At 35.4% G+C, this 144179-nt stretch overlaps 1 protein-coding gene and 1 non-coding gene across 11 annotated transcripts; one reads left to right on the plus strand and one right to left on the minus strand.

Moving 5' to 3' along the window:
* Positions 1–5559: 5559 nt before the first annotated feature.
* Positions 5560–98943, minus strand: SCN2A (sodium voltage-gated channel alpha subunit 2). 10 transcript variants are annotated; one of them, XM_060152736.1, is made up of 27 exons: positions 98662–98928; positions 97649–97767; positions 86805–86894; positions 85945–86073; positions 85278–85369; positions 84122–84394; positions 81107–81170; positions 79406–79547; positions 79058–79264; positions 76977–77264; positions 71663–72034; positions 67854–67862; positions 65800–65932; positions 61279–61517; positions 55236–55409; positions 52969–53325; positions 46905–47384; positions 37105–37225; positions 27625–27779; positions 25854–26027; positions 22038–22160; positions 20758–21039; positions 19406–19459; positions 16282–16419; positions 15812–15916; positions 10762–11032; positions 5560–9025 (listed from the first exon to the last, which is right to left on the minus strand). In XM_060152736.1, exons 1-27 carry the CDS (start codon positions 98926–98928, stop codon positions 7830–7832), a joined length of 6054 nt encoding a protein of 2017 aa, XP_060008719.1. In that variant the 3' UTR covers positions 5560–7829. The 10 variants fall into 10 exon arrangements, with proteins under 10 accessions (XP_060008719.1, XP_060008727.1, XP_060008725.1 ...); XM_060152744.1 differs by lacking the exon at positions 67854–67862 and having other exon boundaries at positions 71687–72034; positions 98662–98943; XM_060152742.1 differs by lacking the exon at positions 67854–67862 and having other exon boundaries at positions 16282–16415; positions 19402–19459; positions 71834–72034.
* Positions 28659–28764, plus strand: LOC132522542 (U6 spliceosomal RNA). The gene has a single exon (XR_009541281.1). It is a non-coding gene; the product is annotated as a U6 spliceosomal RNA (small nuclear RNA).
* Positions 98944–144179: the final 45236 nt, after the last annotated feature.

A 144179-nucleotide genomic window follows, 5' to 3' on the forward strand; every position in this document is an offset into this window, starting at 1 on the left:
TAGAAAAGATGTCAAAAGCCAAAAGTTGGTTCTTTGAAAGATTGAATAAGAAGAAGAAAAAAGTCACAAAATACCAATATCAAGAATCAAAAAGGGCCATTAATACAGATTCTACAGATTTGTAGAAGATAACAAAGTTATAAACAACTTTATGTGAATAGATTTGAAATTTCATTTGAAATGGACAAATTCCTTGAAAAATTTGTTACAGAAACTGAAACAAGAAACAGCAAATCTGAATGGTTCTCTATTAAAGAAAAACACTAAAAACTTGTACACAAAACCAACTCAGCCCCAGAAGCCTTCACTAGTAAATTATCCAAACAGTTAAGGGAAAATTAATACCAATCTTAATCTCTACCAGAGAACAAAAAGGTGAAAACCTTTTTCATCTTGTTTTAAGAGGTTAGCATAACTTTAAAATCAAAATCTAGCCAGCACATTAAAAGAAAGAAAAATTACAAGCCAAACTCTTTCACAAAAATAGATGTAAGAATATGAAACAAAATATGAAAAAAAAGAAACACGGCAATATATGAAATTGATAATGAAAGTGACCAAACTGAATTCAATTCCAGGAAAATAATTAGATCTAACATTCTAAAATCAATGAATGTTATTTACTGCAATATAAAAATGAAGGAGAAAAACACTATGAATACCTAAATATAATACAATAAAAATTTAATAAAATTCAGTATTATAAGTGGTTTTAAAACTTCTTAGAAAATTAGGAACTGAAGGGATCCTCTTTAAGATGATAAAGGATAGCTATTTTAAAAACCTACACCAAACAGCATACTTAATAGTGAATTATTAAAACCTTCCCCATACTCAGATCAAAAGTAAACAAGCTAACCATTATCATCATACCTCTTAAATGTTATAATGGATGTCTAGTCAGTCCAGTAAGGAAAGAAAATGAAAATGATGGTAGAGGAATTGAAAAGAGCAGAAATCAATGGAACAGAAAACTGAAAAACTGTAGAGAAAATCAGTAAACCAAAAGTTAGTATTTTTGAATACATTAATAAAATTGAGGAAATCCCTAGATAAGCTAATCAAGAAAAAGAGATAAATTACAAATTTTCAATATCAGAAATGAAAAAAGGGATATGACTAGAGAGGCCACAGACATTACAAGAATAAAAAGGGAGTGATTTGAATAATTTATGCAGTAAATGCAATAACTTAGATAAGGAAATTCTTAGAAAAATGCAACTTATCAAAAGGAAAAAAAAAAAAGGAAAAAATCTCAGTAGCCCCATATCTGCTAAAGAAATTAATATCTTTAAGTTAAAATTTTGCACAAGGAAGATTCAAGTTACAGATGGCTTTACTAGTGAATTCTATCAATATTTAAGTGAGAAATAATTCCACTTTTACAGAAATTCTTTCAGGAATGAATGAACACTTCCTAACTTGTTTTATGAAGACAGCATTATCCTGATACAAAAAATCTGGCAAATTATCCAGAAAAAGCACTAAAAATAAGAGAGAGACATTAAGAGACATGGGAGAAAGATTTAGAAATTTCAACATGTAATCCTCAAAAGTTCCAGATGGAGAGAATAGAAAAGTATGGGATGAGAAAATATTTCTAATGCTAAAAGCTAAGAGTTTTCTTGAAATTGTCTTAATTAAAGATACTAATAAATATCTTCAAATTACATTAGCATAAATTCTAAGTCAGATTAATAAAAGTAATTTTATAATGATGCAAAAAAATTAAAAACATCAAAAATAATTATAATATAAGCTAATGTATTAAAAATGTGGCTGACTAGTCATTTTCAGGAAAAGAAAAACAGTGAGTTTGCTATCTACAAACTTTGCTAACAGAATTCCTCATCTATTTCAAGAAGGAAATAGAACACAAAATGAAGAAGTAAGCAAAAGAAGCAAATTTAAAGAAAGAAATGAATTAACATCTAAATAAGTCCAAATAAGCACTGCCGGGCTTCCCTGGTGGCGCAGTGGTTGAGAATCTGCCTGCTAATGCAGGGGACACGGGTTCGAGCCATGGTCTGGGAGGATCCCACATGCCGCAGAGCAACTAGGCCCGTGAGCCACAACTACTGAGCCTGCGCGTCTGGAGCATGTGCTCCGCAACAAGAGAGACCGCGGTAGTGAGAGGCCCGCGCACCGCGATGAAGAGTGGCCCCCGCTTGCCACAACTAGAGAAAGCCCTCGCGCAGAAACGAAGACCCCACACAGCAAAAATGAATAAATTAATTAATAAACTCCTACCCCCAACATCTAAAAAAAAAAAAAAAAGCACTGCCTACATAAATCCACAATAATAATACTGTTTAATTCATTGGGTGCCAGACAAGGTAGAATTAAAATAGTAGACAAAAATAACACAAGAAGTGAGCAATGATATGAAATCAGTCTTGGAACTTCATTGCTCCAGATAAGGGTGCAACTATTGATTATATTTCACTAATTAAGTATACATGTTAAAATTTAAAAGTAATCACTTATAAAAAGAAAGAAGGAAGAAGGAAGGAAGGAAGATAATGTGTATCTTCACAATAGTAGAGATGGGGGGAAAATGATGATAACAAAATTAATGCAAAAGAGGACAAAGCAAAGAAGGAAGAAACAAAGAAAAAAGCTTGAAAAATAGAAAGCACAAAATAGTGATAAAAATAAAATAAAATACATCTGTACCTAAAATAAATGTAAGTAGATTAAGATAGGCTATTAATAGAAAATATCAAATTGGGTTTTATAAAATAAAAGCTAGGTATATTCTTTTAAAAATATGTACTAAAAAGATAAAAACACAGACACCTTTAAAAAAAAAGAGATGGGAAAATGAGATCTCTGTAAAATATTAGCAAAAAACTGGCAAGGTACCCTTATTACTATCAGCTTAAATAGGTACAGATGTATCTGATTTCACTGCTCATTCTACTGCTTGGAGCAATCAATCACTCCTCATTGCCAACAGAATAAATTCCAGACTCTTTAGCATAACTTTCAAGCTTCTTCACCTTTGGCTACAACCCTCCTTTGGACAGTTAAGTTCATGTTTGATCTCTCAGCTCCTATCATAAAGCTGATATGTAGTAGACACTCAAATATTTATTTAGTTCAGATGAAATAAAAAAACTCACGAGGGACTTCCCTGGTGGCGCAGTGGTTAAGAATCCGCCTGCCAATGCAGGGGACACGGGCTTGAGCCCTGGTCCGGGAAGATCCAACATGCCGCGGAGCACTAATCCCATGCGCCACAACTACTGAAGCCTGTGTGCCTAGGTCCCATGCTCCACAACAAGAGAAGCCACCACAATGAGAAGCCCGTGCACTGCAACGAAGACTAGCCCCCACTCACCGCAACTAGAGAAAGCCCACGTGCAGCAATGAAGACCCAACGCAGCCAAAAATAAATAAATAAATAAAACTCACGATTCATGCAATCATAACATTTACTTGCATAATGTCCTCTTCAACTTTTTCGTAGGTGTTTTTTCTTTTAAAAAAAGAGAGGAGAATCACATTTATATTGTGGATCTGACATATTGACAACTAAGCAAAATTTCTTTCACCCACACCTCTTCCTTCCCTCTTCCCCCACTATTGCTGTACATATTAACAACAAAAGACTTTTTTTTCCAGAGGATAATTCATGAAGCACCCCCTCCTATTTCTTATACTCCCTTCCTTTCCTCGACTTTCCCATTTTTCTTCCCTCTTCTTCCTTCTCCTCTCCCTTTTCATCCTCTCCCTTCTTTTTTTCATTCCTCCCTTCTCTTTGTACATTGATCTGTATTATACCAGAGCTTAGGAAAACAAGTGATGATGAGGGCTGCCCAAGATAAGAATGGAAGCCTTTCCTGTTTAGATGTGACTTGACAATGACAAATCGAATGAACGTTTTATATAAGCTGCCTCCCATTGTCCAGATTTAATGGTTCTTACCCAACAGGATATCTGGAGGACTATTTCTATGAATCCATACTGTTTCCTAAACCACCCCCATATGCACTAGGGATAGTTGGGGTGCCATTTTGTATGTGTGTGTATGTATAATTTGAAGATCTCTAAACTATTCTGATAGAATTCCCTTTCCACCAACTACAGTCCTAGAAAAGAACCCCTGATACAAATGGGTCAATGTCACACTTCAAGATAAACACCTCTTGGGACTTCCTTGGTGGCGCAGTGGGTAAGACTCCACACTCCCAATGCAGGGGGCCTGGGTTTGATCCCTGGTCAGGGAACTAGATCCCACATGCGTGCCACAACTAAGAGTTTGCATGCCACAACTAAGGAACCCGTGAGCTACCACTAAGGAGCCCTGGAGCTGCAACTAAGGAGCCCGCCTGCTACAACTAAGACCCGGCACAACCAAATAAATAAATATTTAACAAAAAAAAAAGCTTAAAAAAAAAGATAAACACCTCTGTGCTCCCTGTATAGCACAGGGAACAATATTCAATATCCTGTGATAAACCATGATGAAAAAGAATATGAAAAAGAATATATATGTATAACTGAGTCACTTTGCTGTATGGCAAAAATTAAACACAAGATTGTAAATCAACTATACTTCAACAAAATTAAAAAAAAAGATAAACACCTCTCTCACTGCAAGATAAACACCCCCAAAGCCATCATATTGGGAACTTGTATATGATGACTTATACAATGAAGTGCTGAAGGGAACAGGTGCATTTTCTGCAGAACATTTTTTCATATTGAGCAAGGATACCCTAACTCATTGGTCCTCGACCCTAAGTATAAATCAAAATCAATGGGGAGCCTTAAAAAAATTAGATGCTTAAGTTTCATCCCCAGAGATATGAATTCAATTGGTCTGCTTTTGGTTCAAACATTGGCATTTATTAAAGCTTCTCAGGTATTTCTAATAGGTAATCAGAACTCAAAAACATTTCAAACTTCTCATAATTAAATGGAAAAACCAAATCTGTGTCATTTGGGGAATTTTGTTTATATATTATAAAGAGTGAGATCTAAGCTCACTTGGAATTTTTGCTTCCAAAATTATAGAAATGAATATGAAGATATTATATGAACTTTTTCTAGTGCAGCAGATTATTAGGGGCCTAAGTATACAGATCTGTTGTCTACAGACTATAATAAGCAAGAGATTTGGTGAACAGAAAAGAAAAAATGAGAATATCCTTAATGAAAAATACTGAGAGCCCAAGGAAGTGATGGAAAAGTATATAGAAAGTACATCAAGAATACACAGGGAAGGAACCAAAATGGAAAAGAGAATAACAAAACAAAAAAGCAGTAGGTAGACGGGAAGGAGAAAGGATGCACAACTTAAAATGCTAGTCAATCTTTTATTAATTTTTGTAATTTTCCACTACTGTATCCAATACCATATCTAGGTTTTGGGCCAATATTAAAACTAGATATCCAGTACACTCTTCTTAATTAATTTCCATTAAACGAAAAAATTTAAAGATGAATTATTATATTCAATGTGTATTTTTACATTTTTTCTGACAGATCATTTTACATGATAGAAATTTACCTTTAAATGGCATTTCAAAGATAGAAACAACGACAGAACAATTAAATACAAAAACAAAAGCAAAAACTTTATTCTTTTGGCTTGATTGTAATGTGGTTTACCCTTCTTTATGGTAATAGCATTTTCCTGCATGCATTTCACCAACATACTACAAGTCAATAGCCTTAGTGTAAAGAATCTACATTTAATGTTGCTTGTGAAAGAAACACAAAGTGTTTTGCTGTAACTGGTAATATAATTTCACTTATATAATTTTTGTTGAAAAGAAAAGCTTGGACCTCATATCATATCTGATAAAGTTCTAATGCCACATGGGTCAGTAAGAATAAGATCTACCTGTGTGAACAAACACTGGAAAAGACTGACGATTTACTGAATAAAAAGACTAGGTGGAAACATCTGATTCAAGCGATGCCAAGAATATCAACTGATCGTTCCTTAAGCCTCTTTTGATAATAAGGCATCACTATTTGAAAGCAAATAAATGCTGGACTCAGTCTGAGATTTGTTTCACATTGAAATGTGTGCAAAGTTTACTGTACTAATAAAAAAAAGCAGGAACCTACACTGCATGTTAGTCTTTGTTTCTTATTTTGTGAAGTGCTTTAATTTAAAAGTGCTAGGAACAGAAACTAACAGTAGTGACTGTGACATCAACCTGAAGATACTTTTAATATCTCATTTTATGTACAAAAGCTGAAAAATAAAATAAAATGAACTTTGTACAGTATTTATATTTTCTTAGAAAACTCTAACCATATATTTTCAACAGAATTAAGCAGCTTGCAACATGTTTGTACATCGGACTTTTTACCGTAGAGTATTCAATTAAGATTGGAAGGATAAAAACCAAGAAGCTCTTTATTGTTTGCTGCAACCTATTGCTTAATGACACGAAGAATGAGGTCTTGATAGAGCAATTTGCTTCACTTTACCACTGACATATATGGCTTCCCATATTAGACTTCTGAACAGTGGAAGGAATAAGATGCAGCAGCAGAGGCAAGATAAACATGCAGCAGTGACAGCTTCAAACTATAATGGAACCAATTACATCATATTACCTGTTGAAAGCTTGCAAACTATACTTACTGTGGTACATATTTGATGCAATAAATACTGTGCTTAAGTCATCATTTTTGTTTGCTCAAACATGCACCACTGGGTAAAATTACTATTTACAAAGCAGACTTTTATTTTTTAAATTGACATGTACTATGTCAACCTTACCAAGAGCAGAAGATGGCTAAACAATACTGCAGGAAAAAGCAGAATCAACTTTATAAAGTGATGGGAGGGGATGCTTTTTGGTCAATTCAGGTTTTAGAAAGGACTGATAGGATATTTTTTATTTTATGCCAAAGGACACTTATCAAAAATGTTGAAGTCATGCTGCCAGGACTCTGAATGACTATGTAATGGTGTGTGTGTGTGTGTGTGTGTGTGTGTGTGTGTGTGTGCGCGTGTGTGTGTGTGTGTGTGGTGTGTGTATACATATATATGTATATACACGCACATATACATATATACATATATACAGGTACATGTAATGGATTATGAAAAAATAAAACAACTTTTTAATGCTTGTGAATTCTATGAAACATTTACAGGCACAGTAAAATTTTTCTGGATGAGACACCTTAAAAACATGAATAGCTATTTAAGCACCTCAAAAATCTGAAAACATCCTGACACAAGAAGTAAACTCTTTCCTTTTGTGATGTGATTTCTTTTCATGTGAGAATGAGAAGTGCAGCATGCCTTCATTTAAAATATATCCAGTTATACAGTAGAGAAACATAGAATTTCTTACCTTTACTCCCTCTCCCCAAACATAAACCCATTTACAAAAATAGTCACATATAATAGTAAACAACCTGTGAATTAAAAAGAAAGTGATAAATTCACAGCATACATTTCATAAAAATATGGCAGGTGTGGCAGTTAGAACATAAACAGTGGTGACAATTACTGTTATCAAGTGTCACGTGTTGAATTTACATACAAATTTAACTTCCCTCCCCCCTTTAAATTGGTTCCTAGAGTCTGAGTAGCCATTACTCTCTGCTCTTCAGCAGTGTCAGCTGGTTGTGAACACAGAAACCTCCTGTCGATGTTGTTTCTCTGGTTTGTTGAGTCTCAGTTTGCTGACCAGAGGCCCCTGTCTTGTTATAGGCACTGACCTTAAGTATACAGTTGTAAAAACAGTCAGTTTGGCATTGACCTCCTGTGGGAGTCCTGTTGACACAAACACATCACCATCACAGGCTGTAAACAATTGATCACAAAATGGAATATTTTTTGTTTCTTTTTACTTTTTACTTTCCCTGATATCTTTCCCTTTGTCTTCCTTTTCTGATTTGTCTTTTTCAAATTTTTCTTTTTCTGGTTTGGTCACACTGTCATAGGAAGGTGGAGACGTGGTAGAAGGTGTCACATCGGTTTTCTCTGGAGTTGAATTCTCATTTAGTTTATCAGTGAGGATATCTTCTTTGATGGGTGTTCCATCACCTTCTTTACCTTTGTCCTTCTTATATATACATGAAACTTTTTTAACTTTTTGCTTCAAGAGGTAGCGTCTATAAGCCCTCTGGATAACAATAGCAGACACCTCCTCTTGTTTGCGTTTCAAAGTGGTTGTAATGGGCTCATAGGAGACTTTGGAGGGGTTGGATGCCATGAATCTCTCTTCCATCTGTATTCGAAGGGCATCCATCTCTCCACTCTCACCCAAAACACGCTTTGTGAAGGCAAATAAAATGTCGAGGCAGTGGATCCTGTCCCCACTGACCATGGGCAGATCCATGGCAATGAGCTGGACTTTGTTTGGTTTTGCTATGAGAAGAGGAGGATCCAGGGCAGCCGCAAAATCAGAGAGCTTGGAGAACTCTATGAACTGGGTGGCATCAGGATCAAACTTCTCCCAAACCTCATAGAACATCTCAAAGTCATCCTCACTCAGGGGCTCTGCACTTTCTTCAGTAGCAACACTGAAGTTCTCCAGGATGACAGCGATGTACATGTTCACCACGACCAGAAATGATATGATGATGTAACTGACAAAAAAGAAGATCCCCACAGATGGGTTCCCACAATCTCCCTTAACTGAGCTGCCAGGGTGATCTTTTTCAGGGTCACAGTCTGGAGGTCCACTATTAAGAATAGGTGCTAGCAATCCATCCCAGCCAGCAGAGGTGGTAATCTGGAACAGGCAGATCATGCTGTTGCCAAAGGTCTCGAAGTTGAACATGTCATCAATTCCAACCTCCCTCTTAACATAGGCGAAGTTGGACATCCCAAAGATGGCGTAGATGAACATGACCAGGAAGAGCAGGAGGCCGATGTTAAACAACGCAGGAAGGGACATCATCAAAGCAAAGAGCAGCGTGCGGATCCCCTTGGCCCCTTTGATCAGACGCAGGATTCGGCCAATCCTGGCAAGACGGATCACTCGGAACAGGGTAGGGGACACAAAATATTTCTCTATCAGCTCAGCCAGAAACATACCTATGGAAAGCCAAGATAAAACAAAAATAAGGTTATACTTAATGGCAGCAAATGAAAATTTACATTTCTAAGATAAGCACTAACTAGTTTTACAAAATGTGGACATGAGAATTAGGTATACACATACACACACAGACACATTTCCATACACACAATCTGTAATATTTGTTTAGCAAAATGAAACTGGTATGTTTAGTGTTATAACATTAACACCTTTATACTAACTGAAGGTACTAATGGTCATTTTTTCTGGTTCAAGAAAAGCATCCATAAAGGACACAATGTATATGGCAGCCAAGCACAGAAATTTATGTTTCCTTTTTTTTTTTTTTTTTTGCGGTACGCGGGCCTCTCACTGTGGTGGCCTCTCCCGTTGCGGAGCACAGGCTCCGGACGTGCAGGCTCAGCGGCCATGGCTCACGGGCCCAGCCGCTCCGCGGCACGTGGGATCCTCCCGGACCGGGGCACGAACCCGTGTCCCCTGCATCGGCAGGCGGACTCTCAACCACTGCGCCACCAGGGAAGCCCAAGAAATTTATGTTTCTTAAATACTAGTTCTAGTGTTTGCGTAAGATTTAATGGATAAAGCATATGATTTTTGGATCAGGAATATGAGAGTTCTTATTCTTCTGAGATGGTTTTGATCCATCTTATTTGGGAGGCGGCAGCACAACGTACTGGAGACAATCCAGGCTTTCAAGACAGACATACTTGGGACTGAATCCTGGCAATGATTTTATGCATTGCTAAATGATGATAATAGCTACTTTTGTTGTCGTTGTTAGGCTTAACATTTACTAAGTCTTTTCTTTGTGCTAGGCACAGTGCTAAGTGCATTTACTTTCATAATCTCATTTAATCTTTATAACACCACTTCACAAAAATGTTCCTTGGAAAACTAAGGATTGGAAAGGTGAGTTACTTGCCATAGGTCACAGAGCTGGTAAGTAGTGAAAATAGGGAAGCACTCGGTCAGGTCTGTATGACCCAGGAGTCTCATCCCTTAATCACTGTATTATCCTGCATACCACAGTCGTCAGGATCAAATGGAATGCTACCTTGTCTTTCTATTTAACCAGCAGAAGTGTATAAATAGTGGAATACTATTTGTCTCTCTATGTATATGTTTTCTTTCCTCAAACAAGCAGAACCTTACTTCTAGCACCTGATTTAATGTCCTACACAAAAACAATATGTATTGATGAAATGAATTTGCTTTGAATTTTTGAACAAAATATGTACTTGTGAAAAAGAATATTACACACCATAGAAAACTATCTGAACCCAAAGATAACATGAAGCTTGTATGAGTGTGAATATATATAAACACACAACATGATATTCCAATTATCAAGGACAATTATTTATGGACTATTTGACTACTTGTAAGGATTTATATGTGTACGTGTGTGTGAATTGTTTATTCAAAACAATACTTGTCTATACTACAGGAGTATGACTGAGTACAGGAGTATTATGCTAAAGTTGCAGTTATTTTCTTCTGAAATGAGACAAGATGATAAATGAAACCTGCAGAATATAAATTCCTTTTTTTATACATCATATCATACACAGCATGCAATTAGAGAAATGACAAGCTGAAAATGGACTAATAATTAGACTTTTATTTGAAATTTCGGGGTGAATGAGTAAGATTAGCGAAAAAAACTTTAAAGCTTTAAAACACAAATTTTCACTACTAAATTCCTTAACTGAGTAAAAGCAGCTCTTCTTACCTACAATGGAGAGAATGACCACCACAAAATCAAAAATATTCCATCCAATGGTGAAATAGTAATAACGAAGAGAGATTAGTTTCAGCACACATTCTCCAGTGAACAGAACAATAAACACCAGATTAATCCAGTACAGAATGTTTGTCATTTCTTGACTCTGGTCATCAGTTTCTACCATCATGGTGACCATGTTGAGGCAGATGAGGATCATGATGCTGATATCAAAGACTTGTTTGGTTACAAAATCAAAGACCATCCCTTGAAATTTGTTCTGAAACAAAGAGTATGTAAAGTTCACTTAGAAACTGGAAAAAAAAATCAAGTTCAACTTATCTGATTTTAATATAGCAATATGAAAATGTAGCTTTTATTAAAAAACACTATGTTTGTTTTACACTTGGAAGAAAATGTGTATATTGGAATATCCAGCTCTTTCCAAATGTATTTGTTTTATTTATACTGTTCATGATACCAGATTTTATAAACTGATTTTATGTTAAGAACCACCTGTTAAGTTCTCAGTGCCCAGAACATCACCATGTGTACAATGGACAGTTAGTAAATATTTGCCACTATAATGAGTCTTTGTTATTGCCTGTGTTCGGGGTGAGCATCAAAATTAACTTTGAAGAACTAATGAATAAGTACTTCTCTTGCTTTTCCTGTCATTTCCCCCCCCCCCAGTTTCTCCCTTTAAATACCCCCCCAACCCCCGGCAAAGCCAAAGCGTCTTAAATTCTACCTTAATTCTACCTCAAGGTTCAGTTGAGAAGATGTTTCTAGAATTATAGTTCAAGAAAAAGGACATTAGTGGAATAGTTGGTGAAATCCAGTTAAATTCTACATTTTATTTTATGGTATTACAGCAAGATTAATTTCTTAGTTTTGCTAACCAATCTATGGTTATGTAAGAGGTTAAAATAAAGGAAAGTAGGGTGAGGATTTTGTGAGGTAACTCTTCTATAAGAATAAATTATCTTTAAAAAATTACAGTTCACAATTCAAATGTTCAAACTCTGCCCTATTCAATTTGGGCCTTATTCCAAGCACTAACTGGCCTTACGTCTTGTTTATGAAATTAAGTCCTCATCTTGTAAACCAATTAAGCCTACTGGACCCTATTTTCTTCCTTTTTGCCCCTATCTGCTTGGTATTGAGGCACTTTAGAGCTTGGGCCTTGGCTTACCTCTGCTAGGTTGTCCTCTACCTTCTCAACTAGAACTACAGACGTTCTGCTACCTCTACACTCATAGTCTGCTTTCCCAGATCGACACATTTATTGGTCTGGATTCTCTATGTTAGTGTTTTGTCCTCTCCCTAGTAGAAGCATCCATTACTCCCTATTGAAATTCTGGGACATCAAACACCACCTGTTTGTTATATTTTGCTATTTTCTCTGAATACATATTTAGCCTGCTGGGTTGGACTTACATTGTTTCAGCTGGGTCTGTCCTTCTAGGGCCTTCTTCAACCTAATAAATGCATGTAATTCCAGTTCTAAACACTTCGTTCTTAGCTCTTGTGTACTGAAGTTTACTTTTCCAAGGCTAGTTATGGTCCCCTTATTTCTACCCTTCTGATACTTCCTACCACTCTTGTACCATATCATTTTATCTTGTTTATCTGTCTCCTCTGTCCTAACACCTCTGTCAAGGGATATTATCAGACAGCCCTTCTCAGTCTGGTGAATCCTAACTCAGTTTTAAGTTTTAAGCACTCTGTGATCTCAGAAAACTTTGTGCTTACATTTGTCATAAAAGTGATGACATTTTATGACATCAATTGCTCTTATTTAATTAAAACCTTTTTCTCTTCCACAGATATAGCACCTACAGTGTAGTAGATTCAAAATTGCATAAAATCAGAAACTTGGTGTTTATTTTCATATCAGCATGATCAATGAAAAGCTCCTTAGATTCCCTGTCCATTTAGTTTTCCAGTGGATTACCTCAACATACAACTCCAATTCCCAGTTATAGATCACTGTCTCCAATTGAAATCCCAGAATATGCTGAAGGAAGCTATATAACCTTGGAGGCCTTGTTCACCAAAGATTTATGTTCTCTCACTTTACCTTGGCCCTTGACAATGATTAGCAATCCTTTGTCCCTCACTTGGTCCCAGGATAATTTCAAACTTCTCAGAAATTTCCCATTCTCTTGCCCTCTATTCTTCTTTTTTGAGAACACCAAAGTCAACTGGTGTAAAGAAACTCTTCTACTTCCTTTTTCATTTCCTATTATCTTGTCTCTCGCACCTATCTTTTTTATATATTACTCCAAATTCATTGGAGGACTCAGTCCCTTTTGCTCTCTAACCTAGACTACACTGTTCTTGAGCCACATCCTGCGCAACTTTATTCTATATTTATTCCCTTTCTCTTCAATCTCTTCTTCTTCAGAACTCCTGCTTTGCTCTGCACCTAATCTCTCAATCTTTAGAAACTTTATTTTACTACCTCTTCTAAACATTCATTCTCTTTCAGACTCCCTTTTTGATTGTAAAATTCTGTAAACCAGCATCCCCAATTTTTTCTCCATTCATGTCCCTACTTCATATTCTGCATGACACCATTATTCATCCAGTTGTGTGAGGCAGAAACTCATAAGTCATCTTTGTTGCTTCCTTCTTCACCTTTCATATTCAATTAATAAACCTTTTAATTTCATTCCTGTGATAGCTTACAAATCCATCCATTTTATTCTTCTCCACACCACTCTATCTATCATCTCTGAAATAGTTCCAAAACGAGTCTACAATGCACATACTGCCTCTGTCAGTGCTGGTTGAGTGATATTCACAAAACCCAAACGGACCAGGTCCCCTTCAATGACTTCCCATTGCTCTAAGGACAAAGACTACTCTTGAACATGGCCTATGAAGCCCAGAAAAGCGTGGACCATCCTAACCTCTTCATTCTCCCCATGTCCCAAATGACCCCCCCCCCTCTGCACTCCAGTTCACTGGCTTTCCTACCTCAGGGCCTTCATATATACATTCCTCTTCTCTTCCCACATTGCCTACTGATGCTTCCTCATTCTTCTCCATGCCTCAGCTCATGCTTCAGTGAAGCCTTCCCTAACTTCCCTGATTCATCAGTCCCCTCTTTCTTATCAGCTCTCATAGCCAAATGGATCTTTCCTTCTTGGATATTTCTATATTTGTTGGGGTGACTATTTGATTACCAAATAGACTCTTTATTGCTCGATATTTAAATCCAAATGTTTAGCATAGTACATTGTTAATGAATGACTGAAAGGATGGATTTTACCAAATCATTTCTTAATTTGCCAAATTATTGCCAATAATAGTCTAGTTAAGTGCACTGATCGTTTCCTGTGCATCCCTGTCCCTGTCCAGGTAAACCTATGTCATTTGATGTAATTAAACAGCCATTTAAAAATTTCTTTCTCAATCATTTATCTACATATATATGTTGCCTATTGATAAATCTCACTCCTTCACTGATTTACCTCTTCCTATAATGGTGAAGTGCCCAAGGCTTCATGCTCAGAACTTTTTGGGTCTTTTTTTTTTTAATATATATTCTAATTATCTTTCAAAAATGAATCTAAGCTTCAGAGCTCAACTGAATTATGTCTGACAATGACAACTCTAAAATCTTTGTCTCATATTCATAAGACCTAATTTTTCCAAATGCCTTTATAAGACTTTATGTTAGTGCAATCAGTAATTTCACAAAACATTAACTGTTTTACATTTTTCATTATCTACATAATGAAATGTAGATAATAATAATCCTCCCTCTTTTCCTATATTTTATAGCTGCCTCATCCCACTGAGTCTTCTTGTTGGCTCATTTATTTCCTATGTTCCAGTCCTACTGGCATGACCCCATATTGTGGACTCATCTTCTTGTATATAAGCGTTCATCTTCTTGTCCAAGGCCCAGCACTATTTTGTCTCTAACATCTTCTCACACCAGTCTCTAAAATTCTTTTTCTTCACATTACTATGCTGTTCACTTAACTATATTATATTTTCATTTGGCTTAATTAAGATCGATTTCTTCAGACTCATAGTGGTAACCTTGACTCATTTAACCCAGAAAACCTTGTGTTTACTACTCACTATTTCAAATATATCACTATTCTCCACTGCAATATTTATTTCCATGGCTTTGGAGTATATGTTTTTTTATATAGGGCATTACTCTGCTTTACTCCCCATCCATTCAAGTTGTATTATTTCTCAAAGAGTAGGCTCAAATTGTCCATTCCTAATGTTTTGTCCAATATAAGTATCCACTTTCTTTGAGCTTTTGGCTAACTTACAAACAAAACATGGGCATGGCCAGTTTTAGCTTGGCCAGTTTTACATCATCACTAATAGAGTCATAGAGTCATGATTCTTTGGGAACACTGGATTGCCTTGTACCATGTGTACCTTGGGGGAGGACTTCTGAAACATAGAAAAACTCAGGAACTCTCCTGACAACAATTCCTTGAAGCAACCAAACAGAACCAGTAGCCATTGGCAAATATACAATTGGAATAGCCATGAAAAGTCTTAAAGAATGATGTCATCTGATTTAGGGGCAAGATGCTAGGAGGAAATAGATTTTTCTTAAAAACCAGGAAAAAACAAGACCTGTGACTTTTTCCATTAATGATTCCATTCAATCTGCAAAGTTGGACAGAATATGGGGCATATCCAAGAGGTACCAATTATCCCAACTGGTCCCCACTGCACTCTGAGAACATTCAATATTCCCACACTATGTATATATGAGTATGTTTTCTTCTCTGCATTATTAGAAGCTCCTCAGTGACATCAATCCTATGGAATAATATTGGCATATAAGTCTGAACATTATTATTAATATGTATTTTTTATCTGTATATAAAATATATTACATAATTTCTACATAGTATGTATATATAAATTACAAATACTTAGGCTAGCTAGTCACATTGCTAAGGCAAAAACTTTGTTTTGCAAATGCACAAAAATTAGTATCTAGCAATTTGGGCTGTAAAAGTGATAGATAGCATAGCTTTTATTGATGATGAAAGTATGTTATTCTTACAGCAGGTCGAGGTATGGGCTTTTGTGGTTTCTTTGAACCCAGTTTTTTCATTGCATTGTAGTATTTCTTCTGTTCTTCTGTCATAAAAATGTCTTGACCTCCAAAGTAAAGAAATGAAAGAAAAACTTGTAAAAATCATGTTCTTTGCTAGCTACAAAATTCATCTTAGTAATTGTATGAAAAATGGCTCCACATTCTATTCTAATGCTACTAATTAATATATGTATTTTAGAGATGCATATATTCAATGCATAAATTATGCCATATTAGTCAGATTTCTATACTGGAAATATCAGTACATGCTATCTGAATTATCAATCACTTAAAAACTCATAGATGATTAAGTCTCTCAAAACAATTTCTGAATTTTATATTCTTTCTTTTTGTTGACTGCATTTGGAGCCAAAAGGAAACGGTGTGATATGTTTAGTTCACATTTTAGAGCAAAGATGAAGTTTTAGTATACTTATCTTCTTTTTCTGTTGGTTGAAGTTATCTATGATGACACCAATGAAAAGATTCAGAGTAAAGAATGAACCAAAAATAATAAAGATGACAAAATAAAGATACATGTACAGATTGTCTTCATACTTGGGTTGTAATTCTACCTACAAAATATGAAAAATGATAACTATTAGACCTACTCCATGTTTCATAAAAAAGACATCAGTGAATTTTTGATTCTCAAAGCATGTCTCTATCACTGGAAATTAAAAAAAATTAAACAGATTTTATGAAACATCAAATCTAACACCTATTGAAGAGTCTCTAATAAGGTTCACTGACTTGAGAAAATGAAACAACTCATAGAAAAGTCTGAATAATTAAAATTAATTTCACCCAATAAATGCCTAGATTATGAATGCACTTGCAATGCAGTTTCAAGACCCCAATGGGGCATGCAAAGTGAGGATTTCCTCTTCCTACAGAAGAGGTGTTGTAGTCACACTGTTCTATGTTAAAAACTTTCAAATTTTACCCTCTCTGACTCAGCTTCTTCATCTGTAAAATGGAAAAATATAGAACCTACTCCTCATATGGTAGTTGGGAAGGTTAAATGTTACTATTGTATATGAGAGGTGTTAAAACAGCACCTGGTCAATAACAAAAGGTTAAGAGTAAAGGTTTGATTTCTAGTACATATTTCTGTTGATAGACTAGAATTATTACTGTACGTGTGGACATAGGTACATCAGTAGGATCTTTCCATTCTGAAAATGAGTCTATTGATTCATCCTATTCTGCAGGCCTTAGGCATTGTTTTTGTAACAATGATGCCCTCTCTCATCCAGCACAGTTCTGATGAAAAAAGTATGATGGCTGGTTTAAGCTTTGGCTGTAATCTGTAGTTCAGGTCTCACAGGACATTGTTCTAACCAACTCAGTTAACTAGTCACAGGTGACAATGAATGCAGGTAATGACCCATTGTGTCATGAAATCAATTTAGAGGGTAATGGCCAACATGGAATTTTTTTTTCTAATGAAATAGGGTAAAATAGAAAATATTGGAAATATTGTAAAACTGCCTATTCTTTGATAAGACTTCTATTTTATTTATGCATGTGTGTAGTGGAAAGTGATATAAAATATTTTAAAATGTCTTAAAATTAAATACTATGTAAACACAAAAGTGCACAGTACATAAGTGTTAGATGTAATAAACTCTTTTAAAGTGAACTTTACAACCCAAGATGTCAGAAACCCTTGGTATATCCTTCCCAAACAGAAATTCTACCATCCCTGCTAGAGATAATCATTATCCTGACTTTTACAGTAATTATTTCCTTGCTTTTTCTCTAGAGTTAGAACCTAAGTATGCATTCTTGAACAATAAGGTTAGTTGTGTCTACATTTTGTCGAGTAGACACATTTGTTATAACAGTTACATTTTAAGATTCATCTGCATTATGTATACTGGATTCATATATCATTTTCAATACTGTTTAATATTCAATATTTGCCTATTTCTACTACTTTTGAGTTGTTTCCAGTTTTTCACTAATGAAAAAAAGTTATGCTCATTCTTATACATAGATTCTCCTATATATGTACATAAGTTTCTATAGAATATATTGCTAAAAATGGAATTGTGGGGTTAAAGAATATCTTGAACTTTAATGAATAATGTTGGTAATACTCAACTTTTTTAAAGGAATATTTATCCATTTCCCCCCAATCAGCATACTAGAGTTCTTGCTGCTGTTTATTCTTAGCAGCACTTGGTACTGTCAAACTTTTTAATATTGCCAATCAGGAAGGTTTGTAGGTAATATCTAATTTTGGTTTAAATTTGCATTTCTCTATTAACTAATGAGAGTAAGAGTGAATAACCTGTCATAATTATAGTGGCCAATTGGACTCCATCTTTTGTGAAGTGCTTGAATGCTGAGGGGTTACATAGCAGATAGTGTATGCTAGGTTATTAAGGAAGAAACTGAAAGCAAGTTGTGTGTCATGTACGTTATTGATAAGAAAGGTGGAGAGAATTTTAAATGAATTAATCAAATAGGTAGGAAACCACTGCAAAAAATGAGGTAATGTAAGAAAGCCAGCACAGTGAGTGGTAATACATAATAAATTGTAACTATTATTCAAAAAAACCCATAACTGGGATTCCTGACAGTAATAGATACAATGCAGGGTGTTAAGCGCTTTCATTCTTTTTTTTTTTTTTAAATAAGGTGAAAAAAAAATCAGGAATTCTTTCTAAGTTACCACCTGGTTTTTGGTGTCAGGGATATAATATTTTGAGCTTAATTACTATACTCTGGCAATATATCAGAAGCCAATCTCTTTTTCAAAATGTGATTTCCTCCCTTATTGTTAGTGAGAAATTAATGGAGATTATACAAAAAATTTCAAAAGTGCTGATGTGTATAAGGTAGATTATGAAAGCCCCTTTTCCTACCACAAAAATCTCACTTCCCAGAGAGAAACACCATTAGGATTTTTTTTTTTTTTTTTTTTTTTTGCGGTACGCAGGCCTCTCACATTGCGAAGCACAGACTCCGGATGCGCAGGCTCAGCAGCCATGGCTCACGGGCCCAGCCGCTCCGCGGCATGTGGGATCTTCCCAGACTGGGGCACAAACCCATGTCCCCTGCATCAGCAGGCGGACTCTCAACCACTGCGCCACCAGGGAAGCCCAGGATTTTTTTTATATGTTTATATTGCTTTCTGTTTGCTTTTTTCACCACTAGTCAGATCCTTCCTATCAGAGGAAAGATCAAAAGCTGGAAGAAATCTGTGACAGATGAAGAAAGTGCCTGTGCAGGCTTTTAATTCATGGCCAGAACTATCAGAACCAAAAATAAGATGTCTCATTTTACAAATAGAGTCAACAAATTTTTAAGTGCCAGGCACCATGCTAGATACTAGGAAAGATATGTTAAAAGATTCACAGTGAGTAGAGAAATACATTTAAATCAAATTTTGGAAAGTGTAATATAAGGTTGAATATTTTATTTTTCTAATATAGATGTAATCTATAAATTTACCTATGATTTCACTTTATTGACAATATCACTAAATAACAACACTTCAGAAATATTCACTGGATCAAATTAAACAATTTTCTCTCTAAACAGACTTACATTTCGTGAATCAACAGCTGCATACATGATATCCATCCATCCCTTAAATGTGGCCTGTAAAAAAAGTCACATCATTTAATATTTTCCCTCACAAATTATAATTCTAGAAAAGAGATTAAATATCAGATTGACCACGATTCATTCAAAACGGGTATATAAAATAGTTTTGAATTAATATTTAAATTCTTTGGGCAAAGTTTTATAACATATGCATTGAAAACTCTTCCTTTGCATTCTTCTATAACATCTTTTTATGCAACTTTAACATCTATAATGAAATCATGATGGATTACAACTATATGCTATCATAAAAGCAATTGTCAATAACTTTTGACTCTGCTGTATCTAAAGAATATAACATGAAATAATTTCACGTATATAGTACTACCTTCAGACAAATGAAAACATATGCTGTGTTGTTTGATCTTAATGCTTTCTTTTCTGCTCATCCCTTTCTAAGTGGTATTATCACTAACCATCAATCATGATGGTTTGTTCTTGAAACTCTCCTCAGTATTGCTAAATATACTATTTTGAGGCAGTTATTCTATAAAAAGCAGCATTATAATCTGAAGCAAACATTATATTTAATTGCAATTTACTTTTTAAAATATTTTGGTTTTGTGTGTTTGTGTGGGAATAGTAATCCTGAAGACAAGTCTTGTACATTTTTTTTCAGTTCCTTAGTGCTACAGGACCCTGCAATATTTACCTAGTGTTGGGTACTGTGTAGGTGGATCATCTCAGGGAGCATGTGGACATGACTTAGAGTGGTCAGTTGAGAAGTTGAATGGATTTTTATGAAATTATAGCAGACATAGTAGACTTGATAGGAAGGTTTTCATTTGCAAGAGAGCAATCTCCCTATCTGAAAGCATTCAAGCAGCAGGAAGGAAGAGGGGAATCAAGGTAGAGTTCGTGTGAGGGTACATTTGGTTACGGTGTTGGTGAAGGTTGGGCGGGTGGAGACTTGGCGAGGGTTTAGAGACTGTCTGGTACCTGAGAAGGAGGACAGAAATCTACCACGCCTCTCCCCACCACCTTTCCAACCCCACCCTCAGGCCACTGCCTCTACTTTGCTCAGATTAGGGATGGGGGAAAACAGTAGGAACCTACACAGAAATCTCAGTAACAAAGACCTGTGCTGGGAACCTAAGGCTTAGTCTGAGAGACTATAAACTTTGTAGAGCTGTCCAGTTTTCAACATGGCGCAGAAAAGACAGTTCGGCCATGACTGAGGAAGAATCTAGGCAGATGGGCTTGAGGAAGTATGTATTTGCAAACACTGAGAAAGAAGAATTTTGGACTCCTTTTCATAATACATCACAGTGAATAATAAGGTGGTTACTTACTACTTGAAGTAGAGAAAGATACCCGAGTCCCACATTATCAAAATTGACTTTCACGTTCTTCCACCGGGCAGTTTGGTTGCTCTCTATGAGGGCCTTACACTCACTGTAGTTGTTGACCACGCTGACATCAAACATTTCTCCAGTGGTGTAGTTAATACAGTGATAAAACTTGCCAGCAAAGAGATTCACTCCCATGATACTGAATATTAACCAAAAGATCAGACAAACCAGAAGTACATTCATTATGGATGGAATGGCTCCTAAAAGAGCATTGACAACAACCTGGCACAGAAATGAGATGGAAAAAGAAGTGAAGAGAGTCAGATCTATGGAAGGACTAGGAATTTAGGTCATTATATATGCAAACTTGATATAGAAAATATGAAAATCATTCTAGTACTGAAAGTTTGATTCTCTTTTTAAAAAATTAAAACAGCTACTTCAAAAACAGTAGATTTTAAATTGGTAAAGTGAAAAGAATTTAAGAGCTAGCCATTCCTTTCTATGCAATCATGTGCATACAAACATAGGAGCACACACACCTACACACATCATCTGTTTCTGGTTGTTTTTGCAACATTCAGAGAAAGTCCTAAGTAACTATTTTAAAATATCACAAAAAAAAAGCATCTAAAAGTTCTTTTTTGAATAACTAAATGTAGGGAGACAGGGCATCACCATTTCCTCAGTGCTGAGGGTATGTGGTCTCAGGTTTTGTGCCCCAGGGGATGACAAATGGCAGCACAAATTCCTCTGAGTTCTTTTGTACCACCTTTCTAAATGAGTGTTAGATTTCCACAGCTGACCTACTTTTTAGCCATCTCAGCCTTCGTTTGAAAGCTAAAAGGCCAGATTTGAACTTTAAAAGGCTCAAAATACATCATATGGAACAGGGAAGAAAAATGATGAGGAACGATGTGGTGGTTTCAAATTACAGTGAGTGGGATTTTGTGCACGTTTATAAATGGAAGGAATATAACTAATCTTGACTCACATCAGAAGCCTATACAACATGCTAGAAATTTCCCACAAAGTGAACAAATCTAATTAGAAGCAATCTAATTGTTTCTAATTAGAAGCAACCATTCAGGCATTATGTTCTGTGAGTGCCTCCAACAATGTCAAGTTTATGGATGTCTGACAAATATTACTGATTGATTGGCTATGTGAGTCTGAATGTAGAAGACACAAATTCAGCATGGATTTGTCATGTCTAAGGTTCAAAGCAGCAGTTTGTTCTCAATTCTAATTCCAACAAATTCTAAAGCATTTGGTCTTACCCTCATTCCTTCAAACCGGGATAAGGCTCTCAATGGCCTCAGAGCTCTTAGTGTTCTGAGGGATTTGATGGCACCAAGTTCTGAGTAACCCAAAGCATTTGCAGTTAAGCTAACCAATGAGACCTATACAGAAAAAGCAACACAGTTTTCTCATTTACAAATAAAAATGCTTATACAATTCAACCTTGCTCTATGTAATAAACCAGTAGTTCTCAAACTTTAGTATCAGAATCACCTGGACAGCTTGCTGTAAACACAAATCGCTGGCCAAGGTTTGAGGTAGGGCCTGAGAATTTGCATTTCTTCGAGTTCCCAGGTGAGGCTAATGATACTGGCCTGTGAGCCACACTTTGAAAACCACTGCTATAAACTTATGAAAAAGAAGCTATATGTGTTTTTTTTTCAAGATTCCTGACAAGAAAATTTTTAAAAATTAAATGTAAAGCAAGAAAAAGAATGACACCGAAATGAAATTTTCATCTATAGATCTGTAAAACTTTATCATTCCTCATATTACTGAGGAGACCTGAAAGAGAAATTAAAACTTAGTACAAGTATGCAAGTAAACTATGCAAACCACTATTGACTCTGAATATAAACACATTCAGAAAGATCTAGGTTTCTAAACAGTGGCTTAGTCTTCCTGTAAATGTCAGTGTGAGGGCATAAGATCATTAATTAGGGAAAATTAAAATAATTCATTAAAAAAATGTTGAGATTTTAGTATAACTAATTAGAAATTGTCAGAAAAATGTTTTCTTTAGTCATTTACACAGATGACAAATGCAGTTGATAGAAGTTCTAAAATCTCAACTAAAAAGGAAAAGAACAACTGCCATAGGTGGCACAGAAATGTCTGATTTCCTTTGAAAATACATAGAAAACTCATTAAAGCCATATAAACTAAAAAAAGATATTTTCTCCTAAAGTGCACCTGAATTTCAAAAGTAGAAAACAGATGTGTAATATAGGTTTTAAGAATATGGTGTTAGCGTATATTTAAAAAATACATTTTTTAAGAAAAATAAGTGAAGCACAGAGAAAATTTTTACAACAAAACTTGACTTATTCGAACTAATTTTGCACATGTCCTCTGAGATAAAAAAACCTTTAAATTTAGAAAAAATTAATCTATAAAAATTTCTGAGGTGGTTTTTATATTTTTCCTAAAATCTAAACTTTTAGGCTTTGTAAGTCTCCTCTTCACAGATAACTGAAAAATAGTTACTGAATTATCATTTGTTGTGAAGATCTTCTACACATAAAACAAGAGGACCTATAGTACTTTATCTTCTCTAAAGACAAAATGAAAAAGAGCTGGCATAAATTAAAGGAGGAAAGATAAAAGTGAGACATAAGAAAAAAAATTCTGAACCGGGGCAGTATTTATTGGCTAAAGAAGTAGTAAAATATTCAAATTTACATGTCTTGTGTAGCTGAATATGAAAAGGAGATACCTGTTTCTCTTTTTTTTTTTTTTTTTTGCGGTACGTGTGGCTCTCACTGTTGCGGCCTCTCCCGTTGTGGAGCACAGGCTCTGGACGCGCAGGCTCAGCGGCCATGGCTCACGGGCCTAGCCGCTCCGCGGCATGTGGGATCCTACCGGACCGGGGCACGAACCCGTGTCCCCTGCATCGGCAGGCAGACTCTCAACCACTGTGCCACCTGGGAAGCCCCTCGTCTCTTTTTGATCTTTATTGGTCTTTGGCCTGTAAATAGTAATCTCCTTCTATTCCATCACTGACACCTCCACCAAATTTCTCTCCCAGAAAGAGTGAGCTTTTCTTGTCACTTTCCATAGACAATTCTTTAGCGGCTTCATTACTAAATCGTAAATCTAAATCTCTTTGTATGGCATCTCAGGTCCTTCAACCTCTTCTCCAACTTACCTTTCTTACCTTATCATCCAATTACGGAACGCTTTCCCTCACTTGTTTTGTGAACAAGCCCTGCTTGGCATGCATCAGTGTCTTTAAGGCTTTGGTGTCCTTCCCCTCATCTGTACCTGCTGACATGTCATCCCTCAAAAGCCAGCTCACTCTGCCCTGGCCTCATGAAGCCTTTGCTCCTTCCTCAGTGAAGCAGATGGCACTTTTAATATAGATGTCATCTTCTCGCTGTATACTATCTGTCCTCACTAGTTGTCTGTAAGCTCCCATAGGCCCAGAAAAATGGCATTCATATTTGTCTCTTCCATAACAAAATAGATGCTCAATAAATATATTTGACATAAAGCAAAGTATGGATTAGTTTAATACATTATCATAATAGTTTTCTTAAATCTAAGAAGGTAAATATCAGGGTATGCTAGGTAATATGAGTAGCAGCTTATAGACTTCAACTAGATTTCTCTTAAGAATTTCTTCATATTTAGGTAGTGTTGACTTAATGCCTTTATTATCACATAGATATATTAAATGCCAGATATTTTTATTAAAAATCATAACCACATACAGAAAATAAAAGTATCATCCATAATCTCATTATACAAATAAAATAACTGGTACTGTCTTGGTATATTTTTCCTTTGTTTGTAATGTCCACACAGATGTGGTTTTAAGTATTAGTTATTGTCTTATTTCATTGCCAGTAAACTTTTGATATAATTCTTCATGTAGCTCTATATGTTATTTAAGAATAGATTTGCTTTAGGCAGATTCAAGGGAAAAAAGATATTTTTGTCTCTTAAATTCAAAGAATTCTCTTTGTCTCTTACAAATTTTTTCCTCTGTTTGGTGATCAGAAAACTCCTACTAAATTAAAAGTTGATATATTTTTCACCTGAAGTTGTAAAAAATAATTTTCTCCATGAAATGGCCCATTTTTTTCTTTGCTAGCATCATATGTAAATTTTATATTTCAAAATACATCTTTAATTGCCAAGGAATTATTATAATCAACAGAATATTATCTTTAAAGTACACTACTTAACACATTGTGCTTTCCTGAAAATTCCAGAGCCCTCCTCCTCCCTTAGCTCTGAGCATGACCGGTCCCCTCCCCGCAGGTGTCCTGTCCCCTATTCTCACTGGCTCGCCTAGTCTTTTCTAGACAAAAGGCCTTTAAGTTCCTTTCTAGTCTTTCAAAATGGACTATTAATTTAAAAGGGGTTTAAGAAGTAAATCTCCAAAACTAAATGAAAGTGATTTAAATTTTTTTTTTTTTAGTTAAGATATCATATGCATTAAAAAAGGTGAGATCTTCCTCAGAATTTTCCCTCAAAAATCAGGGAATAACCTTATATTCATATTTTTAAAGCTTCATATTCTGATACTGCATCTTTATTTTCAACACCATCGTGGTTTCACAAAACTTTTAAATAATTGGTCCAATAGCCAATCTGTTTCTGCCATCATACAAATCAAAAAGTGTTTCTTGCTGTTTGGACTTTCAAATTTTTTGGAATTAGTAATCCACCTGTGGGGCAAACACTTTGCAACAGGCTCTGGTGATGATGAATATAGTAACATCAAAGATGCCCTTGAAGAATTTAAATACAGTTATTGTATGAAATGTGAGAGTGATAAAAGCAAAACTTCTATGGTAATATATTATTTTGTACAACTTGGAATCTTAAATATTAATTTAAACTAAATCAATACATACAATATTTGACTGTTTCATCTCTGAAAGTATATACATTTAAACCAGCAAAAAAATTGTTTTGGGGCATTTTCTTATTGGGAAGATGGGAACCATCATTTATATTTGGGGCCATGCAGTACTTACTGAGTGCCTTTTATGTGCCAGGCACCATTGCTAGCACATATCATTCACATGCCAACAGAATGAATCAAGAATGTGCAGAATACTCACATCGACAATCAGGAAATCTAGCCAGCACCAGGCATTGGTAAAATACACTTGAAAGCCGTATGCAACCCACTTGAGAAGCATTTCCAGGATGAATATATAAGTGAAAACTTTGTCAGCATATTCTAACATGGTCTTAATGGTTTTTCGCTGTTCAATATATATATCTTCAAAGGCCTGTAAGTGAAAAAGCTTCACTGAATTTCATTTTCATAAACTGTCTCTAATTGGTATTTTATTAGAGAAAAACATGCTGCAAGCCTGTTCTCAGGTGCTTAAGGGTGGAACACTTTGTGTTTCCCAGAGCTGCACTTTGCTTTATAGTTATCTATATGCAAATGACTGTTGACTGAGCATTTATCAACCAATTAATTCAAATAATTTTTAAATTTTGGTATCAGGGTACCCCAAAAGAGCTTAAAATTTTTGAGACACTGCCAGCTGCTTCTCTCTACAGCAGGAGGCAGAAAATCATCTGCAAGCAGATCTGCTTTGTTCAGTGCAGAGTTGTGGACTGTAGCCTTTCAGTAATGCAAATGTAAGGCAAGGAGCCCCCTTAGCCTGGGAAAGGGGAATGGATTATGATCTCTAGCTTTCTCCTCTATCTCTCTTGCTCAATCTGGGCATGTGTGTGGTGTATACCTAGAACCTCCCTTTGCCATTATTTTGCAGAGCTCTTTGGAAAGGGAGGGGGACTTCATTTGCAGGAGTCCCTAGGCCTTCTGGAATGAAAAGAGCATTTATCTAATTCAGTCCTCTTACAAGAAAATCTATCAGGGTAACCTGGTGGTCTGCATCAAGGAGAAAGGAGAATTTTTTTTTTTTTTGGAGAAAAGGGGGATCTGGGCTTGTAAGTGGGGCTCAATACAAGGGCCTAAATGCTTTTCAACTCTATCTATAGCTGAAGCTAGAAGCCCCTCAGAAGCCAGCCTTTGTGCATGTTGGTACATTTTGGTGATCTCTGACTGGGTGTAATTGATAACAGTGAGCTGCTACAGCAAGGGCACTAGTCACCGACAAGATGTCACAGTTCCCTCTCTACTTGGCATTAAAACACAGAGCTGACCTTCTTTGCTCCAAGTACATGACAGGCTGCAGAATCCTTAATCAAATCAGAGGTGGGCTTTGAGGCCTCCAGATATAATGCCATGATCCTCCTACTAAAATCAACTCACCAAACACTAGCAACTAATAGAAAAATAAACAAATAAAAGAAAGGTAACCACATTTACATTACCAAATGGAAAACGGGACACACTGTTTTCATTATATTAATCAATATTTTGACCAAATTGACCATTCTGTGGAATGAAATCAGATATAAAATAAGTTTGTAATGCTTTCACTTTGCTACTCATTGGTAATTAAGTTAGTTTACTATTTGCCATTCAATGTGATTGGCACTAGTGAATCAGCATGAACAAGACAGGTGGGTTTTATGTAGCAATGGAGCTTATGTTAAACAGTTTGATATTTAGCTGATAATCCCATATCATGTCTACATACTCATTCTTAACAGGAACTGGTTCTGATGACTAAAAGAAAGATCCTTCCTTAAATATTCACAAAAAATCATACTGATCTAAATTTGATTCAATTTGAGGCCTATTCCAGAACAATGAAAATTGCTATTTAAGTACTGTGCTAAAAATGTCATACAATGTCTCTCATATTCACAAACATCTTGCTGTAAAAACATGTAAGAGGAGGTTCATTAAGGGGAAAGGTGAAGGATTTCAGGTAAAAGTAAAAGAGCAAATCATATTTCACCTACCAGTGCCCCACTGCTGAGTAGAATCATGAAGACAATGAAGGTTTCAAACCAGTTATGCTCCACTATCTTATAGCAAGTTTTTCTCAAGTTCCACCAGAGTTTCCCTTTGCCTTCTTCTATGCTTATCTGACAACACTTAAACTTCCGCACACAGTCTAAAATATGTCAAAGTAAATGAAGAAAAAAGTTACTCTTTGATTATGTATATTTGTGTTGGTGTGAGATTCATCTACATTATTACCTGATATATTATAAATAACTAGTTTTTAATATGGCTTTCACTTGTAGAAATAGAAATCATCTATACTTTTTTTACTCATTCATTCAACAACATTTTTTAGTGTTTATGGGACTATTATAATGAATTATATTGCATTATTAAAAACATATAGAACAACAGAAAGAAGTAAAATCACCAAAAGTTGATATTTCCATCCTATCCTTATCCTATGAGTATGATTCCACTCATATACAGACTTTATATATATTTGATTTCTAATTAGTTAACTTAATGGTATAATATAAACATTTCTCTTTTTGTTACAAGTAAATAGAATTTTGAAAGGTTTCACATCCTTCTCTAAATAAGATTACCAGACATAAACAAAATTTATATAAAGATTCCACTATTATTGAATATTTTTTTGTATTTTATTTATTTTTTTATACAGTAGGTTCTTATTAGTTATCCATTTTGTACATATTAGTGTACATATGTCAATCCCAGTCTCCCAAGTCATCACACCACCTATTATTGAATATTTATGTTTCTTTAACTCTAGCTATTATCAGCAATAATGTAATAGACACCTTTGCAGTCTACTATGTCAAAGGCTTGTCAACAAATATTTATTGAATAACTGTTTATTCAAGGAATTATATTGGACAAATTATAAAACTAGAATGTGTGAAACACAGCCTTGTTCTAAAAAGAATGTGTATTTTGAGTAGGGGAGATTTGCCCACAGATATTACAGTTATAGAAAGCAAAATAGGTATTGTGAGAGTTTACTAGCAGATTAATTTCTAATACTGCGCTCACTTTGGCAACACATATAAAACACTGGAATGATACAGAGAAGATTAGCATGGCCCCTGCACAAGGATGACAGGCAAATTCATGAAGTGTTCCATATTTTTTACAAGGGAATCCCCATAAGGTTAACAGCTGATCTTTCAGCAGAAACTCTGCAAGCCAGAAGGGAGTGGCAGGACATATTGAAAGTGATGAAAAAGAAAAACATACAACCAAGATTACTCTACCCAGCAAGGATATCATTCAGATTCAAGGGAGAAATTAAAACCGTTAGAGACAAGCAAAATCTAAGAGAATTCAGCACCATGACACCAGCTTTACAACAAATGCTAAAGGAACTTCTCTAGGCAAGAAACACAAGAGAAGGAAAAGACCTACAATAATAAACCCCAAAATTAAGAAAATGGTAATAGGAACATACATATTGATAATTACCTTAAATGTAAATGGATTAAATGCTCCCACCAAAAGACACAGACTGGCTGAATGGATACAAAAACAAGACCCATATATATGCTGTCTACAAGAGACCCACCTCAGACCTAGGGACACATACAGACTGAAAGTGAGGGGATGGAAAAAGATATTCCATGCAAATGGAAATCAAAAGAAAGCTGGAGTAGTAATTCTCATATTAGACAAAATGCACTTTAAAACAAAGATTATTACAAGAGACAAAGAAGGACACTACATAATGATCAAGGGATCAATCCAAGAAGAAGATATAACAATTGTAAATATTTATGCACCCAACATAGGAGCACCTCAATACATAAGGCAAATACTAACAGCCATAAAAGGGGAAATCGACAGTAACACATTCATAGTAGGGGACTTTAACACCCCACTTTCACCTATGGACAGATCATCCAAAATGAAAATAAATAAGGAAACACAAGCTTTAAATGATACATTAAACAAGATGGACTTAATTGATATTTATAGGACATTCCATCAAAAATCAACAGAATACACTTTCTTCTCAAGTGCTCATGGAACATTCTCCAGGATAGATCATATCTTGGGTCACAAATCAAGCCTTGGTAAATTTAAGAAAACTGAAATCTTATCAAGTATCTTTTCCGACCACAACGCTATGAGACTAGATATCAGTCACTGGAAAAAATCTGTAAAAAATACAAACACATGGAGGCTAAACAATATGCTACTAAATAACCAAGAGATCACTGAAGAAATCAAAGGGGAAGTAAAAAAATACCTAGAAACAAATCACAATGAAAACACGATGACCCAAAATCTATGGGATGCAGCAAAAGAAGTTCTAAGAGGAATTTTATAGCAATACGATCCTACCTCAAGAAACAAGAAAAATCTCAAATAAACAACCTAAACTTACACCTAAAGCAATTAGACAAAGAAGAACAAAAAACCCCAAAGTTAGCACAAGGAAAGAAATCATAAAGATCAGATCAGAAATAAATGAAAAAGAAATGAAGGAAACGATAGCAAAGATCAATAAAACTCAAGGATGGTTCCTTGAGAAGATAAACAAAATCAACAAACCATTAGCCAGAATCATCAAGAATAAAAGGGAGAAGACTCAATAGAATTAGAAATGAAAAAGAAGAAGTAACAACTGACACTGCAGAAATACAAAGGATCATGAGAGATTACTACAAGCAATTATATGCCAATAAAATGGACAACCTGGAAGAACTGGACAAATTCTTAGAAAAGCACAACATTCTGAGACTGAACTAGGAAGAAGCAGAAAATATAAACAGACAAATCACAAGCACTGAAACTGAAACTGTGATTAAAAATCTTCCAACAAACAAAAGCCCAGGACCAGATGGCTTCAGAGGCGAATTCTATCAAACATTAAGAGAAGAGCTAACACGTACCCTTCTCAAACTCTTCCAAAATATAGCAGAGGGAGGAACACTCCCAAACACATTCTACAAGGCCAGCATCACCCTGATACCGAAACCAGATAAAGATGTCACAAAGAAAGAAAACTACAGGCCAATACCGCTGGTGAATATAGATGCAAAAATCCTCAATAAAATACTAGCAAACAGACTCCAACAGCACATTAGAAGGATCATACAACATGATCAAGTGGGGTTTATCCCAGGAATGCAAGGATTCTTCAATATACACTAATCAATCAATGTGATAAACCATATTAACGAATTGAACGAGAAAAACCACATGATCATCTCAATAGATGCAGAAAAAGCTTTTGACAAAATTCAACACCCATTTATGATAAAAACCCTCCAGAAAGTAGGCATAGAGGGAACTTACCTCAACATAATAAAGGCCATATATGACAAACCCACAGCCAACATCGTTCTCAATGGTGAAAAGCTGAAACCATTTCCACTAAGATCAGGAACAAGACAAGGTTGCCCACTCTCACCACTGTTATTCAATATAGTTTTGGAAGTTTTCAAACAGCAATCAGAGAGGAAAAAGAAATAAAAGGAATCCAAAACGTTAAAGAAGAAGTAAAACTGTCCCTGTTTGCAGATGACATGATCCCATACATAGAGAATCCTAAACATGCTACCAGAAAACTACTAGAGTGAATCAATGAATTTGGTAAAGTAACAGGATACAAAATTAATGCACAGAAATCTCTTGCATTCCTATACACTAATGATGAAAAATCTGAAAGAGAAATTATGGAAACACTTGCATTTACCATTGCAACAAAAAGAATAAAATACCTAGGAATAAACCTACCTAAGGAGACAAAAGACCTGTGTGTAGGAAACTATAAGACACTGATGAAAGAAAATAAAGATGATACAAATAGATGGAGAGATATACCATGTTCTTGGATTGGAAGAATCAATATTGTGAAAATGACTATTCTACCCAAAGCAATCTACAGATTCAATGCAATCCCTATCACACTACCAATGGCATTTTCCACAGAACTAGAACAAAAAGTTTCACAATTTGTATGGGAAAACAAAAGACCCCAAATAGCAAAAGCAACCTTATGAAAGAAAAACAGAGCTGGAGGAATCAGGTTCCCTGACTTCAAACTATACTACAAAGCTACAATAATCAAGACAGTATGGTCCTGGCAAAAAAAAAAAAAAAAAAACAGAAATATAGATAAATGGAACAGGATAGAAAGCCCAGAAATTAACCCATGCACATATGGTCACCTTACCTTTGATAAAGGAGGCAAGAATATACAATGGAGAAACGACAGCCTCTTCAATAAGTGGTGCTAGGAAAACTGGACAGCTACATGTCAAAGAATGAAATTAGAACACTTCCTAACACCATGTGCAAAAATAAACTCAAAATGGATTAAAGACCTAAATGTAAGGCCAGACACTATAAAACTCTTAGAGGAAAACATAGGCAGAACACTCTATGACATAAATCACAGCAAGATCCTTTTTGACCTACTTCCTAGAGAAATGGAAATAAAAACAAAAATAATCAGATGGGACCTAATGAAACTTAAAAGCTTTTGCACAGCAAAGGAAACCATAAACAAGACAAAAAGACAACACTCAAAATGGGAGAAAATATTTGCAAATGAAGCAACTGACAAAGGATTAATCTCCAAAATTTACAAGCAGCTCATGCAGCTCAATATCAAAAAAACAAACAACTCAATCCAAAAATGGGCAGAAGACCTAAATAGACATTTCTCCAACAAAGATATACAGATTGTCAACAAATACACGAAAGAATGCTCAACATCATTAATCATTAGAGAAATGCAAATCAAAAACACAATGAGATATCATCTCACACCGATCAGAATGGCCATCATCAAAAAATCTACAAACAATAAATGCTGGAGAGAGTGTGGAGAAAAGGGAACCCTCTTGCACTGTTGGTGGGAATGTAAATTGATAGAGCCTCTATGGAGAACCGTATGGAGGTTCCTTAAAAAACTAAAAATAGAACTACCATACGACCCAGCAATACCACTACTGGGCATACACCCTGATAAAACCATAATTCAAAAAGAGTCATGTACCACAATGTTCATTGCAGCTCTATTTACAATAGCCAGGACATGGAAGCAAGCTAAGGAATCAGACTATACTACAAAGCTACAGTAATCAAGACACTATGGTACTGGCACAAAAACAGAAATATTCATAAATGCAACAGGATAGAAAGCTCAGAGATAAACCCACGTACATATGGTCACCTTATTTTTGATAAAGGAGGCAAGAATATACAGTGGAGAAAAGACAGCCTCTTCAATAAGTGGTGCTGGGAAAACTGGACAGGTACATGTAAAAGTATGAAATTAGAACACTCCCTAACACCATACACAAAAATAAACTCAAAATGGATTAAAGACCTAAATGTAAGGCCAGACACTATCAAACTCTTAGAGGAAAACATAGGCAGAACACTCTATGACATAAATCACAGCAAGATCCTTTCTGACCCACCTCCTAGAGAAATGGAAATAAAAACAAAAATAAACAAATGGGACCTAATGAAACTTAAAAGCTTTTGCACAGCAAAGGAAACCACAAACAAGACAAAAAGACAACCCTCAGAATGGGAGAAGATATTCGCAAATGAATCAACGGAAAAAGGATTAATCTCCAAAATATATAAACAGCTCATGCAGCTCAATATCAAAAAAACAAACAATCCAATCCAAAAATGGGCAGAAGACCTAAATAGACATTTCTCCAAAGAAGATATACAGATTGTCAACCAACACATGAAAGGATGCTCAACATCAGTAATCACTAGAGAAATGCAAATCAAAACTTCAATAAGGTATCACCTCACACTGGTCAGAATGACCATCATCAAAAAATCTACAAACAATAAATTCTGGAGAGGGTATGGAGAAAAGGGAACACTCCTGCACTGTTGGTAGGAATGTAAATTGATACAGCCACTATGGAGAACAGTATGGAGGGTCCTTAAATAACTAAAAACAGAACTACCATACAACCCAGCAATCCCACTACTGGGCATATACCCTGAGAAAACCATAATTCAAAAAAAGTCATGTACAACAATGTTCATCGCATCTCTATTTACAATAGCCAGGACATGGAAGCAACCTAAGTGTCCATCGACAGATGAATGGGTAAAGAAGATGTGGCACATATATATAATGGAATATTACTCAGCCATAAAAAGAAACGAAATTGAGTTATTTGTAGTGAGGTGGACAGACCTAGAATCTGTCATACACAGTGAAGTAACTCAGAAAGAGAAAAACAAATACTGTATTGTAACATATATAGAGAGAAAGTCTAAAAAAAAAAAAGTTGTTAGGGGCAGGACAGGAATAAAGATGCACATGTAGAGAACAGATTTGAGGACACGGGGAGGGGGAAGGGTTAGCTGGGATGAAGTAAGAGAATGGCATGTACATATATACACTAACAAATGTAAAACAGACAGCTAGTGGGGAGAAGATGCATAGCGCAGGGAGCTCAGTTTGGTGCTTTGTGACCATCTAGAGGGGTGGGATAGGGAGGTTGGGAGGGAGACGCAAGAGGGAGGAGATATGGGGATATATGTATACGTATAGGTGATTCACTTTGTTATAGAGCAGAAACTAACACACCATTGTAAAACAATTATACTCCAATAAAGATGTTAAAAAATAAATTTCTAATACTGAGCTTTACAGAAAAAGTGGACTTGGGGCTAGACTTTGAAGGATGTGTAAGAATCAGGTCTAGTACATGGAGCTGTAAAGGAATGCAGAAAAAGTGATATTAATAAACTTTGGTGATGGAAAAGTCTAGAAATTGTATGAAGCAGAGAATTGGGAGTCAAGACTAGAAAAGACACTCTAAAGCCAATCTCAAAAGGACTCGAATGATTCAGGTAGAGAACTTAGATTTTATGTGCTATCTAATGGGGAAAACATTGAAGGATTTATTTGGGAGTTATGGAGATTTACCTGATAAGAATACTGATTTAGAATGATCTTTACCTGCACAAGGCAGTGGATGACTAGAAGAGAGAAGATGGAAAAGGAGTCCAGAGTCTATGAGATTCAATCAACTTAACATTAAAGAAAGTGAAAGCAAGGGTAATGCTAGTGATAGTGGTCAGGAATCAAAAGATACTGCTGAGTTGACAGGACCTGGCAGCACACAGTATATTGGGGAGCTGGGGTGTGAGAGAGGAGTCATGACATAGAGTTTTAACCATGACAGAGAGTTCTCCTTCAATGAATAGAAAAATGGAAACCTCATTTTGAAGGAGCTTAATATTTTAATGCATAAATATTTAACAGATGCTACTTTATAATGTCAGCCAGATCATATCCTTTGTTTCATGGAAATTTAATGAAGTCCCCTTAAATGTTATTAGTTTCTCAAGAAAGAAAGAAATAGCATTGTATTTCTTGTTTCTTTGAGGCAAGATCTTTCTCACGTTTCTGACTCCCAAAGGATTAAGAAGAATTACATGCCCTGAAAATATTTGTTGTAATGAATTAAATGGAACTGGATTTAAGGGGTTTTTTTTCCCCTAAAGAGGATATGGGATGAAAAAACACTGTTTAACATAAAAAGACCAACATTAGTGGGAAGGATAAATGCCAAATTTGGGATACTGATTCACTTCTGAGAGAAAAGCAAGGGAATGGGATACTGAAAGGGTACAAAAGGGGCCAAATCTGTATCTGTTTTATTCCTAAATAATAAGTCTGAAGCAAATATTACAAAAATATTCAAATTGTTAAAGTTGGTTGGTGGGTGTCTATGTATTACTTTTGTTTTCTATAATGTTATGTTGGTGACATTTCATACTTAAATGCTTTTTTGTAACTTCACAAAAGACAAATGCTGATACTACCATAAATATTATTATGCATATATTGTGACCCTAAAAATAAGCTAATGGTCTGGGAAGGAGTAATAACTAATGCTACAGAAATTATTTTTGTGATATACCACTTAAATGTTTTGTAAAGTCATAATTTTTTTCATAATCAACGTCACTGAAATGTGTGCAGAATTTTGGAGGAAATAGTGAAGAAAAGTGGCTTCCCTCATAACTTATGCTGAACAAATAGCTCTTTCTCTGAAATAATTTAAAAATTGAAAATTAATATATAAATATTTGTTTCTCCAATGCATTTAAGTCCAAAAGCAATAGGTGTATGTAACATAATCATCTGCAAAAGCCTTGAATCTATTGACCTCAATTTTGATTTCTAACTTTGTATAATCACATATTTTTAAAGTTAGCTTAAGTCTAAATTAAAACTGCTTTAACGTTCTTAAATAAAATGAAAATGAATGAAACACTTTTAGAATTAGTTGTAATTAAATAGCATTACTACAGTCATTGTTATTAAAATAAACTTTTGCTTAAGCAATTACTTTTGAATCTGGGTCTAAGACATAGTATGAATTGTTAAATAGCTGTTAACTAAAAAAATGAGTTAAGAATGAAGTGATTCCTAGGGCTTTAGAGAAAAAGTTCTGTACCTACAATAGTGATTTATATAAGAAATATAAGGAATTTCATACTCTGTAATATTGCACTAATTTTTTACACCTCTTTGTATGTAGCGCATTCCCACATTGAATCTGGATTGGTGACTCTGCTTTGGTGAACAGGACAGAAGCAAACCTGATGTAAGTGGAGGATTAAGTGCTTGGCATTTAGGCTTCCTCTCCTGCTCCTTTGCTTTCGCTATGAGAACAAGCCTGGGCCGGTGTGTGGATGGAGCTGAGTCAGGCAGCAGTCTCATCTAAGACCTCAGCCGTATGACTAATCTTAACCAAGATCAGCAAAACCACCTAGCCAGCCATGGGCTTGTGAGCAAAAATATACGTTTTTTTGTTATATGATAAGAAGTTCTGGGTGGTTTGATACACAACATTATTGTTCAAGAGATAACTGATGAATACCTCAAATAACATAATTTTAGTTTTCTTCACAAAATCCTCTCAGTATTACTCCAATGGCATGGAGCCCTGTATTATATGGCTCAGTATATTTTGGCATTTCATTATCTACAATCTAGTATCATTCGGAGCTAATAAAAAATATTTGACCTTGACAGATACAGATAATTGTTATTCATGGACAGTTTGAAATATACATTAATCAATTCATACCCATTATGACCTGACAAAACAGTAAACAATAAATTACTTCTTTGAGTTAAAATTTTTTTTTTTTAAAGCTAAAGAGAGAGATGTATGATTTGGCTTTCTCTCCTATCAAAGATTCTAGAAGGCCACCAAAAAACCCAGATAGTTAACAGCATTTCTTAAAGTTGAACAGGATTCACAAAAATAGAATATCTGATTACATAAATTAAATCTTACCTTTTCAAAAATCATTTGTGTTTTGATATAGAAAAAGCAATGAACAGACAAGTAAAGGAACAGTTGTTGGATAGATATGGACGATTAGAGCAAGCCCGGGAGGGAGAGAATAGATGGCTAGATCAGAGAAGTCTAATGAGCGTACACACATTGTTTCCTCACCTTCCGTAAAACAGGCTTCAGGTTCCAGAGATTCTTCAGGTTCAACCTCAGGTTGTTCTCCCTCAGCGGGAGCTCCTATGTCAACAGTGCTGCCTTCAGATGAACTAGTTGCATTTAGCTTCTGAAAATCAATTCCACAGAAAAGCTTTTAAAATATTTTCTTTAATCTACAATATAAAAATTTCAAAGGCGTGCCCTTAAGTCTTCTGTATTCATTTCCTTGATCTGTAATTTAAGAATATCTTAAACATAATGCCAGTCCGCTTTAGTAGAGGTGGGGGTCACAAGATTAGATACAGCACCATAAAATTTTTTCCTTTAAAAATATGGTGCTAACAACTTAAATAATTTTTGATTAAGCTCCTGCATAGAGAGAGATTCTGAAATAAAATCATGCAGAGAGCTTGCGTAAGCTGCCAGAGTAGTATTGTGGTCTGTGATCTTGCTTTTGTAAATTAGTCTGCAAATGGTCTAGTTTGTTTTATTCTAAAATTGTGACCCAACCAACAAAAGCTGTATGAGTGTATTTTCATGTCAAATGCAGAAAAGATTTGATCAGATGCACATAAACAGCAACAATCTAAATTTACCCACTTTTCATTGACATGAAAACATATACCACTTGTTGTTATTAAATATATTCTATAGTTTTCTAATTCTGAAGAGAGCAGCACATTGTTAGCTTTATAGCAAGAGCTGATATTTTGCATTCTCTTTGGCCAATGCACTCCTGTGTTTCATTGTGCATTTGGAAACTACTTGTTACTCTGGCACTCTTACCTCTCCGGTTAATAAAGGCAGAAATGAATCTTTGGTTGCTGTTTTGTTTTCCTTTAGGTTAAATCAAATACCACCAAAAGAAAAATATAATAGAAAGAAGTTGTTTTAAATCTTGAAATACAACAAACTTTAGCCAGGTCAGGTCGTTCATGGGATCAGTATAAATGAAGGGATCCAGTCTTTAACCTGGTCTTCAAATGCTGCAGGAATGACACAGGGCCAGGTATGAGTGCCACATGGAATCAGAGTAGTTTGGGCCACAGCATTCTCGGACCTGTTACAATGTTATTACCATTAGTGCATAACATTAGGAAATGGCTGAGCTGATAGGAGCTACTTTATAGAGGGGATGAGGTAAGCATATGATAAAATGCACATTGAAATATGTTGAACCCACTCTAAAATAGATGTTGTAGTCAGTACTGGAAACATTATATTTGGGCTAAGGATTCTATGGATTTCCGGAGGAAGCTGGTTCCTTTATTTCCTGAAAATAATTTTCTTTATATAAAATATTTCCTTGGCATAGTGGTGCTGATAAAGTAAAAATATTTATATAAGCTATAGATAAGACTGAAAATGCTTTCGTGTGTGTAATTTAACAATACCAATGATAGAAGCATAAATATATATGTATCCTCAATTAGAACTCGTTCAGAATTATTTTTAAATCTAACCAAACTACTTAAATCAAGGATTATGTATTATAAGGTGCCTGAAGTTCGTTGATTTCTTTTTCTACTCACCAAGTATATCACAATACTAGACAGATACTCAATTATAATATCTTTACTGTTAAAATTTGAATATATTTTGTTTTAAATGAAATATTATATGACTTTTTCTCATTTCCTATCCTTCATCTTTTGATTAGACTCTTTCTTTGATAAGTGTAGCTGTGTTTATAAACATGTAATTGACTAAGAAATGGCTAAATTAACCTACCAATCCCATCCATCTGATTCACATAAAGCTGTTACACATTAGGGACCTGAAAATACTGATCTTATCATTTACTGGATATTGAAACATGACATAGGTAATCAGAATAAGTGAAGCTTGGTCATATATGATCTAACTACAAGCAGCCCACAATAACAAATGGAAAACATTCCTTTTAGGAAAAAGGATAACACTGCAATTACAGATTGGGGGATGACCTGGGGGTAAATGAGAATCCATACTCAGGGTGTCCACATTGTCAAATGACTGCATCAGAGCCTGCATCAGTGCTGGCTATATTACACGTCAGGTACTCAACAATTTTTAAAAAATGAATGAATGAATGAACTTCTTCATAACAGAATGAAGGCTAGTCCTTGACAGTGATTGGGAGAAGTCACCAGACAACACATTCCAGGGAATCTTGGTTCAAAAGTTTCCAGAGGATCTCTGTAACATCAACTACAATGCCTTTCATTTAGTGCAGTGCCTTAGTACTGACATAGAATTAATAGATATCTTTTTAATTGAAGCCAAACATTTATATATTTAAAGGTCAAATCATTACTTTTTCAAAAGTACAACATAAAAGTATTCTGCTTTTCTAGAAGATGTATCTCACCAGACAATCTTTTGAAGCAAAGATCATGCTTTTGCCACCTCTGCATCCCTAGGACCCATCACAATGTTTTGTGTTTAATAGATGTTTATTGGGTAAATGAATGAATGACCAATGCATGCACTATTTTATTCTACCACTAACTACTTCTAACACCTCCTATCTAATACTTACTTTTACATTCAAGGGAATACATATAATATTCTCATGTAAGTGCAGAGAAACACAAATCCTTCAAGATTCTAAATTGTGTAGGTAATGACCAACAACCCTTAGAATCTGAAGTGCTGTCTAAACATCAGGCTTCCAATTAACCAGACCTATGATGAAACTACGAAGTAAACTGTACTTTAACTCTGGAGTCAGGAAAACTAAGACTGACTCATTTTGACAATGTTTTTCCTGTTTCTACTCTATGTACATGGATCTACAATCCCAGCAAAGAATGGAACCTCTCTAAGGAAAGGCAATATCTCATCCTCCTCCATCTTTTCCCTGATGTGGAACAGCACAGGATCTACCTGTCACATTTATTACTTGAATAACTTTATTTGGTTTACAAATAAAAAATCTAGGGTACACATTAATCCTCAACACCAACCAATCCAGTGTCTAGTTAGAGAAGGAAATGTGGCTTTAATCATCTTGTCAAAAGTCATACTGAGTCAGTAGCTGGACTCTAGGTCTTCTGTACCCCACTTTGCTAGGATTCCCTAGAGAATTTCTTTGATGATCCATAAGTTAAGCCAATCTTTATCAATTTAAAACATTTAGTAGATGTGATATGTAATTAAACATCGTAGGTTCAAGATAGTGTTGGGATACTGTTGATTCCCATGTTTCATGACCATGAACTTAGTATTGGTTTCTTATATTCATATCTTTATATGTATTAATGTAGAATGAAGCTAAACATATGTTGGGATATTTTATAAACAAAAGTTTACTTTAAACAATAAGCCTGAGATATAGGCAAGAAATTCTGATTTATAAAATCTTTCTTGATAACATCAATTCAATGACTTCCTTAAAATCACATAAGAGGCAAATATCATAAAATATGTTGACGAAAACAGTTAAAATGTATAAAGAGCCAATAAAAACCAAATGAATCAAATTAAGAATATAAAACTCTTCAGCTTCAGATAAGGTCATAATTATGATTAATTTTAACTACAGTGCAAATTCACCAATTAGAATTATCAAATACACATCATTTTATGGAATTATTAGTACTCATATACTTAAAAGAAGAATTTTCAAATAAAGATTATTTGTAAATTCTCCAATCTAGGCACCATTCACTGTAAAATGCCACATGAGTAAGAGACCAATATATTAACTACTTAGAAATAGAACCAGTTTTTTATTTTCAAGTTCTATTCTTCCCTTTGGTAAAATTTAGATTTTTAGGTTCCTTTTCTATTATTTGTGCTTATTTGCTGGAAGACAAGTGGACTGAATGATGTTGTTAGAACAGCCCTTCCTTACTCAACCTTTAAGAAAATATGGATGTTCCCTCAATGTCAGGATAGTCAAGAGATCAAACAGGAATAACAAACTGTTATTTGCTATCCCTGGCATTGACAATCATTTATTTTCAGATGAAAATATTAGCTGAACTTTTTTTTTTAGTGAAAACTTCATGTTACAGGGCTCTTACTATTGAAAATCTGCTGGATTCCTCTAAGTGCTGGGGAATTATAATCATAGGAGTTAAACAGGGCAGAATCATATTTTGCTTAATGATGTAATAAATAAATTTCAAGACACACAGTATTTCACTTCACGTTTTTAAACATTATACTTCTAACTTTTACTTTCCAAACTATTGTTAAACATCTACATGCCAGACTCATAGTCCTTCTTTCAGAAAGTAAAAGTATTTTTGAAAATAATTAATCACAACAGAAAAAGGGAGGGAAAACATCACTTCTTGTTAAGTTTTACAAAGGCACACTTTTTTTTCTCATTATGAAGTTAAGATATATTTTTGAGAAAACGTAATTAGTAAATATTGTATATATTTTGGGGAAAATGTATATTCTAAACTTAGTCAATAAAAGAAATTGGAATTTTTTTTAAAAAGAGATAATTCAAATATAGATTAAATCAAATATTCCATATCTAACTATTTTGGTCACCACAAATGGCAATCTTTTGTTCCACATGGATCCTAATCTGTACTTAAAGAATTCTAGGTTATTTTACATGAAAAATCTTAACATCGAAACAATGAAAGTGATGGTTATGCTTACTTTGGGATAGGCCTAAGGCCAAAGTGATACATTAATACTAGAAAGGAACTGCTCTTCTTAATAAGGAAGAAGGCAAAATCAAAACTATCATTATCATCATACTATATTATCAGATAATCATTTTTGTCTCTATAATAGATACATTATAAAATTCTATAATCCATAAATAGCAGGGTCTTAAATATGTCTTGGGATGGCAAAAGGAACCCTTATGTCATGCTGACCTACCCCTCAGCATATTAACAGTGCCCCAAAGACACATGTTTGGTCAATTTTGTTCTTACATTAAGGATATTTAGAGCTTTTTTTATCCTTTAATTACTATCCCACTGGAAAACTTTCCCTTGAAGACTACACATTCTCCAGTATAAAATTATAGATGGGTTTCTATTGAAACCACTCTACCACTGCTTACCCAAACCATCTCTACACATCCTTTTCTCCCTTCCTACCCCTTGTGTTGGAATTCAGTATACTACTCTTTTAGGGAGCAGACAATGTTTTCTGGCCAGAGACATATTCAAGGAAGTTGGAAAGTGTAATAATGTGAGGGTGAGAATAAATGAAGTCACTTGCATCAGTTCCACTTAGTTTGTGTTCCACCACACTTACTCCAGCTAAATCTCTTAAATACTGGTAGATGATATTCCTGATTGTCACTTTCCCTCATATACCTCTCTACACAGGAACTTGGAAAATGATACTTAGAGAATAAGAAAACTAACTTACCTCTTTCTAAGAAACTAGGAAAAACAAGCCATTATCCTAAGGAGTCAAATCTCACACTTTTCTGAAGAATTAACATATAATAGGAAAAAATAATTCTCTCTAGTCCCTGTGTATATGTTTTTAGTATGTATCTGTGTTTAGTTGTGAGCATTTTTTACCTTGGGTCTCACTTTATATGACCAATGATATTGGTTTCATTCCTCCAATATAAGGCATTATCTTTCATGAATGTAGAGTGCCAGTGACTGAATATTCTGTTCTAAGATATAAAAGAATGTTCCCAAAATGGCATGATTATTGCTCCTTCCAAAGAGGCAAATATGCTTATGTTAGGGTTGTCTTATGATTTTAATGGTAGAAGGAGAGGAAACTGCATCTAAGTGACAAAACACTTAATTAACATTTCTTGAAAATAACTAAGTTAGGTTGAGCAATTTGGTTAACATATTTTAGCACAAAACTGTGATTTCAACATCAGGAAATGAAAGGTCCTCCAAATGGAGCCCATAGAAAGGTGTTACATTCACTGCCTTAGTTGCGTGACTAGGAGGTCCCTTCATTTAATAAACACGAAAGGAGCAAAACCTCACACTGATTCTCTTCCTATATGAACTTGCAGTGCATGATATATTTAAATAACATTCTTCAAGAGAAAGTTTCCCAACAGGTCTGGATGAAATAAAAGAGAGACAAAAACACCAAGTACAGAGGAGCAACACGATGAAGAAAGTGGATTCCAGATCTCTTTTCAGAATGAATATACCACCTATAACACTTATTTCCTTCCTTCCTTCCTTCCTTCCTTCCTTCCTTGCTTCCTTCCTTTCTTTTGGTGTATAAAATGTATTTCCTTTTCTTTCATTCTCAAGAGTTTTAGGGGTAAATATCAACAGATTCTCCAAGGGAATTGTATTCTAAATACAAAGAACTTTTGGTAAATTGCTAAATAGGGAGATGGCATTTTCTCTGAAATGAAGCAGATAAAAATTGTACCCATGCTGGTAGCAGCCAAAACATAACATTCCAATTCATTTACATTCTAATCACATTAAAACATCCTTTAGGAAGTTTGCACATGAATAAGGGATTGCTTTAATTTGCAGATTACCCTTCAGAAAAATTTAATATGACACTGAACAAAAAAATACCAACAAAGTACACTCATTGGGGCTTTGTTTATTTAAGGAAAGGGCAGGGGAGAGAAAGCTTTCTGCAAGAGTTTTTCAAAGAGTATCTTATATTTCTCCTTTTAGACCCTTAGCACGTTCAAAACTCTGTAATGTTAAATGGTAACTAAATAATTCATAAAGGCATGCACTTTTACTTTTCACTGAATGTAATTTCTATAAAAATCTATGTAAGAAAATTAGCAGCTAACTCATTTTTTAAAAAAAGTTAGGGTTGCCAGACTTGCCTGACCATGCTTTATGACTCAGCATAAGAGCAGCTGTGCATGTTTTTATTTTACTGCCAATGGATGGGCAAGGAATGTAGCTGAGTAACATGCAGGCCAGTCAAAATTCATTTAGAAACTAATTATATTTATATATGTACAACTTGCTTAGGTAACCTGGATAAAAGTGGTGGCACGAGCCTCTGGCTGGTTAAAAAACACCAGAGCTGCATTCTTGATGGCTCCAGCTTGATTTTACCCCTGTGAGAAGTAAGAACGGTAAGCAGTGAAGGTCACCATATTGCACTAGTAAATTTCACTTTGAAAAATAATCATTGCGGCTTCAACATTATTAAAACTCTATAAGAAAAATCAATCATTCAAAATCACAAAGTATGAAAGGAATTACATTATATATAGTCAAAATAACATGAGTTAAAACATATAATTAAGATATGAATTTAAAATAATATACTCTAGAGAATCTACAGAAAGCTGTCAAAGAATCACACAAATTTGGCAAAGATTAAATAGAAGAGGATTTAGTTCAAACACCTAAACAACCTCTGGGTCCACTTGGTTACTCTGCCCTATAAAAAGGAATTCATTAGGCATTCCAAAAATTAAAAGGTGCTCCGTTTTTTTCCTTTAATTTTTCAAATCATTTAGAAAAGAATGTCAATTAGCCTTATTCCATTTATTAATACTCCACATGTGATATTTAACAGCACAATCCAAACCTACCAGTTAAGAAAATGACCAGACAAAACTAACTTGAAGGCAGAACACTAAAAAGATATCTGAGGTGGGAATATTTGCAATTCTTGAATAATTATGTCAGTTCTCTTTTGTTTTCTAGTGTAGAGTTACAAGGTAAAATACCAAAAAATTAAAACATGCGCATAGTCCCTTCCTAGACTATTGCTCTAATACTTTATTTGTCTATGAGCTTATAGTTAGGAAGTCTGATATAAAGCCATAATTAAAAATTTCACCAAATAATAAATTTTAGCACACAAGTAACAATCACTATGATGGGAAAGTATTGAAAGGACTCTACAGCTAAAGCAATAAAATAATGCTGTCTACTTTCAACTGGCAGATCAGTTCTCTGCCTCCAATTCCAAAGTACTGATTTCACATATATTACTTTGGAGTACCTAACTCAAACAGAAAACAGATGAAAAAGCTCAATGGTAACAAGAGAAACTGGGAAGAGTTTGGATTTTTCCTTCTATAAGCCCCACCTTAACTAGATAATTCTCTAATGTCAAACACAATGGTTTGAGATGAGGCAAAATACATGCTCCTTTGGAGAAGTCTGAGGCTTTAAAATTTCTGAAAATTAGGAAGACTGGATGATGAGTTAACCATACCTCAAAAGATCCTCAGCCGGAAGTTTAAATTGACTGATGGCTTCAACATTTGATTCTCCATAATTCATTCTTAGTTAATACATTTTTTACTAGCTAAAAATAAAAATTGACTTCCGTACTGTAAGGGAGATATTTGCTATTAGGTATAATGTCAAAATAATGAGAATATATATTAAAATTTAATGACCAAATTCTATCTTCCAAATGCTGACTTTAGTTTCTAGTAATATACAATGCCAGAAGTTAGTCCCCACCCTTTCAGCATAGCCCAATCAAATATGCTTATTATCCAACATTTTATTAACTAGATCTTAAGATATTAGTCAGTTTTAAAATAATGATCTTATTAGTGAACAATTGAGTTCAACTAATTACAGCAATTATTTGTCCAAGGCTATAAGGTTTTAAAATTTTCCCCTTTAATCTCATCTGTTATTTTGTGAAACTAGTAGCTATGGCCTTGTTACCTATATGCTAATTTTAGTACCTATATTTAAACTTTCTCTGAATTTCACATTTAACATCTACTTCTATGTAATCACTGAATTAGCAATACTACCTATCTTACAAACAAGAACAAATGGAAATAGCGTCTTCTTCAGTAATCTTATAGAATATAGTAATACTGATTGAAATATCTAAGGTTCCTTTCTTAGAAATATATTTTTGCTCATAATTTTATTAACTGATCCCTAATTTTTGTGACTTTGTTGCACTACTTAAACTGTACCCTTCAGCATCTCAAACTCCCCCAAATCATCTTTCTTAGGATGAGAATAATAATAGAGGTATTTTTGTTCCCTGCCAATCACTTCAAATGACAAAAAAAGAATGAATCTTTGTTTTTCGTTGTTATTTTTATTTGTTTATGCAAGCTTTAATTGTTGGGAATTCTGTCTTCATTTTTGTGTAGCTAAACATCAAGGTTTTAATTCCTTCTCTTTATTCCCAACTTATTAACCTATAAACAAACCAGGAACATATCCTGGTATTTACACTCTTCTAGTAAATCAAAGAATTCTTTAAACTACCAAGACTCTTAACTGTAGTTGGTAAATTTAGAATTTTACATTCTATAATGTATCAAGGCTTTTTGTTTGTTTAGAGAGCATGTACCGGGTTCAGTTCATTTTCAACCTGATTCTTCATCACTACCTTCACTTCCTTTAAAAAATTATTTACTTCAGGAAACATGAAACTATATGTAAGTATCAAGTCAATATCCCAATCATACTTCCATTAATAAATATGCCTGTGAAAACTAAATAAGATCACAGTTTATAAATTATTCCATAAGAGCCAAGAATGTAGCAAAATGAGAATTGGAACTGCCCTCTCACCAAGTATTGTTCTAGTACATACAAAAAAACCACCATTGTGAGAGAATTATAAGGAAGAAAGTGTATAAACTGAGGCACTGTTCACAAATCAAAAATTATTTAAAATCCGCAAAAATTCATATTAATCTGAATATTCATATTATCAATAATTCAAAAAGGTGAATATTTGAAAAAATGAGTCAACATATCATTTGTCTAGTTATATATTAAGGTACTGTCAATTTATCTATCGCCAATTTTGCAATAGAAATTGTGTCAATAGGTATTTCCTATTTTCTTACAGAAAGAAAATATAATTTTTAAAAGTCTGATAGTTTAAAGCATACATAACACCAAAATATCTTCTGACGTAGAAATTCCTACCTCTTTGCTTTCCTCCATATCTGACTCGCTGCTGAATTCTTCAGTATTTAAATTTTCAAAGTCAGATTCTCCGACAGCAATTGGTACAGTCACAGTGAGGCTGGGGTTGTTTATAAAGGACATGTAATCACTTTCATCCACAACATATTTTTCTACACTGCTGCCTATGCCACTGGTCGTTCCATTTCCATCTTTGAGATAATTGAGGTCTTTGCCTATTTCTATGGTGGTATGGTTGGAAATACAGCTGTCTTTTTTGTTATTTAGATCTTCAAGAGGTTTAATTTCATCTAAAGCTTTCTGCTTTCTAACAAAGGCTTTCTGAATAAATTCACGTATTTTTCTTTTAACATAATCAATTCCTTTCTGCATCCTTCCCACAGCAATCTGGAGATTATTCATTTCATTATCATCATCAGTGGCGGCAAGATTGTCAGAACTGAATGAACTCAAGAGTAAGGCCAGGAAGAGGTTCAGAACCTAAAACACAATAGGAAAATTGGTGATCAAAACATTCTGTTGTTTCTATTGCTCCGAACTACAAATTTTCCAAAACTGTTCTTACATCTCACTTTTTGCTGATACGTATTCTTTCTAGTTTATGGTAAACTATCCTGGAAAAAAAAAAAGGTGAATGAAATAAACACCTGGCCAATATAAAACAATACTATTAACACTAATTCCTTTTTAGTCATTGCAAAATTACTGAAACCACTGTTGCGTAAAACTTCTATATTAAGTTCAATTCCAAATTTAAAATTTTAGCTATCTAGATATCTATACAGTGAAAAAGAAAAAAACCTTTTATTGGGATGTTAAGAATTTTCCCCATGTAACCTGGGTTTTCCAGGACACTGATAATTTATTATAGTTTTATTCCTGAAGCCAAAGATGATTCCAATATATTTAAATATGATTTTATTTTTATGTGTTTGTACTGATTTTTGCACTTTGGATAACTTGTCTATTTAAAAAATATATATACCTACTGCTAGATCAAAGTTCCCAGCTTTTGGTTCAGAAAATAATGGCCACTAGATTTATACAGTGGTTGGAAATACTATAAAGAAATGGTTAGAGACCACTAATTAGTCTATAACTTGGGTCTCCAAAAATAGGACCCACTGATATGAGTGAGTGAAAAGATTAGTGACCATAAACCCACCGTGTACACTCAAAAAGAGGTAATTTACTAAGGAACAGAGTACTCCCACAGGCACAAGACCAAGTAATATAATTTTTTTCAGAATTTGATTGATAATGTTCATGAGTCCCTGACTATTCAAGCATACAGAACAAAAAAGAAGGATATGGCGCTGAAGGGATCCAAAGACAAAAAGTAAATAGTACAGAAGAGGAATCCTAGAAAAAATTTTAAGTAAAACTCCAATGAAAAGGATGCTGCATTCTTGCTATATTCCTATCTTTCCAATAAGCTAATGAGGCTCAGAGTTCCTTTGTCTAACCAGTACGAGTTAGTCTAACCAATTGTGGTAAGAAAGGTAAAAACCTATAAGACCCAACAAGGACTGCACATAATTCTGTGAGTCTATATTGACACTTTCAATTGCTATACCACGTCTGCTGGTATTCATACTAAGACCTGCTCCTTCACATCAGAAATTTACCAAAAAAGTTATATTTTATTGTGATTTGCCTTGAATTTACTTTTTGGATGAAAAAACAGATGCAAGAGAGAAAAATTAAATGCTACATTTGGGTTTTATCCATTATAAAACAATTTTGGTACCATAATTTTTTTCTAGATTTGATTTCCTAAGGTTTATTAATGAACTTTTCTATTAGGAACTTTTTCTTGACAAATATCAATCAACCTTCCCAGAGTGAGATCCAACTTATAGTTCCTCTTCAAAGCATTGGAACAGGTATCTACTTGTGTCATTTACTGTTATATCTATATGGCCTGCTCCCCTTTCTCATTAGAATTATAATGTTGGGTAAGAATCCAGTTTCTGTCAATTTTCCCAGTGCTAAGCTTACAAGATTGTTGTAAGGATTCAATTAGAAAATCCATGTGGCTCTCACAAAGCTACTGGCACATGGTAAACCCTTGAGAAAATTTAGCTGTTATTATCACTGTTATTAATACTACGATACAACCTACTCTCTGTTATACTATCTTTCAATTTATCTTTTTTCTTGGAAATGTTTGTGTGAGCAAGCTAATCTCTTTCTAGGGCTCCTTTGTTACCACAGGGGATTGATCTGCATAACAACTGGCCAAGGTATTGGTTGTGATCAAAGGCAATTTAAGGGAATACAGTTCAACTAGCTTACTCAGGGACTGAAACCTGGAAACCTGTCTCACACATGGTCATGGGCAGACATGATAGCTCATTGAGTGAAAATGACTCCCCCAGTCTCTTGGAATAATAATTTCCATTTGGGGTTCAGGATTGAAATATATTGCACGTATCAATACTGTCTCCATCCTGATTCTTTTTTTTTTTTTTTTTTTTTTGGCCACACCACGGGCACGCAGGATCTTAGTTCCCAACCAGGGATCGTGCCCCCTGCAGTGGAAATGTGGAGTCCTAACTACTGGACCACCAGGGAAGTCCCTCCATCCTGATTCCTAATTGGTAAGAAGAACCCAAAACTTTCACATCCCTCCTGTGTGCTAATGCTCCACCTTCTCTTAGACACAGACGAGACTGTGGTGGCTACTTCTAGAAGTGGTAATCTTCAAAAAATCGTATTTTCCTTCTGCAGCACTTGCCTTGAACCTATAAAAGGATTTCTGGCCATAGTGTTAGCAAACCAAGAATAATAGCCTGGGGAAAAGCAGTCTGTGGCCAAACCTCTGTCTTGTCTGTGGACTAGGCAGTGGTTACTCACACTTCTCGTGGTGGAGCACCATACAGAAGTTTACATGTGTTAACAGGAAGTTATGTCAGCTTGTCTTTGGGGGACATTATCCTTTCTGGTGAGGATGAGAAGGAAGGATTGTAGGAGGCACGGCATCAGTTTCAGTCAGTCTTATTTAAGCAAATGTGATATGAACACATTTCCTTAATAGTGGTAAACATGACAGATACTATTACTACCTAGTTACTCCAGAAATAATATCCAAGATATCACAAAAGGAGGACTATTTTTTAACTTATAGTAAAAAAAAAAAAAGGGAGATTCTTTAATTTTTAAAAAAATGTACAGAACTTAGGGCTTCCCTAGTGGCACAGTGGTTGAGAATCCACCTGCCAATGCAGGGAACATGGGTTTGAGCCCTGGTCTGGGAAGATCCCACATGCCGTGGAGCAACTAAGCCCATGCGCCACAACTACTAAGCCTGCGCTCTAGAGCTTGCAAGCCACAACTACTGAGCCCACGTGCCACAATTACTGAAGCCCGTGTGCCTAGAGCCCGTGCTCCGCAACAAGAGAAGCCATCACAATGAGAAGCCCGTGCACTGCAACGAAGATTAGCCCCGGCTCATCACAACTAGAGAAAGCCCACGCACAGCAACAAAGAACCAATGCACCCAAAAATTTAAAAAAAATTTTTTTAAATGTACAGAATTTAAATTTATGCCAATAGATGGAAATTATTATTTTATAGGCTATATCTTTTTATGCATATACAGCCATCCAAATTAATATTAAATGTCATCCATAGGTATGGATACTTCCTGAAATTCTCTTTCGACTTGAATCTTCCATACAGTTAGAGACATGTGTCTTATTTCAGTAAACTAATAGATGACATGTGATATGTTGAGTTCCCTTCTCTTTAAGTTCACTCTGTGTTTTCTGGCTACATGAATTCTACCAAAATCCCACTTGCTCTTTGTCACTTTCCTGATAAAAAGCCATCTGTAGCTCTGAATTGCCTACAGAAAAACTCCAATTTTGTTATGCAAAGTCAGCCTTTTCATAAATTAAACTCTACACAGTTTGGCCCCAAATTTACTTTCTACTACTCCCACTATGAATTCCCTGTTGCTTGTGTCTGATCTGCTCACTCATTGTTGTCATAAAGGGTTCTGTTCTCTGCCTTTTATTCTTTTCTTCCAATGTATGCCAAATATATAAATGAAATCAAATCAAATCTAAAATCAAACCTATGACCTTTTCTTTTTTTCTTTTCTATTAACCCTATGACCATTTCTTTCTGTTCTATGCAATATTGCACTTTTCTGAAAGCAAGCAAGTTGTATTCGGAATTGTGGTGGCTTTAAAGTAAATCTACAGGGGAATTCCCTGGCAGTCCAGTGGTTAGGACTCCACACTTCCATTGCAGGGGGCACGGGTTTGATCCCTGGTTGGGGAACTAAAATCCTGCATGCCACGCAGCATGGTCAAAACCAAAATATATATATATATATATATTTATGTATATAAATTATTTGATACTCTTCTCTTCAAAAGTGAAAGCCTAATCCCTTTTTCTTAAGTGTGAGTTCTTTTTAGTGACTAGCTTCTAATGAATACAATATGGCAGAAGTGACAGTACGTGACTTCAAGATTAGAACATAAAGAGGGCTTTCTCCTTGCCCTTTGTTTTGTGTCACCTGCTCTGGGAGAAGCCAGTTGCCATGTCATGAAATAATCAACAACCCTATGGTGAGATACATGTGGAGAAAAACTGAAGCCTTCTACCAACAGCCAACAAAGAGGAATTGGGACCTCCTGCCAATAGCCATGAGAGTGAACCTTCTTAGAAGCTGATCCTCCTGTCTTAGTCAAGATAACTGAGTTCCCTGCCAACATCTTGACAGCAACCTTATGACAGACCCAAAGCCAGAAGCACCCAGATAAGGTGCCCCCAAATTTCAGACCCACAGAAACTATGAAACAATTAATAAATGTTTATTGTTTTAGGCCACTGTTCATATTTCTGGATTTTACACTGTTCATGTCTGTTGTTATTTTAAGAAGAGGTCAGAATTATCTAAGCTAATACTGAGAAGGTTGAAATCTTGGGATAAATAGAAATAAATGATAATCTTTTGCTTCCCCCCCCCCTCCCTTTTCTTTTCCTCTGGGGAACCGGAAGTTGCTTTGATGTGAAAGGAAATTAAGTCTATAAATTGTATACATTAAAATATTGGTTATGACTATTCCACTGGACTGGGGCCTAATCAAGCACCTTAGTATAATAACTTTATATTTAAAGTGTAAGAGCCTGATCCCTCTTAGAGAATCTACTGTCCTTTCTTCCCCAACCACTGGGTCCACTGTTCCCTGGCTTGGGACAGTCTACCTTTCTTCTTACCGAGCTAAATCTTACATCTCAGTAAAGATATTTCAGGTCTGAACTCCTTGACAAAGCCTTGCCTGATCATCCTTGCCACTGTAAAGCAAAGTTTCCATCTTGTGAACTTGACATATAACACTTCACTTTCACATTTTTTCACTTACTAGTTCCTATTTTTACTCCTGTTTAGGTAAATGTCATATCACAATGCCATATATATCTTCCTATCATCTTTCCCATGCCTCCAGGACTCAGCAGAGATGTGTTGGACATGGTTCATTTTACACAGAAATGATAAACAAGTGATTCTTGAGTCAGTGTTACTTGTTCATACTGTAGTTTCTAGGCAACAATTACCTTATGTGCTTTTAATGGACTGAGATTATCACTATTTTTTTTTAAACTCCAATTTGTAGAGAACCCAAATTTGAAACATTTTCAAGTGATACAATTATTAGTACTTATAAATAAAATGAATGACTGCTCTTCATGGCACTTCCATGCTTTAGTACAAGAACTGAAATATAAAAGCCAAAACTGGCCCTCTCCATGATCAATAAGAGGTACAGAGATGAAGAACAGCTTTGGTTCAAAAGACATTTTAAGAGTTTACGTTGCATATCAATTATAGCTCAATAAAACTGGAAAAAATAAAAATAATGAATAAGGAAATATTTAAAAAGAGTTCATGTGGATTTCAATAGTCTGAGCTGTACCTGACTCCTGCCATCATGAAAATTGAGAATTGATTTTAAAAAAAAGCATTCAAAACATTCCTCAGTTGAACATACTTTTTCATGGTTACATTGTCTTTTACTGAAAATGAGAAAAATGTTTTACCACATACCACCAGGTTTCCAATGACCATGACCATCATGAAGACAGTAAGGCACATGGTTTGACCGGCGACCTCCATGCAGTCCCACATGGTCTCTATCCACTCTCCACACAGCACTCGGAACACAATCAGGAAGGAGTGGAAGAAGTCATGCATGTGCCAGCGCGGGAGTTCACAATCATTGGAAATCTTGCAGACACATTCTTTGTAGCTCTTACCAAAGAGCTGCATGCCGACCACGGCAAAAATGAAGACGATGATGGCCAACACCAAGGTGAGGTTACCCAGAGCCCCCACTGAATTGCCAATGATCTTTATCAGCATGTTCAGAGTCGGCCAAGATTTTGCCAATTTGAAAACTCTGAGCTGGAAACAAAAGCAAGAAGGCCATTACTGCTCTGCATTCTGAAGAATCTGCATATTTGTTTGTAGGAAAAGTCTACAGTGTCTCAATTTTAGGTGATGGATTATTCATGTGCCAAACTATTATCTGGCAAATGTATTAGTTTGTTACCATGGGATATTTTTCATTTTGAAATAGTTTATATTGTAAATAAAATAATTATACAGTTTTTCATCAGCATTCAAAGAATAAGATTCACCAAATATTCCTGAATCTTACATAAGCATTTATACTATTCTTTTTGTTTTTCTGTAAGGAACTGAGATATCTAACATTAGTGGTGATTAATTAGAAAAGACTCTTTCAGAAAAGTAGAGGCTCTCATTATTTAAAAGCCCAAAGTGGATATATTTTTCAGTGTACTTGAAATATAATGCTGAAAAGCACAAGTGCAAACAACACTTATATAAGGTACAAGAGAAAAACCAACTAATTTCTTTAAATCTCTGGACTGCTACATCTGTAGCTTGCTGTAATATTAGGCTGTATTTTAAAGGAGATTTATTATATTCAAGGAAGAAATACTTGGACTTGAGTAAAAAGCTGTATTTTGTCAACCTTTATGTCTTCAGTGATTTAATTAATCAACTCATTATAGTGTGGAATGGCTCTCCACTACTGTGCCTGACACATTGGTTGTATTAGAAGCCTCTAGAGTACCATTTACCATTAAATAGCAGCAGCATTTTATTTCCGATGCTTCAGTAAACGTCAGGTCAAGAGTAGTGCATTATTTAACGGCAACTAAGTGACCCAAAGGAGCAGATATAAGAACCAAAAATTTTAATTTATTCCCAGAGAATAATTAATGCAAAAGGGCCTGATATACTAAGCAAGACACTGATGATATTATGCCTTCTATCTCCCCAAACTGCATCACATTATCACAAAGATTTACTAAGCTTCTTAAAAGTAGTTGCCCATATTTACTTGTTATATAATCATTGCTAATTTTTGTTTTTTGTTTTTTTTTTGCATGCTTCTAGCTTCAAATTAAGATCTACAGCTATCCATGAAGACTAGGAAAGGAAATCACAGCTCTAAGGATCTTAACACAAATTTGAAAGTGGTAAGGGAGTTTCTAAACAGACTTCACAACAAAGTCTTGAAACTAATCACTGTTAAGATAAGTTGCCTATAAGAATCTGTCTTTACTAACTATATACAACCTCTGTTGTTTCAAAATAAATCACAAAAAGTTAGAGCCAACTCAAATAAACAGCACAATAAAACATACCAAACTTCAAATGGCAATGTGTCAAGTGATATTTTTTCTCATCTGTAAAAGATCCATAAACTTTGAAATATAAAGATCAAATGAAAGACCGTTTCTTTAAAATTAAAGTATAACACAGGCAACTCTTCTCAGAGAGTGTATTTGGTGACTTCCTGACCTGGCTGAAGGAGCAGATGTATAGGAGCTCTGTCTTCTTTCCCTGTACACTCTACCCAGTCCCGGGTCTTGGCTTCTACAGGGGCAAAGTGGGCAACTCCATGATCCCTTAGCCTCTGGTAGAAAGATGAGCCCACCCAAAGCTCCAGCCAAGCATTATCATGGGTAAGCAAACCCTATATAGCTGAGAGGTACATATTCTGTTGTTTAATTTGATATGCGTTTATCTATGACCTCCATTTTCTCTCTCCCCATTAGCCTTGCCATTCAATTACTAAGGACAGAACTATTGCCTGTTCATTTGAATAAACTTAATCTATGCATTAAAACTACGAGGAAGAAAAAATTACCAGCTGCTTTGTTAGAAGTATATTCAAATAATATTAAAGCTATGGGAAATCTTGTAATTTTTTTCTAGAAAGGAGTGACTACTAATTAAATTATTTATAAAAACATTATGTTTACTCTCAGTTAATTTACCAGTCGAAATGATCGGAGAACTGACAATCCTTCCACGTTTGCCAAACCAAGTTCCATTAAACTAAGGCTCACAATTAAACCATCAAAAATATTCCAGCCTTCTTGAAAGTAATAATATGGATCCATGGCAATTATCTTTAGAAACATTTCTGCTGTGAAGATCCCAGTGAAGACCTAAGGGAGAAATGTTTATTACACAAGTGAAGACTCTTGAAAACATAAATAACAATTGAGCAATTTAATTTAGTCCCAACAAATCACAATTCAATTCTGAGTTTTAAAAATTGGTTTGGGGGCTTCCCTGGTGGCACAGTGGTTGAGAGTCCGCCTGCCGATGCAGGGGACACGGGATCGGGCCCCGGTCCGGGAAGATCCCACATGCCGCGGAGCGGCTGGGCCCGTGAGCCATGGCCGCTGAGCCTGCGCGTCCGGAGCCTGTACTCCGCAACGGGAGAGGCCACAACAGTGAGAGGCCCACGTACCATACACACACACACAAAAAATTGGTTTGGGTCCAGGAAATTAGTATCCTCAAATGGTTTGTATTCAAATCAATATTTAATTGTTTACTATATTTAAGGTATATCAAGTGATAAAGAATTAAGACAATAAAATTAATATTCTTCTCCCTAGCCCTCCAAAAACTCACCAAATAATTACCTAATAGTTTGGTTCCCTCCCTTGGCCCTGCAGGCAAGGCTGGTGCTAAAAAGGCTTTATATTGGCTGTAATAAACAAGGTCACCACTAGCCCTATAGATGTTAAGGATGCTTTTAAAAAAAAAAATTATTTTCCTGGCCAAAGAGAAGCAGCATTCTCTATTCTCCATTTTCTTCCTCTACAACTATTTTAAATTTTCCACGTGTCTTCAACGATTTTTCTTTATTCTCCACTCTCAGTACTTCTGCATCTCAGAGGTAATGGAAGTCAGTCAACCTGAACTTACTCAGTTTCCTTGTATCTACCAAACTACTTACATCCACACCATACTTTGCTTTTTCTTTTCCTGTTAAAAATTAAAGACATGTCACTGCTTTGCTCTAATTTCTGCAGCTGCAATTATGTATCTTCTTTGGACTTCTTGAAGAATTCACTTTCTCAATTAACCTGTAGTTTCAACCTCTTCCTGCTACTGACTGCTTCATTTTGGGATTTTACAAGTATCAACAGATACTCAGTCCCTCTCCACCTTAAAACTACCACCAGCATCATAAAAGAAACTCTCTTTGCATTTTACTTCCCCCATTAGCTACCACCATCTGTCTTCTCTTCATAGCCCAACTTCGTTAAGAGTTTGTGTACTTGTCTGTACTCACTAGTTCCATTTCTTTAACTTACCCCCTGACCTGCCAGCAGCACAAACTGCTTTAACCAATTTCACCAACATAACCGAAACTGCCATTGATAAATTCAATTGAACTTTTAATAGTTATCTTGCTTGCCTCTTTAGGAGTTTTTCACAACGTCGTCTGTTCCTTGTTCCTTAAAATAGTTTCTGTCCTGGCTTCAGTGATCCACATCTCCCTGGATACTTCTCAGTTGCTTTTCCTCCTCCAACAAATCATTCAACACTGGATTTTTTCAGAGGTCTTTCTGTCCTCAACCTTCTTAATCTAATTTTCTTTTTACAATAACTTTACATTTTGAGATCTATTTTCCCATTCAAGCATATCCCCTGAATTCCAGAACTACATCCTTATTTCCTTATTCAACATCTCCACTGGATAACTGTCTCACAGGTACCTCAAATTCAACAGGTCCAAAATTCATTTCATCACTTTCTCTGCACAACCTTGCTTCTCTTCTGATATTTGTTAACTCAGTAAATGGAATGACTCTACCTTGGTGGCCAGCTCAGAAACATGAGAGTCTTGCTAACTTTTCCAAATATCTCTTGAATACTTAAAGTTGACATTCACCCATGCATGTATTACCAGTTTTTCCTCCTTTTATTGTTGAGTAGAATTCTATTGTTTGAATATTCTATAAATATTTAAATAATGTATAGCACTTTTTGTCTCTTTTCCAAGAAATCTTGGCCACCCCAATCACATGTGCTAATATTTTCATATATTTTATACTTACATATGCTATAAATGCTTGCTTTAAATAATCAGTTGTCTTTTCAAGAAATTAAGATAAGGGAAAAAAACAGTATTTTCTATTCACCCACATTTATTCATTTCTAGTGACCATCATTCTCAAATTTCCATCTAATACGTTCTTCCCGTTCAGCCTGAAGAACTTCCTTTAGCATTTCTTGCAGCATAATTCAGGTGTAACAACTTTTTTAAGGTTTTGTTTATATTAAAATTCTTTATTTCACACTAGTTTTTGATAGATAGTTTCACCATAGAATAATGTTTTAACTTCTTTTTTTCATCAGGCCACTTTCTTATGGCCTGAACTGTTTCTGACGAGATGTTAATCCCTTGTATATAATATATATTTTTCTTCTGGCTGCTTCTAAAAGTTTCTTTTGCTTTCACAGCTTGGCTAAGATGTGCCCAATGTAGTTAATTTTATATTTATCCTTGTTGATGTTCACTGAAATTTTACAATTTAATATTAAGGTGTCTAAGTTAATATCTTTCATCAAATTTGAGAACATTTTGGCCATTATTTCTCCAAATATTTGTTTTGTTCCATTCTCTCTTTTGTCCTTCTGAGTCTCCCTTATGTAAATATTAGACCACTTGATGTTATTCTGCAGATTAGTGTGACTTAGTTCATTTTTCCTGTAAGTTTTTCTCTGCTGTTCAAATTGGATAATTTCTACTGGTTTGCTTCAAGTTTGACACTTTCTTCTGACATCTGCAATTTTCTTTTAAACTCATCCAGTGAACTTTTCATTTTAGAATTTGTACTTTTCAGTTCTAAAATGTCTAGATAATTCTTTTATATAGTTTCCATTTTTTCTGCTCATATTCTCCATCTGTTTATTCTTGATGACCATTTTTTTCCTTCAATTTGTTAAATGTATTTATAATAGGTCCTCTAAAGTCCTTTAATACTAATTTTAGTAATTCAGCCATCTCTGGATCTATTGAGTATTTTTTCTCTCAACTCAAGTTACAGTTTCCTATTTCTTCATATATCATGTAATTTTTTATGTGATGTGAATAATGTATTGTAGAGAGTTTTGATTCAATTATTTTCCTCTAAAAAGTACTGATTTTTGTCCTAGCAGGAAGTTAAATTATAGGTTGGCCACTTTGAATTTATGGTAGTTAGGTTTAATACTTAAGTAGGGCACAGCTATTTTGGTTTGCTCTTTGTCCTAGTTGAATCTTCTGGTTCTCTGACATAGCCTTTACTCCTTAAGTGTAACCCCTTTGGGGTTTTAAAGGAAAGCCCAAAGTCTTTGTTCAATTTCTCCATCTTGGTCAGCTTTAAATTCCAATCTCTTGGGAAGTATTTCCTTCTATTCTTTTTTTTTTTTTTGGAACAATTTGTGAAGGATTGGTGTTAATTCTTTAAATATTTGGTAGGATTCACCAAAGAAATCATCTGGGCCTAGGCTTTCCTTTGTGGGAACATTTTTTGATTACTAATTCAATTTTTACTTGTTATAAGTTTTTTCGTATTTTCTATTTCTTCTTGAGTCAGTTTCAGTGGTTTGTTACTTTCTGGGAATTTTTCCATTTCCTCTAGGTTATCTAATTTGTTGGTACAATTATTTATAGTACTCTGTATACTCCTTTCTATTTCTGTAAGATCAATAGTGATGTCCCCTCTTCATTCCTGCTTTTAGTAATTTGAATTTTCTCTCTTTTTCTTGGTAAGTATAGCTCAAGATTTGTCATTTCTATTGCTCTTTTCAAAAAATCAACTTTTGGGTTTGTTGATTTTTTTCTGATGTTTTCCTATTCACTATTTCATTCATTTCCACTCTATTCTTTATTATTTCCTTTCTTATGCTAGTTTAAGATTTAGTTTGCTCTTGTTTTTTCTAGTTTCCTAAGATGAAAATATAGATTATAGATTTGAAGTATTATTTTTTTACTATAGGCATTTACAGCATAAATTTCTCTCTAGGCACTATTTCAGTTTGGTGTGTTTTCATTTTCATTCATCTCGAAGTATTTTCTAATTTTTCTTGTGATTTCTTTTTTAACCTATCGGTTATTTACAAGTCTGCTTTTAATTTCCATATATTTATAAATTTTCCAAATTCCTGTTTATTGATTTCTAATTTCATTCTATTTTTGTGAGAAAAAATACTTTGATTTCAATCTTTTTAAGTTTAATGAGGCTTGTTGTATGACCTACCTATCGCTTATGCTGGGGAATATTCCATATGTACTTGAGAAGAATATGAATCCTGTCTATATATTTTCTACTATTTCATTATCTTCCTTAACACATAAGACAAGTCCTATTTTGAACTGTCCATTTGTTGTTTACGTCTTTCCAACATCCACTCTCTCTTCTTCTGATAATGGTAGACCTAATTTTCTTCTTCATAATTGTATTCATTTACTCTGTTTCCAGTGATAAGACATGGTTCTGGTTTGGCCAAATAGGGCATTCTAACCCTAGAATCAGATTAACTGACTGACTTAGAAATGGTCATGTAACTCCAACCAGGCCAATGATATTCAATTCTTGGGCTTTTGTTGGAACCACTAGTTAGGAGGCACAATCCTTCTGCTTAAAGAGCTGTGTCAGGATAAAACTTGGTAGACTGTTGCCATCAATAGAATACCCAGCCAGAGATGAAAAAACATACTAGGAAAAAGTTGGCAAGAAGCTAACTCCCAATGACATTGACTGAGAACCTGAATCTAGCCAGATTAAAATGTGGATCTATGCCCAAATGGACTTTAGTTACTTGAAGTAATGAATTATCTTTATTTTTGCTTAAGCCCATTTGAGTTGTTTCCTAATATCCACCTCCATAACGCTTCTTTGATCTCTTGCTCACTTTTTGTAGATAATGTTGAAGTGATTCTTATATATGTGAAAAAATTTGGACTAGGTAATCTTATTGTTCTTTCCTAAAGTTTTGTGATTTTTGGCCAGAGCTTAAAATAGTCTCCGAAATATCTTTTAGAGTCTCTGGTACAGTATTCAGAGCTTCCATTGCTCTGTGAATTTCTCATGGGTATAGTTTCTCCCACTGTAAAATGCAGATATTCATAGTATCTACTTGAGGACTGACTTTGTGGGAACCTAGAGAGAGGGATTTTACATAAACCATTTAATACAATGCCTGGTACAAAATAAGTGGTCAGCATATATATGTTAACTTTATCAGTTAAGAGCTATCTGGATTATAATAAAAAAATAGTGGTTACTTCAGAGTCTAAAAATATTGTGTATTATACTTCAGAATATATCATTTACTATCTATATAGAACCTGTTTATATGTTCATTTATCAAGTTGGGAGTTTCATGAGAACTTAATAAGCCTCATATTGATATTAATATACTTTTGTTGCCTGAATTTATTCATTTTGTTTCTCTGTAAAAGACCACTTTACTTTCATTTCTATCATTCTACCATACATCCATGAATGTTAATACAAAATTTTAAGTAAAAATGTATGCAAAAATTAATCATTTATAAATTCTCAAATTTATAGGATAAATTCAAACAGAAATAATAACCTCTATGATGTTTCCTCTCTTAAAAATCCATCTTCAGTTATGAACAGATGATATTTCAAAATTATCTGACTTGGCATATTTTATAATTTGTTTGGCAGATGTAGACATGTCTGAAGGAATCTATTCTAAATACCTGAGAAACACATCAGGATTTTACCATAAATCAATATCCTCCATAATTCATAATAATCTTTGTAATGAATGGGCAATTTATATTTAATTCTAAATCAAACTATACATAAAATCTTTGAATCTCTTCCACTGCTAAAGTGTAGCAGTATATTTTTGTTATAAAAAAGTGATGCTGAACTTTTGCTGTCCAGGTATATACGACAATTAATTCATATTTAATTTGAGAGTGATATGTGAAATTCATTAAGGCAATCATGAACTCTTTCAATGGGTAGAGTAACCCTCAGTGAGCCTTACCAGGTTCCCGACTGACAGCACACTGCTAAACTGCTCCGTCATGGGATAGTGCTCCATGGCCATGAAGAGGGTATTTAAGACAATGCAGATGGTGATGGCCAGGTCAACAAAAGGGTCCATCACAACCAAGTTGACGAGATGTTTCACCTTTAACCATGGCTTACAGCAGTCCCAAATCAAACACATGTTAGCAAATTTATACCAGCAGGGTGGGCATTTCTGTCTGGATTCTTCAAGTTCTGGAAGAAAAAGGTTAGAATACTTATGAAAACTGCTTCCTTCCTATTAAGCAGCCTTTGGTTTAAACTGCAAGTGATTTTTAAAAAATCTAAAGTTGTTAAAAGGCATTATGGGTTAATCTGATGGTTGAGCAGGAAAGCACTTACAATGGATTAGCTGTCATAAAAAGTGTGGGCACAGAAAGGCTAGTAAACTTTCCAAATTTATCTTGGTTAAACATGGTTTCCAAGATTCTATCTACAATATTAAATAGTCTGCTAATTATCTTTAAGGCTATCAGAAATTAATGGGTAGAACTTGTGTTAAGTATACTTAAAGCTCATCTATGTTCCAGATAGAGCAAGACATATATTATCAAAGAACACCTCTCAGGAGATGTCTTTAAAACCTTTATCAGTCATGCTGAATCTCAGTTTCTTGGATTAGATATGTTCTTTGTGTATTTTGATGAGATAGTTTTGTCAGTGTCACCAGTCTTAGTTAAAAAGTTTCTAGTTAAGCCTAATTAGATATAGGCCTGTATATTAAACTCAGCAGTATTTCTTAATTTAACTAGATGGCACAAAAGAAGAGGAAATATCAAACCTAAGAAACTGAGAACTTCACTGTTTCACAAAATGGGACTTATATACTACTGGTAAAATACAAGAGGAGCCTAGGTAGAACATACTTAGAATTCATAAATTTTAGTGGTATGCATTTATTTTAATATATTAAAATGTGTAACTATCACACCAAACCTATGATATAAGATTTCATATAAAAATACATTTATTTTTAAAAAATACAATGATTTGAAAAAGAATTTCAACTAAATAATAGGAGAGAAAAGACAGAAATGCACAGATCTATAAGGTGATACTGTAAATACTGAAACTTAGTAAATAATGGCAAAGAATTTGGGAGAATTAGGAAGTGGGTAATTATCTGCTCTTTTCCTTTGGTATATTTCTCTCTTAATCAACTCTTGAGTGAGAAAAGAATTCAGAAGTTGTTGTTTTCTGCCAATATCATTGCTGCACTCTGTTACCTGCTCTGCCAAATGTAAGACCATCACCGATTAGCACTAAAATAGAGGAAAAGATTCTTTGTTCATCCATAGCATGACTCTGGTTGGTCACTTTAGTACTACTACTGTGGCAACTGGAATATCCCTCCAAACCTGGTACAGTTTACTAAGAATTAAACTTTTCAAGAGAGTTTATGCAATGGACAAACATGACCATAGGTAGTGATTTTTGCTTTGCTGATAAACATTCACTACCAATATTATAAAGTTTACTATTTCCCTAAAGTAAATTAATTTCCTTATTATTTTTAACAGAATTCCATGAGATGTAGATTCTTCAATTGTCTCTTTATATACTGAAATTCTTCAATCACCCAGCTTATTTCCTTTTCTCTTAAATGTAACTTTGTAAACAGTAAACAATAGTTGAATTGTAAATCAGAAGAAAAATATAAATATAGTTATTATGCACTGTTTTGTAGAAGCTTTTAAGACTCCCGAAAAAACTCATATTTATACTGAAGGTAAAAAGGCTTTACTACTTACAGTAAATAACAAAAGAGAATTGAAAAAGCTCTTTGCCTATGTACAGTCAGAATAAGTATTTTTTAAAATGTTACTTGTAATTTAGCAGATAAAGAGAAGCAAATAGAAACTGTGTGGAAAAAAGTAAATCAGAGAAAAGTTCAAAATGAAGCCAGTGTTGCTTGTCTTGACACCAGGAAAAAGTGGAGCGGAGTTGTTAAAGTCTAAAATAAAATCATTCAATTATTCATGCTAAAAAATAAAAAAGAATATCACACTTTGAAACAAAACAAAGCACTCAGGGAGAACTACAGCCACGTCTCCATTTTTCCTGGGTGGGTTATCCACACTGAAAATCATTTACAGCCCAGTTTAGATCTTTTGCTGGCTCCCCTCAGTTCCTCAGTGCTTGTACCTCACCCTCCCACCACCTTCCCAAGGATTTGACCTGGAAACATTTCCATATGGTTTTTGCATTTAAAAAACTTGAAAAGCAAACAATTCATTTTTCCTTATCTCCTACAGTGTCATTAAGTAGGAGGCCATTCATTCATTGCCTGGACAATGGAGACTTAGCTGTAGTTCAAAAGAAGGAAAACAAAAGTTGCCAGCCTGGATCAACAAGCCTGGTTCCAAAAGGAAAGGTGAACTAAACCATGATTAGACATAGAAGGAAGGATCTCCAAATAAACAGATTATGTCAACCTAAGACACCTTTCCACTGTTATTAGGAACAAAAAAGGATTATATTAAAGACAGCTCTAGTTGCATGTACATGCTATGTACTGCTAACAACAAGCCTTGATTAATGTCAGATTCAAAATGTTTAGATATAATCAAATAAAAAAAAAGTAGGCTTTGCATTCTACACAACCAATGAAAAACAGAATGAAAACTCAGCCGTTTTTCCCCACATAAATATCAAGTTAAAAGCTCTGCAGATATTAAAACCAAACACTCAGTCTCCTGCTTCCTAAGTTACACTTATCTCTAGGACATCCTTTTCATTCTAAGCAAGTCCATGAGACACATTTACATGGAGGGCGACGTGGGTGCACTCATTTTTAACTCCGTATCTTAATTAGTGGACAAGTCCAATCTTGTGGTGGTGGGTTGATGTTTTTTAAGTAATTTCTTAAGTTAGCCCAAACTTAATGCTATCAGAAGTTCAAAGTAGGACTGTTAATTTAGACTTACCCTGTCTCCTTCTCTACTTCTCGCTTTAGGGAGCAGACATGCTGCTGACATCGGTAGCAGAACCACTGGCAGCTTCCTCTCAGTGGTTTTGCTATGGCAAGGAGCAGAAGACCAGAGAATCTTCAAAAGATTTACCTGGAGGGACAGGGAGGAGCAAGCTACTGGCAGCTGGGGGGGGAGAGGGAGTGCAAGCTAACGCAGGCGAGGTTGGGGAAGAACGTACTGAGTTTAATATTCCATAGAAATCAGTGAAAAGATTTCTGATATTGCATTAGGACATTATGAAAATTGGGTCCTGCAGTAACTGACATGGCTGTGATATGTAAGGCCATCTACACTGTGAGATTTTCCTAGCTGTGACTTTTAGGCTTTTGGTACTGATATTAGTATCACGGGATCTTTGCCTTCAGACTGGAAAATAATTATTGCAAGAATCTATCCAGTGTCAAGAGAAACTATAACTAACAGGAAGAAAGGCATAAGCACATGTTCGCGCTCTCTCCTTCATTCTCCATCTTTCTTTCTCCTTTGACACATCTACACACACACAGAAACATACACACACACACACACACTTCGGAGGGGAAGAAAAGGGAGGGGTTATAAAAGAGAAAAGGAGAGAAGGGGAAAGGACAGCAAGGGAGGAGGATAGAATATATTTTACATGAAAGTATTTTCCAAGTAGCTGAAGTCGATGATGTTTGAATTCACTTACAGTATGGAAAGGCACAAACATGTGAATTAACAAAACAACAATAAAACAACCAATAATAATATTTATTGACTGTCTTCTACATGCCAGGTGCTTCTACATACATAGGTACTTTATATATGAGGCCTTATTTAATCTTTACAACAACTTTAATCTAAACGTCATTATCCACACTTTACTGATGAAGAAACAAGTGTAGAGTCTCGAGCTAACACACAGAGCCAATGATTGATCGCAAATCAAGCTGTCCTCAAAGTCTTTATTTTTGAATTATAAGATCCAGACCTCTAAACAATATATTCACTACTCACTTATAATCTGCAACTAAAGAGAAAGCTGAGATATTGTAATATCTGATCAGAGAGAGACAAAAGTAGTTTTACAAAATTTTGAAAACTTTGCTTCAAAGAGGTTAATATCAAACCCTAATTCTCATTTTTTCATTTATACATCTGGTTAAATCAAAAGAGTTTATAGCTTGAGTCTCAAGCAGTTAATACAATTTAAATGGGTTAGCATCACCATAAAAATAAACATTTATCATTACATTCCTTTTTATGTCATGCACATAAGAAGCTTCAACAACTTAGAACTTAATCTACCAAAGTGGTATTCCAAGTATACCTCGAATTTGCAGTAGATTCCTGGAGGCTAAATGTAAAAATCTGTATGAGACAATAGAATCCATGTGTTGTACATGGATTTTACTTTTATTTAGTAAAAGACATAATGATGATTTGGTGTCAAGTCAGGAAGAATTTTCTTGGAACTTATGAGAGTTTTTTTCATCATTACCAGAGCACCGCAAAGTAATTGTGCTGTAAGACTTTTGACATACCTTCCATGGTGTTGGTCAAAATACTAGCCATACTCGTTGCTCTTTGCTTTGCTGTAGGATCTTCCAACAGATCCATGGAAACATGATAAGAACTGGACCGTCTCTTTCTTATTTCCGTTTCAGTAGTCGTGCCCTAAAAAAAATTTCATATGAAATAACTATTATTTTTAAGGGTAGCAAAATCCAAAGTGTTCCTGTAATAGGTGTTACTTAACTAAGTATTCACCATGCTTTCTCAGATGTAAACAGCTCATTAAGACATTGCTGGAATCATCATTCTTGGAAGTGTTTAAAAGCCCATGATATTCTCAGCTTTCAGGGATGCCTGGGTTTGTGATCAAGATGGACTTTTCTAATTCTTCCATCTTGGAGCTTTGGGCTGGAGGGATCATGCCTATTACAGGATAGATAACCTTTTAGCATTTCAGCCAGTCCTATCTAGGACTTCAAACTGAAGCATATCACTCCTTGATTTACTCACAGGTTGAGCTATTAGATCTTTATTTATATACATTCATGTGGTTTAATGTATGAAAAGAACTTTAAAGGCTTCCCTAATATGTTCTCCTAAAATGAGAATTCTACTTTAAAATGTTTCTGTTCATTATAGACAGGTAACATTTCCCAACATCCTTAATAATAAAACTAATTTTTAGAACTATCTATAACTTTGTCTTACACTTACAAGACAACCCATCCTTGGCATTGAAACTCTAATTTAAGGCAAAACATCAAATTGGGGGGGGAGGGTCTTTGATTTTTAGCAATGTTGTAATGACTTGACATGTTTCTATTCCAAAATAAACTCAACAGAATTTCAATATGGGCAGAAATTTATTCCTACGTCAGGAGCTCAAATAATGAAGTTAATGGTCACAGGAAAAAAGGGTAAAACTCAAGCATTCCTAATGTGGGTCTGAGTGCTAATAATAAATAAGAAGTCACTTTTAGTTCTCTGAGGATTTTCCTTATTTCTAAAACAGTGATATGAGTCCTGTTCATCTACTTTATTGTGCTATGAATATTTAACATTATTTTATTAACCTGCATGCCTCTAATGCATACATATCAAAAGCAGACTTTCCACTCAATTGATAGGACTGTCATTAATGGGAATAAACATTCATTTAGGTTGCTCTAAAATTAATTTTACTGTGAAAGAAAAGTAAAATTAATGAGAAAAGAAATAACCCCTCTCTGAAACTAAAGCTCTTTAAATCAAAAGGTTGCCTCTCAGAATTTAAAATATTTTGCATTGTCAGAGAAAGGCAAAGTTGGAAGGAAAAAATAGGGTCACTTATGAATTTGGTAAAGTAGCAGGATATGAAATTAACGCACAGAAATCTCTCATTCCTGTATACTAATTATGAAAAATCTGAAAGTGAAATTAAGAAAACACTCCCATTTACCATTGCAACAAAAAGAACACAATATCTAGGAATAAACCTACCTAAGGAGACAAAAGACCTGTATGCAGAAAATTATAAGACACTGATGAAAGCAATTAAAGATGATACAAATAGATGGAGAGATATACCATGTTCTTGGACTGGAAGACTCAACATTGTGAAAATGACTATACTACCCAAAGCAATCTACAGATTCAATGCAATCCCTATCAAACTACCACTGGCATTTTTCACAGAACTAGAACAAAAAAATTCACAATTTGTATGGAAACACAAAAGACCCCAAATAGCCAAAGCAATCTTGAGAAAGAAAAACGGAGCTGGAGGAATCAGACTCCCTGACTTATAGGAATCAGACTATACTACAAAGCTACAGTAATCAAGACACTATGGTACTGGCACAAAAACAGAAATATTCATAAATGCAACAGGATAGAAAGCTCAGAGATAAACCCACGTACATATGGTCACCTTATTTTTGATAAAGGAGGCAAGAATATACAGTGGAGAAAAGACAGCCTCTTCAATAAGTGGTGCTGGGAAAACTGGACAGGTACATGTAAAAGTATGAAATTAGAACACTCCCTAACACCATACACAAAAATAAACTCAAAATGGATTAAAGACCTAAATGTAAGGCCAGACACTATCAAACTCTTAGAGGAAAACATAGGCAGAACACTCTATGACATAAATCACAGCAAGATCCTTTCTGACCCACCTCCTAGAGAAATGGAAATAAAAACAAAAATAAACAAATGGGACCTAATGAAACTTAAAAGCTTTTGCACAGCAAAGGAAACCATAAACAAGATGAAAAGACAACACTCAGAATGGGAGAAAATATTTGCAAATGAAGCAACTGACAAAGGATTAATCTCCAAAATTTACAAGCAGCTCATTCAGCTCAATATCAAAAAAACAAACAACCCAATCCAAAAATGGGCAGAAGACCTAAATAGACATTTCTCCAACAAAGATATACAGATTGTCAACAAATACACGAAAGAATGCTCAACATCATTAATCATTAGAGAAATGCAAATCAAAACTACAAAGAGATATCACCTCACACTGGTCAGAATGGCCATCATCAAAAAATCTACAAACAATAAATGCTGGAGAGGGTGTGGAGAAAAGGGAACCCTCTTGCACTGTTGGTGGGAATGTAAATTGATACAGCCACTATGGAGAACCGTATGGAGTTTCCTTAAACAACTAAAAATAGAACTACCATACAACCCAGCAATACCACTACTGGGCATACACCCTGATAAAACCATAATTCAAAAAGAGTCATGTACCACAATGTTCATTGCAGCTCTATTTACAATAGCCAGGACATGGAAGCAAGCTAAGTGTCCTCTGACAGATGAATGGATAAAGAAGATGTGGCCCATATATACAATGGAATATTACTCAGCCATAAAAAGAAACAAAGTTGAGTTATTTGTAGTGAGGTGGATGCACCTAGAGTCTGTCATACAGAGTGAAGTAAGTCAGAAAGAGAAAAACAAACACTGTATGCTAACACATATATATGGAATCTAAAAAAAAAAAATGGTCATGAAGAAGCTAGGGGCAAGATGGGAATAAAGATGCAGACCTACTGGAGGATATGGGGAGGGGGAAGGGTAAGCTGGGATGAAGTGAGAGAGTGGCATGGACATATATACACTACCAAATGTAAAATAGATAGCTAGTGGGAAGCAGCTGCATAGCACAGGGAGATCAGCTCTGTGCTTTGTGACCACCTAGAGGGGTGGGATAGGGAGGGTGGGAGGGAGGGAGACGCAACAGGGAAGAGATATGGGGATATATGTATATGTATAACTGATTCACTTTGTTATACAGCAGAAACTAACACACCATTGTAAAGCAATTATACTCCAATAAAGATGTTAAAATGAAAAGAAAGGAAGGAAGGAAGGAAGAAAGAAAGAAAAAATAGGGTCGCTTAAAGGTCATCTAGTCACTTCTGCTCTATATAAAATTATATGTGTAATCCTATATCTGTCTAATTTTTAGTGCTAGATTCCAAAATCTCTAATGATATTACCAAGGAAATTCTTTCTTAAGTTACATTGCTTCAGTTGAATTTATGTGTAAAGTGTAGGATATTGTGTGCTTTGGAGGGTGGCATTTGTTTGCAGCTCTTTATTTTCTGTTCTCTTTTCCTCTCTGCAGTCTTGCAAAGTCCCTTCTTTGGCCTGCACTTTCAGCTCATGTGACACCATATGTTGCAGCTCATGTTGCAGTGCCCTGCCTCACACCTGACTGTAGCACTGAAGGATGGACGCAAGGCAGCAGGAAATAGAGATCACACTAGGCTTTGTTTCAAACTGCCCCAATTTGCCTTCAGAGATTTATCCCACCCTCTCTGATATGACAGGATTTTGTGGTAATTATTGATAAATGCTAAATATCTTCTGACAGACTGACATTCTCTTTGTATTTATGCAAAGAAGTTGTGGATTTATTTTTGTTTGTTCAATTAACCTTTATCAAGATCAGTGATACTCATACTTTATTATGTGTAAGAACCATGTGAGATACTTTTCAAGGAAGAAGAAATTCCTGATCTTGCTCTCCTCGGCCTTTTGGTCTGAGTAAGTGTGGGCCCAGAAATCTCCATTTCTTTCTTTAAACCACTTTATTGAGGTATTATCAACATGTAAAAAGCTGTATATATTTCAGGTATGCAACTTGATGAGTTTGGGGATAAGTATACACCCATGAACCATCACCACCGTCAGGTCATAAACATTTCCATCACCTTCTAAAGTTTCCTTCCACTCCTCTTATTATTGTTGTTGTTGCTATTTGGGGTAAGAACACTTAACATGAGATCTACCTTCTTAGCAAATTTTAAATTTACAATTCAGTATTGTTAGCTCTAGGTCCTATACTATATAGTAACATATCCAGAATTTATTTATCTTGCATAAATGAAATTTTGGACTCTGTGGTCATCAAACTCAGAGAAGCAGAGAGTAGAATGGTGGTTGCCAGGGGTGGAGGGAGGGGGAAATGAGGAAGTTCCACTTTGAAAAGTATCCCACGGAATTCTGATGTAAGTAGTCTGAGGATGAAATATATTTTGAGATACACTGGGTTAAAATGAAAGTTTTTGTTTCCTTGGCCATGTCTTCTTTTCCATTTAAGAAAATTAATGGGAGGTAATATTGCAGTACGCATAGAATGTAGGTTCAGTAGTCAGCATATCTGGGGTCAAACCCTAGCTCCACCATGCACAGGCCTCAGTTTCCTCCTTATAAAATGAGGATAATATTAGTAACTACGATAAAGGGCTGTTGTGAGGACTAAATGAATTAATGCATGTAAAGTGTTCTGGACAGTATCTAGTACATAGTTAGCCATGATTATTTTTTAAGAGAAGTTGACATTCCCTTTGCATTCTTCCAGTTTCTTTCACAACAGAGTTCTACTTTTTTCATGATTTGATCTGACTCCAGGATACCTGGACATTTCTCTGGGAGAAAGTGGTGGGGAGAGGCTATGTGAAAAAAGTGAAGATCAGTGGCTATGTCTATAATCCAAGGTAAGAATCTCCTCTATTAGGTGACTGAAAGCTGACTCCATATGATTTTAATGTAGCTTAAAGAGCTCGTCCAACTATAATGAGTAGAATTGTGTAAAAAAAAAATCATACTGAGAAGATTTTAATATGACTCTGTAAGCTATAAAGTATAACCAATGACATTGCTAGAATATTTTTATATTGGCAAATGAAATCTTATTTAATACCAAACTTAAAAAGCACCTATGTTTTACAAAGGAAATGTCAATAACATATCCCTGTAAGTGTCTGGTACTTAGTTGAAACCCTTTTTCATATGCATGATTTAGGGCCACTATGTTAATTAAAAAATTCATGACGGTAATATAAAAATTGAAATCTGCCCTAACAATTACAACACATGACTTTACCAGGTACTTCGAGTGGCTTCTTCACCACACAGATGTACAATGCTCTTTTGACTGGGTGCTAAAAATGTTACAGCACTCTGACCTTCCAAGAGGAAAATGTTGCATTGCAGGATTTAGATGTATTTAGTAATACTATTTTCTTCAAGTGGAAGTATCAAGTTCTTCTTTTAAAGGAACAGAGATAACAAGATCCTTAAGATAAGTATTTATATCATTTCTTGCATTTACTTTGCTTATATTAACTAATCATAATGCATGATAAATTGTTGCTATACTTTTTGGCAAGTTTCATTCTGTAGTAATAATGATGAAGGAATACTTCTAATTATAGTCTATGAGACCCAACCTACGTTTTTAATTCATTTGAGAAAAGTCTGAACTGAACAATTTGACAAAATAAGTTCATAACTTATTTCGGCCTTTGAACGTTAGACTGTAAAATTCACACGTGTGGATATCGAAACCCATTCCTGCCTGCAACCAGCCACAGCTCCCTCGCCAACAGCTGCAGGTTTCACTGGCCTCACCTCTGGCAGGAGCTGTCCAGCGGGAGATGTGAGAGCAGAAGGGCCCCCGACGAGGGAGACCACGCCGTTGCAATCCACAGCACTGTGCATCTTCCCGTTCACGGGCAGAACGGGGAGCACCCTGGAGGCGCGGCTGGCCTGGCTGACGTTGCTGGGGCGTCGCTCCCCGTGTCTGTGCGGCACAAACAGAGAGTCCCTTCTGCTGTCATTGTCTTCGAAGGTGCTGTGCTCATCATCGGCAAAGTCATTCTCAGAGCCAATATCCTTGGCTCGACCTCTGAAGCTGAAAAGGCTCGCCCTACTGTTGCGTCTTGGAGAGAAAAGGGAGCCACGGATGCTCAATAAAGACTATCAATCACAAGAAAGGAAACAAACAAAAAACAGATGAACAGAATTAAGTGCTGGTGTCCTGAACAATATGAGCCTGGACTCTTCATTTCATAGCTGTTGACTCACCAAAGGTGAGGCATTGGACAGGTGGAAGCAAGGGCTCCTGTGGCAACTGCTGGTGGGGTTCTGGCACTTTCTATGAGGTACAGGTCTTTTGTTTTGCTCTCCCTTTTCCTCCTTTCCTTGATTTTCATCTTCTGAGCTCTCATTTTCTACCATTTTCTTCTACTTTACCCATGACTTCAGATAGTTATAAGTACCCCCCCTAAAGACTGTTTTGTCTCATTTCTGGCACCTAGAACTGAAATCTTTGCTAGACCCTTCTCTAGAAACTATTCTTATTTGACAATCCAGTGGAAAGCAATTAAGTACACAACTAAGTTTTGATCCTTTGAAGCCAAAACTATACCAGTAAGAGTTCACTAGTGCCCACACCCAGATGCAGATCTCACCACCGAGGAAAATAAAACCAATCTTGCTAGTAGATCTGTTTAATTACAGTACAAGGAGCAACTTCTCTCCTTCCCTTTGCATATTTTATAACAGTCCTCATGAATAATTTAAACAAATCTAGCTGAAAGAACTGTACGATTCATTCCCTGATTTTCACTCTTCTGTCTCAAGAAATCTAAAGAGCACCATATTTACAAACCTGGTCTTCACTAAGTATCTGGTCAAAACCATTTGACAATTTTCTAGATGACTACAATGTCATTGTTATCATTCAGTTTACTTTGATTCTCAAACATAGTACCATTGAGCACAACGAATCATTTCCTGTTTATTACTAGTCTATTTTTACAACCTCACTCTAGTGAGCACTTGTTTCTGTTTGTCCAATACCCATTTGTTCTTTTTCTGTTGACAGTACCCCGATTATCTCCAAGAACTGCTCCCCAGGCAAGACCATGGCCCAGGTCTAGTCAATGAGTGTATTCCATGCCTCTGGCCATAGAGCCTGGTTTGAAAATGGGTAGGAGACCCTGCATGGTCCCTTGACAGTCACCAATTTCTTGTACAATTGTTGAGAAAGAGGTGCATTTTCGATTGAGGTTGCTAAAAAATATTGAATGTAAGTTTGGAGCCATGGTGGGCATCTTATCAGCATATTGGAGGAGCCTGGAGATGTGGAGTAATACTTGGCCCTGATAACATGTTTTGAGCCTTTGCATCTAGCTGTGCCTACAGCTACTCATTGATATCATTTATATAATTTAATCCTCTTTTTTGCTTAAGCTGGCTTAAGTTGGATTTCTATGATTATTAATAGAATACCAACTTTATCATTTAACCATTACTAGTTTCATCTTTTTATCTCCAAAGGATTTAAAGCTAACTAAAATTATTATTTTGTACCTATATATTTTTTACATTCCCTGACTAATAAGTATACATTTAATTTTATTTTCAGCTAAAGAATGATTTTCTCAATAACATCTATAAACATCTATAAAATGTCTATGATCTTTAAACACTATCTTATGTTATATGATCTTATTCATTATTTACAGAAACACATGTAAGAATACGGATCTGCTCCCACAGCAGAACTTATTTCTTCTTTTCCTATACCCATGTTTTTTCATCCTGTTATCAACTTCATTATTCTTTTCTTTTATTGTTTCTATATGAGTATTATTTTTTTTTCTATTTTTTAATATTTACTTATTTATTTGGCTGTGCTGGGTCTTAGTTGCAGCACACAGTATTCCTGACCAGGGATCAAACCTGGGCCCTGTGCATTGGGAGTGTGGAGTCTTAACCACTGGACCACCAGGGAAGTCCCCAATACGAGTATTTTTTAAACTTCTCCTACACTAACCAATTTCTTTCATGTCTCTTTTCTCTCCTTTCACAAGGAACTTTAAATTAGCTATAAGGACATAACACTTACAGAATTTCTGACCTACTGGTTATCATTACCTCAAAAAGAAGCCAGATAAGAAATGCTTGGCAATAAGAAATAAAGTAGAAATTATGTATACATACCACTCTTAGTAAGAGTTTTTATTTTAACTACAAGTACTCCCCTCAGTTAGAGCCAATAGAAGGGCTGGAGAGAAATGTTATTAAATTGCACACAGTGTTTCTCAAAGTTCAAAGGTGAATTATGCCACACAAGAGCATAGTTTACATATGGCAGCTATATGAAAAATGATTGTTTCCCATCTGTTAGCATCAACTTCCACTGTTTACATTGATTACATAAATCCATAGCAATCAAATGCTATGCCACAAATAGAGGATGGACAGTAAGAAAAAATCTGCCATACCAAATGGGTCTCTAAAAACTTCTCGTTTATCACAAATATGGAGGGAAATAATAACTTCAGAAAGTCAACAGTATCTTATAAAGGCTTCAAAATAAAATATTCAGGTTGTCCTGAGACGTCATTAGAGATTGCACTCTTGACTTTCTTCTTTCCCTTCTCCCACACAAACAAGTCATATTGAAGTCTAAAAAATATTTCATACAATCCACCTACTCTACTGAGAAAATTATAATCCTATGATAAAAGTATACATTATATATTTTTCAATATGAAAGTAGAAATGGTTACCAACACAGTTGCCTATCATGTCACTACAAAACAATAGTTTTTAATACTTTGGGGCCTTAGGCCCTTGAAAAATCTAACAAAAGCTATGGACCCTTCATCACTGTACCCAGGTTAAGAACCTGGTTCACTATTTTCAGTAGTACTTACAGGGTCTTGCAAAGTGGGATTAATATGATTTCAGCATCCCTCCCTTTCTTCCTCTTTCTTTATCCCTCTCTCTCTCTGTGCCTCTCCATTGCCCTCTCCATCTTCTTAGTTACTTGTCTACTTCTTTATCAGATAAAAATCTTTAGTTCTATTTTTATACACACTTCACTTCAGAAACGAATATCAATTTGAGCCAGATATTACATGTTGTATGAGTGATCACCTATAATGCCCAACTAGGAAGCAGAGGTTTTAAGAAGACAGTATGGGGAAAATGTTATGTCTTTGGACAAAATTTACAGAAACAGATGGGATAGAGCCTAACATTTTCAGACTTTACTATTTTGCCTAGAATTAGTTCTATAGGACTTGAAATGAAGCAAATTGGAATAACTCTGTGGTATCTGTTGGTTTGCAGTTCAGATTTAGGTAGTTTTTCCTCAGGTAAGTTACTTTCCTTCTTTCCTCCTTCCCTCCTTCTCCTTTTCCCTTCCTTCAAAATAAACAATGCTCTAAAAAGGGGATTTGATTTTTAAAAATTCACATTTATTAAGATTAGTATCTCCACTAATGTAATCATAATGATTGTGACAACAACATGAATAGGGGTAAGTAAATGTTGATATTTATTTAAAAACAAATTCTACTTCAAATTTGAATTCAACCTCACTAAGCCTTTAATTTATCCTATCTTATAATGTTACCTGGACTTGGAATGAATCAGGCTGACATAAAAATTTATATGTATTAAACATAAGGCTATGTGAGACTGTGTATACTAAAAAATGTACAAAGAGCATGTATAATCCTAAATATACGTATCTTTTAAATGAAATCAAATTGTAAATTTCCTCAACAGTTTCTTAAGATTTTTAAAAATATTTTAATTTCTTTTATTATTATTATTTAAAAAAAAATTTTTGGCCATGCCACATGGCATGCGGTGTCTTAGTTCCTTGACCAGGGATCGGACCTGCACCCAGCTACATTGGAAGGTGAAGTCTTAACCACTGGACTGCCAGGGAAAAAAAAGATTTTTTTTTAAAGATATTCTTTCTAGTCAGCCTGATACAGTGGAAAGTTCAAGGGTATCAGTGTCAGGCCAAATCTGAATGCCGCTTCAACCTTTAATAACCAGATGACATTGGGCAATTATTTAACTTCACTGAGCCTAAAAAATAGTGAAAGTAGTACTATGCAGGGCTGTTAACATTAATTATGGTAGAGTAAGAAGAATGCCAAGCACAAAACAGGCACTCAGCGAAGAATACCAGCCTTCCCCTGTCTTCACATCTGCAGATTGGGGATGAAGATTATAGTACCACCCTAGGGCTGTAGTGAGTGGCTTCAAGTAGAAATGCACCACATAGGTGCTAGCTATTATCACTGTTATCGGTGTTGTTCAAACTGTGGCTGTTAACTGTATGGATATTAAGCTTTCACTACTGAAAAACTGTATTTCTGGTAATTCTCTTGGTAATTTCAAAGACAATTAAGGATCCTAAATTTCAAAGTTTCAGCAGCTTGTGTTGGTACATAAGCCAGAAGCATCTAGATATCATTTTCTACACTATGTAAGTCAAGATATTCTTTTCATGCAAGTCTCATTAAACATGAGACAAAGATAATCAAGAGCAATTAAGCACAAGTGTTTACTTAGTGTCATAAATCTTCTTCAGTGCATGTCTACCTAAAATTTTTGATTACATTTTTAGAAAAATTTTGCTTCGGTTTCCCTTGAAACAAGGACACGAAGAATACACTCCTCATATGAAGTTCACACATGCAGGGGAACAACTGCACAGATGGTCTGAAAGAATCCACTCTTCACTTTTAGGAACCTGTCACTCAGAAAACCTACAATTCACTGGGTCCAGGCACCACAGCTAAGAAGGGACAGTAATCATCTGCTGATTATTCCTCATGTAGAAAACTGCCCTGAGAAGTCTCAGAATCACAAGCCTTCCCAAGCCCAGTGGGATCTATGCTCTAAAAATGCATTCCTGAATTCCAAAAAGTCATAAAACTCACAAATTCCTTGAGGTAATAACCAAAACACTCAATGATCATTACCATTCTGAAAGCATTGTGCCATCCAGGAAGAAGGCAGTTTTATCTAAACAAATTCTGACAAATCTTAAAAGAATTGTGTTTGTTATGACAATGCAATTTACATAATCTAATATTTTTACCTGGTGTGGAGAGGAAAACCTCTTTTCATATGTCAGCCTGCTTCCTTCTAAGGAAAAACGGAAACCTTTTCTTCTTATGCTGTCTTCAGATTCAGATTTGTGGACCCCATCTTCCTTCTCTTCTTCTCCAGACTGTTCTTTCTGTTTCTTTTTCTTCCGTCTGTTTTTCAGCTCTTTTTCACTCTTGGAGCTCAACTTTGATGCTACTGAAGAACTTTCTGAGAAAACCCCTATCCCACCAGCACCACTGAAGTCTCTTGATTCAGCAGATGCTGCTGCAGCTGCTGCCTAGAAGGGTTCAAGGGAGATGGTAGTTGTATATACACTTTGAAAAACTCTATCTATGTTACTGCTTACTTTAATTTTGGTATCATGAATAATGTGATTTTGAAAAATGATTCTCCATTCTAGTATGTATTTGTAAAACAATGCATTGTCGTTAGACCGATTAAAGAATTAAAATGAAAAGAAAAGTGGAAGATGATACATGTGACTTTAATGAAGATCTTCAACCTGTAGCCTCACATTACACTTTCTAATTATCTAATAAGATAAATACGATACTCAAATATCATAATGATTTTTTCTGTGATTTAAACAATATCATAAGAAGGAAAGAATTTAAGAACTAAAGGTTTCCTTTTTTTTTAATTTTATTTATTTATTAATTTATCTATGGCTGTGTTGACTCTTCGTTTCTGTGCAAGGGCTTTCTATAGTTGCGGCGAGCGGGGGGCACTCTTCATTGCGGTGTGCAGGCCTCACTATCGCGGCCTCTCTTGTTGCGGAGCACAGGCTCTAGAGCGCAGGCTCTAGAGCGCAGGCTCAGTAGTTGTGGCACACGTGGCCAGTTGCTCCGCGGCATGTGCGATCTTCCCAGATCAGGGCTCGAACCCGTGTCTCCTGCATTGGCGGGCGGATTCTCAACCACTGCACCACCAGGGAAGCCCTAAAGGTTTCCTATTTTAACCTGATCCATCACACTTCCACTTGACAATGACTTTTAGTGCCAGTCTAAATTATTAAATTTAATTCAGTCAAGTATTTCGTTTCAATAAACCTTTTTTTCTCTTTGACTTAAAATGATTATTTCACTAAGAAATGCACAACAAAAGCAGATTATAGATTGTATATAAGAAAATCCCAGATCATGGCATCTGAATGAATTTGTAAATTTCAACAATACAGTTACTGGACAGAAAAAGTGCTCAATGTTGTTGCTGCTACCCCAGTATATTTTATCTGATCTTTATTACATATTGATATTGTAAATTTCAACAGTTCAGTTATTGGAAAGATAAAGTGCTCAGTATTGTTGCTGCTAGCCCCGTATATTTTATCTGATCTTTATTACATATTGATATTCAGGATATTCTGTGTTAAAAGGGAACTGTACTCTACATTCAAGAAAAGACGAATATAGGCAATTGGATTAGTGACATTAAGTCAAACAAACATAACTAGAGAAATTCTTGCCTTATTTTGAAGCCTCAACAGTCCAAATTATAGGATTTACAGAGTGGTAGGCAAAGAATGTAATGATTTAGTATGTTTATGTACCAGTGTTTTCCTTATGCAATCCACAAACTTGCATTTAAACACTTGAAATAGAAAATAAATATTAAATAGGTCTTTGTCTTTCTTCCAGACTCTATGAAATAATCTTCTCAGTTTGACCCTGGTTTTCTGACCTTTCCCACCTCTAGCAACACTAACGAAGAAGCAATTATAACTGAATTCTGCTTCCTCAGAAGATTAATACTTCGACTGAAGGCATGTAGGTATAACTACTTTGTGAGCTTGAGTGAATAAAAGGTCACAAGGGAGAAAAAAAGGTCAACAAAGTTCATTATAATTCATCATGTTTGGATGCCATTACTATTGACCGTAAATAATCATCAAAACAAAATAATAATCTCCTAATAACCAAACAGGCTCCTAACACTTACCAAATACATATGACTTGTTTCGAACATCAGTTACCACTGCTGATTTTGTGTGTTAAATGACTCTGATCTCGACAGTGTGGTCTGAGAGCTGAGATAAACAAACACAAAAAGGCTCGAAGTTTGCTACTATACCTGAGCTTCTTCTTGTTGCTTTTTTAATTGTTCAAGCATCTGCTGAAATTCAGCTTCCTTCTGTTCAGCCTCTTCCAGCGTTGCCTGATTCTGTTCCTCATAGGCCATGGCCACCACAGCCAGGATTAAATTTATAAGGTAGAATGAGCCCAAGAAAATGACTAGCACAAAAAATATCATGTATGTTTTCCCAGCAGCACGTAATGTCTGCAAAAATGGAAGAGATATTTTGTTAAATTTTATACAGGATGTTATGAGCTCACACTCTAAGTAATAAAGTATATTATAGCAATTCTCTTGATCTCAGTATTTCATGCTTCCCAGAAGAATCATTTTATCTGTTCTCACCAGTTGATAAAGGTTTTCCCAGAAGTCTTGAGTCATAAGACGAAATAAGGACAAGAAAGCCCAGCTAAAGGTGTCGAAGCTTGTGTAGCCATAGTTGGGGTTTCTACCAGCCTTCACACAGATGTATCCTTCTGGACACTGGCTGTTATTAGGTTAAAGGAAAGAGAGGAAGTCAGTAACTATAAGTTGGATGGCTGGCTTTCCTGTTTTTATAGACGCCAATATCCATTTTATGAGACACCAGGGAAAGCAGATTTCTCTCACTTTAGCCAGTGCTCAAACCAGCACTTAAGTGGACTGATTTACATAACAACAGAATCCGCTAAATCTATTTGTGGATTCCTCTGTGATTCATGATTGTCATTATTATATTTATCATGTCTCCATATAAAAGCAATCATATTATGATTACTATCTTCTGGGATTTGTGAACATGAGCAGAAAAATAAGTCTACAGGGAAAAATTTGATTTTCACTGAAGATATCTAGAGGCAGAAGTGTGCTGAATGTGGAGGTAGGCAAGAGGGCTAAAGAAAAGATGGTGGGGGCACATTGAGAGGAATGAATGAGTCTGCAGAGTGAAGATTTCATAGTATGACCTTAATGATCAAGCTGACCTGGCCTCAATATTGTGCCTGACACTTCTGGGCTGTGAGACTTTGGGCAAGTTTCCCACACTTGCTAGTCTTGGAGAACCCTCATATGTAAGAAAGGGCTAATAACAGAACCTGCCTCCCAAACTTACAATCATTGAATACGATATCATATGTAAAACATTTAATATAGTACAGAGAAAGAGTTAAAATCAGTCTGTTTTACTTATAAGATCTGGAGATAAAGGCAGCACAATCTTTATCACATGAGCCAAATAAAAAGCCTGATGCTGATACCATTGGGAATTTTGCTACAGGTATTAGCTACTAATGTCCACAATATCATCTTCCACAGAAAGAACATTAGATTTCTGTCTATGATTCTAAAATCTTGTCAACTAGAGAAAGGTAACTATTTCTCTGAATTCTCCTCCTTGCTTTAGCTCCAGGTACAATACTTCTTAATAATAAGCATTCACATGATGCCAATCATAATAATTAAAAGTACTTATTGAATGCTGTAATAGCTAAATATTCATTAATCCATTTAATTCTCACAGCCACCCTATAATTATTCCTATTTATCACATGGGGAAATCAAGGCAAGGAGAGGTGACATTATATGGTGAAGTCTGGGTTTGAATTCATGTAAACTCTCCAGTCTATGCTGTTAACCGCTTTGCTGAAATATGCTAAACATGTACTCACCACACCTCAGATATTGACATTATCTTCAGATATCTTACATTTTATGCCATGGAGACCACATTAGCTTATATAGAATATCACACTTATAAAAGAACATGCTTATGAATTCTATTAACTTAAGCTTCTTATGTATATGTACTGCTTTTCCCTATATTTTCCATTGAACTAATTTGCAAGATTAGCTGTGACCTAGTATGGAAAAATAATTGCTGCGTATGAGTGAGTGTGTGAAGGAGGTGAGAATCCACACTTATCCCAGCTATTATGAGAGTCAGCGTGAAGTGGAATTTACGCAGGGCTTTGAATGAGGAGCAAGCGGGGGCTGGATGGGTGGAAGGTAGCAGGTTATTAAGGCCGATGCAACAGTGTGGACTGAGACTCAACACAAAACATCACTTACCCTGCATCTGAGCTGTTGCCACAAAGCAGAGCATCATTTTGCCCTTCCAAAAAATAGAAGTGACCTATTTAAAAGAGCAAAGAATAGAAAGAATCATTAAAAAAAAAACCTCAAAACACTTCAGCCATTGTGCCTAGGTAACAAAGCTTACCTTTTCTTAAACCATGATGAAATTGATAAAATGATAAATGCATATAGGGCTAAATGGAAATATTTTAATAATAATTGAATATTAAACAAATATCAAAAAACATTTTTGATTAAACAAATGTTTAGAAAATTGATTTAGAAAGAAATTTTTTGGTAAGGAATAACTATTATAGCATTCTCTATCAGAATTTATTGCAAATATAAACTCAAATTGCTTGGGATAATTCAAAAAATAGCTGTCAAATTAAGGCTGTTTGGCACAAAAAGTGAGAGATAGGAAAGCCCTGTTGCTTCTAAATGCTGCCATGAAATAACATTTTATTTTACAACTATGCTTTGCCTGGACCCAAACTAGATTCAGACCTTTGTTTTCCCTACCAATTTTAACTTAATTTCTTGTGAAAAGTGGACTGAGCTGTTTGCTCTTTCCATAATACTGTAAGTAAGTGTTTTGCTTTGAGTTTTGGCTTGAATACTGTCTTTCAAGATAAATTTGCTTCTTTGGAGATATGTATTTTCTAAGTATACTTTTTTTTATTCTTAAGGAATACCTTATATATAAATTTAATAAGTTGCAAAGATGATCTCAGGAAACATACACATATATAAACATACATATTTACATATTCACATACAAAAACATACAGACACATATATATTAAAAAAACACACACACACATAACCCCCACAAAAAAATTTTACTATAGTTTTCAGGAATACTTAAAAGCCTATATTCAAGGAATACCCTAATATATTATGTAGGTCAATCTGGGTCATAGTTTCACAAAAAATTTTAGATCCTTACCTCATAACATATATCAAAAAATCATTCTAGATATTTAGGGATTAAAGATTTAAAGACAAGTCCATTAATATAATATAAAAATATGTAGGTTTTCTTTTCAATCTAGACTATACAGGTGGCTGTTTAAATGCAGAATATATAGGTGGCTGTTTTACATGCAGAATATCTAGGTGAAAATTTTTATTATTTCTGAATCCAGAAGCATTTTATAATATTAACTACAGAAAAAAAGAAAACAATTTGATGACTTGATTGCCTAAAAATTAGAATCACTTAGGGATCAAAAACAAACAATAAGAAGAAAAAACAAGCTGGAGAATATATTCGCCAAAAAAAGTCAAAATGTTAACATACTTGATAAATTATAGAGATCTTATGAATTTCCCAAAATATACTATCACCTGATAGAATAACAGGTAAAAATGTCAACAGATAATTCACATTACATTAAATATATAACTTGCTAATGATACTAATAAACAATTTTAGATTCTACTACATTAATAATTAAAAAGAGGATACACTTTTCCTTCTATCAGAAGATGTTAAAATATGGTAATAATCAATATTAATGAGAATTCAGTAAGATGGCCACTGCTATAGGAGGTATATAGTGGTCTGACCTCTTTGGAGAGCAATATGACACTATGTCTCCCTAGCCTTAATGTCGTCATACCCTTTAACCCCCCAAAATTCTACTAATAGAAATCTATCTGAAGGAAACAATCAGAAATAGAGAAAAGATTTATGTGCAAAGATTGTCACTGTGCTGTTATTATAACATTAATAAATGGGAAATTTCATAAATAATGAAATCATTTGTTTTATTTATTCACTTGTCCAAAGAATCTTAATCTCTTCAGTAAAAATCTTCATGAGAATACTAATTCATAAAACATTAATATAATGTGAGAAGTGATAAAATTTCACATGGTTCTAAAAACCATGAAGGATACCTCAGACTAAGTATCCCAATGGAGTATTGATAATCAAGAGATCAATGGAAGTAGGCTAGCTAATTGCACAAGGAGAAGGAGGGGGGCTTTCCTGGTGACACAGTGGTTGGGAGTCCGCCTGCCAATGCAGGAGACATGGGATCGGGCCCTGGTCTGGGAAGATCCCACATGCCGCGGAGCAACTAAGTCCATACGCCACAATTGCTGAGCCTGTGCTCTGGAGTCCGTGAGCCACAACTACTGAGCCTATGTGCCACAACTACTGAAGCCCACATACCTGGGGCCCGTGCTCCACAATTAGAGAAAGCCCCGCACAGCGGCGAAGACCCAACGCAGCCAAAAATAAATAAATAAAATAAATTAATTTAAAAAAAAAAAAAGAGAGGGAGGGACTTGGACATTCCAATGACAGAGGGGCAGGCTTCAATGATAAGAAGTTATACTAAATCATAAGTATATTCTGATGTCCATCTATAAAATAAAATCAAACTGTATTGATAAACAACTCTAACACAATGATTAATACCAAAGAGATAAACTGGAATAAGAATATTATAAAGGTAGGCTTTGAGTTTACACTTTCTCATCAATAAGTAACTTGCTGGACTGAGGTTGCTTAACTTTCTGATGAGTACACAAATTCAGATTTCATCTTAGTTTCTCCATTTCCAGATACATCATATGCACTCAATACATACATTGAGTCAAACCAAATAGGGCCAGATTATTTTTTCCTCAGTCTTCTTAATAATCCATTTCAGCAAAATACATTGAATAGTTCAAACTACTGATTTATTTATTAAGATGACTGAAAACTCCTGATCAATCCCCAACAAATGAATATTTTTGTTTATAAAGCATTATACTGTATTGCTGTCAAGACTGGTTTAGGAAAAGAACACATCTTCAAATGGTAACTTTTATCGCGTTGATTGAAAGATAAGGAAAAAGGAGTAAGATACCATTTGATTTCTGTATCATATATATTATCTTAAACTGGTCTAAGTAATTTGGTTCACATCAAAATTGAGACAATTTTCACTATATATATATTTTAATATTTAAAGGACTAAACAGCTTAATGGTCAAAAGAGTATATCTTACTTTTATCTTCAATATATTCATCCCAGTTAAACATGCTCACTGTCCTATTGAAAGTGGTAACATTCCCATCCAATGAGTTATTAAAGAAGGAAGTGATGTTTATTTCAAAGGAAGAATTATCTGGGGGCCATTGCAAACATTTGTTTCGCAGGTTGCCCATAAACAGCTGTAATCCTATTAGTGCAAACACGCTCAGACAGAACACAGTCAGGATCATTACATCTGAGAGCTTCTTCACTGACTGGATTAGGGCGCCCACGATGGTCTTCAGGCCTACACATAAAATCAAAGGGAGGAATTTAAATATACTATTCAACAGCTACTTCACAGACAAAAACATCATGAGCTTGTCCTGGAAAAGAAAGATGTCATGCAGAATGCCAACAATATTAGTTTAATGTTTGTGATCGAATAACATTTTCATGAAAAGCCTGCTAGCCGGTGAAAATGAATGAAAGCAGAATTTGTACGTTCATTAGAAAACCGTGAATGGAAATAAACCAAAAGTGTATTTCCAAATACTCCTTAGAGCAAAAGAAATGGTTTTGTTATTCATGCTTAAACATCAACCTTGTATAAATTTTTTGCCTTTATTTGCAGATGTCTTACTCCCTAACCTCTTATTGATTTTATAAAAATCTATATGAATAAAGTAGTAAGAAATCTTGAAGTCACTGAGTTATGAGGTTATATATTTGTGAATTCTGCAAGCTTGAGTATGGGTTAAAAAAGGAAGACATCTGAAAACTGAGCCCCATGCAGCACTCATGCTATCCCTTGCTCTTTCATTTATCTGAAGTTAAGAAAATTACCAGTTTTAGACCTAACTGGTCAAATCTGCAGCAGTTTGAATGCCTTACAGTTTAGCTTCTATGCAGAAAGCTTGATGTTACAGGACACAAACCATGTAGCCTGTTACTGCAAATGCCTCATGCAAAAACTTGTTAAACTCAAAGGCTGATTTAGAACAGATCATTTTAAAGAAAGCAACTAGTAAAAGCAAAGAATCAAATCCACCCAAAATATGATGTACTGATTCTTGCTTTTTTACAAATTTATTTGCAATAGGTGAGAAGCAACAAGGCTTACGTACAAAAGCTGTGATTGTAGCACCAATGCTGCTAAAGTCAGCCTCGGTGTTTAACCTAGCTCTCACCTGGAATGACTGAAATTGTTTTCAGTGCTCGGAGAACTCTGAATGTTCTCAACGCTGAGACATTGCCCAGGTCCACAAACTCTGTCACATATCTGTAATAGGGAGTTCACACACAAACACAATAACAGAACACAAGAAACAGTTGGAGATATAAGGGGCCTACCACCTTATACCAGTTTCTTCTTACCTGGAATTACAGAAATAGTTTTCAAAGCTCTCAAGACTCTGAAAGTTCGAAGAGCTGAAACATTGCCTAGGTTTACAAATTCTGTTACATACCTGTAGAATTAAATCAGAGTTATTCAGAATTTAGGGAAATCTAAGTCTAAGTTGGTCTTTCATCAAGATCTTTCAGCTTCAATGAATGTTGCCATCAGATTTCCCAATTAAGAGAAAAATGGCATTGTCATCAATCATAATCTCTGTTACTTGGGAAATTTATTTTATTGCTTTACAGCACTAATTGAAATCAAAGCGATGTAATTTACTATGATAGTCCCTAATTTCTCCAAAGTGCACAATCTGATTGGAAGAAAAATATCCTAAATTCACATAATAACCAAGAAAAATGCTTGATCTGTTAAGGGAAACCACCAAGGAGAAATACAGTATAGGCTCCCACTAATGATTTACTCTTCCCAGATAGGAAATGTATTAAGATACTTACGCAAAAGTAATGACTGTGAAATCCAACCAATTCCACGGATCCCGTAGAAATGTGAAATCTTCTAAACAAAAGCCCCTTGCAAGTATTTTTATAAGTGATTCAAAAGTGTAAATTCCTGTAAAGGTGTACCTGAGAGAAAATAGCCAAGCCCACATTAAAGATCTAGTAGGTAATTTACATGTACATATCTTAAAGGAGAAAAACAACAAATACAAATTAGAGGCTTCCATATAGTTCTATATTGGTCTCCCTATAATGTAGACCTTAGGTAGTACTTAAGGAAGAAAGAAACATTACCTTCTGAAAGACATTCTCATTGACTATAAATGAGTATTGTACTTGCTACACTAATTCATCTGAAAGCCCAAATAATATGGTTCTATATGAAAATATTACCCGAAATACACTAGTTTTGGTCAAATTTAAGGAAATAGTTATTAACAAAAATAAATGAAGATTTTTTTGTCTAATAAAATGTGCATCATTAACAGCAATGAAATATATACTAATAAAACATAGAAAGGTGATAGCCATGAGGAAAAGAACATACAAACTAGGTATAATTTTTATCATCAGATATTAGTAATCACTGATTACCTTTGAAAGAGTGTGAGACTCATAAGGAAGATAAAGAGCTACAAATATTGGCAGTCAAATCAGTGCAGTAATTGGAGCAACTTAATGAGCCAGTGCAAGCTTTGTCCTACAGAAAATCAGTGGTTGAAATGAACTTGAATCACTGTCTAACTGGTTTGTAGTAGCTAGTATGATTTGCTAAAGAAACTGATGAGGTCTCAAGATGTTAAATGCACATAAAGGGACAACAATATTGCAAGATTTTTTTAAAATCTTCTACTTACTCCACATTCTTTGTCCAGTCTGGAGGATTACTCATGGTCATAAATACACAGTTGGTAAGAATAGTGCACATAATGAGCACATTGAATAAAGTAGAAGAATACCGTCAAGGAAGACAAAATTCAGTGGAAAATTTCACTTTCATACACCATTATGTCTTTCACCACCATGAAGTTTAGAACTTTTATGCCCTTATTATTTATTATTGAGTTTGCTTTTTCCATTTCTGTAATTTTAACAACTCCATAACCAAGTCATGTCAGGCCAAGCCATCAATTATTTGGAGGCTACTTATGTGATTTTAGTAATGAAAAAGATTAAATGAAAAGAAATTAGCTCATTGGTAAGTAATTTATCAATTTAAGTTTTTTTCTTTCTTTAATGACAGACTCAACGACTGAAGTGCAAGCTCAGCATGTATGAAAACTCTGACAAAAATTCAACAAGAGAATACCAATAATTACAGTCGTCCCACAGTATGCGTGGGGGATTGGTTCCAGGACCTGCAGCGGATACCAGAATCCACGGATGCTCAAGTCCCATAGTGGGCCCTCTGTATCCATGGTTTCTGCATCCTCAGATTCAAGGAACCATGGATCCTGAACACTGTACACCACCTACTGTTGGTTGAATCTGCGAATGTAGAACCCATGGATATGAAACCCATGGATGGGGAGGGCCGACTGTAACTGAATGCATTATAACTCCATCCTAAGGGTCATCTGAGTGGAATATCTTCAATAAAATTCTTTCTAAGTGGAATATATAATATACAGTGATTGCTCGTTAAATTCTGAATAGTAAGAGAAGATGGCTGGTGTTAGTACTGACATTTCTTGGGTTTGTAACTGTGGCCAAATTACTTATAATTTCCCTAAGCCTTGGTTCACTTTGCTATAAAAGGGAGAAAGAATAACCATTCCACAGGATTGCTGTCAGGATCAAATTAGTTAAAATATATTAAACCTCCTACAACTTAATGTGCCTTGTACATGGTAGATACTCAATAAATTACTTTCTTAATTTCCTAAATCATAGAGAACACTACTTATAAGAAACATGTGGTTTGTTTCACTCTACCCCACTTTGCCTGTGTAGACATAGCCAATGCAGTTCACTCTCCTTTATACTGAAAAACAGCAACAAAAGCTCTTTAAGAAAACTTTCAGTAGTAATACTTGAAATAACTTTCTTTCATAGTTAATAAAAAGCACAAGAAGGATTCAGCTGTACTTATGCAAAACAAGAGCTTTATCAATATATATTTAGAAACTGTATAAAAATTCCAGTGAATAAATGCTATTAATATCACTTCTCACTCTTTATTTTTATTTTTATTTATTTATTTTTTTTGTGGTACGCGGGCCTCTCACTGTTGTGGCCTCTCCCGTTGCGGAGCAACAGGCTCCGGACGCGCAGGCTCAGCGGCCACGGCTCACGGGCACAGCCGCTCCGCGGCATGTGGGATCCTCCCGGACCGGAGCACGAACCTGTGTCCCCTGCATCGGCAGGCGGACTCTCAACCACTGCGCCACCAGGGAAGCCCTCACTCTTTATTTTTATTATAAATCTTCACATTACTTACACATAGTAAAATATCAGCACGATTTTAAGTGTAGTAAAATAGAATAGTGTTGTGTTATCTATATGTTGTGTTATGTATTATGTGTTAATCTATAAAGGAAGCTTCTTTGCACCCGCAACTGACTTTAGTCAAAGCAATCATTGAGTTTTCATTTTGACTGGCAGTGATGCAAGGCACATGCTTGATTCTCAGCTTGTTAAAATGCATCCACATGAAAACAGTCATAAGTGAATGGTGTGGATCAGCCACATGAGGGCACTACAACCTAGAGAACACAGAAAAACACCATTTCAAAGAAGAAACATTTTTCCTTTATTGCTACAAAGAAACAAAGAGTAAGACAAAATTAAAGATGACTTGCTATTAGTATATAAAACTAGAGGATCCTCTGTGTCTGTTAGGCTGCTAGGCTCTACTGGAGAAAATGACTCCCCTTGGTCAGTTGGCGCCATTCAAAATACATGGTTCCCAGCCTCACCCACACTCAACACAGTCTATTTCTCCACTTCACTGCACCTCCTACTCTGCAAAGACAATTCCAAATATTCTCCACTCTTCTCTGATCTCCAATCTTCTTCCTTCCCTCCCCGTTTCAAACTCATGACCTTATTTCCTACTTCACTGAGAGAAGAGATAGGATCAGAATGCCATATCTTTACTTCCCACCCCCAAATTGACAAACCTCTCTGTAATAAGATCCTTTCCTCCTTCTTGTTTCAATGGGGGGAGTTTTCAATCCCTCTACTCATACTCTGGACACCTTCTACCTTTCCAGAACACTTCAGAAATCTCTTATCTCTTCCTTCTCTTACCTTTAACACTTCCCACTCTATCTACCTCTTCCTATCAGCACAAACTTGCTTAAGTCTCTCTCATCTTGGAGGAAAAAAAGAAAATACTTTCCTATAACCCACAATCCTCTAACTACTTACTACTAACTACTTCTCTTTTCCATTTCACAGCCAAACTTCTTGGAAGAGATGTTTATCTTTACTTTCCCTCATTTATCTATCACTTCCTTAGCCTACCAGTTTTCTTTCTAAATAAGACAAACATCTTCATGTTTTGTCCCTGAAAACAAAAGGATAATTTTGAGCTCTTATTTGACTTGCTCTCTCAGCAGCATTTGACAAGCATGATTCTTCCCCCTTTCATTATGTTCTCTTATTTTTGCTTTCATGAAGTCCCAATCCCTTGATTTTTCATGTCTCATGGACAATTTTTTTGTAACCTTTGAAATGTTATATTTCCCTTTTTGAAAAGGACATCGGATATCCAAGCCATTTTTCCCTCTCCTGCTATATTTATCCTAGTAAAGCTCATCAACATACATAGCTCCAAGTACATTTACATGCCCACTGATCTCAAGTATTTCTCTCCAGACTAGCCCTCTCTTCTGAACTCAACTGTCCATGGTACCCAATTGTACATATTACATCTGCATTTATGTTTACTCATTTCATTGACACTTCAAATTTTTTCAGTTCTAAAACTAAACTAAAAATCTTTTCATCCTATTCCTCTGCTCCTCTAAAATACTGCCCCTTTGACATCTCTGTATCACAGAAAATGGCTCATGATCCAGCCAGGAACCTAGGAGTGATCTTGCATTTTTCTCTTCCTTAAACCTCCACATTCAACTTAACACCAAATATTGTCAATTCTACCTGCTATGCCTGGATTCAGTGAACTTTTCCCCCAATCCTCATATCACTACATAGCCCAGGTGTCCATCAAATCTAACCTAGATTACTGCAATTTCATCTAAACTGGTCTTTCTGAATCCATGTTTGACTCCTTTCAATCCTTTCTGCATACTGTACCAAATGACCTTTGTAAATGTAATTTCAATAGCTTTCCACTACCTTAGGATGGCGATCAAATATCTTACAAAGAGTGAAGGGTCTAGGAGATCTAACTCCTCTCTACTTCTCCAATTTCAGCTTCTTTACTCTTCATTCCACTCTCCCCAGTCCAATATTATTGCAATTGTTTTAGGTCATGGAATTAAATAAGCTCTTTTTCAAGTCAGGATCTTAGCAAATATCACCTCTTTTCCCTGGACATGCTCTCTACTTCACCTAGCCAATTCCAACTTTTTCTCCAGCACTCAGATTAAAAGTTATTTTCAGTAAAATGCTGTGCACAATAGCACATTTCCTGATTAGGTCTATCAGTAATACATACTTGTAGCACCTGATACCATTCCTCCAATGACTAATTTTGTGGTACATGGGCCCCTCACTGTTGTGGCCTCTCCCGTTGAGAAGCACAGGCTCCAGACACACAAGTTCAGCGGCCATGGCTCACGGGCCCAGCCACTTCGTGGCATGTGGGATCCTCCCGGACCAGGGCACGAACCTGTGTCCCCCGCATCGGCAGGCGGACTCTCAACCACTGCGCCACCAGGGAAGCCCTCCAATGACTAATTTTAACACTGATTTTTTTTCTGCTAGGCAGTCAACTTCACGAGGGCCATGTCTCTATTGTTCACCACCATACCCTTGCCATTTTGCAGTGTCCGTTGACTATTGAATGATGTCAGTTCGGAAGATTGTTTATTACTAAGTGAAGTAAATTTTCCCTTTTTAATGATATATTTATTAATATGGATCAGAAATACAGCATGAAATTTGTTTTCACATATATCAAGTTCACAAGTTTCTACACTTTTTTTGAAAGAGAGAACACTGGATAAATATAAAGTGGAAATTGATAGCCTCATGAGATTTATGTCACATAACAGACTAAGCCATGGTTTTATGACCCTTAAAAATATTTACTCCTTATAATGGTAAAAATTAAGTACATATAATAACGTAAAAAATATATTCAAATATTAATAAATAATAGAAAGAGTGAATATTACCCAGTAAGTCAAAAATAATAAATCATTACACTCAAACTCATGTTTTTCACATTGTATGACTATCATTTTAATAATAAAAATATGCTTAAGTTAAAGATCCTGACAGATGCTCAAAAAGGAAAGCAAATAAAACTATTTTGCTTTTAAACCAAATAAGAGATAACTAGAGTCAGGTTTTTATGCTATTAGTTTAATAGATAATCTCTAAATAGAGAGTTTCAAAACCCATTACTTTTTAAAATCACTATAAATGTATTTTATCAGTCACATATCTTTAAGATTCTCCGAGTTTGTGAGTGATTGAAATAGTAGGATTTCAGATAATGATAACAAATATACAAATATGGAAAAAAATGTAGACATGGTATTGGTGATACCATACATTGAAAAAGTATAGAAACTCCATGTCAAGGTAGATTTCAAGGGGTTAGAACTAGTAACAAAATGCATATATTTATTTTCTAAATATATATTCCATGACATCAACTAAAGTACATTTTTCGAAAGAACAATGAATCCTAGAATAGTATTTCCTTAACAGACTTTGTATATAAAATAAAATAGAGGTAGTTAACCTCATATAATATCAGGAAAAAAAGGATTTTAAAATCTATTAATTTCTCTATACCAGGTAGTAATAAAAATGTGTTAACCTTTTGATTGATACTAACCCGTCAGTTGGCAAGTCTAAAATATTTCCTATGTGTGTAAGATGAGGAAAGACTTCAAGTTTATACTGAAAATGGTTTATGTAACTTTTGACATGGAAACTAGATGTCTACCCCTATATCCATGTAGGTAGGATGAAGCAGCATGAGTTTTAAAGTGATGAACTGTGGATCAGATGCATCCTTTACCAAACACATGGGCTTCAGCAAGTTAATTCTTTAAGGCTCATTTTTCTTGTGTAAATGCAGATAAGAGTACTAATACTTTTCTTAGAGGATACAGTCATTTTTATTACTATTAATCATTTGTTTATTTAACATAAAAATGTAGGGCGTTTCTTTGTTATTCTTTTTTTTCTTTGTTATTCTTAAGGAGAAGACATCGTTTGTTCTGTCCAGGGGCTTTGTAATAATACATAATATCCAGAGAAGTTGCAGAGAAATTTTCAACTTAAAATATATACGAACTAGAGGTAGAAGATAGTTTTATGTAAGAGGTTTTCTAACATAAAAATGGAGAATTCAAAGCAAAGTAAGACAGGCCTTTCTACATATTGATGCGTATTTGTGAGACAGCAGAAATATTGACTAAATGTCACATATATATGTGACACACACATAATGTTAACTCTTGAGTTGTTTAATTTTGTTATTAACAAATTCCTAACTATGTGATAACTTTTGAGCATTAAAGCAGGAAAAATAGAAATCATAAGCTGTTTACCCTCCTTTCCCTTAGACCTATATAATTTTGGGGTTTTGATTTCTACATAGATGAAAACCGTGATTTTTTAATTTCTACATAGATACCATATAATTTTGGGATGAGCTAAAAAGCTCACTTCCTATTTAATGAAATAGTAAGTTGGAGCCACTGAAAATAACCTTTGAAATACACAGAGACAGAGATACTGGCAATGCCCCTAGTACATTATTTATACCCGAGGGTTCAGAAATCAGTTTTCTTCTGTTAGATGGAAATTGCAAAAGACCTAACCTGAAATTTTAGCTCTGCCACGTATATAAAATGTAGTCTTAGAAAAAGACTAAACATGTGTGGGCTTCAATGAACTCATCTGCAAAATGAGAAGGCTGGAACTGACCCCATTATGTTTTGGTCGATTAACAGCTCCTAACTCTGGTGCTGTATAAACATTTTGTTTGCAAAATCAAGCCTCAAGACAGTAGAGATTTGTACAGAATTCTTTGTGGAATTCCTTAAACAATATGAGAGTGCTCCTTTGCTAATCTTGCAGCAGCTGCTCCTAGAATTGTAGCTACTACTACCAACAATAGCTGTCCTGGCTACCAGTTATCATGTTCCTACCAAGTGTTAGTCATGGTGTCAGGTACTTATGTAGTTATTATTACTGATGTATAAATAACGATTGCAGTTTTATAGATGGAGAAACTGAGATTCAAAACAGTTGGAGTAACTTGGCCCAAGGTCATGGAGCCAGTAAGTAAATCTCAGAGGTGGGGGTTGAATCCAGGTTTTCTGAAACCAAAAGCTGTGTATTTTCCTACCCCTTATGAATGATAGGTAGTTCTGCATTATTGTGTGATTTGGAGTGTTTCAGGTCTTTGCCATCACTTTAAATACCATCCATACACTGACATCTCTAGTTATACCTCCAGCCCAACCCTTTTCTGAACTCCAGACTTGTATTTCCATTTAACTTCTCAACTCCTCCACTGAATGTCTAATAGACCCCTCAAAAAAAAAAATATGTTCAAATCCACACTTTTGATTTTAACCAGCATATCCCTCCACCTAATGTTGTCCCAAGCTCAAGTAACTACATTTTTCTTTCTTGACCAGACTAAACACTTGGAGTCTTCCTTAGCTCTGCTCATTCCCTCACACCCCATGTCCAACTGCTCAGCATATCCTGTTCAGCTCTTCTGAAAAACACATCTGAATTTGATGACATCTGCTACCCTCATTGTTTCCACCAAAGGCCAAGCCACCGGCGTCCCCTGCCTTCATAATGGCAGTAAGCCCCCAATCTATCTTCTTGCTTCCATTCTTTCCCCCCAGGCAGCCTGTTCTCCACACAGCAGCCAGAGTGATCTTTCTCAAATTTGAGTCAGGTGATGACACTCTTCTGCTGAAAACCCTCCAGTCATCTCTCCCCATCTCATGCAGCATAAATTTGGTGTCTTCACCACAGCCTACAACTTCAGCTCCGAACTTCACTCTCACTGACCTCATCCTCTCCTACTCTCTGCCTTTCCCACTCTCCTCCAGGCACTCTGGGCTCGTGGCTGATTCTAGAGCACACCAGGTACACTTCCACTTTTATCCTTTGCCTTCATATTTGCTATTCCCTTTTCCCCTCAGATTTCCATGTTTCACTCCCTCACTTCCTTTGGCTCTCTATTCAAATGCTATTTTTTTCAGAGAGGACTTCCCTGATCATATGATTTAAAACAGGACCTTGCCACTCTTCTCTTTTTACACTGCTTTATTTTTCTTAATAGCACTTATCACTAGCTGATTTATTTTTATTATCTCTCTCCTCTCAAACACACACATACACATGAATGTAACCACATGCGAGCAGGGACTAGGTTTGGCTCTACGTTGCATCCCAGTGTCTAGAAGAACATCTGCCACACAGTAGGTACTTAGTAAATATTTGCAAATGAACAAATGAATGAGTAACAAATGCAAAGTAAAGGAGAGTGTGCTTATTAAAGTAAAATAATAAAAACTGACATGCAACACATTGAAAATTCTGATAGGGAATTTTAGGAATATGGATTATTTTTTACTTGTTTACTATCTAGAAAATATAACCATATTTTATTTAACTATTGAAACAAGGTAATGGGCACATTAACAGCATTTTCAGTTTTCAAAATATACCCTGACAAAAATATAGTAAGCTAAGATTTTTCTGCCAAAATCAAGAAACAAAGCTAATTTGATATGCAACAGCTCCTAATGAAGATAACAACTCTTTAAGAAATAAGTCAGGATTTTAGGTGGAAATAGAGATACCAATCTAGGTTTAAAATACAAATTTCTTGATTGTGACTGGCCATATTCTGGATTATAAACTAATGATAATAAATACACAACAACCTCTTAACTGTGCCCAAGACCCACCATTACCAACCCCAAGCATTGTTATCTTATAGCAAAAGACACTTGAAGTCAGAAAACCAGGATTTGAGCTTAGGATTTGCGTTGTGAGGAATAAGACAAAATCACTGGGAAAATCACCTGCAAACTGTACAGTATTATTTACATCGAAGTTTACTAGGATCTCTAGGCAAATGTGCCTTATCACCAAAAGACTGAAGAATGTGTCTATCAGTTTACCTGCCTTTTCTCATATCTCTACTCCAAGGTGAGATATCTGAAATATAGTATTTTAATTCAGGCAATCAGAGATTTTTAAGAATCTACTTTTTCTACGTTGGAAGAAATCTGTAACTATATGCCATTTGTAAGGTTCTGGGAGAGTCAACTGTTCAGTTTGGCAAATCTTAGATTTACCTGGCTGCCTTCACATTTCAACTTGCACCACTGCAGGCCTCCTAACAACTTTGCCCCTTGGAGGTTTTCTTTTTTACTGGGAAGCAAGTGCAAACCTTCAAATTAAATTGTATCTTGATTCCTGAATAGCCCCCAGCATAAACTCGGTCCTCAATGCCCAGAGTCTCTGATCAGAACTTCTAAAACTGCTCTCATCCTCTACCACTGGAAGTCTCTTTTCCCAGACGGCATTAAGTTAGGGCTCCTGGGTCTCCTAATATAGAATTTTTTGGAGTGGAGATTATAGATTTTCAAAAAAAATACTATCTCCCCACAAAAGTTTTAAAACAACAAAAACAACAAAAAATCCTGCCTTTTCCTTTAACATTGGGCTTTCTTAATTTTATTTCATCATTCAGTTTCAAGAAAAATAGATTTTTCTGACCTCTTCAAACCTTCCATTTTGTCACTTGTTTTGCATCTAATTATTTAACCTCTTGACTCATTTGTCACTTATTTATTCAATATGTACTCTCTCAGTATTTACTATGAACAGAGCATTGGGCTAAGTCTGAATTTTCCACATAATTTCATGTATAAATTGTGATTATATAGGGATGTACAATTATTTTTAAATATAATAAATAATTTATGGAAAGATTTATTCAGTGCCCAGATTATAAATACTCAAACATAATAATGGACCACAATTTATAGTTCAAGAGACTCAAATCTAAATCTCAATTTCATTATTCATTCCTAAAGCTAACTCAAAGCATTTTTTCTCCCTGTACAACTGGGTTCTCTTACTTGAAAAACAGAAGTAAGGAATCATTATTGCTTAAAAAAAACTCACAAGAAATTATTAATTGTTAAAACATGAAATTAACGTATGAAATTAAAATATGTTGATGTCTATGCAAAACTGGGGGCGGGGGTGGAAAAGGAATGACCTAGAGGTTAAAAGGAAACTTAATTCCAGAATGCCACGCTTCTAAAGATATCATTTGCCACAATGCCAGGCAAGTCTGGGGACATGCTTTACAGCCCCTCCACCCAGAAATTAGATGACTTCCCTGTACCAAGCTTATCCCATCTCTTGAATTCCTTATCTTTTCTAATTCCCTACCATATCTAATTCAAATATTTTCTGGGCCTGCTAGAGGAAGTTAAGTTTTTACTTTGTAAGCCTTAAAGCCAAGCCCTGGGCTGACCATGTTGTAAATTGCAGGCAATGACTCTTTCTAATTAGGAAACAAAATTTAAAGTTGTCCTACCTGAGACTTTGCTTAACTTTCAGTTTCCCCTTCCTTACCTCTAGTTCCTGATATATATCAGTTCCTCATCCCAAGGCTTCTGTGCGCTTCCTGTAAATGCCTCTGCGTAGCACAGCCAGTCTTGCAAACCTTTGTTTCCTTGGTTGTTGCAGGGCTGGCTGTCAGCCAGATCACTGTCCCTGGCCTGGAATAAAACTTCTCATTCATAACTACTCTATTTACCTTCAGGAGTAAATCAAATCACCATCTCCCACCAAGGCGTCATCAATCCCATCTCTAGGAAGTAGATACTTCATGAGGAGAATGAAGCATGAAATAAGGATGTATATGTATAAATAGAAATTAAACCTTTGGAAAGAGATAATTGTAGCAGGACCTGAGACTTGAATAAAACATAGGAACAAGTGACCGAAAAACGTGACATTTGAAAGGCTAATGTGTATTCCATCACAATTATAAACATTTATAACTCAAAGCTTTCAAATGCTAAAATGAAAAGCAGAAAGTAGTAAAATTCAGATGAAAAAGATATAAAATTGTATAATTCAGATTATGCATATATTTTCCAAATGTAAAGTAGTGAAGAAAATTAACTCACAGAATTTACCCATTATATAGATAACCTTGTAAAATTTGAAGACTTATAAAAGGAGAGCCTGGTAATACTGTCAAAATTAATGAAGAAGTCTTGGATGTAGTAGGCAATTCAGAGGGAGAAGAGGAGGAAAGAAGAAAGAAAGAAGTAGTAAGTCAGGGAAAGAAGAAATACTTGGAAGATGGGGCAAAGTGTTTCACTTACCTATGATCCCATTTTGCAATAATGCGAACTGTTGAGTAAGAGGGAAAAAGAAAGAAAGAGCACATAACATTGCCAACCACGCATATTTCTGAAAAATTCCCAACTCAATAAGTCAGTCAAAGAGCAAAATCATATTAAATGACTATTTGAAAAAAGGATATGAATGTACCAAAATCTTAATAGCTAATTTTCTAATAGGGTTGAAGGGAGTTAAAATGTACAGGGCAGGGGTGGCACTGAATCGAGAGATTGCTTTCCCTTTATTCAATACTATAAACGTCTGAAAAAGAAAACAAACACATAAAACAGAATTTAGAATCTTAGTATTAAAATTAAGAATATTTTAAGAAAAAAGTGAGACAACTTTTTAGAAATATTGTCTTATAAAATAATATAATAATATACTAATTACCAACATATGACATGATGCTGTGTACTTTCTCTTTCTGAGCCCTATAAACTCTCCTAAATTTCGTAAGTGATATGAGGATTTAAGAACATAAAGAAAATCTGTAGTCGCTGCCATAGGAATACTTAGCATCCTTATCAAGTTTTAATATCAGTATTTTAAAACTGTAATTATAATCCACAAAGAGCTCAAAAATGAGGCTTTGATTCATTTTTCAGTTAGATAAAAATTTTCTCAGAGGAACTTCAGGGTTTTCCAGAGGTGTTGTTTGATCACACTCTTTTTTGGGCACTTAAAAGCCACCTGCTTTTATTTCTTCTGGGGGGAGCCATGGAATGGGCAAAGTTTATGGTGTGAAGGAATAAACCTGCTGAAGATCAAAGTACCTTATGTAGAGCTAGATATTGTAAAGAGGAATTTGGATACTACTCCTGGAAATATTTTTAATGCATAAAAAAAATATACTCCTTGTCTTAACTTTCTGCTTCACCACACTGTAAGGTAAACAGACTTTTGCCCTTCCTCATTTCCCCCACTGCAGGATGCCCCTTCAGTTCTCTGCCTGTCCTGGACATGGGTTCAAATGAGTGCTTCCAAAAGGCTTCTAGGGTAATGGGGCCATTACATGGTCAAGCCTACCTAGTACCGTAATGATACTTCAGACAGAGGGGAGGAGGCGCAACATTCTTCACCTGACATCCCTGGCCCTAGCCCGGAAGCAATTAGGAAGTAGGGGAAGTAAAGGCAACTTGACTAAGAACTCACTTTCTTATTGATATAGTAGGGGTCCAGGTCCTCCAGGGGCTCTGACACCATCTCTGGAGGAATGTCTCCATAAATAAATGGAAGGGATTTTCCTGCTTCCAAGTCACTATTTGGCTTTGGGCCATTTTCATCATCTTCATCCTTGCGTTCTTGTTTGGGTCTCTTAGCTTTCTCTTCTGCAATGCGTTGCTCAATAGCAGCAAGGGATTCCCTGGTAAAGAAGCGGAAGCTGTCAGGTCCTGGCGGTACCAGCACTGATTGTGCCATCTTTTCATCCTGCTCCTTTAATCACTGTTTAGCTCCTTGCATAAGAAAGTGCTATGGAAACGAGAGAGAGATAGAGAGAGAGAGAGAGAGAGAGAGAGACAGAGAGAGAGGGAGAGAGAGAGAGACAGACAGAGAGAGACAGAGAGAGAGACAGAGAGAGGGAAAAAAAGCAACGGTCATTAGGATAAAATGTGACTGTGGCCAATTACATGATACTGAGATAAAATATATAAACCAAGCTATCTGTAATATTTTACTAAGGAAGCTGCACTTGGCACTCGGGGGATTCTCCTGCATGCATTCATCTGCTTGCATGGAGATCTATCTTTCACATTCAGTAGGTGTCTATGAGGTAATCTAATTTCCCACTCCCAAAATGTTCTAAGTGAAAATATCCAACTCAGAGCTCAGAAATGGAGAATACTGGTTTGTGCTTGCTGTTTCACTTGTGTGAATATTTTGGCAGCCATCTTTTTCAGCATCCCTTCTGAAAAAAATATCTGAGATCCATAACAAGAGATGAATAATTATCAAAAATTGCAGAACCTGGGCTGTGCAAAGATCTTGCATGTATCTCTCCATTTTTTTCCATGTTCCCTTTGGCCTACTTTTCCACCTCAAAGAGCTTATTCAAAATCAACGCACCTGGTAAAGAGCTCTGGAAATCCTGAAATGCCAGGCTGTGGAAACATAGGTAGATACTGCTTGAAAGCAAGGGAGCGGGAAGGAGCAGGGAATGCCGGATTGCATTTGGAACTGCTCGGAAGCTGCACAGGAAGGGACCCAGCTCCTGCCAAACCAGGCAGGAAGTCACCCACGTCAAGAGGTCTGGAGCTTGGACCCCCTGGTTTAGCAACCTGCTGCTAGCTAGTGTAATTGCTTCTTAGATTAACAAATTTGCAGTACCTTAGGAAATACTGTAGAGATAGCTCATTTTCTCAAACAGTGCCCATTTCTTAAGAATCCACGTAGCAGATTTGGACTTGAAAAAAATAGTAAGTTTAAGATAGTTTATCTTTTACATGAACTCCTGTTATGCTGGTCTTTGTGATAACATAAATGGAGTTTTACTGTATTCTAATCATATTTTACTGGGCTAACATATATAGCTCAAGAGAGCACACCAATCATTTCAAACGTTATCTCTGAATCAGTGGCAAGAGTTTCTATGCTTTTTGAAATAATACAACCAAAATCTTGACTCCAGAATGCCATCTATATAAAATCACTTATCTGTTTTTCCTTCTTTTAAAATATCAATCCATTTTAACCCTTACCCTACAGGAATGAGAATTACCATTTAATTACATGAGGTGCATTTTCTAAAAGTAAAATTCATTCACATCCAGATCATTTCTGTAGATATGCTAGATCAAACAGGGAAATCTAAAATAACAAGTTACTATACCATTTCCACATTTTTTTTTTGAAGTAGACCAGGACCTTTCAGCCACCAGCTAGAAGACTGCCCTCTCAGTATCACAGAGCCTCCAATACATCCCTCATTTTCCTCACCCATCCCCAGAGACCCTTAGGCCTAGTGACAGGCATAGGCATGAAGAAGGTCCCTGCACATTTCAAGGAGGAACCTGCCATGCCTGGATGCTCTAATAGAAGAGACATGCTAAAACATGCAGACAGCAGCTTCAAAATGAAAGTGGTCCTCTGCAGATTCCCCCAAGGATTCTACTGTAAAGGTAAAGAAGCATCACAGAGAATAAGCATAATAAGAATATTAAAACATTACCCCTGCAGAATCTTTTACACCCAGAGTTTAGGATTGATAAGCTGGCACCATGAAGACTGCAGCTAAAATTCCATCATGCTTTTTTTCTTTTTTTCATTTTTTTTTAATTCTCCTTCAAAGACCACACCTAACTTCCTGTGAAAGGATTCTGGTAACTGAAGTAAGAACAGGCATTTCCTGTGCGGGGACTACAAAATGGCATTATTATAACTACCACTAGAGGGCGGGAAACTGTGAAGAGAAACCCCTCAGTGTACACACAGAAGCATGTTTGAAGCAGCCCAAAGCTCTCAGTAATGGAGCTCTAATCTTCTACAAGCTTTTCTTAGAACAGAACATTAAGACTTAGCTGGTTTGAATTACTAATTTTGTTAACTGATAATGCTTCCATTCATGCTTTTTATTTGCTAAGCCAAATTGAATCGACACAAATAACTCAAAGTAAAAAGAAAGTAAATAAAGAAGGGTTAAAAATAAAAACTCATAAAACAGCAATTATATTAATGAAAGTCTTACATACATGAGCTTTAACATTAGCCTCAGTCCCAGAGTATCTGAAATCCAATAAAGGGCTTTGATAGTTCAACAAAGAGGTGGCCTTTGTGCTATCTAAGTTAACTTTCTCTAGAAATAAAACTAAACTAATGGGACACCAATATTATTTTATCTCTAATTTAAGCGGCTGAAAAGAAACCAGAAAAAAATGAAAGCCAGTGAGATACTAGATGCCAATACTTAGTTTAATAACATAGTTAAGATTTGCAGGCTAACTATGTGCCTGTCACTGACCGGGCTGAGTCTGTATGCACTATATCATTTAATCCTCCCTGTAACTCCATCAGATAAAGGCTTTCATGATCCTTATTTGAAAACTGAAGAAAGGAAGTACACTGAGGTTAGGAAAAGTTACCTAAGATCACACAGGCAGGATTCAAACTTAAAATCTGTGAGCTTTATTCAGCCATAAACAAAATAAAAACAAAAACAAAGAATGAAAACACCTCATGGAACTAAATCCTAAAATAAAGATTAAATAAAAATCAGTAAGTGGCATCAATTATAATCAGAAACAGTCATAATGATTAAGTCAATATATTTATTACATATTTTCTAGCTTCACCATTTTCATTAGAAAAGGTATTTGATTGAAACAAGCAAGAATAAGATATAGCCAAAAAGAATTTTTTAATTCATTCTAGCATGTCTGTTTTGGTTATAGAAGCAAAAGAATGATCCAAAGTGGCTTAGGTAAGAGAAAGAAAGAAAGGAAGAAAGGAAGAAAGAAAGAAAGAAAGAGAGAGAGAGAAAGAAAGAAAGGAAGGAAGGAAGGAAGGAAGGAAGGAGGGAAGGAAGAAAGGAAGGAAGGAAGAAAGGAAGAAAAGAAAGGAAGAAAGAAAGAAAAAGAAAAGGAGGAAGGGAGGAAGGAAAAAAAAAAAAAAGAAAGAAAGGAAAGCAACGTGGGAATTCATTGTCAAGGTTTATTGTTTAGGGCTAGCTATAGGCATGCCCAATTGATGCTACCAGCACCTAATCATACTGCATCCTTGGCTCTGACTTCTATGGTGATAGCTTTTCATTCCTCATTGTAGTAAGATGCTATAGCATCTCTGGCCTCCCAATCTCCCAGATTTAAATCCAATCGGAGCAAAGACCCAGAAAAACTCTCAGCGCATCTCACTGGCTTCAGTTGGGTCACATGCTCATTCTGAAGTAATCAGGCTTTGCAGGGTGATGCAATGCTTTGTGCTTTGATTGGCTTCTCCTAAGTCAATGCCTCATCCTGGACTAGGGAGGAAATCCTACTTGAAACCTATGAACAGTCAGGGTTGTGGAATCATGGAATCACTCAGTAACAGGAACACACCAAGCTATGTGCATTTACATTAATTGTAGGGTTACCCTTTCCTCTCCCATTGATCCTAGCCAGTGAATGTGTCTTAGGATATTTAAAATGGTGAACACAAAATATTTTACCAAAACATCCAAGACATACGATGAACAACACCTGACTATTTTTTCCGTCTCAAAATGTCTTTTGTAAAATATAGATAAGAATCACGGTCTCTTGTTTCTGATTTCCCAGGATGACATTTTCAGAAGTCAACTTATTAGTTTTTCTTGCATTTGCCCTGACCCTTGTTAACATCATGCTGACATTTTATGAGAATGCTAAATGACATATGTTACATGGTTTTTAAATTTCATTCAGTTGTACTACTTTTCAGACAGAAGATTTTGTATTACAACTTTTAAGGCCAGACACTATATTTGGAAGACCCATAAATAATGGGAAAGGCAAGCAATATAATTTTAAGTGGTTAGAAAGAATATTAAGAATTGGATTTCTAAATTCCAATGACATTTCTGTTTTCCTTTCGATGTCTTGTTTTTAAAATTTGTCTCACTTATAAAAGAGGAACATTAATTTGCTAAATTAAAATATAAAAGAAAAATTAACGATATTATTACACATGCTGATATCTACAAAAAGTTGTATTACAGTGATATGAAAGAGCAATAACAAAACAAAGAAATAATAGTATATGACTCAATTCCTTTCCACAAAGATTCACATTTATATTAATAAGTACTCTAAAATTAAATTTATACTAAGAAAATTAGTGGCTTATTACATTTTATGGATAAGGAAATAACTATAAAATAGTTTATAATTGATGATTGTGGATAAGTGCTCAAAAACCTTAGACGATTTTGTACCTAAGAGTTAAGAAAGTTGAGAAAGACTAAGGAATATCTTTTTCTGAAAGTGATCTTTTAATCCTATTTTACAATTGTAATTTTTAATTTTCTTCAGCACATTAAAGTAATACTGGAAACATAAGCTAAGGAAAGATTTGCTAAGTATTACCTGGAGATTAATTTTCTGTATTTTCTAGTTTCCTTAATCTATAGGTTTGACTCTATTTTCTCATGAACTTTTTGATTGTCACTTACTGTGTTTTTGCATATCCTTCTTCCTTTAACCTTGATCCACTAGCTCATTTCCATAACTAACAATTTCCGTAAGAGTGAGAAAGTTCTGAACTACCAGACTTACATGTTTTCTCACTACAGATTAGAAAAAGAGCATAACAGAAAATAAAAGACATATGCTCAGTACGTACTGTTCAGATAAAATGTCATTTTTCTTTAAATGCTAGTTTTAGTTACAACACTTTTTAAAAACCTTATTTTCAATATTTTATAATCATATGATATTTGTTGAGCAACACTCTTTATAGAAGTATAGATATTCCTTTAAATGACTGTTATCTTTTTAAACACATTTTGTTTTTCTTTAACAGAGATGTACTCCAGTGCTATCGTGATCCCTGGGAAATATCATTCAAGGTAACAATAATCACTTTCATCAAATTTCCTGGGAAAAAATAAATTATATATGAAAACATGCCTCCATTTTTATACAAGCATTTTCATTTTATTGCAGGTAGGGTGGCAACTTGTTTCTACATCCTTTCTTTATCTTCAGATATATTAAATGCATGTTCACATCCGTGAAATACTTCAACCCTGCCAAAATGACTTATCAACTGGAAGTTCACCTCTAATCTGATTACATACTAGTTTGTTTTTGATGGATTGATCATACTAGAATCATTGAATTCTACTTCTGGATCTTAAGAGTCAACTAAGGAAGGAAATTTCCTAAGGTATGGTCCTCCCCATGAGAGTGAGACAGTTCCATGTTCTCCAAAGGTTTGAATATTTCCAGCTCAGTTTTCTTCCTTCCTTCTGTTTCACTGAGGATTGCTACCTAAAACTGTCCCCCTCAGCCCTCATCCTTTTTTATAGGGGAGAAAAAAGTGGCCTCTAACCTCGTAAGTGGGATAGTAAATCTGAATGTCTGGGCATCTTCCCCAGGAGAGAACAATCAGGCAGATCCAGGAGCAGGTCTTTGGAATGAAAAATGATACTCAAAAGATAGCTACATTCCAAAGTGTCCTATATACAAAATTTGTGCATGCCTGTGTGTGTGTGTGTGTGTGTGTGTGCGCGCACATGTGTGTGCCTCAGAGAGACAAAGAACTGGAAATGAGAATGAGTGCGTAAGAGACCATGGATTTGTTTCTTCACATCATGTTAGCATGACCTAAATTCTGGCACTCTACCTGGTTCTTGCTATTAGTTGCCACATTTAATTCTTGTAATATTTTGTTAAGGAAGTAGTATTGTGGTCACTTTTCTAATGTGATGGTGATCCAGGCTTACATAGGCTGTGTAACCTGACATGGTCACACAGAGCCAGCATTTAAACTCACATGTGTCTGATTTCAAATTCAAATATACTTCATTGTCCCATTTTGCCTCAGGAGTGAGAAATGTACCATTGATACACAAATTGAAAAGGATAATGTGAAATAAGTCTGATTTTTTTAAGTCACTGGATCCCCATCTATAGCTAAGATGTTTGTAGGGTACACTAAGCTCACTGCTATTAAACAAACCGGTGACCCACTAGGGTAATTCAGTTTCCCCTTCATAATCTTGCTATTGTGGGGTTCGCTTGACTTCCGCTGGAATAAGCTTTAAACTCTGAACCTCAGTGTTCTCATCAGTAGATGTGAAGGCTCATTTTGAGTTTTATGAAATAAATTTATAAGAACAAACTAAGCACTATGACTGGGACATAGCAGATGCTTAGTAAATGCTGGCTTCTTTTCCTTTTTTCAGAGATACTTTAGTGCTGTTGTTTGTCATTTGAAATTTTTATTAAAGTTATTTCTGTAAAGCTTCTCTCTCCATTATCCCATCTTCCTTATCTTATCCCATTTTTGTTTGTGGTTTCCAGTGTCCAGCATAGTACTCACCTGAGATAAACCGTTCAGTAAATCACTGACGAATTAACAGTTGTAACCCTATATTTATTCAGGAGCTTTCTTGGTCTTTTTACTGAGTACACTTTCTTTCCTTTTGGGGATAATTTATGTGTCATGACACCAACTAATTCTAGGTTTCTGATTTTGTGGTCGTTGTTTCAGTTATATAGAACTTTATACGTGACCGCATACATTTATGGCACCTCTATAGTTTGAGCTGACCTCACCTTTCCTAATACGTGCCCTTAACCTAAAGTCAGACGACTATCGTCACTGCCTCTCCTCTCCATCACACATGCACACACCACACACTTGTGCACATATACACAGACATGTTTGTTTCTGTTTCTCTAGCTTATTTCATCAACCCAGAAAGTTCAACATTCATGTATTTGCTTTTCACAATCTTATCAATTCTTCACGAGCCATTGTTCTGGAAAACGTTAAGAAATTTCTTCTTCATTTTCTGAATTTCCATTATATTTATGGTAGAAAAATAGTGCAGTATTTACTTCTTAATGCATACCTCTATATACATTTTCCTTTGCTTTAATTTGTCCCTAAATTACTATTTCTAGGTCAGTTTTAATGAAACTAGAGCCTTACCTTTGTCATCCTCATCCAAGTATCGTCAAGGATTCTCCATTACCATCCACATAAAGTACAAATTCCCCTGCCTGACATTTAAAGGACGCTCCAAATTTTCTTTCCAGTCTTACATCCTGTCAACCCCTACCCCTACCTGTCATAAAGACAAAATAATTTGTTCAAGTTTTCCTAAACTTGCACTGTGATCTCTGTACCTTCACTTCCAAGCAATCGATTATGCCGTTTGCACGACCTGACATTCACTATATTACCAATTCAACCTGATGAGACAATAGCAGTTTTAAATCTCAAATACTGCATTTTCCATAAATACTTCCACAGCCTTCCATCCTGTTATGTCCTTCACTTTTTTGAGCTAAATAACACTTGGTTTTTACACACTATTTGTTGTATTTATGTAACTGCCTTGGGATAAGTGGATGATGTCCCCCTCTTTGTAACTCTTGAAGTTCATAAAGCAATACCTTGCACAAAGTAGATACCCAATAAAAGAAATGAATAACAAAAGATCTCAAAGAGACAGTATTGAACAAGCTGTGATGTTGAAGGGGGCCTGGATGTACAACAGGCTCTTGTGACTCAAGAGAACAGATCTAAGATGCATGTGAATGTCATAGGAAAAAAACTGATTCGATATAAATAATAATGTTCAAATTCTTAGACCTGTATGAAGCAAAACAGCTACTCTTTAATAAGAAGTAATTCTCAGTTACCAGAGATATTCAAGCTGATACTGTAGAAAGGATGCTTGTCTGGGCAAATAATTGGAATAAACAATTCCAAAAATATTTCCAACCTCCAGATTGTATGATTGCCTATAAAGCAGAGCATCAAATTATCTTTTACTAAAGTAAGAAAAATGGAGACAAAATTAAATTAGTTATTATGGTATTTTACATAAATTCTGGATTAGAGATAACTTAACATCCAGAAGATGGTGATAAAAACATTTTGTCTCCCCGATCAGTGGTTGCCACTGCTCAGCAATGAGCAGCATGAGGGCAAGGAGCTTGTCTGGACCTGCTAACCACCTTCTTCTCCAGTGCTTATTGCATCATGTGGTTTCTCCATAAATATGTGGAACTGAATTAAAAATGAGACTTAATTTGCATTTGCATAACTAGACCAAAAGAGGTCAGAAAGAAGACACAGTAAAAAAGGATCTTAACATAAAATCTGGCTTGTTTTAAAAATACAATCAATTACTGCTTCTTGGAATGCAATAAGAAAACACTGAAAAGCAATGGTAGAAGTTTTTCTTGCCTCTTTTTAGGATAAAGAATGAATCTATTTGTCTTTGTTGAGTTCACATGGTAAAAAATATATTTTCAACAAATATATGTCCAGATACATGTCTTCCTTTTAAAAATTAGTTACCTTGGAGGTCCAGGCACTTAAGCCAAGAGGGTTATGGCTCTAAATAGTTTGGGATTTCCTTCTTTTGGGGTTGTTGCTTATTTTCTAGGGAGCTAATTTAAGGTTCTTTTTTTTCCCACCAAACTTTTTTGGCACTCATCTTCTTGATTTATGCAACATCACTCATTCTGAGGAGCTCTAACTGACTTACTATTATTTGGTGTACACCAGGCTTCTGAAGAAAAGGCAGTAACGTTGGAGCCAGACAGAACTAGTTTGCATCCTTACTCTGCTACTTTCTAGCTGTGGTTCTTTGAACAAAGTACTTGAATTATAATAAGGATTGAAGATGATAAGTAAATTACCCAGCACACACAGAAGATGCTACTTATTCCATTTTTTCCCTATACGCTCCAAGTTCTTTTCTTTTTTTAAACATCTTTATTGGAGTATAATTGCTTTACAATGTTGTATTAGTTTCTGCTGTATAACAAAGTGAATCAGCTATATGTGTACATATATCCCCATATCCCTGCCCTCTTGCATCTCCCTCCCACCCTCCCTATGCCACCCCTCTAGGTGGTCACAAAGCACGAAGCTGATCTCCCTGTGCTATGCTGCTGCTTCCCACTAGCTATCTATTTTACTTTTGGTAGTGTATATATGTCCATGCCACTCTCTCACTTTGTCCCAGCTTACTCTTTCCCCTCCCCGTGTCCTCAAGTCCATTCCCTACGTCTGCGTCCTTATTCCTGTCCTACCCCTAGTTTCTTCAGAACCTTTTTTTTTTTTTTTAGATTCCATATATATGTGTTAGCATACGGCATTTGTTTTTCTCTTTCTGACTTACTTCACTCTGTATGACAGACGCTAGGACCCCTTCAAGTTCTTACAAATAACACCGTATGAAGCAGAATAAATAAGACTAAATATAAAGCTAGAAGTCTGATCTTTTGCTATTTACAATCCAGTTTATCATTTACCAAAAAAATTTTTAAGCGCTCCCTAAAACCCAGCATTCTTCCAGATGCTTACAGACAAATCTCTGCCCTCATGAAGCTTATATTTTATGTATCCTAGTACTACAGATTATGTACAAGAAAATTAATTATAGAATATAGCAGGTGGTGGTAACTGCTATGGAAAAAGACAATGTAGGAAAGAGAGAGAGAAAAAAAAAAAGACAGGGTAGAGAGTGAGGGAGAAGAAGGGTGTGTTGTAACTTGAAATAGAGTGGTCAAGGAAAGTCTTGCTGAGGAAGTAACATTCAAGCAAAATCCCTGAAGGACTCACAGAAGCCAGCCATGTCATGAGCCTTCCTGGATGACAGGGTCGCAAGCAAAGCAAACGCATCGAGAGTTGCAAAAAGGTATTCAGGTTTGGAAAGGCCTAAAGACAGGTAAATAACATTGAAAGAATGAAATGACCATGCAAAGCAACACATATCAACAGGAAGAAGAAAGTGGAGCAGGTAGCAGGGACAGTGAGCATAGCAGCAGATGCTGCCAACCTCAGTTAGGCCTGCCATCTGCTTTCCCAGCAGTTTCACCAGGGACACCTGTGACATAAATGTCAAGATCAGAGCCCAAGCCAGAACCTGAGAAGCAACAATCATACCAGAAATGAAGGAAAGCTCACTGCCACTCAATGTCCTTAGCCTGAGCACAAAATGGGGATGTTAAAAGCAGGATAGCCATGCCCGGTGCCTCAGAAAAATCTAAACCTGGATGGCCGTCTGCAGAGTGGACCCAAGAACCGCCTTATGGATAGATACGGAGTATACAGGAGCCAAATTTAGCAGCTAGAAACAGCTCAACATCAGAGAAGCAGGCAGAGCAAAATGCTGCCTATCCTTAATGTCTAGAAATATTTGTTGAAATTTTAAAAGATTAGAAAAGGGATATTCCTTTGGGACCGGATGCAGTTTTAAAATAGACCAATGAAAAGATATAGCACCAATTAAAATCACAGCTGTGAAACAGGTATTGCTTACAAAACTTTTTGTTTGTTTGTTTTTATGTATGAAAAGTGTGCTGCTAATGCATTTGTCTATTCAACATGGTGGCAGCTATCTTCACTAGCATATTCCCTGGCTTCTAATCACTCCTAATACATTTTAGAGAGAACAAATAGAGAATTAGCCACTCTTCCCTCAAGGCTTAAGGGCTCCTTCCTGCCTCTCTCCCTCCCTCCCTTCTCTCTCTCTCTTTCTTTATTTCTCTTTCTTCTTTCTTTTCCCCCTCTCTTTAGAACAAGGATAATTCCTGTCTTGATCAAATCCATAAGGTTGCTGTTGGGATGAAATTAGTTTATTTAAAGTAAACCATTTTTTGAACTGTAGAGCCCTATAACATTGTTTACTCATTTTATTATTTTTCTTCATATTATTAAAACATTAAATTTGCCTGTAGAAATGAATGGAGAAAGGGTATTTTAAACAAAAAGAAATGACCACTTACGTTCTATGTTTAAAAGTTTCCCTACATAACTCCATGTATGTGAATTATAAAAGTATGGTTAGAACTCATAAGATGGTTAGATTTTGAACAGCTCTCTATCCATGCACATAGATGCAGAAGCCCACATATGTCAGGTCACATGATTTCCCTCCCACCATATTGCTGTACCAGTTTCATCTGCAAACTAAAACAGGAAAAATAGCAGGCTTAAAAAGGGAAAAGGGCAAAAGCCTCAGGAAAACATACCGCCTCTCCCCAATTAAGTGATCATTTGCCTTCTACATATTCACTTCCAGGCTCATATTCATGAATGACATTTCCCATTTATTTTTCTCACTCCCAACCAAAATATACTGAAATCATTAAAAGCAAGGACCGATCTGTAAAAGCAGCCTCATCACTTGGAAATTATCAAAGGGCAAGAATGACACACATTTTTTTAAAAGTTCGAATCATGATCACAAATTGCAAACTGAATGTTCTTTTGGTTTCTCATAAAAGATACAGAGAGAGAGAGAGAGAGAGAGAGAGAATGGTTTGAGTTCTATAAAGAAAATGTTCTTCCAAATAAAAGAATTTGCAAATTAGAAGGTATGATTTATATTTAGAATTAAACCCCTACTTTCTTTATGGCACTGAGCAAATTCTTTTCCTTGTATTGGCACCATAACCAATGCTAATTAAAATCATAGGTTTTGTGTTTGGAAGGGGGCCTCCCAAGAGATCATTTAGTCAGACTACTTATATTCATTAAGGATTGAACTAAAATCAGAGACAGATGGCTTTGTCTCAGATCTCAGAACAGAGATTTCTCAATTTTCCTTGGTTGTCTATTCAACTCTTTAATCACCATCTAACTTACTCTTTAGTTATAATCTGTTAATATTAATGCTATCCAGACTATTTCTGCTAGTGTTTCATTGCATGGAAATGGAAGCACCATACACATCTCAGTATGGGATTTATCAGGGTGAAATTGCCAAAACATTTATTTAGCATTCTTTTTATTGACATTGAAAGGATATTACCTATTAGTTCAATCAAGGTACAGTGACTCAATAACAACTGTAGTAAAAAAAAAAACACTGGCTGATGGTGGGTTGATCCCTATAATTCTAAGCCTTTAGTCTGCTTTTCTGCCCATTCTCTTCCCCAATTCTTCTGAAGAAAATGTAAATTTGATTAATCAGTTCCTGAGACAACATTATAGTTAATAGTTAGTTATAGTTATAGTTAACAACTTTTAACATGTTGTAGTTTGTCATTCAGTATAGAACACTTCCTAATTTTCCTTATGATTTCTTTGATTCATGGATTGACTTAAAAGTGAGTTGATTAATTTTTCAAAAAAAAGGACTTTTTCTAGATGTCTTATTGTTATTGGTTTCTAACTTAATTCCACTGTAGCCAAATAATCAAATAGATTGAGACTTATTTTATGGCCCAGCATATGATCTTTGGTGAAAGTTCCATGTGCACTTGAAAAGAATGCATATTCTGTAGTTGACTGTAATATTCTATAACTGTCAATTTGAGCCTCATGTTTGGTAGTTGATAATACTATTTGTCTCCTATGTCCTTACAGGCTTTTTCTACTTGCTTTATCAACTACTGAAAGAAGACTGTTAAAATCTCTAAAAATAATTGTGCATTTGTCTATTTCTCACTTTAGTTCTGTCATTTTTTTCTTCTGTTTTAGAATGTTATGATTTTGTCATACACATTTAAGAATGCTATGTCTCATTACAAATCTGACCTTTTATCCCAATGAAATGACCATTTTTATCTGTATTAATATTCCTTGTCTTGAAGTCTACTTTATTTGATATTAATATAGGCATTTCAGCTTTCTTTTGCTTAGTGTTTAAAGGCTATATCTTTTGCCATTCTTTTACTTTCAACCCGTCTGTATTTTTATACTTAAAATGTGTCTCTTAAAAACAGCATATCATTGGATCTTATTTTTTATCCAGTCTGCTGAGAATCTCAAGAGAACTGAAAAAAACCTATACAGGAATGTTCATAGCACCTTTTTCATAATAGCTAAAACTCAGAAACAACTCAAATATCCATCAATAGGTTAATGAAAAATAAATAAAGGTGCATTTATCCAATGGAGTACTACTTGACAAAATGTTATGAACTACTTATATATGCAACAAAATGTCTGAATCTAAAAAAAACACTGTGTTGCGTGAAAGAAGCCAAGAAAAAAACACCACATACTTCACGGTTTCATTTATGTAAAGTTTTTGAGCAGGCAAAACTAAGATATGATGATAGAAATCAGAACAGTGTTTGTCTCTGGAGGCAGAAGGAATTGACCAGGAAAGGGCATTGGGGATGTTCTGGGCATAGAGATGTTCCACATCTTGATCAAGATGGTGGTTACACAAGGAATACATTTGTCAAGACTTAAACTAATTCATATCTTATTTTATGCAAATTATACTTCAACTAAAGAAAATGGGATGAGCCCAAGTTCTACTGCCTTTCTTCTACCTCCTGTTTTCCAGTAAGTCTGTGTGACTACACCAAGCCAGATCTGGGTGAGCTGAGGCAAGCTAACCATCTTTGTTCACTCTCTTGTTGACCCTCTTTCAGTTGACAGAGTGTTTCTATCAGGTATCTTCAATTTACTCTCTCCATGTGGTCGAGATAAGACTATAAGCTCCTCTGACATGGATTCACACTTTAAAGGGAAGTACAAGCCAATTATGCACCTAAGATAATTAGCTCTAAGATCATCGGGAGTTGGCTCTTTTTGGTCTTTGATCATATCACTATCAATCTTCCTTGTCCCCCCAGCCCCGCCCAAAGAATTTGAAACCTAATTTAGTCCAAATAAACACATGGAAATTTAAATGACAGTATTGAGTACAGTAACAGCCTAAGAGAAGAATGTACAAAAACAATACAGCTAACAAGTTGATTTGTTTGTGACAGATTTTTTTAAATTTAACAAAATGTTTGTATATATGTTATATTTATCACTTACAACAACCCTAGGTGGTAGATCAGGGACGTATGAATAACTTCATCTAATAGATGAAGAAGCTAAAGTTTTTAGTCAGCTATGTCACTGGCCACAGCAAATACACAACAGATGCAAGAGTGCAACTTACATATTTTGACTCTCCCCCCAAAAGAATTCATTTTATATCCCTCTCTGTTTATAAGAGGTTAAAGGCATTGAGGGCTGAAGTGATCAACAAAAGCTTCTTAGATGAGGTGGAACTTAGGCTAAGCTTTAAAAGCTGTACCAGAAGAAGAGGACATTCCTATGGGAAGGGAAATCATAATCAAAGGCTCAGCCCTAAGCAGGGCTTGGCTCTGACCTACAAGAGAAAACAAGACAGGTCAGGGCAATAGCAAATGAAAAGATCAATTGAACTGAAGTGGAAGGTCTTGCCTAGATCAAATTGCAGATCTAATCAGGGAAGGATATTAGAGGCGAGAGCAGGGAAGGTGTCAAATAGAATGCCAAAGGTCAGTGCAATTTGCTGAAGTTTTAAAGAAGGAAAATGAAATATTAAGAAGAAAAGTGTGTATTATAAAATATCTTAAATATTATAAAATATTAATATGAAAATACTAAACTAATACACATGTAAGATTACAATTTTAGTACAGTAGTGAGAGTAGATAAGCAACAAGTACGTTATAAAGAAATAAAGGAAATTGGTACACAAAACTTGTTTAAGAAATTCACTTTCAAGGGAAGAAAAACAGGGACAAAATAGAACGAAAGAGCACATCATTTTTCAATGTAAGAGAGAGCTATGCTTGCTCGAAGGCAGAACAAAAGGAGTTAATGAAGAATAGGAAATTAAAGATATGGAGAGAGTACTTGCTTAAGGGGACTTTCTCTTGGAATATGAGGATAGGACAGGGTCAAGAACAAAGAATAAATCATTAAGCTTTGAAATCAAGAAGAATAACATTAAGTATGGGGAAAAGTCCAAGTAAATGGATGAAAATACAGTTAAATTAAGATTGACAACAGAGAAGATCAAATTCATCTGATCACCTCAATCTTCTGAGTAAAGTCCTGTGCAGATATTGATTTTAAAAAAAGAAGAAAAGATTTGGATTGGAAAATACAGGAAAGAATAATAAGGTCATTTAAATTATCACTGATAAGAAGCAGATTTTTTGGTTATTTACAAAAGAAATAAGATATAATAATAAAAATAGAGAAATGGAGGAGACTTTTAAAAAAACATAAATTTAGGTAATAATTCATACATATATAGTGTCATTATTATATTAGCATTTTTTCCCCATTTGAATAAGAGAGGATATGATGTCCTTGTGTGAGATGAATTTAAGCTTAAAATTAGGAAAAATTTACTATATGACTTCTCCAGAAATGTAACACAATGGAACATCATAATAACCAACATTTTAAAAAATTAGTCAAAAAAAGCTAATACTTGTTGAAATCTTACTAAGGACAAGTACTGTTCTAAATGTTTTACATGTACACTGTATTATTTAATTCAATCTTCACAATAACCTATGGGGTAGGAACAACTATTTCACACAAGGAAGTCCAAAGAGGTTTATTTCTTGCCCAAGAACAGATGACTAACTAGAAAAGTCAGAATTTGGACTGGGGCAACCTAATGTCTGAGTCCAAGTTCTTAACCATGCACGCTGACTAAAAACATCTATGTAAACTGTAAAATGTTAGCCATGGCTCTATTTCCTGCTACAGTGTTAAGATTTCAAAATTTTATTTTAGGTCTACTATACCAGGTCAGACTGTGACCATTGCCATCTCCCCAGGCTTTGTATCCAGTAGAACTGGATGTATATGGACTGGAGTATAAAGTCCATGGGGTAGAGTTCAAGTGCAAGTTAAGCAATCTGGACTTTATACTAAGGGCACAGGAATTCTTGGGGAACATTATTCAGAAAAGCAACCCAACCAGGTTTGTTTCTTAGATATTATTCTGATAGTGTGGAAGAGGTCTGGAGTGTGAAGCCTTTTAGGGCACAAGGTTAAGACAAAAGCCTATTGTAAGCGCCCAGATGAAAGACAACGAATGTCAAAATGAGGCAGAAGCGATGGGATCAGGAGGAGATGATCTGAGCATTTCTGAGGTTGCTTCAGCAAAGCTTTAAGTTTTCACATTGGTGGAGGAGAACTGCAGAAGCTCAAAATGACTCCAGGGTTCTTGTCCAGGGGACTTGATGCACAGGAGGTAGACAACTTCTCTGGTTTTCCCAGCCCTCACTAATCTTCATCTTTAAAGTCTAATTGCACGTGAAGCCATCCCAAATTTATAGAGGAAAAAGAATGAAAGCTTTATTAAAGAAAAATTATTCAGCTTTGAGATATTGGAGAAAGAGGAAGAGTAAAATCAAGGATACTAGTGCGGAATCTTTTGCAGGAAGAAATCCAAGTCAGCTGGATATTGAACTGTGAAGAATGAATATTTCTTATTATTTCATAAAAGAAAAAAAACGGAGTGAAGTTTGAATGATTAATAAACATAACCTTTATTAATATAAGATACATATGTTTTTTAAGAGTAAGTGGATATTTCCACAGTTCATTAGATTATCATAGACTGTTTTTTCTATAATAAGGAAAAAAATAATAGTCTTCCAGAAAAAGGAGTTGAAAAATTAGATTTATCTTTTACTAATATAAAATATTAGAAAAATTACTATAGTAGAATGAAATGTAACAAAAAAGTAAAAAAATAATCTTTCCCTTTATTTGAATTTTGTTAGCCTGGCTGAACATGAAAATAGTATTAAGAAAGAATATTTTAAACAGTCAATCAATATAAAAAGTGAATAAAGGAATTTTCATTTAAAGGAAAGTTGAGTTAAAGCTTCACCAAAGAGGCCAATAATGAAACAAAAAAAAGCCACCAATACTTAAAAATTCAACAAAATGCAGCTTCATCATTAAGGGATAAGGTGGAAGAGCATGCTAAAAGAGTACCAATCATTATTAGAGATGAACATAAAAGACATACACACAGAAAAGCAAAACATCCAGACCTCAGTATTTTGTGAACCGTAGTCTGTACATTTTTACCATTTCCAAACAGGATAGCCATCTGGATAAAACACTAGTTGACTTTAAGACTTTGAACTGCAACTTTTTTTTTTCGCTTGCAATATTTTTCATTATCAGTTTAAAAAAATAGAAGCTGGGCTTCCCTGGTGGTGCAGTGGTTGAGAGTCCGCCTGCCAATGCAGGCGACACGGGTTCATGCCCCGATCCGGGAAGATTCCACATGCCGTGGAGCGGCTGGGCCCGTGAGCCATGGCCGCTGAGCCTGCATGTCCGGAGCCTGTGCTCCGCAACGGGAGAGGCCACAACAGTGAGAGGCCCGTGTACCGCAAAAAAAAAAAACAGAAGCCATTCCATTTGAGAGATAACTATAGTACTCAAAAGCCACTTTTCATTGTACAGATTAAGCAATACCCAAAGAAACAGTATTAGTGATAGTAAATTACAATTTATTACAAATCAACACTTTAGTAAGATGGAAAGATCGTAACTTTTCTCTTTTTCAAACAGCTAAAACACATTCAACATCATACGCAGTGACGCAGAGTGATAAAATGATGGGATGCTCAAGCATGTGAAGAAGGAACCATAGCAATATTCTCTATTAAGGATAATTTGCAGCAAAAAAAAGGTCCATATGAGGTATCCCCCGAATCACTCTCACCTCAAAGATGTACCCCTACTTCAGGTAATTCAGCATACTTTATTTTTGCAAGTGATACAAAATCAATAGGACCGAGAAAGTTAGTAGGGGAAAGCCAAGTATAAATCATTTACAGCACTCTGTTTACCTACTGCATAACTTCTGTTTTACTAGTATTCCAGACGTGGAGTTGAGAGGAACCTCGTGTCTTCTAAACAAGAAATAACCTTGTCCACCTATAACTCTATAGTTTTTTGAACATGTCATCATCAATGGTTCTATTAATATGAACTAGAAGAACTATGGAGCACTTCAGAGAGAATGTAGTCCATTTTTTTTTTCACTTTAATGGTGGTAAAATTGAAGCTTATAGAATTTAAGAGTATAGGTAGTTAGTATCAGATCTGGCCCAGAGCTCTGTTTTTCTGATTCCCAGTCCAGTCCTCTTTTCACTGGTAATGATTTGTTATCTCTAAAGAAGAGAAACAAGCTATGAGATTTTTAAAAAGAAAAGGAACAAAAGTTATTTGAACTGAATAATAAAAATGGGAATTGTTTTCTATTAATGAAACTATACATATTTATTAGAGTCAGTGAATACTTCTACTATATCTCTTTCCTTTATTCATGACTAATCTTAGGTTTTGAAGGCACTTACTTTGGGTGAAACAGTCTCTCAATCACAGACACAGAATTCCTCTCCTTTCAATGCACCACCCTCTCAAATGTCAGATGAAGTGAAAAGAGCGTTGCATACTCTGAGACGAGTTGAGGAGGGAAAATGTGTATCATTTCTGGAAACTAGGAAGACAGATCTGCACATGCCATAAGTGTCTTTCTAGATATAGACCACCAGCAGCAGACTGAAGGAAAGCCAAACATATGCAGAACTGCAGGCATAAGATAGATCAGTTTTCACTCAGAAATAAATGAAAAATGTGTCCATAGAACAGCATCATCACTGCTGGAGCCTGTGGCAAAGGTTGGAGGAAGAGTAGGTTTTGTAGCAATCATAGGACACTGCAGATTTCACCAATATTTCTGGATGTTCACTGGATGGCAAAGTCTCTGCACAGCTTACAACAGGTGCAGGCAGCCATGCCAGACAAATAACAGGAATACTGCTCCCCATGAAGACAACTGAATTCAGGAAATAATGCTTTATTTCCCAAGATTCGATCCTGGCTGCCAAGCTTACACTGTCCCTGCTGTGATTAGCTCTTGTTTTCCTTGGGCCACTGGACCGTTCAAATGGCAAAGTTAAAACAACTGGGAATTTAAAGCTTTCTCTTCTGCCTAAAGGATCTCTAGATAATTAGAGGAAACCAATAATACTTGATAGAACCATCACAAATTCCAATACTATACAGCATAGAATTTTCTCTGTAAGGATGAATGAACAGAGAAAAATCTCCAGACATATAATTGTTTAAAGTAAGGTGTATGTTTGTAATAATCGGTGCAGATACCTCCTTATGAAACAAAATTACTACAAAAGAGGATATGCTAATGTTGAAATATACTCTAAGATTAAGAGGACAAATTTTTTTTTATTGGAGTAAAATTGCTTTACAATGTTGTGTTAGTTTCTGCTGTACGATGAAGTGAATCAGCTACATGTAAACCTATATCCCCTCCCTCTTGGACATCCCTCCCACCCCACCCCCATCCCACCCATCTAGGTCATCATAGAGCATCGAGCTGAGCTCCCTGTGCTATACAGTAGGTTCTCACTAGCTATCTATTTTACACATTGTAGTGTATTTATGTCAAACCTAATCTCCCAATTCGCCCCACGTTCCCCTTCCCCTGCTGTGTCCACATGTCTGTTCTCTATGTCTACGTATCTATTCCTGCCCTACAAATAAGTTCATCTGTATCATTTTTCAAGTTTCCACATATGTGCATTAATATACAATATTTGTTTTTCTCTTTCTGGCTTACTTCACTCTGTATGACAGACTCTAGGTCCATCCACATCTCTATAAATGACCCAAGCTCGTTCCTTTTCATGGCTGAGTAATATTCCATCAAGATCAGGAACAAGACAAGGATGCCCATTCTTGCCACTCTTATTCAGCACAGTTTTGGAAGTCCTAGCCATGACAGTCAGAGGAGACAAAGAAATAAAAGGAATCCAAATTGGAAAAGAAGTAAAACTGTCACTGTTGGCAGATGACATGATACTGTACATAGAGAACCCTAAAGATGCCACCAGAAAACTACTAGAGCTAATCAACAAATCTGGTAAAGTAGCAGGATACAAAATTAATGCACAGAAATCTCTTGCATTCCTATACACTAATGATGAAAAATCTGAAAGTGAAATTAAGGAAACACTCCCATTTACCATTGCAACAAAAAGAATAAAATACCTAGGAATAAACCTACCTAAGAAGAAAAAAGAACTGTATGCAGAAAACTATAAGACACTGATGAAAGAAATTAAAGATGATACAAATAGATGGAGAGATATACCATGTTCTTGGATTGGAAGAATGAACATTGTGAAAATGACTCTTCTACCCAAAGCAATCTACAGATTCAATACAATCCCTATCAAACTACCAATGGCATTTTTCACAGAACTAGAACAAAAAATTTCACAATTTGTATGGAAACACAAAAGACCCTGTATAGCCAATGTAATCTTGAGAAAGAAAAACGGAGCTGGAGGAATCAGGTTCCCTGACTTCAGACTATACTACAAAGCTACAGTAATCAAGACAGTATAGTACAGGCACAAAAACAGAAATATAGATCAATGGAACAGAATAGAAAGCCCAGAGATAAACTCACGCACATATGGTTACCTTATCTTTGATAAAGGAGGCAAGAATGTACAATGGAGAAAAGACAGCCTCTTCAATAAGTGGTGCTGGGAGAACTGGACAGCTACATGTCAAAGAATGAAATTAGAACACTTCCTAACACCATACACAAAAATAAACTCAAAATGGATTAAAGACCTAAATGTAAGACCGGACACTATAAAACTCTTAGTGGAAAACATAGGAAAAACACTCTGTGACATAAATCACAGCAAGATCTTTTTTAACCCATCTCCTAGAGAAATGGAAATAAAAACAAAAATAAACAAATGGAACCTAATGAAACTTAAAAGCTTTTGCACAGCAAAGGAAATCGTAAACAAGATGAAAAGACAACCCTCAGACTGGGAGAAAATATTTTCAAATGAAGCAACTGACAAAGGGTTAATCTCCAAAATACACAAGCAGGTCATGCAGCTCAATATCAAAAAAACAAACAACCCAATCTAAAAATGGGCAGAATATATGAATAGACATTTCTCCAAAGAAGATGTACAGATGGCCAACAAACACATGAAAGGATGCTCAACATCACTAATCATTAGAGAAATGCAAATCAAAACTACAATGAGGTATCACCTCACACCAGTCAGAATGGCCATCACCAAAAAATCTACAAACAATAAATGCTGGAGAGGGTGTGGAGAAAAGGGGACCCTCTTGTGCTGTTGGTGGGAATGTAAATTGAAACACCCACTATGGAGAACAGTATGGAGGTTCCTTAAAAAACTAAAAACAGAATTAACCTATGACCCAGCAATCCCACTACTGGGCATATACCCTGGAAAACAATAAGTCAAAAGGACACATGTACCCCAATGTTCATTGCAGAACTATTTACAATAGCCAGGACATGGAAACAACCTAAATGTCCAATAATAGATGAATGGATAAAGAAGATGTGGTACATATATACAATGGAATATTAGCCATAATTAAGAGGACAATTTAAATATGAAAGTAAAGCCAACAACAAGAGAGTCCAATTGGAGACTGCAAGGATACTTCCAAAAATAGCTAAATTTATATGTATAATATGAATAATAAACAAGAGATTTGAAAATGCTGAAAATTAAATCCACTAAATAAAAGACAAACTCAAAAAATTTCCACAGATTTAAGAGCGAGGAGAAAATGAGATAGAAATGATTATTAAAAATATAAAAAATGTACAAGACAAAAGCCCAGAAGATGATATAATTAAAGCTAGCAATTCAGAAGGAGAAACTAAAGCAAACATGGTAGTTGCAACGATTTCTAATCTCAAGAAAGAATGAAAATTTTATATCAAAAAGCGTCCGAACATTAAAAGGGACCAGCAAATAACACATACATTAATGAAAATAAACCCAAATTTAGACATATTCTGTTAGGCTAGAGAAGGTTAAAAGATACAGATGCAAATCTTTCAAATTTCTGGTAGGAAAAAATGGTTAATTTGCAAGAAGAGGAAAAACACTAGCAAAATTCTGGCTGTATCTTATCTTCCCCACATTAGATGTCAGAGAATAAAAGAACAAGATATTATAGGGAAAAATATTTGTATACCAACTGAAATTGTCATGCCTATATGAGAAACAGTCTCACACGTCGAGAGGTAAGAAAATATATCATCAATGTATCCTTCATGAAAAGATGATTTTAAGATACACTTCAGCTCTACAGAAGATGATGCGAAAAATATGTCAAAATTGTGTATAAAAGAACTCTCAGTTAGGACACAGAGTTAAACCACAGGGCTATATGTAAATCACTATATGTATATCCATGTCAACATGGATATAAAACAATACACTTATTAAGAACATTTCTGTAAATTTGTATAAAATACCAGATTAACTTTAAAAAACACACTAGGAAATAGTTGTACAGGGAAGGAAAAATAAATATTTTTATCATACAGGGAAGTAACTAATAGATACTGTTTCATTCATGATGCTGGCAATTTCTTTTAAAATAATGGAATGAAAACAAGGCCATGTATGCATTCCAAATAACTAGAAAAAAAACAAGAGGGAGAAAAAAAGAAAAAAGTAAAAATGATAGCTGATACAGTCCAATAGACAAATCAGGAAAAATATTAAAGAATAAGAGTAGAAATCACAAAACAAGTTATCAGAAGAAAGACCAAATATACCTAAAACTTTTGATAATAAGTTGTGAATTGGTTTATTCATATTAAATAACAAAAAGAACCAAATTAGATCACAAAGCAAAAGTTGAACAGATGCTGTTTATTTAAAAGAAGCATAGAAGAAAAAAAAAAAAAAAAAAGAAGCATAGAAGAAATTGCCAAAATTAAAACTAAAAAATAGGCAAAAATATATCAGGCAAATACAAACAAAAATGTAGGTTTTACAATGTTATTTGAGACAAAATATATTTCAAGGCAAAAATAACTTAAATGGATAAATAAGGTAATTTTATATTTATAAAGGTAAATCTTCCAATAAAGTTATACTAGTCATAAATTTGTAAAGTTAATAGTAGTACGTTATTATGCAGAACTGTTAGAAATTCAACATAATTCAACACAATTTTAGAAGACATCAATTCATTTCTCAGTTTTTGAGAGATCAAGTATAAAAGCAAGATAAAGGCATTGAAGATTTGAATAAAATAATTATTTTAATAACTAGGTACCAAACCTTGTACTGTACAGAGAAAAATTTCTTTTATAATTTCCTAAACTGATCAGTTGCACAGCAACAAAGCAACAAAAAACAAACAAGCAACTATACAAGCCAAAATATCTGACCTTAACAAACTCTAGAAGGTAGAATTTGTGGACCTAACCCACATTCCTTGACTACAGTACATTAAACTTTTAAAACTTATTTTAAAATTTATAAATAGTTAAAATCCTCTATGAAATGTTTATCATGTATGAAAATGAAATTGTCAAAATAGTATAAGGTAAGAAGTAGAAAACTTGACCAGGCAAATTGTAAAGGAATTAATTGAACAGATATGTAAAACTACTTTAAAATAACAATTAAGGTGTTGTTTTACAGAAGAGTTATTGATATCCTCTAGAAAATAAATATTGACAGTATCTAGAAACATTTTATTTCCACATTTTTAAATTGACTCAAAGCATAGAAAAGCAGTAAATTACTCAAAAGATTTAAGAAACAAATATAAGCTTGATAGTAAAACTTTACCAAAAATGCAATCTACAACCAACACCACTAATGAATACAGATATAAAAATCTTAAATAAAATTCATCAGCTACTTAATAACACACCAAAAAACAATATCAAAAATAGCAATTAAAAATAATATAAGAAAATATATTCATGAAATATATTATGTCAGGGGATCAATAAAGAATATGAACTATATCCAGATGCTAAAATGGCATTTAATGTCTCACATTTACTTGTAAATTATTATAAATTCTTTTTGTCAGAGAAATAAACATCCTTACATGATAATGTCTATCTGTCTCAAATCAAAATTGCATCAATACAATTACATCACTATGGATACTGATGTCAATATATTTTAGTGATGAAATATTATAAATATTTATTTCAAAGTAAGGAAAAAGCTAGAAATTTTCACTATTAATTTTTGCCAGGATAATCTGCCAATAGTAATTAGAAGAAAACAATATTTAGAATTAAATAGAGCAACCATTGATTAGAAGTATTGGAAAAGAGTAGATATAATTATCATAATTATTTACAGACAAAATTATATACTTAGGCTAAAAGAAGCAACTGTAAAAATGGTAAAATTAGTAGGTTATATCTGTAATACAGGTATACCAACACATTTCACTGTATAAGATCATTCATCCAAAAGTTTAAATACTATCAAACACCTACACTTTGCAATTGGACGGCAATGTGAGTATATAGGCCAAGAGGTCTGCAACTCAGATCCTATAAGGGCCATTTAGTAAATGCTTCAGGCTTTGTGGGTCATGTGGTCTCTGCTGCAACTATGCAACTCTGTCTTTGTAGCATGAAAAACAGCCATGGAAAATATATAAAGAAATAAGCATGGACATTCCAATAAAATTTTATTAATGGACACTAAACTTCAAATTTCATATCATTTTTACATATCACAAAATATTCTTCTCTATTTCCCAACTGTTTTAAACAAAAGAGGCTATAAAAGGCCGTAGTTTGCTGACCCCTGATATAGGTTATAAGTGGACTATCAGTGGTATTACCACAAATCACTCAGATAAGTATTATGCGGATCAGACAGCACTGTCAGAGGCTATGTCAATTTAAAAAAATTAAAAATAAAATAAAATAAATAAATGTATATGTATATATAAACAGGGAGTGTGAATTTGGGGAGATAATAAGTTAAATGCATTTACTGATTTTACATTTACAAATATTTAGGGACTTAAGTAGTTTTTTTCACCTTTAATTCATCTGTTTTTGATCACTGAAAAAATAATCAGACAGCAAATACATTATTTCAATTAATTTTATGATACACTTATATTAATAAAAGGTTTTCTTTGTGTACTGTAAAAAAGGCTGGCCTTCCCAGTTCCATTCTTCAAAAAAATTAAGATACTGAATAACATCCTGAAGCATTCAGATATGCAGAGCGTGTTCAGACTATTTCTAAATCCATATCTCTGTGTCTTATGTGTTTAGTTTTATTACCTATGAACTAAATCTCCTGTCTTGTTTCTATTTATTCTATTTTTTTTCTGTACTTATTCTTGTTTATGGGATTTATATAGATACCAAATATACGAGATTATCTTTTAAAGCATATTAATTTACTACCACATCTAAGTTCAACTATGGAGTCAAATTTCCTAGATTCAATTTTGGTTTACACATTTCTTATCTATGTGACCATCAAGTTATTTAAACTCTATGTTTTTCAGAATCCTTATATTTTAAATGTGGTCATAATAGTGCCTAACTCACAGGATCATTGTGAGAATAAAATAATCTGATTTATGTGAATTGTTTCACTAGTGCCTATATTATAGTAAATACAGCATACCCCATTTTATTATGCTTTGCTGTGTTGAGCTTCACAAATATTGCATTTTTTACAAAAATTGAATGTTTGTGGCAACCCTGTGTTGAACAAGTCTATTGACACCATTTTTCCAACAGCACTTTGTGCCACTGTGTCACATTTTGGTAATTCTTGCAATATTTCAGATTGTCTCCTTATTATTATATTTGTTAAGGTGATCTGTGATGAGAGATCTTTGCTGTTATTATTGTAATTTTTTAGGGGCACCAAGAAACACGCCCATATAGGATGATGAATTAAATCGATAAATGTTGTGTGTATTCTGACTGCTCCACCAATCGATGGTTCCCTGTCTCTCTCCCTCTCCTCAGGCCTCCTTATTCCCTGGGACAGAACAATATTGAGATGAAGCCAGTTAATAACTCTACAATGGCTTCTAAGTGTTCAAGTGAAAGGAAGAATCACGTTTCTCACTTTAAACAAAAGCTAAAAATAAGTAAGCTTAGTGAGGAAGGCATGTTGATAGCCAGGACAGGCCAAAAGCTAGGCCTCTTGTGCCAACTAGCCAAGTCGCAAATGCAGAAGAAAAGTTCTTGAAGGAAATTAAAAGGTTTTTTTTTTCAGTGAATATACAAATGACAAGAAAGTGAAACAGCCTTATTTCTGATACGATGAAAGTTTTAGTGGTCTGAATAGATCAAACCAGTCACAATAGTCCCTTAAACCAAAGCCTAATCCAGAGCAAGGTCCTAACTCTCTTCAATTCTATGAAGGCTGAGAGAGGTGAGAAAGCTGCTGAAGAGAAGACTGAAGCTAGCAAAGGTTGGTTCATGAGGTTTAAGGAAAGAAGTTATAATCACAACATCAAATTACAAGATGAAGCAGAAAGTTATCCCGAAGATCTAGCTAAGATTATTAATGAAGGTGGCTACACTAAACAACAGATTTTCAAAGTGGACGAAACAGCCTTCTATTGGAAGAAAGAGGACATCTAAGACTTTCATAGTGAGAGAAGAGAAGTCAATGCCTGGCTTCAAAGCTTCAAAGGACAGGCTGACTCTCTTGTTACGGGCTAATACAGCTGGTGACTTTAAGCCAATGCTCATTCACCATTTAAAAAATTCTAGGGCCCTTAAAAATTATGCTAAATTTACTGTCTGTGCTCCAGAAATGGAACAATAAAGCCTGGATGACAGCACATCTGCTTACAACATGGTTTACTGAATATTTTAAGTCCACTTTTGAGAATTACTGCTCAGAAAAAAAGATTATTTTCAAAATATTACTGCTCTTTGACAATGTATCTGGTGACCCAGGAGCTCTGATGGAGATATACAATGAGATTAATGTTGTTTTCATGCCTGCTAACACAAAATCCATTCTGCAGCCTATGGCTCAAGCAGTAATTTAGACTTTCAAGTCGTATTATTTAAGAAATACATTTTGTAAGGCTACAGCTTCCATAGATAGTGATTCCTTTGATGGATCTGAGCAAACTAAATTGAAAACCTGGAAAGGATTCACTATTCTAGATACCATTAAGAACATCCCTGATTCATGGGAAGAGGCCAAAATATCAACATAACCAAGAGTTTGGAAGAAGTTGATTTCACGCCACATGATGACTTGGAGGGATTCAACACTTCAGTGGAGAAAATAACTGCTGGTGTGGTGAAAATAGCCAGAGAACTAGAAATAAATGTGGAGCTTGAAGATGTGACTGTATTGCTTCAGTCTCATGATAAAACTTTAGTGGACGAGGAGTTGCTTCTTATGGATGAGCAAAGAAAGTGGTTGCTTGAGATGGAATTTACTCCTGGTAAAGATGTTATGAAGACTGTTGCAATGACAACAAAGGATTTAGAGTATCACATAAACTTAATTGATAAAGCAGCAACAAGGTTTGAAAGGACTGACTGCCATTTTGAAAGAAGTTCTACTGTGAGTAAAAAGCTATCACACAGCATTGCCTACTACAGAGAAGTCAGCTGTGAAAGGAAGAGTCAATCACTGTGGCAAACTTGTCTCTATTTTTAAAAATTGCCACAGGCACCCCAGCCTTCAGCAACAACCACCCTGATCAGTCAGCAGCCATTAATACTGAGGCAAGACCTAAACCAGCAAAAACATTTTGACTCACTGAAGGCTCAGATGATGGTTAGCATTCTTCAGCAATAAAGTTGCTTTTAATTATGTACATTTTTTAGACATAATGCTATTGTACACTTAGTAGAATGCAATGTAGTGTAAACATAACTTGTAAGTGCACTGGGAAACCAAACAATTCATGTGACTTCCTTACTGCAATGTTCACTTTATTATGGTGGTCTGGAACCAAAGTCACAATATCTCTGAGGTATGCCTGTGTTCTTGACAGAATAATAGATGGCATAAGAGAATTTAATTGAAGAGATTAAAACAAAAAATGACTATTCACAAAGGCATGTTAGGGTTAAGGAAAACCAACAAAGCAATGGTCACCACCGCAGGGCTAGGGGCAGTAGGAAGCAAGAGAAGGAAGTGATTCCTGCAATCAAGAGGGAGTAGGGGCCTCTTGGCAAGAGCTATGGTCTTCATATTCTACCATGGCAATCTGACAGGGAGATATGTGAGAAATAAACACCCTAACTTCATTTTCTTCCAACTCTCCAATCCCTGCTGGTGCCCATCTTTGGCCATCCCTGCCAGAAGCCACAGGCCAAGTGTGCCTCTTGATACAGTGCCAGCAAAGAACCTCCCAGGTCTCAAAGCATGGTTTAGAAGAGTAGAGGAACAAATGATATGTATCCAGCACAGCAACTATCCCATCATCATTTTTCAAGCAATCTTTTTTGTTTAGAAGTGTGACTATGACTTATCATTACCATGTCTATTTGCCACTGCAAACCACAAATGCCCCAAATTTACTTCTTGACAGTAAGAAAGTCGAATATGAATAACCCAACCTATGCCTTCAGTTCACCTGATAGCCATTGATAAAGTTGAAAATTAGTCTTCCTTTGTCTATAAAGTTGACAACATGCATCTCAAATTAGCCCTTAAGGAATAAATAACAGATGCTCACTGGTAATATTTGATGTATTCCCCTCCTTTATATCATCAAAAATTGACTCACATAGAAAAAAAAAATACAGGTTATTGGCATTAAGGATTCTAATCTACTGAATGCCCTAGTCATTTCATACTTAATAACAAAGTGTATTAGTTTTCTATGGCTGCTGTAACAAATTACCACAAACTTGGTGGCTTGAAACAACATAAATTTACACCTTTACTGTTCTAAAGGTCAGAAGTCAGATATGAGTTTTACCTGGCTGACACCAAGGTGCTGGGAGGGCCGCACTTTCTCCAGAGGTTTTTCTAGATTCTGGAGGCCACCTACATTCCTGGTTCTATGAACTCTACCTTGCATTATTCCCACATCTCCTACTTCTTCTGTACGCAAATCTCCCTTTGCCTCTCTCTTATAAGAACTCTTGTGATTATATTTAGGGTCCATCCAGAAAATTCAGGATAATCTTCCCACCTCAAGATCCTTAATTTAATCACATCCGCAATCCCTTTTGCCATATAAGGTAACATTTATAGAATCCTGAGATTAGGACATGGATACCTTTGGAGTCATTATACAGTGTACCATAAAAGGCTATGAAAGTTCGTAGCTTACAAACTGAAAATCACATACTAGAAACCATGGACTTTTCAAGTTGTCTCTCTCTCTCTCCTTTTAATCTGCCCTCTTTTCTCCAGGAACCACTAACTGTAAAAATAACATATTAATTTATATTATAACTCAAAAAATGCATTAGAGAAGTTAATCTCTCTATTCAATCTAGATCAATTTTCATTTCCTAAGCTATGAGGTCATGGATTAATTTACGCAATGCAAGGTAAGAGAATCACTGGGGTGGAAGACACCAAACATTCCAACACATGCAGCACTTTGCATAAAATTCCTGAGACAAAATGTCATGCTTTCTTTGAAAATCTAAATGTAAAAATACACATCCCGGGCTTCCCTGGTGGCGCAGTGGTTGAGAGTCCGCCTGCCGATGCAGGGGACACGGGTTCGTGCCCCGGTGCGGGAGGATCCCACATGCCGCGGAGCGGCTGCGCCCGTGAGCCACGGCCGCTAAGCCTGCACGTCCGGAGCCATTGCTCCGCAATGGGAGTGGCCACAACAGTGAGAGGCCCGCGTACCGCAAAAAAAAAAAAAAAAAAAGAATACACATCCCATTGGTTTTTTTCTTTTATTCTTGTTATAGCTTGTTTTATTTTGTTTTCTGCTACCCCCTTCCAGAATTACTAATGTTCCACTGATTCTTACCATCTATATATTGGAACATCCCAGTATGTGTCCTTTCTTATGCTATGTCTGTGAACTACCCTATACTTAGCCAATACATTCCCTTTTTTCCCCTTGCTAACATTTTTGTTAGTCTTTTTCTGTTACTTGTTGCAAAGAACACTTGATTTGCTAGAAACACTGTCATAAAAACTAAGATGGTATTTACTGAAATATAGCCTAAATCAACTCAAATCTTCTTAGAATGTTTCGAGTTGTAAAATGTATTATATTGATTTATTAAATCATATTTTATTTCATTTATAACTCTTTCTGGTCTTTAGTAATGACCAGAATTTTCCTGAAGACTTAACCAAGGTCAGGAATCTGAGAAAGCAGAAGCTCATGGAAAAATGATGAACTACATGGAACCAGAGATTAAATTTATTGGCTGAACCTTATCCAAGTGATCAAGGTTTCCATCATCAGTAACAAGTCATGCTGATAGCAGGAACCCCTCATGGTGTGAGGAAGATCAATAATACACATGTCTGTCCTTAAACAGTAAACAATTTTACATGAGAGATGACCCAGGTGCACATATATCTGGCTAGTCCACATTATGACAAGTGTAAAGATAGCTGCAGGATGCAGTGGAAGTACAGAAGAAAATGTGACGCTGTATGTGAAAACATCAGAGAGAGCATTATAAAGGAAGTGACATTTGAGTTAGATCTAATTAGGACAAGAGTTCACATATATCTTCTGAAGCATGGAATATTATAAATTTGTTTTTTTCAATGGAAACCTGGAATCTATTGAGGACAGAAATATATTCAGTGGAAATATTTTTCAGTATGATTAAGTGGAAAAACATACATTTTCTAATAGAAATTTGGCATATTTATGTTAGAATTTTCTATAAATAAAGTAATAAAGACATATACTAGGCATTTAACAAAAACAAATACCTAAGCTGAGATTTAGAATACATGCATGAAGACACTTTAGGAGAGCTAAACTGGGTAATTTCAATTAAATCCTACTGGTTTAATGAAGCCCCATCAGCAACATGTCAGCATAAGATGTCCCTTGTATTTCCCTTCCCCCACAACAAAAATAATTTTGCATCTATCCAAAAACAAAAGTACCTCTCTGGAAGCACCATATGCCAAAGACCCAGAATAGCTAAAACAACCCTGAGAAAGAAGAATAAAGCTGGAAGAATTACATCTCCTGATTTCAAACTATACTACAAAGCTACAATGGTCAAAACAGTATGACACTGGCATAAAAATACACACTAGACCACTGTAACAGAATTGAGAGCCCAGGAATAAGCTTTCACATAAAAGGCCAACTAATATTTGACAAAAAACTCAAGAACACTCAGTGAGAAAAGGATAAATAAAATAATAAATGGTGCTGGGAAAACTGGATGATCAGATGCAGAAGAAGATATTGAACCCCTATCTTACACCACACACAAAAATTAACTTGAAATGGACTGAAGAGTTAAACATAAGATCTGAAACTGTGGGCTTCCCTGGTGGTGCAGTGGTTAAGAATCCACCTTCCAATGCAGGAGACACAAGTTCAAGCCCTGGTCCGGGAAGGTCCCACATGCCGCAGAGCAACTAAGCCCGTGAGTCACAACTACTGAGCCTGCGCTCTACAGCCTGCGAGCCACAACTACTCAGCCTGTGTGCCACAACTACTGAAACCAGCATGCATAGAGCCTGTGCTCTGCAACAAGAGAAGCCACTGCAATGAGAAGCCCACACACCACAATGAACAGGAGCCCCTGCTTGCTGCAACTAGAGAAAGACTGTGTGCAGCACCACAGACCCAATGCAGCCAAAAATAAATAAATTAAATAAATAAATTTTTAAAAAGATCTGAAACTGTAAAATTCCTAGAAAAAAATAGGAAAAATCTTTCTGATAGTCATCTTGGCAACAATTTTTAGGCAGTATGACACTAAAAGCACAAGCAACAAAAGCAAACATTAATAAGTGGGACTACATCAAACTAAAAAGCTTCTGCATAGCAAGAGAAACAATCAACGAAATGAAACAGCAACCTTCAGAATGAGAGAAAGTATTTGCAAACCATATATTGGATAAAGGGTTAATATTCAAAATAATATAAAGAACACATACAATTCAATAGCGAAAAATCAAACAATCTGATTTTAAAATGTCAAAGGACATGAATAGGAATTTTTCCAAGGAAGACATCCAAATGGCTAACAGGTACATGAAAAGGTGCTTGACATCACTGATCGTCAGGGAAATGTAAATCAAAACCACAATGGGATAACACTCACACCTGTTAGAATAGCTATCATCAAAAAGACAAGAGATAAGTATAGGTGAGGATGTGGAGAAAAGGAACCCTCATGCACCATCCATGGGAATGTAAATTGGTGCAGCCACAATAGAAAACAGTATGGAGGTTCCTCAAACAACTAAAAATAGAACTATTATATAATCTAGCAATCCCACTTCTGGGTATATATCCAAGGACATGAAAACAGAATATTGTAGAGATATGTGCATTCTCTTGTTTATTGCAGCACTGTTCACAATAGCCAAGACACAGAAACAACTTAAGTGTCCATTAGTGAATGAATGGATAAAGGAGATGTTGCATATATCATATATATAACTGAATATTATTCAGCCATGAGAAAGAAGGAAATCCAGCCGTCTGAGACAACATGAATGGCTTGGGGGATTCTGTTAAGTGAAGTAAGTCAGACAGAGAAAGACAAATACTGTATGATATCACTTATATGTGGAATCTAAAAAAGCCAAATTCTTAGAAACAGAGAGTAGAATGGTGGTTACCAGGGCCTGGAGGGTGAAGAAAATGGAGAGATGTTGGTCAAAGAGTATAAACTTCCATTTAGAAGATGAACAAGTTCTGGGGATCTAATGTACAGCATTGTAATTACAGTTAACAATAAGGTATTATATAGTCAAAAATTGTTAAGGGAGTACATCTTAAATGTTCTCACCACAAAATAATAATGGCAATTATGTGGCATGATGGAGGTGTTAGCTAACACTACATTAGTAATATTTTGCAATATATGTGTGTATCAAATCGACATGTTGTATACCTTAAAGTTACACAATGTTATATATCAGTTATATCACAATAAGATGGGAAAAAATCTTGGTGGTTTATATAAATTAAGAGAGTAAATAATTTTGTAACGGTTACAGAATTAAAAGGACAAAATATAAAGTCAATTTTCCTAACTTATTAAAAGAGCAAAATAAAATTAACTATATGTTATCCAAAGCTAAAGATTTGTTTCCAACTGAAAACAAAAACAAAACATTCCCAATACATTTGACATTGCAACCATTACTTCTAGTCATCTCTAAACAAGGGAATATATTTAACTTTCTATGATATGGTCACTAAAGATTACACAATGAGGATACTGCAATAGTTGAGAAAGAATGGAGTCCTGGGACAAACAACAGTTTTATCTCATCTGTAAAAATGAAACTTAAACTTTCCTCTTCAGGATTGTTGTAAAAATTAAAGGAATCCACGTGAAGAAAGTTCAGGACACATAGCATACACTGGATCATTATTAAATTTTGAGTATTTTCAGTCTATGATTAATCTAGTATGTTTTAAAAATGTCTTATGTGCCAGGCACTGGACTATGTGCTTGAGAGATGGAAATGAAGATTAACTTCCTGACTTTGAGAAGCTCACAATCTAGAACAGTGGCAAATAAACAGAGAATAAAGCCCCTTGAGAAACATATTAAATGTTACATAAATCAGGAAAAGTCCATCAGCCAGTATTTATGGTATGTTTACTCTCCTGGAAGGCCTGATTTTATAACATTAATATACATTTCACTCTTACTGACATAAATACTGAATGAAAAATCAGGCAGATTGTTCTGGGCATTTGTGTGAATCAGCTCAATAAAAGTAAAAGAGGAAACACACTACCCTTTCAGCATGCTTAAAGGAATACAATTTAAGTTTCTAAGGTTCATTCATTTACTCAACAGTTACTATTTTTGTTACTTCTCTATGTCAGCAACCATTCTGAGCACTTGTGATAAACTGCACCAAACAGATAATAATCTTTGCCCATTTGAAGCTTACATTATTGACAAAGGAGATAGAAATTATACAGAGTGCTAGAAGTTGTAAGTTTTAAGACGGGAAAGGAAGCAAGGAAAGGAAATGAAAGGAAAAGTAAAGCAAAAAGGAAGTGCAGCCGAGTATGGAGGATCAGAAGAATGGAGTAGGGGAAGGGAGAAGAGATATTAAATTGTATAGTCAGAATAGGCATCATTTAGAGATGCCATTTGAGCACAGATCTGAAGCAGGTGAGGGAGTTAGTCATGCAAATATCTGAGGCAAAAGCCTTCAATAAAGATGTGAATGTTCCTGCAATTTTCAAGAAAGAGTAAACGTGAATAAGGGGAAGAGAAATTAGAGATAAGGTCAGAAAAATAATGGAATGGAGACCAGATTCAATCGGAAATTATAAGGTAGTTTTTAGTCTGAGAGCAATTGGCATTACTTAGAGGATTTTGAGCAGAGATGTGGCATAAGCTTACTCCTGTCTGCTGTGCTGAGAATAGAAGGAGAAGGAGTAGAAGAAAAAAGTCCAGTTTGAAAAAAAAAATGTTCTGAAGAACCTAAGGTCAGGACAGGAATAAAGACGCAGATGTAGAGAATGGACTTGAGGACATGGGGAGGGGGAAGGGTAAGCTGGGACGAAGTGAAAGAGTGGCACTGACATATATACACTACCAAATGTAAAATAGGTAGCTAGTGGGAAGGAGCCACATAGCACAGGGAGATCAGCTCGGTGCTTTGTGGCCACCTAGAGGGATGGGATAGGGAGGGTGGGAGGGAGATGCAAGAGGGAGGGGATATGGGGATATATGTATACATAGAGCTGACTCACTTTGCTATACAGCAGAAACTAACACAACATTGTAAAGCAATTATACTCCAATAAAGATGTAAAAAACATTAAAATATTTAAATAAAAAAAATAAAAATCTTAAAAAAAAAAAAGTCCAGTTTGAAGATAGTAAGACAGAAATCCAGGAGAGATATGGTGATGGCTTGGACCAGGGTAGTAGCAGTGGAGATGCCAGGATGTAGTCAGTCTCTGGATATATTCTGAAGATGAAATCAACAAGAATTCCTTAGGGACTGGATATGGGATATGAGAGAAAGAGAATACTCAAAGGTAACCCTAAAGGTTTTAACCTGAGGATAAGTAAGACTGACATTACCTCCCTAAGAAGTAAGATAGGGAAGGCTGGCGGTAGAGCAGGTTGGTCAAGGAGAGGGAAGTTCAGAAACGTAGTTTAGGGCACGTTAACTTTGAGATATCCAAGAAATATCCAAATCTATATGTCAAATATGCAGTGGGACACATAAGTTTTTAGTTCAGCAGAAAACTGGAGGTAAACATTTGGAAGTTATGACTACCTACATAGTGTTTAAAGCTGTGGGACTCAATGAATCACAAGAAAGTGAGGAAGGTAGAGAAAAAGAGAGAATCAGTGACTGAATCAGGGATACTCGCAAATAATGAACTTTGGAAAGGCAGAGTAAACAGCAAAGTGACGTGGAGGAGTAAACAATGAGACGGGAAGAACCAAGATCGTGTGCTGTCCTGGAATCCAAGGGAAAGAAGTGTATCAAGGGGAATGCAGTGATGCACTGTGTCCAATACTGCGATGTGACCAACTAAGACAAAGACTGAGAATGGACTATTGGACAATGTGATGGTTATTGGATTCCTATCAAGAACTGTTTTGGTAAAATGGTGAGAGTGAAAACTTGACTAAAGTGGATTTAGAAGGGAATGAGAGGAGAAAAATGGACACAGAATACAGAAACACTTTCGATAAGTACTTTTGCAAAGGGGAGGACAGAAACAGAGAAGTAGCTGATGAAGAAAAAATTTTTTAGTATAGGAGCAATAATGAAAGCTTGCATGATGATATAGTAAGGAGCTAAAATTACTGGTGTAGGGGAGAGAGAAAAAAATTGCTGAAGTGATGCCCTTGCGTAGTGTAAGAAGGAATAGGATCTAGCACACAGATGCAGGGATTATCTTAGGTAGAAGCAGGAATAGCTGATTTAAGGGAACAGGTGGGAAGTCAGAGTATGTGGGTGCAGAACTTGGTAGGGAGGTGCATTTAGTGATGAAAGTCTTGAAGGAAAAAATATCTTCTGATTGTTTCAAATTTCTTAGTAATGTAGGGAAAAAAACGTGGTCAACTGAGAGTGAAGATGAAGTAGGAAGCATTGGTGGTTTGAGGAGAGAAGAGACGGTATGAAATCCAAGTCCAGGAAACTGGGACAGTGAGTGGTCCAGGGAATTGTGGTATGATTGCTAGGCAGCATCAAGGCCCCCTTGAAGTGGGTGCTTGTGTCCAGCTACATGGTTGTAGCATGGAGTAAGGGGAGAGTTGGATATAAATAGGATGGGGATTTTGCCAGACAATTAAAAAAAGAGGGAGGGGGAGTTTGTTACATGTGTATGTAAGGAGTGATTATTATGAATGACCATGGAATTTAATCTATTTAATAAAAGGAAAGAGGACATTAAATAAGTGAACAGTGAAAGTGTAATAAGATCAATGAGTTGGGGTCCCGGTTGGGTTAAAGGATGGTTCAAGCTGGGGTTAAAGATGAAACAAGCCAGAAAGATAAATGGTACAGGATGCATGCAGTAGAGATTATAGGCAGGTCATAGATACTGGCAAAGAAGAGATCTAAGATAAAACCACAGTGGTGAGGCCCTGAGGGAGGGTAAAGAACACAACCATTGGAGGAAAGGAATTTAAGAAGCTTAGAGACCTAAGTTGGTAATTAGGTTTGCATCTAGATAATGTGTTGAAAGGCTATCTGTAGGCAAACTGAAATTACCAAGATTTTAGGCAGAGGTCATGCTGGAAAGTGTGCCAGTGAGGATGGAGCTAATTTCCTATTTTCAAAGGATTATATACTTGTGCAAACTCCTAAGAAGAAGTATATCCACATGTAGAAATATTTTGAATCAATATTTTATCCTGTATTGGCTTTTAGTTTTGAATAGATTTATGATGCTAAAAAGAGAGAGAAAGAATAAAGCATACACAAAATAAAAACCTCTGAAGAACCTCACTTAGGATAAAGATTATTAATCTATATCCAGTCAGTACAGAGGCACAACGAAAAATACTTTTGTATGAATTGTAACATTTATACATCAAAGGTGAAATATTATCTTCTTGTCAGATGCAAATAGTGAAGAATATTTTATTTGTATTTTTAACCTACAAAAGAAATGCATGATTACTATTAAAAATGCAAACTGAATAAAGGAAAATAAAGTAAAAATAAATATCCTACATACCAATCTTCCCATACAAGTCTTCCCTCAAAATAACCACTGTAAAACATACCTTGTAGAGTCATCAAAATAGTTCTAAATATATGTAAATATATACCTATATATATGAAATGACAACCCTTTTCTTTTCCTTTCTTTTTTTCCCACAGATGAGATAATGCCATACATACTGTTATGAAACCTGCTTTTTTCACTGCACAATATTCATCATTCACTTTACAGTCTTGACCATTTTTCCATATCAGTATATGAAAGTCTAAAATTACTATTATTATTATTTATTTATTTATTTTTGCGGTACGCGGGCCTCTCCCTGCTGTGGCCTCTCCCGTTGCAGAGCACAGGCTCCAGACGCGCAGGTTCAGCGGCCATGGCTCATGGGCCCAGCCGCTTCGCGGCATGTGAGATCTTCCCAGACCGGGGCACAAACCCGTGTCCCCTGCATCAGCAGGCGGACTCTCAACCACTGCACCACCAGGGAAGCCCTAAAATTATTTTAAATATGTATGGAATACTTATTATATAGATGCACTAAAACTGATTAAATGTGTTCCTCTTAATGGATATTTAGGTCATTCCCAGGTTTTGCTTTTTACAAACATTGCTGTAATGAATACCATGTGTGAGAATATCTATAAAACCAATTCTTAGAAGTAGAAATGTTGGATCAAAAGATAAGCATCTGAGGCTTCCCTGGTGGCACAGTGGTTGAGAGTCCACCTGCCATGCAGGGGACACGGGTTCGTGCCCTGGTCCAGGAAGATCCAACATGCCGCCGAGCGGCTAGGCCCATGAGCCATGGCCGCTGAGCCTGCGCATCCGGAGCCTGTGCTCCGCAAGGGGAGAGGCCACAACAGTGAGAGGCCCGCGTACCGCAAAAAAAAAAAATAGATAAGCATCTTTTTTTTTTCTTTATAAATTTATTTGTTTTTATTTTTGGCTGTGTTGGGTCTTCATTGCTGTGCGCGGGTTTTCTCTAGTTGTGTCGAGCAGGGGCTACTCTTCATTGCAGTGCGCAGACTTCTCACTGTCGTGACTTCTCTTGCTGCAGAGCACGGGCTCTAGGCGTGCGGGCTTCAGTAGTTGTGGCGCATGGGCTTACTTGCTCTGCGGCATGTGGGATCTTCCCAGGCCAGGGCTCGAACCCATGTCCCCTGCATTGGCAGGCAGATTCTTAACCACTGTGCCACCAGGGAAGCCCGATAAGCATCTTTTAAATGTTGGTAAATACTGTCAAGTTTTCTTCCAAAAAGTGCTCATTTCTCTGCACTCTTACTAACACTGGGTACTAGTAAACTTTATAATCTTTATTAATATAATAATATAAAAGATGATTTCTTACAAAGACTATTTTGAGAAAAAAAAGTATAACAGGGGACCCATTCTCATTATATATTAAAATATATTGTAAAGTTTCATATTTAAGTAAAATTAAATAAATTAGTCATTGATATGGAATCAAATGCCCATGACAAGGCTCAAGACTAGATATTAAAAACTAACATAAAATAACAATGGCTTTTTAAAATAAAGATAAAAGTTATCTTACTGGAAAAGATTGTCATGGAACTACTGACTAATCATTAATTTAAAAAGTAGGATCCCCATACACCATATCAAGTAGGATTTATCCCAGGGATGCAGAGATGGTCCAATATCCACAAATCAATCATTGTCATACACCAAATTAACAAATGAGACTAAAGATAATATCATCATCTCAATAGATGCAGAAAAAGCTTTTCACAAAATTCAACATCCGTGATAAAATCTCTCAACAAAGTAGGTATAGAGGGAAAATATCTCAACATAATAAGGACCATATATGACTAGCCCACAACTAACATCATACTCAAGGATGAAAAGTTGAAAGCATTTCCCTCTGAGATCAGAAAAAAGACAAGGATGCCCGCTCTCACCACTAGCCACAGCAATTGGACAGGAAACAAATAAATGGACTCCAAATTGGAAAGGAAAAGGTAAAACTACCACTGCTTGCAGATGACATAATACTATAAATAGAAAATGCTAAAGATGCCACCAAAAAACTACTGGAACTCGGGCTTCCCTGGTGGCGCAGTGGTTGAGAGTCCGCCTGCCGATGCAGGGGACGTGGGTTCATGCCCCGGTCTGGGAAGATCTCACATGCCGCAGAGCGGCTAGGCCCGTGAGCCATGGCCGCTGAGCCTGCGCATCTGGAGCCTGTGCTCCACAACGGGAGAGGCCACAACAGTGAGAGGCCCACGTACCGCAAAAAAAAAAAAAAAAAAAAAAAAAAAAAAAAAAAAAAACTACTGGAACTCATTAATAAATTTAGTAAAGCTGCAAGATACAAAATTAATACACAGAAATCTGTTGTGTTTCTATACACTAACAACAAAGTATCAGAAAAAGAAATTAAGAAAACAATCCCATTTACGATCACATCAAAAAGAATAAAACTAAGGAGGTAAAAGACCTGTACTCAGAAAACTATTCAATACTGATGAAAGAAACTGAAGACAGCACAAACAGTTGGAAAGATATACGATGCTCATGGATTGAAACAATTAATATTGTTAAAATGACCATACTACCCAAAGGTGATCTATTGATTCAATGCAATCCTTATCAAAATACCAATGTTATTTTTAACAGAACTAGAACAAATAATTCTAAAATTTTTAGGAAACACAAAAGACCCCAAATAGTCAAAACATTCCTGAGAAAGAAGAACAAAGCTGGAATTATCATGTGCCCTGTTTTCAAACTATACTACAAAACTACAATCATCAAAACAGTATGGTACTGGCAGAAAAACAGACACATAGATCAATGGAACAGAATACAGAGTCCAGGAATGAACCTACACTTATATGAGCAATTAGTCTATGATAAAGAAGACAAGAATATACAATGGGGGAAAAGACAATCTCTTCAAAAACTGGTGTTGTGAAAACTGGACAGCTACCTGCAAAGGAATAAAACTGAACTACTTTCACACACCATATATGAAAACAAACTCAAAATGGGTTAAAGACTTAAATGTAGGATTTGAAATCATAAAACTTTTACAAGAAAACATAGTATGTTATTTGACATCAGTCTTAGCAATATTTGGGGGGGTTATGTCTCCTCTGACAAGGGAAACAAAAGCAAAAATAAACAAATGAGGCATAACATAAGACTAAAAAGCTGTTGCACAGTGAAGAAAACTATCAACAAAATGAAAAGGCTACTTGCTGAATGAAAGAAGATATTTGCAAATGACACATTCAGTAGGAGGTTAATATCAAAATATACAAAGAACTCATACAACTAAACATCAAAAAAACCCAAACTACCCAATTAAAAAGTGGACAGAGGACCTGAATAGACATTTTTCCCAAGAAGACATACAGATGGCCAACAGGCACATGAAAGATGCTCAACATCACTAATCAGCAGGAAAATACAAATCAAAGCCAAAACAAGATGTCATCTCATACCTATCAGATGGGCTATTATCAAAAATACAACAAATAACAAGTGTTGGTGAGGATGTGAAGAAAAGGGAACACTTGTGCACCATTGGTGAGAATCTAAATTGGTATAGCCACTGTAGCAAACAGTATGGAGGTTCTTCAAATAACTAAAAATAAAACTACCATATGATCCAGCAATTTCATTCCTGGGAATCTATCCAAAGAAAACAAAAACACTAACTTGAAAAGATATGTGCACCCCTATGTTCACTACAGCATTATTCACAATAGCCAAAATATGGAAGCAACCTAGGTTTCACTCAATAGATCAATGGATAAAGAATATGTGCCATATATATATATATATATTACTAAGCCATATAAAGAATGAAATCTTGCCGTTTGCAACAACATGGATGGACCTAGAGGGGTTTATGTTTAGTGAAATAAGTCAGACAAAGAAAGACAAATACTGTATGATTTCATTTATATGTGAAATCTTAAAAACAAAACAACTGAAAAAACATAATTAAATAGAAACAGAGTCATATATACAGAAAACAAACAGGTGGTTGCCAGAGGGGCTGGGGGGAAGAGAGAAATAGGCAAGGGAGAATAAGAGGTATAAACTTTCAGTTACAAAATAAATGAGTCACAGGTATGAAACGTACAGCATGGGGAATATAGTCAATAATTATGTAATATTTTTGTATGGTGACAGATGGTAACTAGATTTATCATGGTGATCATTCTGAAATATACACAAATAACAAATCACTATGTTGTGTACCAGGAACGAAAATAGTGTTCTAGGTCAATTATACTTCAAAACCAACCAAAACAACAAACAAGAAAACTCAGAGAAAAAGAGGTCAGATTTGTGGCTACCAGAGGCAGGGGGTGGAGGGAAGGGAAAGTGGATAAAGGTAGTCAAAAGGTATTAATGAACTTCTGGGCTTCCCTGGTGGCGCAGCGTTTGAGAGTCCGCCTGCCGATGCAGGGGACACGTGTTCGTGCCTGGTCCGGGAAGCTCCCACATGCCGCGGAGCGGCTAGGCCCGTGATCCATGGCCGTTGAGCCTGTGCATCTGGAGCCTGTGCTCTGCAACGGGAGAGGCCACAACAGTGAGAGGCCCGCGTACCGCAGAAAGAAAAAAAAGGTATGAACTTCCAGTTATAAGATAAATAAGTACTAGAGGTGTGATGTACAACCTGATAAATATAATTAACACAGATGTACCTTATAGATTAAAGTTGTTAAGAAAGTAAATTCTAAGAATTTTAATCCCAGGGAAAATATTTTATTTCTATTCTTTAATTTTGTATCTATATTAGATGATAGAGGTTCTTTAAACTTACTGTGGTAATCATTGAATGATGTATGTAAGTCAAATCATTATGCTGTACACCTTAAACTTATACTGTGCTGTATGTCAATTATATCTCAATAAAACTGAAAGAAAAATATAAAGATTATGAAAGAACAAAAAGTTGGATCCCTAGCTCACACTATTTATTGTCATAAGACACTAGATAAGCTAAAACTTAAAAAAATAAAACACTTAAAATGCTGAATATTTACATAACCTTCAGATAAGTAGTATTTCTGTTACTCAACTATGGGAGAGCATCAAAATTTTACACATATATAAATAAGTAAGTATAATATAATATATTATACTATGTGTAATATAAGTAAGTATAATATAATATATAATATGTGTAATATAAGTAAGTATATATATAACATATATAAATAAAGCATATGTATAACTTCTGCACACATAAAATATTAAAAGACACTACAGAGGGGCAGAGTCAAGATGGCAGAGTAGGAGGACATAGAGTTCACATCTCCTCACAACTAGGGCACCTACTAGGTGCTGGTGGGGGACCTTGGACACCTCAGGGGAAGGGAGGAATCCCGTGAGACCAGGTCCTCATCTCAGTACCATGACCTGGCTTCACCCAACTGCCTGAAAACTCCAGTGCTGGATGCCTCAGGCCAAACAACCAGCAAGACAGGAACACAGCCCCACGCATCAAAAAAATTAGATGACAGAAAAATATGTTACAGGCAAAGGAGCAAGGTAAAAACCTACAAGACTAAATATATGAAGAGGAAATAGGCAACCTTCCTGAAAAAGAATGCAGAGTAATGATAGTAAAGATGATACAAAATCTCAGAAATAGAATGGAGGCATGGACAGACAAAATACAAGAAATGTTTAACAAGGATCGAGAAGAACTAAAGAACACACAAACAGTGATGAACAACACAATAACTGAAATGAAAAATACACTAAAAGGAATCAATAGCAGAATAACTGAGGCAGAAGAATGAATAAGTGAGCTGGAAGACAGAATGGGGAAATAACTGCCACAAAACAGAATAAAAAATAAAGAATGAAAAGAAATGAGGACAGTCTCAGAGACCACTGGGAAAACACTAAACACACCAACATTCAAATTATAGGGGTCCCAGAAGAAGAAGAGAAAAAGAAAGGGTCTGAGAAAATATTTAAAGAGATTATAGACGAAAACTTCCCTAACATGGGAAAGGAAAGAGTCACCGAAGTCCAGGAAGTGCAGAGAGTCCCATACAGGATAAACCCAAGGAGAAACATTCAAAGACACATATTAATCAAACTAACAAAAAAATAAATTCAAAGAAAAAATATTAAAAACAGCAAGGGAAAAGCAAAAAATAACATACAAGGGAATCCCCATAAGGTTATCAGCTGATTTTTCAGCAGAAACTCCACAGGCCAGAAGCGAGTGGCAGGATATATTTAACATAATGAAAGGGGAAAACTTACAACCAAGATTACTCTACCTAGCAAGAATTTCATTCAGATTCAATAGAGAAATCAAAAGCTTTACAGACAAGCAAAAGCTAAGAGAATTCAGCACCACCAAACCAGCTTTACAACAAACAATAAATGAACTTCTCTAGGCAGGAAACACAAGAGAAGGAAAAGATCTACAATAACAAACCCCAAACAATAAAGAAAATGGTAATAGTAACATACATATCAATAATTACCTTAAATGTAAATGGATTAAATGCTCCAACCAAAAGGCACAGACTGGCTGAAAGGATACAAAAAGAAGACCCATATATATGCTATCTACAAGAGACCACTTCAGACCTAGAGACACATAGAGACTGAAAGTGAGGGGATGGAAAAAGATATTCCATGCAAATGGAAATCAAAAGAAAGCTGGAGTAGCGATAATCATATCAGATAAACCAGACTTTAAGATAAAGACTGTTGCAAGAGACAAGGAGGGACACTACATAATGATCAAGGGATCAATCCAAGAAGAAGACATAACAATTATAAATATTTATGCACCCAACATAGGAGCACCCCAATACATAAGGTGAATGCTAACAGCCATAAAAGGGGAAATTGATAGTAACACAATAATAGTGGGAGGCTTTAACACCCCACTTACACCAGTGGACAGATCATCCAGACAGAAAATAAATAAGGAAACACAGCTTTAAATGACACAATACACCAGATAGACTTAATTTATAGGACATTCCACCTGAAAGCAGCAGAATACACTTTCTTCTCAAGTACATACGGAATATTCTCTATTATAGATCACACATGGGGTCACAAATCAAGACTCAATAAATTTAGGAAAACTGAAATCGTATCAAGCATCTTTTCCAGCCACAACGCTATGAGATTAGAAATCAATTACAGGAAGAAAGCTGTAAAAAACACACACACAGAGGCTAAACAATACGCTACTAAATAACCAAAATATTACTGAAAAAATCAAAGAGGAAATCAAAAAATACATAGAAATAAATGACAACGAAAACACGATGACCCAAAACCTATGGGATGCAGCAAAATTAGTGCAAAGAGGGAATTTTATAGCAATTCAATTGTACCTCAAGAAACAAGAAAAATCTCAAATAAATAACCTAAACTTACACCTTAAGCAACTAGAGAAAGAAGAACAAACAAAATCCAAATTTAGAAGGAAGCAAATCATAAAAATCAGAGCAGAAATAAATGAAATAGAAATGAAAAATACAATAGCAAAAATCAATGAAACTAAAAGCTGGTTCTTTGAGAAGATAAACAAAACTGATAAACCTGTAGCCAGACTCATCAAGAAAAAAAGGGAAAGGATTCAAATCAATAAAATTCCAAATGAAAAAGGAGAAATTACAACTGGCACTGCAGAAATACAAAGGATCATAAGAGACTACGACAAGCAGCTACATGCCAATAAAAAGGACAACCTGGAAAAAATGGACAAATTCTTAAAAAGGTACAACCTTCCAAGACTGAACCAGGAAGAAATAGAAAATATAGCCAGACCTATCAAGTAATGCAATTGAAACTGTGATGAAAAATCTTCCAACAAACAAGAGTACAGGACCAGATGGCTTCACAGGTGAATTCTATCAAACATTTAGAGAAGAACTAACACCTATCCTTCTCAAACTCTTCCAAAAAATTGCAGAGGAAGGCACACTTCCAAGGCTCATTCTACGAGGCCACCATCACCCTGATACCAAAACCAGACAAAGAAATCACAAAAAAAAGAAAAGTACAGACCCATCAGATGCAAAAATCCTCAAGAAAAT

The sequence above is a fragment of the Lagenorhynchus albirostris genome, chromosome 6, assembly GCF_949774975.1.
Source record: "Lagenorhynchus albirostris chromosome 6, mLagAlb1.1, whole genome shotgun sequence".
Classification (NCBI taxonomy): domain Eukaryota; kingdom Metazoa; phylum Chordata; class Mammalia; order Artiodactyla; family Delphinidae; genus Lagenorhynchus; species Lagenorhynchus albirostris.

Bases quoted from the DNA above. Each gene is read 5' to 3' on its own strand.
- SCN2A (XM_060152736.1), bottom strand. From the start codon at position 98,928: ATGGCACAATCAGTGCTGGTACCGCCAGGACCTGACAGCTTCCGCTTC. The intron at 61,518-65,799 runs GTATGTCAAAAG...TTTTTCTTCCAG, and splicing joins TTTGACCAACACCATGGAAG to AACTTGAAGAATCCAGACAG. The intron at 26,028-27,624 runs GTAGGTGAAATA...TTTCACTTACAG, and splicing joins TACTCAGCAGTGGGGCACTG to GCCTTTGAAGATATATATAT.